The 144179-nt window shown below is 38.3% G+C and overlaps 2 protein-coding genes across 3 annotated transcripts; one reads left to right on the forward strand and one right to left on the reverse strand.

The window, feature by feature from the left end:
* The first annotated feature begins 3188 nt into the window (after positions 1-3188).
* slc16a4 (solute carrier family 16 member 4) lies at positions 3189-107433 on the forward strand. 2 transcript variants are annotated; one of them, XM_039748534.1, is made up of 10 exons: positions 3189-3257; positions 19987-20099; positions 23613-23745; positions 24587-24730; positions 25202-25363; positions 29055-29627; positions 60640-60851; positions 74159-74252; positions 82978-83115; positions 107353-107433. In XM_039748534.1, exons 2-10 carry the CDS (start codon positions 20001-20003, stop codon positions 107421-107423), a joined length of 1626 nt encoding a protein of 541 aa, XP_039604468.1. In that variant the 5' UTR covers positions 3189-3257; positions 19987-20000; the 3' UTR covers positions 107424-107433. The 2 variants fall into 2 exon arrangements, with proteins under 2 accessions (XP_039604468.1, XP_039604469.1); XM_039748535.1 differs by lacking the exon at positions 3189-3257 and adding an exon at positions 5014-5049.
* A 25335-nt stretch (positions 107434-132768) lies between these two features.
* On the reverse strand, positions 132769-139818 carry rbm15 (RNA binding motif protein 15). Its single transcript, XM_039748536.1, has one exon. The coding sequence runs from the start codon at positions 139631-139633 to the stop codon at positions 136973-136975; it is 2661 nt and encodes an 886-aa protein (XP_039604470.1). The 5' UTR covers positions 139634-139818; the 3' UTR covers positions 132769-136972.
* Positions 139819-144179: the final 4361 nt, after the last annotated feature.

A 144179-nucleotide genomic window follows, 5' to 3' on the forward strand; every position in this document is an offset into this window, starting at 1 on the left:
TCTTTATTTTTGCATATTTTGGACAATGAATTGCCTCTGACCTTTAGAGAAAATGCAATACAATGTAAAGGCAACCTGAGGGAACAACAGTATACTGTACTTTTAAATAACTTTTCATTATTTAAAGAAGAAAGATATCCAACACCCCCATCAACCATGTGAAAAAGTAATTGCCCCGTAGTTTCAATACTTGGTTGCAATATCTTTAGCAGCAATATTTGTAACTTAATGCTTCCTATACTTTAATATCATTCTTTCACATTGCTACCGTGGCATTTTCAACTTTAATTCAGACATAGGAATGCAAGCGTGAATGGCTTATTTCAGATCCTGCTATTGCATCTCTGACTTTAAGTCAGGACTTTGACTAGGCCACTCCAAATCTTCAATTTTGTTTCTTCTGAGCCAGTAGTTGGATGGGAGACCATCTAAGAAAAGCTTAGGTTACTGCTGGAAGAGATGTTGGTGAGGTCAGGGGAATGCTTACCCTGTGGTCTGAACAGTGATAGGGACACTGTGCTGTAAAAGTGGCACTGTCCTTTGAATGAGATGTAAAACCAGGGCCCTGAGTGTCTGTGGTCATAAAAGGTCCCTGGGCATCCTTCGTAAAGCGCAGGGTGTATCGCAATGTCCAGGCTAAATTGCCCAGCATGGCTTAGTCAATGTCAATGTCAACTTTATTTATATAGCACATTTAAAACAACATAGGAATGCTGTGGCCAAAGTGCTTTACAATAATAGAATTAAAGAAAAACATACAATTAATATGAATAACATAAATAGAAATAAAATAAATAAAAAATAAATAAAATAATAAATAGAAGTAATGTTACATAATCACAATGAGGAAATCATCAGTATTACTGAAGGTCACAGAATGCAAATGAATAGAAATTAATCTTTAATCTTGTTTTAAACAGTTCAATTGTAGACAACTTCTTTATGAGATGAGGTAAAGAGTTCCACAGGTGAGGAGCAGCAGCTGTAAAAGCCCTGTCCCCCTTAGTTTTACACTTGGTACGAGGGACAACAAGAGACAACTGACCAGAAGATCTAAGCATTCTGGATGGCTGGTGTAAAACACACAATTCAGATAAATAGGGAGGAGCAAGCCCATGTAAAGATTTTAAAACTAGCAACAAGATTTTAAAATCAATTCGAAAACTGACAGGCAGCCAGTGTAAGGAAGCTAATATTGGAGAAACAGAATCATACTTTCTTGCCCCAAGCAGAAAGAGAGCGGCAGCATTCTGGACCAACTATAACCTGCGTATCAGGAATTTGCTAATCCCAGAATACAGCGAGTTACAGTAATCAAGGCGAGAGAAGATAAAAGCATGAGTAGCTTTCTCAAGATCCCTAGAAGATAAAAAAGGCTTGATCTTACCTAATAGATGAAGCTGGAAAAAGCAACTCTTGACTACAGAATGAACTTGTTTCTCAAAAGAGAGGTTACTGTCAAAGATAACACCAAGATTGCGGACTTGAGGTTTACAAAAGACAGAGAAAGAGCTGAGAAGTCCAAGACCAATTTGGGCTTTAGCTGGTGGACCACTATAAGCACCTCTGTTTTATTTTGATTCAGATCAAGAAAATTATTAGCTATCCAGAATTCAAATCCAGAATTGTTCAGAAAGACAGTTGTGCAGTTGATTTATTGCAGAGTTGCAGACGGGAATATAAACCTGTGTATCATCAGCATAGCAGTGAAAAAATTTTTTACTTTCCTACAAATAGCTCCAATAGGGTGAAGGTATATAGAGAATAAGATAGGACCCAAAATGGATCCCTGAGGAACACCACATTTAAGAGCAGCAGTAGATGAAAAGGAGGAACGTAAAGTCACTGAAAAGTGTCTACCAGTTAGATATGACCTGAACCAGTTAAGAGCAGCCCCTTTAAGCCCAACAAGATGTTCAAGCCGCAACAGCAATATCCCGAGGTCAATAGTCATTCTGGCCCCCTAACCATTCCCTGCCTCTAATTGGCTACTATCTCTCACCACTTTGCCACCTAACAGCTAATGTGTGTTGAGTGTACTGGTGTAAAAATAGCTGCTGCCGCCTTATCCAGATGGATGTTTCATATTAGTGGTGGTTGAAGTGCTTTGAGTAGTGAGAAAAGTGCTATATCAATGTAAAGAATTATTATTATTATTCAGTTGTAGACATGCTTTTGTGTCTTGAGTCATTACCCTGCTACGTAACCCATGTATGCTATAGTTTCAGGTCGTCGATAGATGACTGGACATTTCCTCTTAAGTATATTTTGATATTATTCACTAGTTCCTTTAATTATGGCAGGTCATCCGATCTTTGAGGCAGTAAAGCATTGTGACACACCATCACACTACCACCCCTTTATTATTGTAGGGGTGATGCTCTTACTGTCAAACACTTTAATAGCTTTAAGCCAGATAGAGTGGGACATGTGTCATCTAAAGAGTTCTATTTTTGACTTGTTGATCCATAGAGAATTATCTCAATAGACATGGGGGCCATCAAGGTGTTTCTTTGTAACAGAATAACAGAATTTTTCACCTTGCCACTCTACCATGAATGCTCAGCTAAGGCTAGAGGTGCCTGTTGTTCTTTGGATGTTCTTCTGGGATCCTCTTTGACTTCTCAAATGATATTCATTTTTTATTTTATGTTGATAGAAGTATTTTCATAGCCATATTAAAATGTTTGCCTATATATATAGTGCATAGTTAAAGGGAGGTTCTATTAAAACCCCACAAGCTAAACTATAAATGGAACATTCTAATTATTTCTTGTCTTTCTGACTACAGATTAGTTCAGTCAATGATCTGCCTTGCAGTTGGTAAGGAATGGAGGGCAAACAGTTTCAAACCATACTGAATGTATTTAAGCTACTAGGCATGCTGAATATACTGACATACTAAAGTGAAGCCTATGTAAGTTTTTCATAGAAAAGTAACTACTTTTAAGTATAGAAAATAACTGAAGTTTAACAAGAGAAAGCAAAGATTGTAATGAAACAGAGAAGAAACAATTTTGTGCCTATTTTGCCATTTACTTTGTGTAATAACTTTTTATTTATGTGACTTGTTCCTTTTTGAAATTTTCACTAAACCTGTTTAAAATACATTTTTTTGAACTGAAAGATTTCATTTGTTACAGGTTTGGCTTATTGTGGATCCTACCTTGCCAATGCAGTAGCTGCTCGACTCTGGGATGCAGCTACAGACTCATTGCTGTGCCCATGGGGTAATTTTGGTAGGCCGGCATTTGCTGGTAAGATTCACCACAGTTTCAAATGCTCCATAGTAGCTCTTATTGTTGTGTTGATTAGTCCCACAGCCCCAAGAAATGGCTTTGCAACTGTTTCTTGATCTGGAGTTGTCTTTGACCAAGGCATAGTGTTCTTCTAGAAACATTGTGGAGACCCCTTACTCTCAAGGAAATGGTTTATATATAGTGAGATTTAGATTTAAAAGGGCTGTCTACAATCAGGTATGGCTTTGTTAGGTCAACTTTGACTAGCTGTTTGGGTGAGTAACTCATAAAACGAAAACCAAGTGTTATTATTAATAATGCTGCACATCCTTTCCCTAGCAAACTATCATTAAGTACTTTCATTCAACAAATTATTCAATAGAACTGTGTCAAGAAATACTACTGGTCTCGTCCGATGCGAGAGATGGACGTCTGAAGTGGAGCTCCGCTAGCAGTGGTGCTATTTTTCATATTATTTGCTTATTATTCTGAGATATCCTGTATTTATTCAACCCGAGAGGGACCGCTACAGTATATGTAAACACATATAAACATGGCCAACAAGAAGGGGGTTCGAAAGAATCGAAGACTAAAGCTACATCCAAGCTGCGATCAGCAAGCCCTAGTTCGAGATACGGCCTCTCAGAGACAGACCTGGATCAGATGGGCGAAAGTACAGACTCCTCGGGACCACGGTCCGCTACATCGTCGCCTGCTGAGAGCGAAAAGGGGCGAAGGTGCGATCGTGAGTGCAGATGTGGATAGCTCGCCGATTGGAGAGGATTACCTGAAACTGGAAAAGGCCGGGAGGTCCGCGGCTTCAGTTACGCAATCACGCGGGACTGGAGCAGCGGGGACACCGGCTTCAGCAGAGTCTGCTGCTTCATCTACGGTACAAGAAGGCACATTTGAGCTATCTGAACTGAAAGTGTTGCTCGCTGACCTCAGGCAAGATATAAAGAAAAGCGAGAAGGCTAATGAGAAAGCAACGGCAAAGGCACATGAGAGACTGAAACAGGAGATGAAACAGGCCAATGAATGTCTGCGACAGGAAATCCAACAGGCAAATGAAAGGCTTCGTCAAGAGGTACAGCTGAACTTCGACAGGTGCTGGGTAAAATTGAAGAGCGCATTGAGAAAAACTCGGCTAAACTGAGCACGCTTGCTGATCGATTGGAGCATCTTAGTGAGACATTCACGAATCGGATCGAAATAGCCGAACATCTAGCTGCCAGTGCCGAGGAAAGAGCAGTAAATGTCAGTTCGGAATGTAAAAAACTCGGAGAAAAACTTGGAGACAGACTGGCTGCTTTAGAAGATGGGAATAGAAGGTATAATGTCAGAATTGAAGGCTTGCGGAGAATCGAGAAAGTTTAAACCCGGTGAAATTCGCAACTGAACTTTTTTCTAAAATAATCGGGGGCGACTTTAAAGCAGAATCTGAGATAGCAGCGGCTTACGCGTCACGGATCAAACACCGTCAGACCCGACCAAGATCTTTTATAGTTCGTTTTGAGCGATTATCATTTAAGTTAGAGGTGATGGAACTCCTCAGGAAAAAAAAGGAAGATATTATATATGAAGATTGCCACATTCGCGTCTTCCCTGACTTCTCTCCAGCAACAGCTATCAAACGCGCCGCCTTCTATAATATTAAACAGCGGCTACGGCAAGCCAATGTCAAATACGGCCTCCTGTATCCGGCAAAACTGAAAGTGGAATGGCAGGGTCATTTCTATGTTTTCGCTAGCAAGGAGGAGGCAGAAAATGAGTTAAGAAAGCTGATCCGGGACTATTCTGATACATAATTGTGAGTCATGGCGGTAAATGATAAAGCTAGGATTAATAATCTACTGTCTGATCTATTTGTTTTTAAAATACGGGTTTTTTATCAGCATATATTCTCATATTCTTATATTATTATTACTTACTTATTACTTATCATTACTTAGTATTACTAGGGCGCTAAATGTTTATGTTTTATTGTGCTTAATTACGTTTTCCTCCTCTTTTTTCTTTTTTCTTTTCTAATTATTTCATGTGTACCCTAAATGAGACTGTTCAATATCATACCCTTGGTTTGCTGTTATTGCTATTACTGCATTAAGACTTGTTATGCTTGTTTTGGACACATCTTTAACACCATCACCTGGGTTTATTATCTGGGGATATCATCTTAATGCACTAAAATTGATGAAGATTATATGTATGTATGTATGTATGTATATATATATATATATATATATGTATATATGTATATGTATATATATATATATATATATATATATATATATGTATATATATATGTATATATATTAAGTGCAAAATTCTTTTTTTTTTTTTTCTTTTCCTCTTTTAAAGACTATATTGGTAACAGATATCTCTATCTTTTAACCTTAAAGCGCCACTGCATGGGGGCTTGATGTGCTTTGGGCGTGCTCTGTCTCTGGGTATGTCAGAGGACTGGGACTGCATGAAGTGGGTTTTAGCCTCACCTGGGGAGGCAAAAGGGAGGGTGGGGGTTAAGGGGAAGAGAAGAGAGCAGGCTTGATCTATATCTAATCTATCATCTCAATCTTTATAATTATAACTATCAGCGTAATAATAAGCTGCATGGCAACAACTCTTGGGGGAATAGGAAATTAAGACCTAAACTATTTCACTTCCAGTTAAGACTATAATATGACACCAAAAACTCAGAATCAGTGTCTCCATGATGGGACAGTTAACCGTAAGCTGGAATGTTAAAGGCCTGAATCACGAATTAAAGAGAAAGAAAGTACTTTCTCACCTAACAGGTCTAAATGCTAAAATAGTATTTTTACAGGAAACCCACTTACTAAGTAAGGATCAGTTCCGGCTGCAAAAGACTGGACTGGCCAAATGTTCCATTCTAGTTTTACAAAGAAAACTAGAGGGGTGGGAATTCTCATACATAGAACAGTACCATTTGTAGCATCAGATGTAGTATTGGATCCTGAAGGGAGATATGTGATGGTCATGGGAGACTTATCTAACTGTAAAATGATTTTGATAAATGTTTATGCACCTAATGTTGATGATAAGGAATTTATACAAAATTTATTTGCATCCATTCCCAATCTGAACACTCATAAACTTATAATGGCTGGGGACTTTAATTGTGTTCTAAATCCACTTTTAGATAAGACTTCCTCCACAGGGGAGCGGCAACTAACACCGCAAAGATAATTACAAAGTTTATAACTGATCACAACTTATCAGATCCCTGGAGGTTTTAAACCCAAATTCAAGAACATATTCTTTCTACTCACCAGTACATCATTGCTACTCAAGGATTGATTACTTCTTTATAGATAATAACTTCTTGCCTAAGATTAAATCTTGTAAATACGATGCTATTGTTATTTCAGACCATGCTCCGATGATCTTGGAGCTGAAATTACTAAGCCCCATACACTCACCCGCAGATGGCGTCTCAATCCGCTTCTATTAGCTGGCGAGAATTGTACTGAATTTATATCCAAACAAATTGAATTCTTTCTAGAGACAAATACATCCCCTGAGATCTCTGCAGGAATACTCTGGGAAACTCTTAAGGCCTTCTTAAGAGGACAGATTATCTCATATCTTTCCCACAGAAATAAATCCGAGCGAAGAAAGTAGCAGAGATAAAAGCGAAATTACTAAAATAGATGAAGAACATGCCAGACTACCAAGCGAGACTCTACATAAGAGGAGGCAGGCTCTACATTCAGAATTAAACCTCTTGACAACTAAAGAAACCGAACAACTAATTTACAAATCCAGACATCATTATTATGAACATGGAGAAAGCTAATAAGCTTTTAGCGCAACAAATTCACAAGCAAGAATGCATAGCGCAATCTCGGTAATTACTAACACGAATGGAGATAAAATCATCGAACACAAAAATATAATGTACACTTTTAGAGACTACTATAAATCCCTATATACTACTGAGTTTAAAGAAGACAATATACAATCTAATGCATTTCTGGATAAATTACAGATACCACAAATTGGCGCTATTAGTGTGGAGGAGCTCGATAAACCTCTGTCATTATCAGAATTACTGGATGCTATAAAGTCACTCCAAGGTGGAAAAGCAGCAGGCCCTGATGGCTACCCTGCAGAGTTTTACAAGAAATTCTCCGCTCAGCTAGCTCCCTCCTATTAGCAACATTTACAGAAGCCAGAGATAACCAATCTCTTCCACAAACCTTTAGCCAAGCACTAATCACTGTCTTTCCAAAACAAAATAAGGACTTATTACAATGTGCATCATACAGACCAATTTCACTTCTGAATAACGACGTTAAAATACTCTCTAAAATCATAGCTAGAAGGATGGAGAAAGTGCTCCCCTCAGTAATATCACAAGACCAAACTGGATTTATTAGGGGCCGACACTTATCTTCAAATCTTGACGCCTGTTTAATGTAATATACTCACCAACTAAATCAAACACCCCAGAAATATTATTATCATTGGATGCAGAAAAAGCATTCGACATGATTGAATGGAAATACCTTTTTACTATTTTGGAGAAGTTTGGGTTTGGCCCGAACATTTGTGCATGGATTAAATTACTGTATACTAACCCAGAAGCTTCAGTTTGCATCAATAACATTTGCTCAGACTACTTTAAACTAGAGCGTGGCACAAGACAAGGATGCCCTTTGTCACCACTGCTGTTTGCAATTGCCATTGAACCACTGGCAATACATTGTCGAAATACTGATCAGATAAAGGGGATTAGCAGAGAAGGACTGGAACAGAAAATCTCATTATATGCAGATGACATGGTACTGTATATATCGGACCCAGAAAATTCTGTGCCTGCAGTCTTAGCAGCACTCACAGAATTTCAAAAGCTCTCTGGTCTCAGAATTAATCTGAATAAAAGTGTACTCTTTCCGGTGAATTCGCAAGCATATAATATTAGATTAGACACCCTTCCTTTTATCATTGCAGAACAGTTTAAATACCTCGGGGTAAACATCACAAGTAAACATAAAGCTCTTTATCAACAAAATTTAGTCGTCTGTATGGAAAAAATTAAACAAGACTTGCATAGATGGTCAACCCTTCATCTCACACTAGCTGGAAGAATTAACACTGTTAAGATGAATATTCTTCCTAAGCTCCTTTTTTTATTTCAAAACATACCAATATACATTAATAAATCGTTCTTTAAGCAATTAGATTCAACAATAACCTCATTTATTTGGAATTCTAAACATCCACGCATCAAAAGAGCGACCCTACAAAGACAAAAGGCAGAAGCGGCATGGCTCTACCTAACTTCCAGTTTTATTACTGGGGCAAATATACAGTCGATAAGAACCTAGACACAAATAGAAGAACATACACAGGCATGGACCGCAATAGAAGTAAAATCCTGCAGTACTTCTTTGTATTCCTTGCTTTGTGCTCCAATAAACACACGTTATCGGCAATACACTAATAACCCAATTGTGCTCCACTCACTTAGAATCTGGAACCAATGTAGAAAGCATTTTAAGGCGGAGAAGCTTCTTTCTGTGGCACCTGCAAAAGAACCACCTCTTTCAACCCTCACAAACATATGCAGTTTTAATATCTGGAAAAATTTGGAATTAACTTGCTTAGAGATCTTTATATAGACAACGTCTTTGCATCCTATGAACAATTACATTCCAAATTTAACATTCCAGCTACAAATTTCTTTCACTATCTTCAAATCAGGAACTTTGTTAAACAGAACCTTCCAGATTTTCCTCATCTTGCACCCTCATCCACGCTGGAAAAATTATTGCTCAATTTCAAGGAGTTAGACTCCATCTCTACAATATATAAAATCCTTTTACAATCCCTTCCTTTCAAAGATCCAAGAGGACACTGGGAAAATGACCTCTCAATTAATATATCAGAAAAGGAGTGGAAAGTAGCAATGCAGAGAATTCACTCAAGCTCCATATGCAAAGCATACAATTATACAACTCAAAATTATATATCGAGCACATCTGTCTCGACTAAAACTCTCCAAAATGTTTCCAGGGCATGATCCAACCTGCGAACGTTGCAACCAAGCCCCAGCCTCACTAGGTCACATGTTCTGGGCCTGCTCCAAATTAACATTATTCTGGACAAAAATTTTTAATTACCTCTCAGACAGTCTTGGACTCACAATCCCTCCTAACCCATTAACAGCTGTGTTTGGGGTTCTTCCAGAGGGTCTTAAAGTGGAGAAAGACAAACAAATTGTGATTGCATTCACTACACTGTTGTACGCAGACTTATTCTGATAAACTGGAAGAACCCAAACTCTCCTCTTTTAAGTCAGTGGGAAACTGATGTGTTATATTATTTAAAATTGGAAAAAATCAAATACTCAGTTAGAGGATCTGTGCAGACTTTTTTCAAAACATGGCAGGATCTAATCAGTAATATTTTGAAATGATTTCATAAAGCACAGAGAATTTGTTGATTTAGGTATTTTTAAAAGCCTTAAATTTTACACCGTTTGGCTTGCTCTCTCTCTCAAGGGTGGGGATCGATCTGTTCTTAGCATAATTCTTTTTTTTTTGTAAAACTTGATTGCTATGTATTGATTGTAATAAAATTAATAAATAAATAAATAAAAAAAAAAAAAAAAGAAATACTACTGGGGCACATTTAGATGAATGGCAAAACAACTTTAGAAGGCCTCTTTGTGACTGTAACTGCTCTTTTTTCATCTTTGGCCAAGTTGTAATTATTGTGTGCATCTGAGAGTTATTTGTTATATTTTGTTTTTGAGCTTCTGTAAAAAACTCTATGCCCCAATGAGACAAATAAAGTGCCATCTATCAATATTAGGTAATAATCTGAAATGGAATAATAGGTTTACTGTAGTTCCCTTTATCTAATATTATATTTTGTCTAAAGATCTGAAGGCTTTTATTTTGACAAGTATACAGGAGTACAAGATATAAGGAAGCGGGCAAAAACTTTTTCACAACATTGTAGCTTTGAGTAGATCTTTATGAAAACCTGTTTAATTTTCATTGAAATGCAAATGTCCTCCAGATATAAAAATTTTATGCTCATATCAAGTCAGTAAATGCTTTGGAGAGGTATAATACGATATAAAGCTGTATTTTCTTTTCAGTTCAGACACTTGCTCATTATCACACTCTGACCTACAATACCATAGTTTATTTAGAGTACATTACTTTAACCAACAGGCCAACATGAATGTGAGGAGTTCAAGCAATAATATATCAAGTAAAAAAGTAGCACACTTGAAAAGAGGATTCAAGATATACGGCAATTCTTGTTCAATAAAATCTCAACTCTCTTAAAGTGTGTAAAACCTCCATATCCTGCAATTCTTACTTTCATCCAGTTGCCAGCTGGTTTCCCTAGAAGACAACAAAATTTTTGCCACCAATGCATGCACATTTCCTACATTTTTTTTCAATTGAATCTTTATCTGAATTAATTGGTCGTTGAACTTGTGGATCAAGGCAGTCCTTCCACTTCTTAGAAACCCAAAAAACTTTAAGGTTTTATTCTTGAAATACAGAGAAATCTTGTAATCGCTACTTGCTTAGAGCCTTCCTTTTTGTGTCAATTAATGCCAATCAAGTGATTTCTTTTAAGAAATTAATTGTTTCAGCAGCATGGTCCCAGATGTTGACCTCATTCTAGCTGCCTGAAGAAGAAGGATTTACACAAAAGGACTGGCAAATGAAACAGTCCAGGAATTTATTTACTCTCCACTAGCTTCAGAGCAGACAGCTTTGAAGATTTTATTTTTCTCTCGCAGTCTTTTTTCCGAGCCATGAGTTAAAAACAAAGCCTTCAACACTGATGAGCTGCAGACAGCAAACTTCATCAAACAGAGGGGATAGAACTGAGAGCTAGCAGAGAACAAGGGGTCTCATGGGTTATTCCAACAAAGCGCTAGGTTACCAGTACTGAAAGAGGCTTTGTTTTATTTCATTTTTTTATGAGAGGAAATTCAATTATATTTTAGCTTCAAATTATCTGTGGTCATCTTTTACAATTAAGGAAACTAATTTTATCTAGTGCTTTAATAAAAGACTTTTTCTATAATTACAAAAGATAAATAGATTTTTATAGTAAATATTTTTAAACAGAATTTAGGTAAAAGTGTACACTATTATATGGTTTGTGTGCTAGTAATGGATTTAAACAAAATCTTGCAGCCACTGCAGCCCTTAAGGCCTGAGCCTGATGACCCTTGGTGTAGAAGAGAAGGTTCTCAACCTTTTGCCTTGACAAACAGTCTCCAGGAATCAAAATGTCCTAAAGAACTACCATTTTTTTGAGTTTTAAATAGTCAACTACTGAACTCTTATTAAGTAAAATTAAAGGTCATATTTCTTTAACCACACAAGAATATTGCATTTGGTTATTTTAACAATGCATTATGGGTTGTTTTTGAGACTGTGTGTTTTTAATTTTTTTCTTATCTACAAGTGATGTTTATTTATAAATTATTTTTAATGTATGAACAATCATGTGGTATGAAATAAAAATTACAAAGCCTTAAAATTTCTCATTTTTAGTTTACAAAAATACAAGGGCCAGTCAACCTAAAGTTAGAAAACTGGATTTATTAGAAAATGGAAAAAACTAACAGAACTGATAATGTCATTTCTCAATGTACTTGTGCCACCTGCCTAGATTCCAGCAGAATGAAAAGTTTTGTCTTGTCTTCACAACTAGTTGTACACCACTTTCTTCATGCCGTCATCTGTCTTGAATCAACGACCACTCAAGATGTTTTTTAGAGGTCCAAAAAGGTGGAAATCACACAGTGCCAAATCTAATGAATAAGGACGATGTGGCAATACCTCAAACTTCAGTTTCTCCAAAGAAGCCTTGGTGTTCTTAGCAGTGTGTGTATTGTCTTGCAGCAAAAGGACTCCTTGAGACAGCAGTCCCCACTGCTTTGATCGAATAGCAGGCTTCACACTGGTCTCCAGCAAGTCACAGTAACCTGCACTAGTGACTGCAGTACCCCTCGGCATGTAGTGCTCGACAATAACTCGGGTGCACGAGTGGTTGTGAGGACAAGACAAAACTTTTTATTCTGCTGGAATTCAGGCATTTCGAGGCAGGTGGCGCAAGTGCATTAAGACGGGTAGAGGGTACATTGAAAAATTACATTGTCAGTCCATTAAATTTTCTAATAAATCCCGTTTTCTAACTTTAGATTGACTCCTCCTTGTATATAGTTCAGAGCTTGAATTTCATGTGTGGCAGCAGGAGGATTCCCCCTCAGAGTAACAACAAATAAGTAACGTTTTATTGGCTTTGGGGGATTTCAGTGTGGGGTTTATAAAGAATTATATAATTGTGGACTACCTGATGTATGTTATTATGTGCACATACTGAATGTACTCACTTGTATGATTCTTCTTCTTCTTTCGGCTGCTCCTGTTATTCCTGTCCATTAACTAAAAAATAAACACTGCTTAAAAACACTACTAAAATGTAAACATTTTTAGCTCATTATCCCATGAATTAGAAATTATCAGAATAATTCAGAATATTTTAATTTGCACAAGCTGTTTAAAGCTACTTTTATTAAAAAGACACTTGTCAAATCAGGTTAGTCAGAAAATTCTTGTCAGGTTTATTTGCTGTTGTGAGACTGCTGTTGTGAGATTGCATCAGTGTATAGAGGACACATGAGCTGGTTATTAACATGTACTGATGAGTAATATCAAATTTACAAGCCAAATTAATTCACATTTTTTAAATGTCACATACCTGATAATTATATTTTCCAAATCTTCCTCTCTTTTTTAGATTTGGCCCAACGTTTTGAAAGTCTTCTTTTTTGAAATCAGACTTATTGATTTAAGATTATTATTTCAGAATTTCCACCTTTTATGTTATTTTCAAGTTACCTCACATAAGCGATCTGAATGATATTACTTATGCACTTGTATGATGTGATGGATGACACACACATGAGCGAGCATCCTGGCCAGGATGGAGCATGGTTCCAAAAGTGTATGCCACCACAAGTATTATGGCAAGGATGCCAATGCCAGAGTTGGTACACTGGTATCCCGGCTGGGTTGGACCCCTGAGATAATACCCAGCCGGGATGACAACATAAGGAAAGACAGGGAGAGAAAACCCAGCAGGATAATGGGCTACCCTGACACAATGGAGGACAACTCCCTGGGGTAATGTTACCTCTGCGGATATCCACAAGACACTCTGGATATTGTAGTCCACTAGAACAGCCTTCTCGGGGCTGCCAAGGGAGCTACAGGCTTTCTTCATCCCTGCTTTGTGAGACCTCTGTGTGACCCAGAAGTGCTTCCATCAGGCTATGCCCTAGCACCGGAAGTACTCCTGGGTCCTAGATAAAAGACGCCGCTCAACCTCATCCAAGCGAGACAAAATCAGGTAGACAAAGCATGCCAGGTAAGTGGAGGAGGAAGAGAGAAGAATTGAGATAGTGTGTACAGATGGTATTTATCGCACTTCTGGAGCCTTGGTGGAAGGTATCGGTGATAATAAAATAGCTTTATTTTAATGGGACTTGTTCCTGTAAGGTTGTGTCTGGAGTTGGGCGATCTCTGGCACCCTCTACTGTCCTCAATGACTATAGAATTCGTCACTCAGTTGGACTGACTGTAACCACAGAAACTAGTTGCGAATAGTATCCGTTACCATTCAAAAAATAAACATTACTTTGGTCTCTAAAAGCCAAATTAACAATACAAATTTAGGTGTTTTCTGATTTTTCTTCAGTAAGTGACTATACTGTTTCAGTATCCTTGTTAATCAAGCATCTCTGAGATGATGCATTTCCATTAACACACTGAATTCCATATAATTAAAGAGATTTGCCCTGTGTTACAAAAACATTAAGGAATGTTTGGTCAATGTGTAAATTTTGAAACACTAACTGAATACGTTTTATTTTGGAATGATGTGCAGTGGGAAGTGCATGAGGCTGGTGCTCCATCGAAGGTTTAATTTTTGTCTTTTTTCAGTGCAGCCAGTAAATGTACCGACTCTCAGCAACACTGAACTTGATGCAGAAGTCAGAAAATTAATGAATGGACAGACAACTGCAGCCATGTTCATAACACATAAAAAATAAATGTGAAGCTTCCTTTATTTTATTGCGGTTGTGTATTGTACTTTATTAGAACATGAATAACTTAATCACTCGCTCATCTCACTCAACAGACAGTTGATTGGTGCGAACATCGCACTCCCAAAGCCTTTTTATTTATAATACTATAGGGTCTTAAAAGAGGTACGCTGTTTTGCCTTTAAAGCATAGCATTGTTCTTCAGCTTTATTAAATGAAAGCAAGTGGGATTTATATATTTATGTATTATATATTTATACATTTATACAATCCCACAGTGAAATTCAAACCATCAAAGATTTTCTTGAGGTGTAACTGTTCATGTTCTGTTCCACAGTCTCTCTCTAAGCCTTTACTCACACTTTTGCTGTTTGTGGCTTTTTTGTGAGGTTACTTGTGTACTACCCAAATATTTCTCACGTACCTCCAGTGGTACATATACCACATGTGCAGAAAGACTGGTCTAGAACAAACAGAGAATTTAACACAGGTCATCCTGTAAGCATACCTGGTATCAAAGCACACAGTGTAAAATGTGGATGAGTGCATCATGTAGTCTCATGCAGCATTATGTAGACACTCAGTTGAGTTTTCAGCTAATCACAGCTTAACAATAAGTCAGCTCAGATGAACAAAGTGTTGACTTGGGCAAACTTCAAAGACCCCAGCTGGTAGTGATGTGAATATTTTAGCGAAACAGCTAGCAAAGTTGCAAAACCTGAAATAGGTTAATTATGCTCAATCCTTATGAGTTAATGCTGAAATGAAAAACAAAAAAGTATTATTTTTAGTTGTTTTTACTGCAGAAATGTTTTATATATTTTATGAACAACTTGAGGTCTAGTGATGTGCTGACTCTATTAACTGTTACAATTTCATGTCTAACTAGCACCAAAAATCATTAATACTCCTAAGAAAGACCCGAGGCCTAAGAGGAAACAAATCACAAATAGGGAGAGGAGAACTGTAAAACCCCTGGCCCCAAAATGTACAATGATTTATTTATTTAAATTAAAGGTTTCCAAAATGTAAAAAAATATATGAAAAATAAACCAAAGCAATACAAAAGAACTCCAACCCAAAGACTGAAATCTAATTCATCTTCCATAAAAACTAATTAGGGCAAAATTAAAACAAACCCACAGAAAATCCTTAATACAAAACCAAAGTCAATACAAACCAAGAAGTACAGAATAACACAAAAGTCACAAACCTGATGATTGGTCCTGCAAGTAGCTAATGCCACAGCCTCCTACCTTGGGCCTGCTATGCCTTTAAATAGAACATCCAGTAGTAGTCCCATTAGCTGATCCCCTGTAATGAAGTAGAGGCTCTGCCCTGCTGGGCTCAACATAAGGGAGAAGTACAAAAATAAAGAATGTTAACAACAAGAAAATAAAATTACAAAACGATACACAAAAGCTAGAAAAACGCAATGAAATTACATATTGTAAGCATAGGAAGTGAAGTGGTTTTTGTGTGAACATTTGACAAGCTTAGCCCAGCAGAAACAAAGGAAAAGATGGTGCAGTAACACTTTACTTTAGGTACTGCAAATCTGTATCTATTACTCATTTAATCTCTTGGTCTTCCTCACACTTAAAAAGCTTTAGTTGATAAGGTATTCATCTCTGTGGAGTGTGGCATATTGACATGATAGTAAAATTACAGGTCTTATAATAAATATGACACATATGGAGAAATCTATCTCAGTTAAACCACATTGGACCACTCCAAAGTGAAGTTTTCTTAGTAGGTCACATTGTAGATAGGAATAAACACTTTACAGATGCTTTGTAAGTGTTATGGAGATGCAAAAAATAGTTTTTTTAATGTCTTGTTCTGTAAGATTAAATGAGTAATAGCTGCATTTTTGAAGTACCTAAACTAAAGTGTTAGCCGATGGTACAAAGCCTGCAATGGTCATGGCTACCAAACTTTCCTTGATGTCTTAAGCTGACAAATGAATCTGAACAGCTGAAGTTGGAGAATCTGGTAACAGAAAGAACAACATCCTTCTATGATGTCCTTATGGAAAACAGCAAAGAAAGGTCTCAGTTGTTTCCCACGAAATGTCCAGAACAGTGGACAGATGTTCCACTTTTCAATGCATTTTGTGAACTGTCGTCATGTGAATGACACAGCTGAAAGAGTAATACATCTCTTCACAAAGTACAATGGCATACTGACAAAGGAAGAAGAACAGAAACATTTATTTCTTTGACTGTTTTGCAAACCATTACAAGAATTTTCCGGCTTCATCAAAGATAGTACTAATTTTATAGGCCTACAGGTATGGAACAATTATCTGCTGTTTATTTCAGATGACATAAAACTGCCAAATGGAGTGACCTCTAAATGCTGTTTATTTTCAATACAATTTTGTGTTTGTTATAAATATCTCTCTATTATAAAAAAATCTTGGGGAGGGAGACGAGACATGATCTTCTCGAAAGACAATCTGAAGTCCCACGAGAGACACTTAAACTTGCTGCCAGCTCTTAAAACAACAACAAGTGACAAGCAGCTCGCCAGCAGTAAAAGCCAGCAGATGATCCGACTGCTTCTCCTTGCGTGCGTTGAGCCACCCTAACCACCCCCACAACGCGACTGCCAGAGACACGAAGTGGCAAAAAGACAGCAGCTGTACAGACTTTGAAATTATCGGGCAGCGCGAAAGCAGAACAGGCAGCTCTGCAGCAGATGATCCAACTGCTTCTCCTTAGCGTACGTTCAGGCACCCACACCCCCCTTCACAACGCGAGCAGCTTTATACGTCCTGCGAGAAAGAGATTTAACCACGCCCGGGGCCAGAAATGAAGGACTAGTATTGTTTTAACAACATCACGCGAGATAAGGCAGTGAGACATCACTTAAAACAAGTTCACGGACATCTTACCTAGCAGATGTTGGATTGCTTTTGGCAGACATGCTTCATGTGCTCCCAGCTCTTAAAACAACAACAAGCGACAAGCAAAACACGCAGCTCACCAGCAGATGATCTAACCGCTTCTCCTTAGCGTGTATTCAGGCACCCACACCCCCCTTCACAACGCGAGCAGCTTTATACGTCCTGCGAGAAACAGATTTAACCACGCCCGGGGCCAGAAATGAAGGACTAGTATTGTTTTAACAACATCACGCGAGATAAGGCAGTGAGACATCACTTAAAACAAGTTCACGGTCATCTTACCCAGCAGATGTTGGATTGCTTTTGGCAGACATGCTTCATGTGCTCCCAGCTCTTAAAACAACAACAAGCGACAAGCAAAACACGCAGTTCACCAGCAGATGATCTGACCGCTTCTCCTTAGCGTGCGTTCAGCCATCCTATATTCACAACCCAATCGGCAGAGACACGAAGTGGCAAAAGGACAGCTGCTGTACAGGCTTTGAAATGATCGGGCAGCAAGACAAGCAGAATACGCAGCTCACCAGCATCAGGAAGACAGCAGATGATCCAAAGGCATCTCCTTAGCGTGTGTTTAGCCAAAGACCCCCCCAACCCCACCCCTTCACAGCGTGAGCAGCGTTATACGTCCTGCGAGAAAGAGATGTTACCACACCAGGGGCCGGAAATAAAGGACAAGTACTGTTTTTACAAAAGTTTTAAAGTTAAAGTTAAAATAATGCATATGTAACAATTCCTATGAAAATAATCTCTTTAAATTGTATATCCGATAAACCAAAACGGGGGTGGGCGAGCAAAGCGAGCAGGGGGCGGAGCCCCCTAGTGATACCAAAAATAAATGTGATAAATAATGAAACTAACTTTGTGGAAAACTTAAATCTATTTTTGTTTTTGAACCACAACCATAGTCCCAATATATGTTTAAGAGTATGCAAACAGCCCCAAATATTAATTTACCTTCACACTTTTTCTGCTTTAACACACCTTCTCTATGTCTGTTAGTGGTCATACACTGACTTGTGGTTCTATTTTGTACTGACTGTATCTTGTTCACAAGTGTACAGGTCATTGCAATTGAGACTCTGTGAGTTTGGTGTGGGTATGCATACTGCCGATATGAAGTAGCACAAAACAATATTCATGTCTTGGTGGCCTTTTTTAAGGTGCTGCACAGCACATTTAAACTGCCGCTCAGCTTTTATCATGCTGCTTACTCCCATTCCTGCACAACAGTTTGGAATTGTCAAGCAACTCAGGGGAAGCTTGTGTACTGTAGTGGGATTAAAGAAACTGATTTTAAAAGGAAGGTACCAGCTCATCTATTATTAATGTTCACTCCTCAGTAAAAAAAAAATTATGGGGAAACATTGGCTGTTTGTACGAATGACCTCAACTCAGTCATCCATAAATCAGAACATGGCTATATTTCCTGTCTGGAATAATTTGAAGAATAAGTTTTGTATTTTTCAAGTTAAAGTTATTTTTTCACAAATATTTATACATTAATTTACCATTGGCGTTTATGTTCTTAAGTAAAGCATTTTAAATAAATTTACCAAATACAGTTTCTGTTCTTGTGTTTTAAAATGAGGTCTATGGTGTAGTAATTCTAATGTAAAACTGAAGCCCCAGAACTTACTAAATACATCCAACTTTGGTAATGTTCTCAGTTTCAGAAAACGTATTTTCCATTTTTCTGAGATATGTTTATGAGTGCAAAAGGAAACTGAAAATAATACATTTTACCACAGATTCTTGACACTTTTTTTCTGATGTACAGCTACATTTCTGTTCAAACAACTGTCATGGGTATTTGATGCAAATAAGGAAGAAAAGCAGATGGAAATCATGCATGTGTCTAAAACTGTCTATTGTGAAATCACCTTTCTAAAGGTCATGCAAAAAGACAACTAACCCTTGGGAACTAATAAAGTATATTAAAATAAAAAAATACTAAAATGATGTAAGCAATGCATATTTGGATATGAAAATAATATGAAAAATCAAGTATTTACAGTTTTTCATCAATTCCCTTATGCTGCAAGAAGTTATGGCTTGGAGCACTTAGATTAGTTGTGTACACCTCAATTGAAGACCTTCAGAAAGATGATGTATGATTTTGCAGGTCTCACTTTTTTATAGACGACTAGATGTATCCCAAGAGGTAAAGAAAAAGTGTTTCTGATCACCTATTTTTCAAGCCTAATTCAGTTCGACATGAGTCACTTGAGGGAGAAACAGCATATTAATACAGATGTATAATAATATTAATTACTAGAAAATGGAATATTGAAAAGATATGTAGCTCTTGAGTTGGGTGGATTGGTAGCACAGTCAGTAGCACTACTGTTTCTTGGATCTAGCATCCTGGGCTTGAATCTCATTCCTGATCAATTGTCTGTGTCAAGCTTGCACATTCTCCCTTAGCACAGAATTTTCTCTGACATGCCCAAAGACAAACAGGTTAGCTGATTCCAAATTAGTGCAAATGGCAGTGTGGATAAGTGTGTGTGCAAGAAGGTAACAGATACTTGCTTAAAGGGGGAATTGTGAAGGGAAAACCATATTTATCTTGGAGTCTGATTAACTCTTAAATACACAAAAGTTTGATCAGTACTTACACAATGTCAGTGTAGATCAGGAGTAAATAGATTGGACAGACCTTGAGTCTCAGGATGTGTCCTTCATTGACCAACATTAATCTATTCTCTTAACAGTGCAAGTGAGCAAGATGAATCCAGTCAAGGAGAGGCCTTCAAAGATAGTGCGTCATTATGATGCTGTTCCAGACGGAGGATGGGGTTGGATGGTGGTGATAAATTGCTTTTTGGTAAGAGAATGAACTTTTCCAACATTTCATGCTTGTATTTTGTACATCCTTTTTTTTTAATTTTTCAATATTTCATTAAAATAAGTAAACACAGAAGTAAACACAACATATTTCAAATTATTTGTTTATTTTCTATTTGAAGCATCATAATTTAGATATTTTCAAAAGCATATATTGTGATTGGTGTTATAGTCGGCTGTGGGGCTAAAGGCAGGAAAGGCTGTCAAGGGTATGGATGTAGCCCAGCAAAGTCCTCTGAAAGCAGCTTTCACTGTCATAGGCAACATATGTCATCATGTCATTGCAGAATTAAGGACACGGTCCAACGGCAGTATACCCTAAAGTGCTACTTCCAGGGTGCGGTACCTTCCTTATTGGAATAGTGATGCTTTGGAGAGTTGGGTAAAAACTAAGAGGCCTCCAGGCAACAAACAGCAACCTGACAGTGTTGCTCCTGAAAATAGCAAGATAGCCATAGATCTGCATCTGAGACATGGTCCTATTAAGAAAACCAAAGGCTTAGGGGTACAAGAACAACAAAGTCCATTAGATGGTAGATAAGATATTACTCCTGTTACAAAAGTAGTGTTGGGTATGATTCCAAAGTTCACGAAGGGAGTTTGATGGAAGTGACTTGGGATGGGGTTTAAAGTTCCTTCAAAGTCATAGTCTTATTGAACTTCGGCAATGGCTCTACAAGCAAGAGGAAGTAGAATAGGCCAACTTTCTCCAACAATACAAAGACATTCATGTAAAATTAAATAATGCTTGTATGCCTGAGTGTGTGTGTGTGAGTGTCCCTTCTAGTGGACTGGCCTAATGTTCTTCCAAGGATATTGAAAAACTTGCATGTCACAAGGGCTAGTTTTAAAAAAGACCAGAAACTGAAACTAAACCAATAATGGGGATTGAAACCAGAAGACAAAGAAGACTAAAATCAATAAGGACTCTAACCTTGAAATTTTGGATAATCTACCCAAAAAGTAAATAACAAATTCATGCGAGGTTTTTGATTTGTATCCACAAACTTCAAGAAATATAAACATGCAGAAACAACTTAAAATTTGTTAAAACTAGTGATGTTAAATGTCACAACTGCTAACAAGTGCAAACCTAATGACAGATGAAGTACTGTATTCTAACAAATATTGGTGCCCAATATGGTGACACTGTAGTACAGTATATATAGAAGAAGGAAAATGTTGTCTGGGGGCATCTCTTCTATGTAATACTGTCTCATCTTGCATTGTTGGGATTGCCCCGATAAGTATAACTGATGTGCTGTGTCAAGTGTAGAAGTAACAGTTAGATGTGACAGTATGGGTTTGTGAGTTGAACTAAAACAGTATACTGTAATATATGTGTTAGCATTATACGAGTTATGTTTGAAACAGACTGTTGCATACTGTTGCTTAGTTACTTTTCCTTACAACAACAACATTTTTCATACAAAAAATAGCTCAAAAGTGCTTTACATAATGAAGAATAGAAAAATAAAAGACACAGTAAGAAAATAAAATAAGTCAACATTAATTAACATAGAATAAGAGTAAGATCCGATGGCTAGGGAGGACAGAAAAAAAACTCCAGACGGCTGGAGAAAAAAATAAAATCTGCAGGGATTCCAGACCATGAGACCGCCCAGTCCCCTACCTCACATAAATGAAACAGTTACATACCTTTTTGTTTACTCTTTCATCTACTTGGCCTTGATACACGACAGACACAATAGAATAAAAAATATTATGATTAAATAAAACTAGATAAGTCCTCAAATGGAACATGAGCACAAAATTAAACTGAAACTAGAAACTGCATGATCCATTACATTAGAAATAAAGTACAAAGTCTTAAATAACAAAAAAAAATGTATTAAGCCCATAAATAAGTAACAAAGTTACAGAGAATCAAAACACATTTGGTCCGAAAATTATTTATGCCTTACGCCTGATTCTGTGAGTTCTCATATTGTGCAATTTACAAAATGAATGAGTGATTGAATGAAAGAAATTGATTTTTTTGCAGGTATACTAGTTAGCATAAGAAGCATGCTGATAGAATGTGTAGTACTGCTGCTTTACAGCTCCAGCCATGTCTCAGCCTGTTCACTGAATCTGTACATTTTCTCTGTTTTCTTAATTGTAAGCATTGTATGATTTTGAGCAATACAAAAATGAATTGCATTGTATAAGAAATTAAAAAGACACTAATCTCATATTTTATAGCCATGTGCACAACTGATGATCTTATTAACGCAGTTTACATCATAACTAAGACAAAGCAAATTACATTACTTGCAGTGAAGATAACATAATTATGCAATCTGCAGTTTTATGCTTAAGTGGGTTTATAGTGGCTAATATGTTTTTTTCATGTAGCTGGTAATATTATTAATGAAAGTTTTAAGCTACATCTATAAAACTCTAAAATTATATATTCACCTCTTCATTTCTATTAATGGTTGAGTTGTGCCCAAACATATTCAGATTAAAATGTCACTAATTCACTAACTGCATTATGTTCAAATACTGTAAATTTCTACACCCATCCACCTATTCTAACTGACATACCTGGTTTAGGATTGTGTGAGCAGGGCACATCCTGGCTGGACTATGTTGGGCCAATTTAGAGTTCGCCAAGCAATCTAACCACCACATAATTGTTTTAAAGTTATATAGTTTCATTATTTTGTATAGTGCCTTTCATTGCAAACAGAAAATATGGTTATCAATAGTAGAATTTTTAATAATAAAGAACTTCAAAAAATAATTTCAAAAAACCTTAAGTAGAAAATCCATAATTAAAAAAAAAGAAAATATTATTATTATTATATATATCTCCTAAATCTGCTTCTCCAGAGCAGGGTCACGGGGAAGCTTGAGCGTACCCATAAAATAAAAATAGTAAATAAAATATATAATATTACTATATTATTATAAAATATAAGCACTTAATTCCTTCAAAGTGTGACTAATTTACATAAAACTAAGCCAAAGAAAACATGCAATCATCCATCCATTTCCCAACCCGCTGAATCCAAACACTGGGTCATGGGGGTCTGCTGGAGCCAATCCCAGCCAACACAGGGCACAAGGCAGGAACCAATCCCAGGCAGGGTGCCAACCTTCCGCAGGACACACACAAACACACCCACACACCAAGCACACACTAGGGCCAATTTAGAATCGCCAATCCACTTAACCTGCATGTTTTTGGACTGTGGGAGGAAACCGGAGCGCCTTGAGGAAACCCACACAGACACGGGGAGAACATGCAAACTCCACGCAGGGAGGATCCAGGAAGTGAACCTAACTGCGAGGCACTGCGCCACCATGCCACCCTTACATGCAATCATCACCAACAAAAGATTAAATCATTTTAATGCCTCTAAAATGAATGCTTGAGAGAATGAAAATTAGTGTGTGCCAGTGATATCTTTTTAGACTTGGTATTAAATATTTTAAGTCATTTTGATAACATCATGACACATAAAGGTATGTTTCTTTGTTGCAGGTTAATGTCCTGGTGATGGGAACTCTGAAGTCATTTGGTATTTTTTTTGTCGGATTTCAAGAAGCCTTTGGTGGCTCAGCGGAACAGATCAGCTGGATTGGTTCTATAATGTCAAGTTTGCGGCTGGCAGCTGGTTAGTCCAATCCAAGATATATACTGTATATTTTTTTTGAAATGCATGGTCTGTGAGAAAAAAATCTTTCTGCTAAAATATACAGTACCTCTCATATTAAGTCTCTCAGAGTTGTCAGCAGGGAGCTGCATCCATAGCAGTTCAGGACAAAATAGAGTAATGTTTCAGTCCCTAGGTTTTAGCTTTAGATTCTTGGGTTCAAGGTCCTTGGCTTATGTTCCACTCTTGTCCAAATCCTGTGTTTATAGGGTTGACTTTCAAACCTTAGGTATCAGTTTAATGGCTTGAACTCCAATGTTTGACCTACTGGGCTTGGGTTCCTGAGTTCTAGGGCTTGTTGTGCAAGCTTACTTGACCTCTGAGACTTGTATTGCTAGGTTTAAGCTTCAGATTTTGTTACCCAAGACTTGAGCTTCATGGCTCAGGTTTCTGGGTCCACGTCCGTAGGTTTACATTCTTGCACCCCAGAGTTTGAGATCCTATGCTAGAGCTTCAAGGTCCATGTTACTAGGTTGAAGCTTCACCTTGTGAGCTCCATGGATTAAGATTCTGTGTTTGAGATCTTGAGGCCACGGCTTCAGTTGTTGGGTTCAAGGACTTGAGATCCTAGGCTTTAGCTTCATGGTGAAAAAGGGCATTTGTGCTGCTTTCCTAAATGACAAAATATCTTCCTTATAATGTAAAAAAGTTCAAATGTGCTTGATTAAACCATAACTAATTTTCAAAGATGGTTAATAGTATGACCAGGTCTATTAAATCATCTGTTTTGACATCTTGTTTTAATGTATGGCTTAGGGGTTCTTTCATATCCTTAGCCTGTTGATGTCTCCTGCCTCCACAGGACCACTTGCATCAGTGACTTGTGGGAAGCTAGGGGAAAGGTGGGCCTCCATACTAGGTTCCATTTTGGTCAGCATCGGCTTCTTTACCAGTATCATGGCCACCAGCATTGTTTTCCTGTACATAAGTATGGGAGCCATAGTTGGTAAGTATTTGGAAAATGCTTGGTTAGTGACCTATATGTCTATCAATTAAACCTGACTTTATGTACTGCCCTATATAGTGTCCTTCGGTGTGTACAGTACAAAATATCTTAAAAATTATTTTGCTTTTTGACAGCATGTGACAGCACACTGCAACTACTTTGTTTTATTTTATATTGGGTCTTTAGTACTGCATGTAACCTTCTTACACTCTACAAATGACAGAAGAAAAGTTTTGATAAAACAAACAACTCAACATAGCTCATCAACTTCTATTCATAACATTTTCCAAAGTAAAGTAAAAAAGTGAAAAGCATATGACTTTAAGATACTATGTTCAGCTGCACTACTTTGTAATTGTCTTCTCTATAAAAGCACTTACTTTCTTTATTTTTCCCTCTGTGTGGACATTGTCCTCTTGGACATGAGAGAAGCTCAACATTCAAGAGATTATCTTTGCTTTTTATTACCAGGTATTGGCTTTGCTTTGATGTATCAAAGCGCCTCAGTCATGGTTGCCCGATACTTTAAGAAGCGACTGGCCACAGCCTACTCCATTGGTCGCTCTGGCATGGGTCTGACCTTTATCCTGGCTCCTTTCACCCAACTCCTCCTGCAATATTATGGTTTGCAAGGTACACACACTGTGAAGTATTAAGTGTTTTAATCTCCTTTACATTCTGAAAATTGGTGGGGAATTAGGGTGAGTGGGTCAGTCAGTATGCTTATTTCTCTTTTTTTTTCAACAGAGCACACTATAATGCATGCAAGCAAAGGGGACTAGGGTGGGCAGGTAGATATTGATGGGCTCTCTTTTTAATTCTTTTGTTTGTTTTGCAGTGTTTCCCCAATATTTTGTGTTTATTTGTTCTTTCTTTCTTCTATGTGGAAATAGAGTCAGGATCTATCTTTTGTCTTAGAACTCAGTTTTGATTAAAACATTTCTACATTACAACTTCGTTCTTTATGTTCATTATTTTCCTTTTTTTCTAAATTGTATTATTAAATTTTTCCTTCTCTCCTTTCTTTAGCTCTTTGTTAACCTGATAATTATCCAGTCATTTTTTAACCTCCCTAGCGTCAGACACGAGCATCACTCGGAATGTGAAAACAGTGCTAAAAGAGTTAGTCCCAAGTATCAATCACTCAGGCAACAGTATAAACATGTCTCACGTTAGCGTTAGACCTAAGGGTTGCTTGGGCTGTAAAAGTGCTAAGAGCCTTAGTCTCAAGCATTACTTTGGCAACAGTGTAGACACATCTTCGTAATAACATAATGGCATCTGGTAAGAAACATCTTTCAGCAGCTCAATTGTTGCACACTCTTGACAGTGATACAAGCAGTGATGCTGAGGGGCCTCTCATCAGCAGTGATGACAAAGTGAATCTGTCTTTAGGATGTGAAATTGAAACGGACAGTAAACTGAAAGTGATTCTTATGTGTCTGTAAGTGATGCTCGCATTTGGGTTACTGTTGATCCTGCTTCAAATAAACCAGAACCACCACGTTTTGATTTTGTGGGGCAGTCGGGAATAAAACTGAATGTTGACAGCCATGAGCCACTTACTTACCTGGAGCTGTTTCTTGATGACGTGATCGAAAGAACTGTTGTTGAGTCAAACCACTATGCTGAACAGTGTCAGGCAAACGACCATACACCAAAGCAGTTTTACCATTCAAACATCATCTTTATTATTATCACTAGCCCAACTACATTGCGCGTGTTAAAGTTGTGTGTGAAGGGCTCCCTGTTTAAACGCAGCTGCCAGTCGAGAACTGAGCCCTTCATCACACAGCATTATGATTTTTTATAAGGGAAACAAAATTACAAAAGAAAACCCTTGGATATTGATTCGATAGGAACGGCTACTCGGAATCACTGTCCGAATCGTAATTATGTGGTGGTGTAGGAGCATTTCTGCTTCTGTCCGTTCACAGTCCGTCTCGTTTTCACGACGCTGTCGTTTCCTCTCACGATTTCTTCTCAACATTTCTCCAATCTTGCAGGTTGTTTTGTGGCAATCCAAAGAGTAAGGCAATATACACGGAGCAATGGTTATAAAAGGGGGACACATAGGTATCCAGGCTCTTTAAAGCATAAATAGGGATCACTTCACTGACATGTGAGCAAGCCACGGTACAACTGTGAGACGCGCAGCACTCGCCGGCTACAACGTAACAATAATAAATTCTGGAACGTGCTGTTACGTTGTGATTCATTTTACCCACTGTCTTTCTTTCATTCATATGTTACGTAGGCACGTACCTTTTATCTTCGGCACTCTCATTCTCTAACCAGGCCTCAGGAGCTAACCAGCGTAACACTGTCCACCACCCCTTTCGTTATTCTGGCACATTGTTGACATCCGTGAGTAACAACAACGTACTAAACTGGAAGGTGGTCTATACATGCGTGGAATTCGCGGACAAAGAAAGATCAAGATCTAAATGAAGATTATATATAAAGAAAAGATTAGTTAATTTAAAGCACAACAATTTGTTTAGTTTGAATGTCTGTGTTTTGAGGTGTGACTGGAGTACTACAGTCTTCAGTAGTATACAGTAATCCCTCGCTATATCGCGCTTCGACTTTCGCGGCTTCACTCTATCGCGGATTTTAAATGTAAGCACATCTAAATATATATCACGGATTTTTAAGCTGGTTAGCGCTTTCTATGGACAATGGGTCTTTTAATTTAGGTTACATGCTTCCTCAGTTTGATTGCCCAGTTGATTTCATACAAGGGATGCTATTGGCGGATGGCTTAGAAGCTACCCAATCAGAGCATGTATTACATATTAACTAAAACTCCTCAATGCTATAAGATATGCTTCCCGCGTGGCGCTTGTTTTGTTTGCTTCTCTCTGTCTCTCTCACTCTCTCTGGCTGACGGAGGGGGTGTGAGCAGAGGGGGCTGTTTACACAGTGGCTGTTTGCCTAGAAGATAGGACGCTCCTCTACAAAATGCCGCTTTATCACGGTGCTTCTGTATACTTAAAAGCACGTATTGATTTTTTGATTGTTTGCTTTTCTTAGCGAGCTCTCTCTGACATTATCTGCTCTTCACGGTGCTCCTTTGAAGATAAAATATGTTTGCATTATTTTAATTGTGAGAAAGAACTGCCATCTCTGTCTTGTAATGAAGCACAGTTTAAACGTTTGACTAAAGGGTGTTATTTCATGTCTAGAGGGCTCTAATAATGTTAACAGTGTGGGAGAGTTTATAAGGGCTTAAAATATATAAAAATAACCATACAAACATATGGTTTCTACTTCGCGGATTTTCACCTATCGCGGGGGGGTCTGGAACGCAACCCCCGCGATCGAGGAGGGATTACTGTATTTAGAAGGTCGTAAACAGGTTTTCTATGCTCTAACTGCGAAAATATTCGATTTATAAATAAAGAATCCTACTTCGCGGAAATTCATTTATCGCGGCAGAGTCTGGAATGGATTAACCGCGATAAACGAGGGTTGACTGTAAGCCTGGAGGAGATTCTTAATGCAATGCCTATATTTTAGCTGTCTCTCTACTGCCATCTAGTGGTTCTTCTTCTAATTCATTCGCGGACAAACAAAGATCAAGATCCAAATGAGGATTATATATAGAGATTATCATTCATTTAATATTATTATTATTATTATTATACATCATTACTATTATTGGTATCATTGTTTTACACTTCTGACTTTGAACTTTTAGTGTGTTGCTTGTTTTATAGTAGAAAGATGAGATTTAATAAAAATATAAATTTTCAAGCCAAAAAATATGACGCTTTTTACATTTTTTTTTGAGGAAAAATGTAACAGTAAGGATGTTAATATATTAATTCATTAAATAAATACTTACTAATTAGTGGCTTTGTAAGGTTTTGGACTTTGCAATAGCACAAATTAACAACTATCAAATGGTTGAGGATTTTATAGATTTAAAAGAAAATAAAATTATATTTACATTTGAACCAAAATGTTAAAAGGGAGAGTTCTGTAACTAGATGCAGATAAGCCTAACACAATAACTAAAAAAGCTCATCAGATAAGTGAGTGTCTTGTAAAGACAAATAAAACAATTCAGCAGCAAAGGAGCAATCTGGAGAGCAAACATGAATATTACAAATGGCAAAGGGTAGTTTATATTGAGAAAAAAGGAGAAAAATAAAATGGGAGAAAGAGGAACAAACAAATAATTTCAGTAATTTAAGATATGAATTAGGGGATTAGGGGACATTAGAAATAGCTAGGCTTAAAACCAAGGTAGATTGTTATATTACAGTAAGTGTTCATTGGAACACAGCTTGTTAATGCTCATCTTTCTGTGTGCCAGGTGCTTTACTGATTTTTGGAGGACTCATGCTGAACTTGGTGCCCACAGGAATGCTGTTACATCCCATATATATTAAACAAGAGGACTTTCACACAGAACCAAATGCAGTTGCCACAGAGCAGGTGAACTTTAACAACTGCTTGGATCAAAACACAAAGACAAACAGTGTGCCAGCCAGTAACATCTTCATTCCTTGTGGTAACATTCCCAGGACAGAGATGCTTCATATACAGGGAGGCAGTAGTCCCTCAGCTTTTTCAAAGACTTGGACAAAAGGCATCAATGAGCAGGGAAAAAATGATAGGAAAAAACTACACTTGAACAAGCAAGGAGATGCTTCCAAGGAACCGCAGAGCTTTCTGAGCTCTAATGAGGAAAAGCCAGTTTCTAGTGCCACCTCAAAGAAGAAAATCCTTGACCTGACGCTTCTCAAGAACCCCTTTTTCTGCATTTTCACCTGGTCAGTGGTCTTTAGCCAGCTTGCTTACTTCATCCCTTATTTTCATCTATCAGCCAGAGCAAGAACACTTGGGATTGACCCTATGGATGCCTCCTTTATTATCTCAGTAGCTGGTAAGTAATGTTTCTCTCAGTTATTCCATGTAGACCTCACAGTAGTTTGTAGTTCTGAATTTGGTTTGTATCTTGACTCTTGCCTAACAACCAATGTTTGTATTTAAATTACATTAATTTGTTTGCTAAAATCACTAAATTCTAGTTGGATGATACAGAAGGAATAGTAACAAAGAAACTATTCAAGATTTCATCCAAGATGGGGGCACAGCTGCAAATCTTGGCAGATATACACCAAATCATCAAAGTAATTACTTACTTGATTTTTTGCCCCCATTTTGATATTTTACATTTACTAGCTTTCCCAGTTGAAAGTGTGAATAGGAAAATGCCACACTATAAACTCAAACTGAAATAAATTTATAATATATGGAAATTTCTTTACACAAATTGCTCTAGAGTGGAGACATATTAGGGCATATTTTAAATTATACTCTTTAACCAGCTCAAGATTATTTGATTCTAATTTGAGGGATACGAGAATGTACTCATGAAATTTGTATCTGCAGAGGAGATCAGATTTCTTCATCGCAAAACACACACATGCCTCAAAACAAGCAAAGACAAAACACAACACTTGAATACTGAAGCACTTAGCTTGACTGTTAATACTGATTGAACTTTTTAAAACATTAAGCTATCGATGCACAGAAAAAAGCACATCCTCAGGCCAATAGTCTCTGGTACAATAGAAACAGGGGGAAGTGCCTTGAGTGTGTCTGATGTTTTGGCCATCTGTATCCAAGTAGTTTGGTTCAAACAAAATGTCCAAAGGATGGATGCCTCAGTTAAATCCAACATGGCAACTTTTAGATGTTAGGTGTTACAACCATTGTGACGGACAGATTATGAATGACCAAGCGCTGGTGGCTGCTATGACTTTCTTGTAGCATGGAGGCCAGAACTGCATATAATGTAAGCATAATGTCCCTCGATTTATATTCAACAATTTTTATAATATAACCTAACATTTCATTTGTCTTTTAAATAGCTTCTACTCATTGCTTAAATTATGAAAATGACATGTCACCATAAACTCCCAAATCCCTTTCACCAGTTGCTTCTTTTAGGACTGCCATCTCCCATCTTGTATTTATAATTGACTTTCTTGTATAGCACTTTTTACATTTCTACATTAAACTGCATTTTCTAAACGTTCACCCAGCTCTGAAGCTTGTCCAAGTTTTTTGGAATAGTTTTTACTGCCTCCTCAGTGTTTTTAATTCCTTCAATATTAGTACCATCTGTGAATTACTCAAGTTTACTAACTATACTGGAACATATGTCACTAATATAAGTCAGAAAAAGTAGCGGACCTAGGACAGACCCCTGAGGGACTCTACTGATGACCACACTCCATGTGGAAGATTCACCTCTTATCTATACTCTTTGTCTCCTGTTGGTTAACCACCCTGAGATCCTGTTGTGTAGGTTACCTCTGATGCCTGAAGCTTCTAGTTTTAGAATTTTTAGAATTAATCTTCAGTGTCGACTATATCTAAGGCTTTTTTTCAAATCTGGTTACATTATGTTGTATGCTTTGCTTTTTATCAACTGTTGCAGCTGCCTATTCAAAAAATAATCTATAAGTTTGGTTTGGCAAGATCTTCCTCTCATATATCCATGTTGGCTGTTATTCATTTTTTATTTATTTTTATTAATTTATTTTTATGTATTTCTTATTATAGTTTGCATAATTTTACATAGTACCAAAGTAAGACTTATTGCGCTGTAATTACCATTACCTATTTAGTACCCCTTCTTTGAGACTGCAGTCACATTTGCAACTTTCCATTCCTCAGCTACTTTTCTTTCACAAGTGAGTGCAGAAATATGCTTAATACTATTGCATGATAAAACTGATAAAATCTTGTCAGGTCTGGAGGCTTCATTAGTCTTGAACGTATGAGGACTTCAATTGTATCTGACTCTTCTATTTTAAAATTTATTAATTCTTGAGGTTGTTTTTACTTCTGCATTGGACATTGCTTTTGTTTCTCCTTTTACAAACAGTTCGGTGAAATATTTCATTCAGTTCATTTGTTATTTCCTTCTCTTTTTCATTGAGTTCTCCTTTTGTGTCCCTGGGGTTTCTTAAATTATCTTATTGTTTTTTTTTTATCGGTGTAGCACTCAAAAAATTGATTGCTCTTTTATTTTTCACTACCAGTTTTTTTCAGTTTCTTGCTAGTTTTTTGGGACAGGGTCAAAGGAGCAGGTTATAATTTCATGTTTGACTGGCATCCTGTCCAGGAATTGTTACTGCTTTGTGTCCCACATTTGCAGGGATAAGCTTAAGGCTTCCTTGTGACCGTGACATTCCCTGGATAAGTGGGTTAAAAAGATGGATAGATGGGTGGATATCTTGTTCTGTTTTCAAGCTAAAAATAATTAGGGCAATGTATTCAAGGACAGTGTTGATTTTACACAGTGATTATTTATTTTGTTAGAGGATTTTGTATCAGGAATCTTACATTATAAATTTTGTTAGTGAAGAAGTTCATAAAACTTTTACTACAAATGTACAGAAGAAGAATAATAAGAATTTTGCATGGCAAATCAGAATTGCCATTTACCAAATTTTGGACCTGGTCTAATCAGTATACAAATATTATTTATGCTGTCATCTGAAATAGCAGACACAGTGGGGCAGAAAATTTAAACTTTTCATGTGCACACTCTATGCACAATCTTTGGAAGACCTGTAGTTTTGTTGCTCTCCATCTATGCTCAAATTTCCAGCATTCAAATTTAACAGCTCTCATTAAATCATGGTCAGCTTCTATGTGATCTAATCACTTATTTTGAGGGGGGTTACTATATCGAAAGCCTTTTTTGGAGAGCCATTATAGTTATGTGTTGGCTGATGATTAAGTATGACTTTCCTACAATATAGACAGTGTTTGTAGAGTCACAATCTAGATGTCACACTGTTGTTGTTTTAATCTGTGTCTGTACTGGTAAGAAAGGGCAAGAACAAATCCAGTATAATTAAGTAAGGATCAGAGGCAACTTTATTTAGTAGTTTAATTCTTACATTTTAAGTCTTAACTACCTAAGTAATGATTAGATCCAATGTATGATTATGATAATGAGTTGGGCCTTTAGCAATCTGCCAAACTCTACTGGGTTTAGCGAGTGTGTAAAATATTTGTTAATGGTGTCAGTTTTTCCATATATATGTGAATATTAAAATCAACCACTAACACTACATGATCAAAATGTATAGCTAGTTCAGATAATAAGCTGCCAACTTCAGTTATGCACAATGAATATAGCCTAGGTGGTATGCAATTTAGCACTACAGTTATTATAGCCTCTTTCCTATATCTAATATAAGCATCTGAAAGGATGTAAATTCATTTACATTTTTAGAAGCATTATGTCATTCATCACACAGACTTACTCCAAGGCCAATTCTTCAACCAGTATTGCTTGATTTAAGAAAATATTTAAACCCATTCAGTGTTCTTGCCAATATGCCTGAAATGAATTGAGCGTGGTTCAGAAAGGAGTCAAAGATTAGATTTCATACTTAATATAATGTTTTTCACCAATGCAAATTTATTTCCAAGTGAGTGAATATGTAGCAAACAGCATTTTAAACTATAAATATGTTTTATATTAAATTATCTTTGCACTTTTGATGGAATATCTTTTTTTTAATTCTGCTCTCTGTTTTTCAGTTATCAATTTATTTATATTTTGCTACATGATTCAATAGCTACAGCATAGGAGATACAAAAGAATAACATATGAGATTAAAGATAGTCTATGATTTTTGGATCACAAGGACTTGGCCAAGATGGTGTTCTGAACATTCAGGCAAGTAATTTCTCTGCCAACTTGTGGTTAAAAAACAAGATCCCTGCCATTTAGGAAAACGACCATCTCTCCTGATTTGAAGACCTTCTTTAATACCTGAACTTGCTGCAAAATGGTATCATTAAAATGTGCACATGTAGCAATAAGGGTTGACATTTCATTGTCTGCCAGGATATCCACTTTAGCCTCAATATTGGAAAGCTTGAATGACATTTTCCTAAAATGTAGGGTTTTCACAACTAGGACTAGGACCATGGTACCTCACACAACTGTATTTGACTTGTCCATCACACACCTACCTGCACAATTACACTTTACACTTCTATTCTGTTTTTATACTTTATGCTGCCTCTGTTACTTATTATCTATCTGCTACTTATTATTTATGTTTACCTTTATACGTTGGTTTTGTCATTTGGTGTGGACAGCAAAGAAAGAATTTCATTGTACAGGGAAACATGTTTCCTTACTGTGCACATGACAATAAACTTTGAACTTGAACTTCTTCAGAGTCAGCCTCAACAGATGCTGACTTCTAAGTATCATTTCTGCATCCAAATTAGTGATCAGGGTGCTGAAGGGCTAAATTTTGACATTGACATTGAATCTCATCTTACTGTTGCCCATTTGCTCTGTGGCTGAACTGATGTTACTTAAATTAGCCATGCACTAAATCTTTAGCCCATGTTCTTGTTTTAAAACATGTCTCTAAATGGTTGCATTAGAAAGACATTTTGTCTCTCCCCTCATATAAGGTTTAATATTCCAATGAAAATGCTTGCTAAATCAAGGTGTAAATTATTCAACTATAGTAAAACAATTGCATACATCTGCATAACCATTCAAAGCATACATCATTCTAATTATATCAAATTATACTTGCTGCACATTTCAGATGGATAATTTGAAGTAAAAGTGGAAGCTTGATATGATACATGTCCCCACCTTTTTTGCTGTAACACTCCAAGGTGATGTCAAAATCTATACCAAAATCAACTAAGGTTGGTTGAAAACTCAGCTAGAGTCCATCAATAGAAAGTTGAAATAATAGACATAGATTCATAAGAAATACTGCTCTTAACATAACGTATTACATTTGAGACAAAATGCCATTTTTACTAGTCCAGTTTTCTTTAGACAAATAAAATTAAGATCAATATGTACTAGAATGATAGATAGGGAAGAATATGGATGGAAAAGAAAGGAACAGGGAAAGGAAGGATCAGCTCAGTATCTGTAGTATACCACATCTGTGAAACATGGTGGATGCAGTGTTATGTCATGGGCATGCATGACAGCCATTGGTAGTCAGCCACTGGTGTTTATTGATGGTATGACTACTGACAAAAGTTGCAGGATGAATTCTGAAGTGTTGTAGAACTAACTATACTTTCTGCTAAGATTCACACAAATGCTGCAAAACTAATAGGATGATGCCTCACAGTACAGATGGACAATGAGTGAAAACATACTGTGACAGCAAACCAAGTGCTTTTCAAGGCAAGAAGTGGAATATTTTTCCATGACCAAGTCAATCAACTGACCTCGATCCAACTGAACATGTGTTTCCCTTGCTGAAGACAAAACTAAAGGCAGAAAGTCCAACAAACAAGCAGCACCTGCAAGACTGCTGCAGTAAAGTCATGGCAAAGTATTTGTTGGGTGGATGCCCAGCACTTGGAGAAGGCCATGGGTTCCAGACTTTAGACAGTCATTGACTGCAAGTGATTTCCAACCAATTGTTGAAAATGATGATTATGTTCATGATTATGTTAGTTTGTCCAAATACTTTTGAGCCCCTGAAAATGGGTGGACCATGGATAAAAATGTCTACCTTTTCTAAATGGCTCATACAATGTTTTTATTAAACATCTTAAATTAAAAATGCAAGTCTACACTTCAATCACATCTTGATTGATTCAATGCAAATACACTGTGGCACAGAGCCAAAAATTATGAAAACTGTATTACTATCCAAATACTTATATATACCTAATTGTATAAACATTGTACTATATGCTTACCCTGCAAGACTGCTTTGGATAAAGACATCAGTGAAATACGAGGTGTGGCAGAAAAGTAATGAGACCGATTTTTTTTTTACCAAAGTTTTTATTTTTTTCAAACATCAATGTTATCCCCTTCAAAGTAGTTCCCTTGGGCAGCTACACACCGATGGAGACGTTGTTCCCACTGTTGGTAGCAGCGCTGGAAGTCTTCAACCGGTATGGTCTTCAGCATGTCCGTTACACTCTTTTGGATGTTTTCTAAAGTCCCAAAATGACGTCCTTTGAGGACATTTTTCAGTTTAGGAAAAAGGAAAAAGTCACACGGACTGAGGTCAGGTGAATAAGGGGGCTGGGGAACCACAGGAATGCGTTTTGAGGTCAAAAATTCTGTTATGGAGAGGGCAGTTTTTCTGCACCATTTTGGCACAGACCTTTCGCATGTGCAAATGTTCAGTCAAAATTTGATGTTTTGTTCACTCAACATTCTTATTGTTAAACGACGGTCTGATCTCACACGTTCGATGTTTTCATTGGTTTTCAAAGTTGAAGTCCTCCCTGAACGGTGTTCATCTTCAACGTGTTTTCTGCCTTCCAAAAATGATTTGTGCCAACGAAAAACTTGAGCTCGGGATAAAGAATGTTCCCCATAGGCCTGTTTTAACTTTTCAAACGTCACACTTGCCGTTTAATGGCACAACGTTGCTCCAAATTCCGCTGTTCCATTTTGCGTGACGCACAACCAAAAACACAACTTCGCTAATAGCAGTCACAAAAATCACGTAGTTAACGAAAGGAGTTGAAACTCGCACTGAGCTATGGGAGGGTACTGATACACGTGCTCTATCAAGGACAACAGCGCAGCGTTGCCAGATTGCTTGCAGTGTTGCCAGTCTCATTACTTTTCTGCCACACCTCGTAGTTAAATATAACAATAATATAATTCATAAGTTAGTTTGTTAGGACTACAAATCAGATTTTAAGACAATATGGCTAAAGATTCTCTGATGTAATTTACTTCAACTATGCACTGAATTTAAAGACTGTTGGAAGCTAAACATATTTCATCACACACATAGCACAATGTCGGCTATGAAGCACAGTGGTAAAAACATCAAACCTTTTAAATGGCTTTCGGCAGCAGGGACTAGGTGCTTTTCAGAAATGAAAGAGAGTGCTAGGGGAATTAAGACTGGAATATGCAAATTGTGAAAAGTGAACCCATTATTTTATAACACTGACTACTGTTCAACATAATGATATAAATAAAGACTAACATCTATAATGTCCTTCCACCTGTCAAAAACTGGACTCCCCCATGTCCCCCATTCAGCATAACTAAAGGTTTAGTAAATCCGCAAAAATGAATGAATATTAAACTGAAATATTCACAGATTACTCCATTTGTAAGATCGTTGCCAGATAGTTTTATAATGTATTGGGAATGGGTTTGAAGCAAATACTACAAATTATTTTTTGTTTCAAACCCTCTGTCCTCCATGTCTTAGCATCAAGACAGTATGTGTGAAACCCAGTCTTCAACTGGATTTGAATAGGGACTGATGATCTGGTCAGGGGCTCAAGGCTAGGCTTCGATGATGAGATTGTGGCAATATTTTTGCCCATTTTGCCTGGTTTGTTAGGGTGCATGCTTATACTTGCTATGTTTCCCTCCTCAGGGCTTTGATCTTACTGCTTCTTTCGCAATATGTTCTCGTTTACATACAAAAGCGGGCAGCAGGCAGTAAGAGAACCCCGACTCAGTCGGAGCGTTTCATTTTGCACACCCGGCGTTATTTGGTGAAGGAATGACACTCTCGCATGTGGCTGTTGCTAGGCAGCTGATCGCTATATTCATGGCAGAACCCGTTTCACAGTAAAGTGAGCACGGGGCGGGGAGTAATCCGCAACTGCGAGTGGAACAGCATTTAATCATGCGAAACCTTCCAAATTTTTTTAAAGAAACGGGGCAACCCTAAGGCACACAACATCCAAACAAACGCACACACGCGTAAGACTTTACAAGGCAAAAAACATTAACGTGTGTACATAGATGTAAAAAGTATTCCACGTATCTACGTATACACGCAGCCGCACTCTCTATACTTTCCCGCTCTCTAGTGTTGCAATTCGATGCGCACTCGCAGTCGAAAATAGGAGTTATTCAATAAAGTAAAACACAGTATGTTCTTACTCTGCTCGATCGGTTATTACGGTTTCTGCTATCTGTGAATACAATAGGGTTAGAGATTCTGTTCAGGTAGTTGAGAGCGGAACTCTATCAATCATTTCGATTCGCGTGATCGATTAACACACCCACTGCACTTTTCCAGTCCTCTGCGCGCGCATAGATAGAAGGTTCATTTATTCTCGGACTGGACAACGGCCGACACATGCGCACATCCGGGTACTCGAATACGGTTGCAGTTGTAACCTGTACAAATTTTGACGTCCACGTGTTTTCACCGCCGTATGTGAACAATTTATAACATTCTTTAGAACTTTTTATTCATATCAGAGCTAATAAACCAATATCGCTTTTGACCCAGCATAAAGCACAAGGCAGGGGTTAACGTGTATAATGCTAAAACAAAGGTAAGAGACTGCAACTGGTGTGGATGCTTGTTTCTGTCATTTTCATTATACAGTAGACACATTTTAAAGACACGTCGAAGGTTGTTTTTCTTCGGTGTAGTACATGTGCTACTCAGTTTCGCGCAAACAAAAACAAATCCCAAAATATAAAGCTTTTACTTAAACAACGGCGCGCACGGCAGTGCCTCGAGTAACTATTTACATGACTACACAAGCGGTGACCGCTTCGTCACCACGATGTCGCTGAGGCGCTCACAGGTGACCGTGGTCTCCACGTACTGAGTGGGAAACAACTGTACGGAGAAAACTAACGACTGGTTTCAATAACCCACAAAAATCAAAAACACAAAGCCAGGTTCCTGTTACTGCAGTAAAAGCTGCGCAACATTTTCCAATCAAGTAAAATGTATAACGCATTTTCTTAATGGCAACTGATGCGCAGGGTCCCTAACCATTAATAATAAAAATATTGTTCGGTTTTTCACGTTCATATTAAGAACCATAACATACTCGCAATGTAATGGTGAGAGAAAACAGAGCTCCCTGTGGTTAAGTCTACAAGAACTGAAGACGCCCGTCCAGAATGTAGGAATCTTAACGGTAAAAATAATAAATATTTAAGCATTCTAAATATTATGAACCTAAGCCCAAATATGCAAATAATATAACGAAAATATTTTCGTCCAAAGTATAGCTGAGTATGAATATCATGAATATCGCTCATCAAAGTATTGGTACATTAGGGACTAGAATTTTTACAGCTGCACTTGGGGCTGTTGTTTTCTTTGTACTTGTGATAGTAGCAGTGTGACTTTTAAAACAGTTTAAAATTGTTTGGAGTTTTGGACTTTTCATTCGCCCAAGTGTGAATGTGTGCGTTCACCCTGAGATAGGCTGGCTGTCAGTCAGTACTGAGATTAATCCTGCCTTGTGCCGTATACTTGCTGGAATAGGCCCCAGTTCCCTGCAATCCTGCTTTTAAACCGGATTAAACAGGTTTAGACGATGGTATGGTATTGTACTTTTACTGTTCTTCACTCTGTGTAACCAGTTTTGCCAGGAACTTTCATTATTAGTGAGCAGTTGCCTTGCATTCCTCATATTTGACATACTATAGATGTGTGCTATAGAAATAAATGCTTCTATTAAGCACAGCCAATGCTGGGAGAATTTATTCAGTTTGAGGTCTGAAAACTATTTCTTGCACGTTCAGCATGTTAAATGCAATGAAGAGGCCAAATCATGCGGCCTTTATTGTGGTAGGTATGACTTTTCAGCTCTTGTCAGTTTCAATTTGCTTCCAGCTAGACTTCAGAATTCCTAGAAACAAATATAAGAAACCTACAGGAGGAGCTCAGTTAGCAGTTACTTCCAATTAACAAGCCTTCCCCAAAGATTAAGTCTCTCTTGGCAGCTCAATGGAAAAAGAGCAAGCAGACAGCCAAACTCATGTGTAACATTTACTTTGGCAGATTTAATTAAGCCAGAGGGGAACAAAGCATCCCTCTGATACGTCAAGTAAATAGTCAAACTGTTGTGGTGGGGGTTGGGGCTTAGCATGGGAATATAAGTGCCAGGGATCTGGGGAATTTGAGTGGGCTGGCAGATGCAAGCCTTCGAAATATCAAGTGTCAATAGGGAAACTTGCATCGGGCAAAGAATTCCAAATAACTGCAAAGTCACACACAACCGCTGTCAATTTTCTATCATATATTATATGATTGTGACAATGTGTAATATCAATGTACAAATTAATTTCACATGCTTACACAAATAAATATTTTCATCTATTCGATTTTTAAAACCAGTTTTTTAAATTACAGGGTAGCAAGAAGCCAAGGCTTACTCTGGCAGCATCAACTGGCCATTCTAGAGTCAAAAGATAACCAGCATTCTAGTATTTGGAAACCAAAGGATCTGTAATAAGTCCACATGCATACAGGGAGAATATGCAAACACTCCACAAACCATGGCCATAGTTTATACAGATTTTCTTTCTATGGAGTGCTTCTATGGAAGGAGTGCTAACTACTGTGTTCTCCCATGCCTGTCATGTAGATTTTCAGTCAATTTTTATTTAATATAGCACTTTTTCTGGTGTTTCTCATAACAATGCATGCATGGATTCAATGCAAAAAGTATAGGTATGTACAAAGACAAATACACCCACACTTCTAATATACAAATACCTTATACACTTATAGTTTTACACACATTAAAACACATCTCCAGACATGTATGTTTGTATTTACATCCATTTTATGTATGTTCATAGTCCAAACAAATCAGGGTTGAGGGGGAGTCTTTCCCTGTAGCATCAGACACAAGGCAAGAAGCAATGATGACAGGATTTCAGTTTATTGCATGACATTGCATGATACATTCATGAACATACTGGTGAGGCGTTACATCCAGTTTTTGCATGGTGTAGGTGCATATACATAAAACATAATGTGTTTGCCAACATTAAAAGTCAATTTGAGCCACTGTCCTTTTCTCCTAACATAATCGGTGTAATTTACTGCACACATTGCAGTAAGGGCACCTAGCAATAATTAAGCTGCTGAGCAGTGACATTTATTTAAAGTTATTTGTGATGCCAGGATAAGGTTGACAAACATTATGGCTCGGTGCTCCGGGTCAAACCGTGACTCATTTATTTTTAGGCAAATTAACTTAGGCAGATGTGATGGTAGTATGGTGGGTGGCTTATTGGTAAGGTAACTGGCTGAGCCCTCAGTTTTTCATATGGCATGTGCTATTCATTGTAACTTTAGTCTTGTTATTACATGTGTCAGGTAATAGCGGCTACCTGTTCAGACACTGGCACCTTATGCCATTCTCTGACCTCTTGAGACTGCAAACGAGAGACACTCTAATGATTTACATGATCTTGTGCTCTCACTTTTGGAGTGCAGCCAGATATTCTTGAATGCAGGTAGCAATTTTTTAGTGAATCAGGTGGGAGGTTGCTGTATGAGCCAATGAAGTTCAGCATCGTTGTTGTTGCATATGTACAGGGTTGATTAGTCTGCTCCATATATAGTTGTTTCCAGGTGGCATTTAAGGCACATTCAACTATATACACATTGCTGATTGTGATTTATAAAGTATACATTTCTTAGAAATGTGCATTTACCAGTTTTTATAAATTTTATTTGTTAATACATATTTCCTGTTTTTAATGTAGTGTGCATATTTTCACACTTGAGTTTTGTAGGTTTTCAAAGTTTCAAAGTTTTCTAAATGAGTCCCAAAGTGAAGCTGGGATGTAAACCTGACAACATTTAAACAAAATGCCTATATACAGTACAAACAGTACACTTCTTCTTTTTCTTTCGGCTGCTCCTGTAAGGGGTTGCCACAATGGATCATCTTCTTTCATATCTTTCTATCCTCTGCATCTTGTTCTGTTATACCCATCACCTGCATGTCCTCTCTCACCACATCCATATACCTTTGCTTAGGCCTTTCTCTTTTCCTCTTCCTTGGCAGCTCTATCCTTAGCATCCTTCTCCCAATATACCTAGCATCTCTCCTCTGCACATGCTCAAACCAATGCAATCTCACCTCTCTAACTTTGTCTCCCAACCGTCCAACCAGAGCTGACCCTCTAATGTACTCATTTCTAATCCTATCCATCCTTGTCACACCCAATGCAAATCTTAGCACCTTTAACTCTGCCACCTCCAGCTCTGTCTCCTGCTTTTTGGTCAGTGCCACCATCTCCAAAACTTATAACATAGCAGGTCTCACTACCGTCGTGTAGACCTTCCCTTTCACTCTTCCTGATACTCGTCTGTCACAAATTACTCCTGACACTCTTCTCCACCCATTGCACCCTGCCTGCACTCTCTTTTTCACCTCTCTTCCACAATCCCCATTACTCTGTACTGTTGATCCCAAGTATTTCAACTCATCCACCTTCACCAACTCTACTCCCTGCATCCTCACCATTCCACTGAACTCCCTTTCATTTACACACATGTATTCTGTCTTGTTCCTACTGACCTTCATTCCTCTCCTCTCTAGAGCATATCTCCACGCCTCCAGGGTCTCCTCAACCTGCTCTCTACTATTGCTACAGATCACAATGTCATCAGCAAACATCATAGTCCGCGGGGACTCCTGTCAAATCTCGACCGTCAACCTGTCCATCACCATTGCAAATAAGGGCTCTGAGCCGATTCCTGATGTAATCCCACCTCCAAGTTGAATGCATCCTTCACTCCTACCTCAGACCAAACCACGGTCACACTTCCCTCGTACATATCCTGTACAACTCTTACGTACTTCTCTGCCACTCCCGACTTCCTCATACAATACCATAGGTCCTCTCGAGGCACCCTGTCATATGTTTTCTCCAGGTCCACAAAGACACAATGTGACTCCTTCTGGCCTTCTCTAAACTTCTCCATCAACATCCTCAGAGCAAACATTGCATCTGTGGTGTTCTTTCTTGGCATGAAACCATACTGCTGCTGCTCACTAATCATTACCTCACTTCTTAACCTAGCTTCCACTACTCTTTACCATAACTTCATTCTGTGGCTCATCAATTTTATTCCCCTATAGTTACTGCAGTCCTGCACATCCCCCTTATTCTTAAATATTGGCACCAGTACACTTTTTCTCCACTCCACAGGCATCCTCTCACTTTCCAAGATTCCGTAAAACATTCTGGTTAAAAACTCCACTGTCATTGCTCCTACACACCTCCATGCTTCCATAGGTATGTCATCTGGACCAACGGCCTTTCCATTTTTCATCCTCTTCATAGCTGTTTTTACTTCCTCCTTGCTAATCCGTTGCACTTCCTGATTCACTATCTCCACATCATCCAACCTCTTCTCTCTCTCATTCTCTTCATTCATCAGCCTCTCAAAGTACTCTTTCAATCTGCTCAACATACTCTCCACACTTTTGAGTGTGTTTCCATCTTTATCCTTTATCACCTTAACCTGCTGCACATCTTTCTCAGCTTGGTCCCTCTGTCTTGCCAATCAGTACAGGTCCTTTTCTCCTTCCTTAGTGTCCAGCCTGTCATACAACTCATCATACGCCTTTTTTTATTATTAATTTTATTACAATCCATACAAAGCAATCAAGTTTTTACAAAAAGAAAAATTGAGTTAAGAACAGATCGATCCCCACCCCTGAGAGAGAGAGCAAGCCAAACGGCATTAAATTAAAGGCTTGTAAACATACCTAAATTAATAAATTCTCTGTGCTTTATGAACTTATTTTAAAATATTACTGATTAGATCCTGCCATGTTTTGAAAAAAGTCTCTACGGATCCTCTGAGTATTTGATTTTTTCCAATTTCAAATAATATAACACATTGGTTTCCCACTGACTTAAAAGAGGAGAGTTTGGATTCTTCCAGTTTATCAGAATAAGTCTGCGTGCCAAAAGTGTAGTGAATGCAATCACAATTTGTTTGTCTTTCTCCAATTTAAACCCTCTGGAAGAACCCCAAACACAGCTGTTAATGGGTTAGGAGGGATTGTGAGTCCAAGGCTGTCTGAAAGGTAATTAAAATTTTTGTCCAGAATAATGTTAATTTGGTGCAGGCCCAGAACATGTGACCTAGTGAGGCTGGGACTTGGCTGCAACGTTCGCAGGTTGGATCATGTCCTGGAAACACTTTGGAGAGTTTTAGTCGAGACAGATGTGCTTGATATATAATTTTAAGTTGTATAATTGTATGCTTTGCATATGGAGCTCGAGTGAATTCTCTGCATTGCTACTTTCCACTCCTTTTCTGATATATTAATTGAGAGATCTTTTTCCCAGTGTCCTCTTGGATCTTTGAAAGGGAGGGATTGTAAAATGATTTTATATATTGTAGAGATGGAGTCTAAGTCCTTGAGATTGAGCAATATTTTTTCCAGCATGGATGAGGGTGCAAGATGAGGAAAATCTGGAAGGTTCTGTTTAACAAAGTTCTTGATTTGAAGATAGTGAAAGAAATGTGTAGCTGGAATGTTAAATTTGGAATGTAATTGTTCATAGGATGCAAAGACATTGTCTATATAAAGATCTCTAAGCAAGTTAATTCCAAATTTTTTCCAGATATTAAAAACTGCATATGTTTGTGAAGGTTGAAAGAGGTGGTTCTCTTGCAGAGGTGCCACAAATAGAAGCTTCTCCGTCTTAAAATGCTTTCTACATTGGTTCCATATTATAAGTGAGTGGAGCACAATTGGGTTATTAGTGTATTGCCTATAGCGTGTGTTTATTGGAGCATAGAGCAAGGAATACAAAGAAGTGCTGCAGGATTTTACTTCTATTGCGGTCCATGTCTGTGTATGTTCTTCTATTTGTGTCCAGGTTCTTATCGCCTGTATATTTGCTGCCCAGTAATAAAACTGGAAGTTAGGTAGAGCCATGCCACCTTCTGCCTTTTGTCTTTGTAGGGTTGCTCTTTTGATGCGTGGATGTTTTGAATTCCAAATAAATGAGGTTATTGTTGAATCTAATTGCCTAAAGAATGATTTATTAATGTATATTGGGATGTTTTGAAATAAAAAAAGGAGCTTAGGAAGAATATTCATCTTAACAGTGTTAATTCTTCCAGCTAGTGTGAGATGAAGGGTTGACCATCTATGCAAGTCTTGTTTAATTTTTTCCATGCAGACGGCGAAATTTTGCTGACATAAAGCTTTATGTTTACTTGTGATGTTTACCCTAGGTATTTAAACTGTTCTGCAATGATAAAAGGTAGGGTATCTAATCTAATATTATATGCTTGAGAATTCACTGGAAAAGTACACTTTTATTCAGATTAATTCTGAGACCAGAGATCTTTTGAAATTCTGTGAGTGCTGCTAAGACTGCAGGCACAGAATTTTCTGGGTCCGAAATATAGGGTACCATATCATCTGCATATAATGAGATTTTCTGTTCCAGTCCTTCTCTGCTAATCCCCTTTATCGGATCAGTATTTCGACAATGTATTACCAGTGGTTCAATGGCAATCACAAACAGCAGCGTGACAAGGGGCATCCTTGTCTAGTGCCACGTTCTAGTTTAAAGTAGTCTGAGCAAATGTTGTTGATGCAAACTGAAGCTTCTGGGTTAGTATACAGTAATTTAATCCATGCACAAATGTTCGGGCCAAACCCAAACTTCTTCAATGTAGTAAAAAGGTATTTCCATTCAATCATGTCGAATGCTTTTTCTGCATCCAATGATAATAATATTTCTGGGGTGTTTGATTTAGTTGGTGAGTATTGTGAACAATAGGGGGCACTCTGGCTCCCTTGAACCCCTGTCCACGACTCCAGACACCAGGTAAAAGTCCAAATGTTGACTTTATTTTTCTCCCACAGTGCACAAAGCACACTCTTCTCCACAATACTCATATAATTACAATAATAACAAATAACCAATCCTCCACTCCCAGACACGTTGCCACCCTTCCACCCAGCTCAGCTCGTTGTCTGGGAGTTCCCATAGTCCTTTTATACTCCTGACCCGGAAGTGTTTCTGCCCAATAGTCCACAAGTCCTTATTCCTTCCGGGTCAGGGTAAATAGTCCCTTTCTTCAACCTGGAAGTCCGTCGCTCTTCCTGTGACGAACCTCCGGGTCACAGGGCACGAAGAAGCCCTCGGTCCTCCCTGCAGCTCCCTCCTGTGGCCCCCACGGCATCCAGCAGGGCTTTGCATAAAAACTCCAATGTCCATGATGCCCTGCTGGTCTTCTGGGGACCTCCACGCTGCAAGGAGGGCTCCACCTGGCGGCTTGGGGGTATTGGCCGGGATAAATGGCCGGCTATCCATCACAGTATTCCCCCCCCCCAGCGACGAATTATTATTCGGAGCGGCCTGCCCCGAGAGGGAAGTCTTCCTCCAAGAGGACGTCCTGGTTGAGCCTTGATTAAAACGAACATCTTGGTCCCTGGAGAACCTAGGGGGAATATTATTCCAAATTGACATCTTGTCCCCCTCTCTTCAAGGACAGTTCCGCCAAATATGGCCCAACCTTCGGCACCCGTAACACTGCCTCTGTCCTCCTGGTATTCTTTCTACGGGACTGAAAACAATAAGGAAATGTTAGGTCCGCCCCTTTTGCTGGGAGAGAAACCCCTGCCGCCTCTACCGGTGCTTTTTCTCTTTCTGCTTCTTTTCCTTTCTTGTCAGGAGACCCCCATTTTATTATCGGGATCTCCTGCTTAACCTGGGGCTTCTCTACAGTCCGAGTCTCTCTATTAAGTAAAGAGAGACCCTTTACTGTTTGCACCCCTTTACTTTTACAAATTACCGGCGGCGGCGTCTTCAGGGCTGCCTCGCCCCGGGAGTCAGCACTGTCTAGCTGCCCCGGATCGATTAGCCCTTCCGCCGACCACTCGGTTAATGTACCGACCTCTCTTGTAGGGTACGTGTATTGGCACCCGCTATTTATTAAACGCGGGCCCGGATCACACCGCGTCCCTCTATTATGTACGATACGGGTCTCGCTTACCTGTATCGCCGCATCATTCATTACGGGAGGCTCCCCACCAAATCGCCGCACGTAGGCCCTCACCTTCTCCAACGGCTCTCTGGCTGCCGCTCCCAAATCCCCGACGATCTTTTCAATGGTCGTCAGGACCTGTAAGACACTCGCTACGGGCTCGATTAGTTTTTCGAGCTCCCGCAAGTTTATACAATTATTCATTTCGAACCGCAGAACACTCACTTCCTTGTTCGGGTTACCTGCCGACCGGGAGCCAATGAGCACGCCTGCTTCAGGCACGTGCTCTGACGGATCTCGCGGAGGCTTCTGGGACTTGGAGTTCTCAGAGGGTCGAGTTGCCTTCTTCGGCGAACTGCGGTCTGTCTTTAATATTTTTTCGACATCCCGATCAGCTACTTCCCGACCCTCCTTACCTTCTTGTGGGTTGAGTGATGCCTCGCTCGCCTCCCCCTTCCCCTTTGGAAAGACCAAGTCCGTTCCTTCGGGCTCGAAGGTGCAAACAGCAGGACGCAGAGCTCCTTCTTCCCAGAATGCACCGGGTTTGCTACCGTGTCCCTCGTCGGCTGCCATCATGCGGAAGTCGATTTCTAGGCGCTCTGGCTTCGACAGGAGAAGGCCGTCGTCTTCGGGGCAGTCTCCTTTTCCTTTTCCCCTCGGAGCCTCCAGGTGGTCATCTCCAAGGTACATGCACGGGACAAGGTGAGAAACAATAAAAGGATTTTAATGTCGCTCCCGCACGCATACCTTAGAGGGATCGTTGCTTCCTGGAGGTTTCTCCGACTTGTAAGGCCTCTCCTTAACTCCTCCCGAAGGCCGCCATTGCACCTACGGCACTCCGCTGGCGTTGTCGCTTTGCTTGCCCTTCTTCTTTCCCATTTTGGACTCGTTTTTTCCGGGATTTGGCGATGCTGTGGTGATTCCTGATTCCGTAGTCTTCTCGGGGTTCAAGTTATCCACAGAAATATTTTATTCAGGTCCTCTGCAAACGACGCTAGAGTATCCTGCCGACTACGCCACTGTGAACGATAGGGGGCACTCTCGCTCCCTTGAACCCCTGTCCACGACTCCAGACACCAGGTAAAAGTCCAAATGTTGACTTTATTTTTCTCCCACAGTGCACAAAGCACACTCTTCTCCACAATACTTATATAATTACAATAATAACAAATAACCAATCCTCCACTCCCAGACACGTTGCCACCCTTCCACCCAGCTCAGCTCGTTGTCTGGGAGTTCCCATAGTCCTTTTATACTCCTGACCCGGAAGTGTTTCTGCCCAATAGTCCACAAGTCCTTATTCCTTCCGGGTCAGGGTAAATAGTCCCTTTCTTCAACCCGGAAGTCCGTCGCTCTTCCTGTGACAAACCTACGGGTCACAGGGCACGAAGAAGCCCTCGGTCCTCCCTGCAGCTCCCTCCTGTGGCCCCCACGGCATCCAGCAGGGCTTTGCATAAAAACTCCAATGTCCATGATGCCCTGCTGGTCTTCTGGGGACCTCCACGCTGCAAGGAGGGCTCCACCTGGCGGCTTGGGGGTATTGGCCGGGATAAATGGCCGGCCATCCATCACAGTATATTACATTAAACAGGTGTCGAAGATTTGAAGATAAGTGTCGGCCCCTAATAAATCCAGTTTGGTCTTTCTCCATCCTTGTGGCTATGATTTTAGAGAGTATTTTAACGTCGTTATTCAGAAGTGAAATTGGTCTGTATGATGCACATTGTAATAAGTCCTTATTTTGTTTTGGAAAGACAGTGATTAGTGCTTGGCGAAAGGTTTGTGGAAGAAATTGGTTATCTCTGGCTTCTGTAAATGTTGCTTATAGGAGGGGAGCTAGCTGAGCGGAGAATTTCTTGTAAAATTCTGCAGGGTAGCCATCAGGGCCTGCTGCTCACATGCCTTGGAGTGACTTTATAGCATCTAGTAATTCTGATAACGCCAGAGGTTTATTAAGTTCCTCCACACTAAAAGCGTCTATTTGTGGTACCTGTAATGTATCCAGAAATGCATTAGATTGTGTATTGTCTTCTTTAACTCTTTTAGGGCTAATTTTTTTTTTTTTTCTTATCTCCCAGGGCTGAATATTTTTCCAAAAACTGACATTTTTTAAAAAAGAACACAAAGCAATTGTGTAACATATCAAATCAACAAAAAATATTTACTTTTGACAAATGTTACTGTCTTGCATGCACTGTCTTTGCAGCAGCACGCACCTATCACCATGCTACATAACCTGTCCAAAGCCACCAGGGGACAAAGCACGTTTGGACCAATGCTCCCTGAAGTTATATCACCAGTTCTGTCCCATCTCTATTTGTAATACCACAGCACGCTTCATCTCGTCTTTTGTTGTGGGTTTACACTTTGAAAAATGAGAATGCGATGCAAACGCAGCCCGCGATTCAAAAAATTTCTCTGCCTACCTGTTTATCTCGTTTGACGGTAGCTGAAGAGCAACATCAGGAGAGAGCAGCCTGAAGTACAGCAGCGGGTGATCTGTCGTGTCCAACAGCAAGCCATGCCGTCTTGTGAAGTCCAGCAGCCAGATCGGCTCTCAATGGATCAATGTCTGTGTATTTATCCCACGCAAACCTTGCCGTAGATGCATCGGCTGCGCGAAGGCGCTCAACTGGCAGCAGATCCGCTGGCGCGGCATCGGCTGGTGTTTGATCAGCTGATGCCGGCTTCTTACTCTCTTGCTCGATCTCCTGATCACCGTCAATAAAATCTGATTCTGAAAAATCAGAATCCGACTCCGCGATAATGCGCAAAACATTGTCTGCGAGTGTTTTCTTTTCTGCACTCACTTCGCTTCCTTGTCACATGTCGATGCCATCTTGCCATTGTTTACATTTCGCAACTCACGCACACGCTAGGATTAGTTGCCGAATCAACGAGTCTAGCATTCCTCCAAGCACAGAGGGAATGCCTGTGACGCGACAGTGAGATTTGTCGCCATTAACAGCTGATTATCGCCCTCTATCCCTGGATGTCGACTTTAGTCGACATTCGCCCTCAACCCCTCCTGTCGACAAAAGTCGACATCCGCCCTAAAAGAGTTAAACTCAGTAGTATACAGGGATTTATAGTAGTCTCTGAAAGTGTGCATTCTATTTTTGTGTTCGACGATTTTATCTCCATTCGTGTTAGCGATTACCGAGATTGCGTTGCGCACTTCTTGCTTGTGAATTTGTCGAGCTAAAAGCTGTGGAGCCGACCCGGACACAGACAGGCGGACATGTTGTTTTCAAACCACCACACTTTTATTTTACAAATATTTACAATAATACGGTCACTCAGACCCAGTTCAAAGTGCACAAACCCCAATACAGTCCTGGCCACTCAATGCCTTTCTTCGGGCCGCCTCCACTCTCCTCTCTGCCTTGTCCTTCTTCCACCCGACTCTAGCCCTGAATGAATGAAGACGGCCCCTTTTATCCAGTTCCCGGATGAGCCCCAGGTGTTCCTGGCATTCCTCCCTTGGCCACGCCCAGCGTGGAAGTGCCAGCTGTCCTCCCGCAGCTGTCCGGTGCCGTCCTAAATCTTCCCCAGCACTTCCTGGTGTGGCGGAAGTGCTGGGGTAACAGGTCCCAAGGCATTGGGGCCTCCTGGCGGTGACCACGGGCCCCTACAGGGTGGAGCTTCCATGCCCTGTACCCGTGGCCCACAGAGCAACCAGGAAGGCGGCCCCCACGTGATCCAGGGTGGGCTTTGACCCTCTTCCGTTCCCTCACGGCGTCCTGGCCGGGTCGTTGCCCCTGGCATCCCTGAAAAAGCTTATTAGCTTTCTCTCCATGTTCATAGTAATGATGTCTGGATTTGTAAATTAGTTGTTCAGTTTCTTTAGTTGTCAAGAGGTTTAATTCTGAATGTAGAGCCTGCCTCCTCCTATGTAGAGTCTCGCTTGGTAGTCTGGCATGTTCTTCATCTATTTTAGTAATTTCGCTTTTTATCTCTGCTACTTTCTTGGCTTCGGATTTATTTCTGTGGGAAAGATATGAGATAATCTGACCTCTTAAGAAGGCCTTAAGAGTTTCCCAGAGTATTCCTGCAGAGATCTCGGGGGATGTATTTGTCTCTAGAAAGAATTTGATTTGTTTGGATATAAATTCCGTACAATTCTCGTCAGCTAATAGAAGCGGGTTGAGGTGCCTTCTGCGGGGTGAGTGTATGGGGCTTAGTAATTTTAGCTCCAAGATCATAGGTGCATGGTCAGAAATAACAATAGCATCGTATTTGCAAGATTTAATCTTAGGCAAGAAGTTATTGTCTATAAAGAAGTAATCAATCCTTGAGTAGCAATGATGTACTGGTGAGTAGAAAGAATATGTTCTTGAATTTGGGTTTAAAAACCTCCAGGGTCTGATAAGTTGTGATCAGTTATAAACTTTGTAATTATCTTTGCGGTGTTAGATGCTTCCCCTGTGGAGGAAGTCCTATCTAAAAGTGGATTTAGAACACAATTAAAGTCCCCAGCCATTATAACTTTATGAGTGTTCAGATTGGGAATGGATGCAAATAAATTTTGTATAAATTCCTTATCATCAACATTAGGTGCATAAACATTTATCAAAATCATTTTACAGTTAGATAAGTCTCCCATGACCATTACATATCTCCCTTCAGGATCCAATACTACATCTGATGCTACAAATGGTACTGTTCTATGTATGAGAATTCCCACACCTCTAGTTTTCTTTGTAAAACTAGAATGGAACATTTGGCCAGTCCAGTCTTTTGCAGCCGGAACTGATCCTTGCTTAGTAAGTGGGTTTCCTGTAAAAATACTATTTTAGCATTTAGACCTGTTAGGTGAGAGTACTTTCTTTCTCTTTAATTCGTGATTCAGGCCTTTAACATTCCAGCTTACGAAGTTAACTGTCCCATCATGGAGACACTGATTCTGAGTTTTTGATGTCATTTTATAGTCTTAACTGGAAGTGAGACAGCTTCGGTCTTAATTTCCTATTTCCCTTAGAGTTGTTGCCATACAGCTTATTATTACATTGGTAGTTATAATTATAAAGATTGAGAGGATAGATTAGGTATAGATCAAGCCTGCTCTCTTTCTCTCCCCCCTTAACCCCCACCCTCCCTTTTTGCCTCCCCAAGTGAGGCTAAAACCCACTTCACACAGTCCCAGTCCTCTGACATACCCAGAGACAGAGCACGTCCAAAGCAAAACAAGCCCCAATGCAGCGGCGCTTTAGGGTTAAAAGATAGAGATATCTGTTACCAATATAGTCTTTAAAAAAAAAAAGAGTTTTGCACTTAAAATATATATATAGTCTTCAGCAATTTTAGTGCATTAAGATGATACACCCAGATAATAAACCCGGGGATGGTGTTAAAATGTGTCCAGAATAAGCATAACAAGTCTTAATGCAGTAATAGTAATAGCAATAACAATAAACCAAGGGTATGATATTGAACAGTCTCGTTTAGGGTAAGATGAAATAATTAGAAAAAAAAAGAGAAAAAGAATAATTAAGCACAATAAAACATAAACAGATAGCCCTAGTAATACTAAGTAATAATGAGAATATATGAGAATATATGCTGATAAAAACCCGTATTTTAAAATGAATAGATCAGACAGTAGATTATTAATCCTTGCTTTATCATTAACCGCCATGACTCACTATTATGTATCAGAATAGTCCCGGGATCAGCTTTCTTAATTCCTTTTCTGCTTCTTCCTTGCTAGCGAAGACATAGAATTGACCCTGCCATTCCACTTTCAGTTTTGCCGGATACAGAGGCTGTATTTGATGCTGGCTTGCCGTAACGCTGTTTAATGTTGTAGAAGGCTGCGTTTAGTAGCTGTTGCTGGAGAGAAGTCAGGGAAGATACGAATGTGGTTATTTTCATATATAATATCTTCCTTGTTTCTGAGGAGTGCCATCACCTCTAGCTTAAATGATAATCGTTCAAAACGAACTATAAAAGATCTTGGTCGGGTCTAACGGTGTTTGATCTGCATACGTGTAAGCGCTGCTATCTCAGATTCTGCTTTAAAGTCGTCCCCGATTATTTTAGAAAAAAGTTCAGCTGCGAATTTCACAGGGTTTGAACTTTCTCAATTCTCAGGCAGACCTTCAATTCTGACATTATACCTTCTACTCTCATCTTCCAAAGCAGCCAGTCTGTCTCGTTTTTCTCGAGTTTTTGCATTTGGAGCTGACATTTACTGCTTTTTCCTCGGCACTGGCAGCTAAATTTTCGCCATTTCAATCCGATTCGTGAATGTCTCCTTGAGATCCTCCAATTGATCAGTAAGCGTGCTCAGTTTAACCGAGTTTTCCTGAATGCGCTCTTCAATTTTACCCAGCACCTGTCGAAGCTCAAGTTGCACCTCTTGACGCAGCCTTTCATTTGCCTGTTGGAATTCCTGTCGCAGCCATTCATTTGCCTGTTTCAACTCCTGTCTCACCTCCTGTCTCATTTTTTCGCTTGCCTTTGCCCTTGCTTTCTCATTAGCCTTCTCGCTTTTCTTTATATCTTGCATGAGCTCAGCGAGCATCACCTCCAGTTTAGACATTTCAATTGTGCTTTCTTGTACCGTAGATGAAGCAGCAGACTCTGCTGTAACCGGTGCCCCCGCTGCTCCCGGCTTGCGTAATTGTCTAATTGAAGCCGCGGACTTCAAGGCCCTTTCCAGTTTCAGGTGATCTTCTCCGATCGGCGAGCTATCCAGATCTATACTCACGATCGCACCTTCGCTCCCCTTTTCGCTCTCAGCCGGCGACGATGTAGCGGGCCGTGGTCCCTAAGAGTCTGTACTTTCGCCCATCTGATCCTGGTCTGTTTTTGAAAGGCCGTATCTTGAACTAGGGCTTGCTGATCTTAGCTTGGGTGTAGCTTTAGTTTTCAATTCTTTCAGACCCCCCTTCTTGTTGGCCATGTTTATTTGTGCTTACATATACTGTAGCAGTCCCTCTCGGGTTGAATAAATACAGGATATCTCAGGATAATAAGCAAATAATATGAAAAATAACACCGCTGCTAGCGGAGCTCCACTTCAGATGTCCATCTCTCGCATCGGATGCCTTTTCTTTAGCCTTCGCCACCTCTCTCTTCACCTTGCTCCTTACTCTTGTCTACTTTCTGCATCTCTCTGACTATCCCACTTCTTCTTTGCCATCCTCTTCCTCTCTATACTCTCCTGTATTTCCTCATTCCACCACCAGGTTTCCTTTTCCTCTTTCCAGATGTCACGCCAAGCACCCTTCTTGCTGTCACCCTTACTATATCTGCTGTAGTTTCCCAGCTGTCTGGTAACTATTCACTGCCACCCAGTCCCTGTCTCACCTCCTCCCTAAACTCAACCTTGCAGTCTTCCTTTTTCAACTTCCACCATTTGATCCTTGGCTCTGCCCTCACTCTCTTCCTCTTCTTGATCTTCAATGCCATCCTACATACTATCCTGTGCTGCTTAACTACACTTTCCCCTGTGCAGTCTTCAAGCTCCTTCAGATCAACTCTTCTGCATTGGATGTAATCTACCTGTGTGCATCTTCCTCCATTCTTGTACGTAACCCTATGTTCCTCCCTCTTCTTAAAATACATATTCACCACAGCCATGTCGATCCTTCTGGCAAAATCCACTATCCTCTGACCTTCTTCATTCCTCTCCTTGACACCATACCTGCCCATCACCTGCTCATCTTCACTATTCCCTTCACCAACATGCCCATTGAAATCCGCTCTAATCACCACTTTCTGTCCCTTGGGTACACTGTTCATCATTTCACCCAACTCACTCCAAAAATCTTCTTTCTCACCCATTGCACACCCAACTTGTGGTGCATATGCACTAACAACATTCATCATCACACGTCCAATTTCTAGCTTTATAATCATTACACTGCCTGACACTCTTTTCACCTCCAAAACACTCTTGACATACTGTTCCTTCAGAATAACTCCTACCCCATTTCTCCTCCCATCCACACCATGATGGAACAATTTCAATCCACCTCCACATACAGTACACAATGGTGGTAAAAAATATTCAACCCACTTATATTGTTTTGCATTTTATTTTTTTTCTGCTTTATTTAACTGTAATTACTGTTGTTGTTGCTGGATTATTATATATGTGATTTTTGTTGTTGTTGGATTGTTGAAATAATTTCGCAAGTAATTCAAATCCAAAAAGGGCTGTGTATCCATATATTTCCTGAATCTAATTCTGCAAAAATTAATAAAAATTAGTTCATCAGTTAGATGTGACCTAATAAGCAAACCTAGATACCAGCAGTGTTCCTGATTTCAAACTATTTACACTGCAGGATGTCTGTAAATTGGTCAACTCATGATGGCCAGTGCTCAAGGATGTTTTGAGTGTAGTCATCACTGCCAAAAAGGCGTGACATTGCAGAAAATACATAGCAGTTGGGCTGTATTGGCAGGCTTTTTGTTTTGTTATTATTATTATTATTATTATTTTGCATTTCACATTTCTCCAAAGAAATCAAATTTGTGTCAAATGAGTGATAACATATGTTATCTTTGAGTAACAATATGTACCAATGTAATGAGGAGAAGCTATTTATTTGAGCCATCAGCTACCCAAGTAGTTTACATTGACAGCACAATTGTAATTTTACTATGCAATTCCATAAAGTATAATATTTAGATTTTATTTAGACCCTTGATCTAAACTGACTAGCCTAATATAATCATAAAAGTTCAATGAAAGCAGAGTATAATTAGCTCTAAACATTTGCCCATGATTCCTGTTTACTGTAGCCTGGTTAATTTCAAAGAAGTCAATATAACCATCCAGTCAATGCCTGGTATCAGTTTTTCCAATAAAAGCCTGACTGTGGAGAATTCTTAATAATAAATAATAATTCTTTGCATTTATATAGCGCTTTTCTCACTACTCAAAGCGCTCAGCAATTGCAGGTTAAGGGCCTTGCTCAAGGGCCCAACAGAGCAGAGTCCCTATTGGCATATTCGAACCGGCAACCTTTCGATTGCCAGCGCAGATCCCTAGCATGCCAGAATTGAATTTGAAGAGTACAATGATCAAGTTGTTGATGGTGATGAACAACATGGCATAATATTTGTAGACTTAAACACAATTTCTATATATATAATTCACTAAGGCAAGACACCCATGGAAAGCGGCGTGGATTCACTAAGCCGGTGACAAGTAAGACACCTATGGCGCACGCAGGAAGGAGCCACGCCCACCAACTCCAAGACCATTGGATACAACGACAACACGCAGAGCCACGCCCACCAACTCGGACGTGACGACACAGAAAAAATGACGTCATTTATATTCGTCTGTCGTAGAGGCCACATGCACTTCCAAGCCACGTTGACTGTTCATAGAGGCATGTTTCTCACGGAGGTGAATCGCCATATGTAGTGTGTAAAACGGTTTGTGAGGGGTATCCCATGGGATCCTTAAAACAATCTATTACAACTGAGGTTAAAACACAATGAAGTAAGCAGTCTTTAAAAACCGAGTTTTCGGTTACGATGCACGACTGCATGCACCATAGCAAACTGTTTTACACGCTACATACAGCAATTCACGTCCGCGACAAACATGCGTCTTCTTAGATGCTCCAGCATGAACACGGAAAGTCTACGTGAGACACAGATGCATCTGGACTGTGCAAAGACAACAACGAGTCAAGTGACGAGTTGAAGGTGGGCACATGAGTGATGGTGGTCTGCCAGTTTTCAGTCATGGACGATTGTGTGTTGGTTCATTCCGTGCATTGTAACAATGTTGCTTTTCTTGCTGATTTATTACATTACCGATTTTTCAAATGTTAATTTTCTCGCTGTGCTTAAAAATCATTAAAAAACCAGCCTGATTATGCGGCGTATGGTACTAGTTTAGTTTATTTTAAGCCCATTTGAGATATCCTTATACTTTGAATTAACTCAGCCTTTAGCAATGCATACAAAGTATAGAGCTACAGTCCTGTAGGCAGCAGCCATTTGGGTATTATTATTATTATTCTTATTGTTGCTGTTTCTGGATTATTATATATGTTGTAACCTATAATTCTTTGCCCTCTTCGTATTCAATTTCGTATTAGACAGTTTATTGTAGGAGGTATGGTGGTGCAGTGTTAGCACTGCTGCCTCAAAGTAAGGAGACCAGTGTTGGCATCCAGGGCCCTAAACTGAACAGAGTTTCTATGTTCTCCCTGTCAACTTCCTCCAATTACCCAAAGGCATGCAGGTTAGGTGAACTGGCCCTAATGTTTGTTTCGTGTATGTGTTCACCCTGTGTTCGCCTTGCATCCTATGCTAGTTGGGATAAACTCTAGCCTCCACCAAGATTCTGGTCTGAATTAAGTATGTTAGAATAAGACATGATATTTTATTGTTTTTAATGTCTATTTCGTGTGTTTTATTGTTTTAAAGCTAATCTTTTTCATTGGTGTACATTTTTTCCAAAATTAATATTATATATTGATTTTTTTGTACAAATTCTGTGCAACAGTATGCATTGTATGTGAATTAAATCTATTATCACATGCTTAATAAGGATGTATGGGGGTTTGGGTAAATGGGCAGCAAAAATATAACTTGCATCAGGTGGCAGCTGTGCTGTCAGAAATACTGTTATATGCTAGACTTCATCAAACTATGCTCTCCCTAGCGTTTCAGATGCTCTCTTACCATTATGGTCCAGAGTCTTGTATGTGTGGTGGCCTCTCTGTTTAGAGCCCTTCTACCTTGGCTACTCTAGTTCTGATTTTGCTTTATGTAATAATAATAATCATTTAATAATGGTGTTCCTAAAGTCAGTGCAGTTCAACCTCGTTGCTATGTGAAGCTATCTATTTTCTGAACACAGTTTCCACTACAGGATTATTAGAGGAATTCACTTTACAGTTTTCTCTCAATTAAAATAAAATTGGAGAGTAAAATTAAATACATTTCCAGATCATATATACCAGTCAGAACAAATTATATGGTTACAACAATCGTTCCTAAACATAGGCCTGTGGACCCAATGAGGCCACAGGGTTTTATTCCACCAAACCTTATTATGCAAGGTGTTAATTCCCAGTTTCTATCTTTTGAAGTCAAAGGATTAGGATACAATAAAGGGATCAAACTGCACCAAAGTAAAGACACATTAATAGGAAAACCACAAAATAAAAAGAACTATTGCAAGCTATATGACAATATAAATATTTCTACATTACTTATAAATGTAAAATCACACAGATCTGTTTTTCTGAATGCAGAACAAGAGAAGGAAAATCAGTAAGTTAAATGAGATCAGTCAGAGGTAAATTGACTCACTGGTTGTGAAACTGGTTAGAGCTAAACCTGAAGCCACATGGGGTCCCAAGAATGCAGTTTGAGAAGCACTGAATTAAAGTATAACAGGGATACCTAGTGCAAAATGACTGGCAGTTTTGATGTATACAGATAGCAAGACAATCTGGATACATTAAGTATTCCTAACATATTCAACTGGGGATAAAACCTATTTTGAGCCCATTGATCTGGGCTTTGATGCTGTAGTGCAGAGGTGGGCAAAGTCATTCCTGGAGGGCCGCAGTGGCTGCAGGTTTTTGTTCCAGCCCAGTTGCTTAATAAGAAGCATTCATTGATCAAGTAACTCTTCTTCTTCATTGTAGTAGTCTCGCTCATTAGGAGTTTGAACCCGTATTGCTTATTTTAGTCTTAAACAGCTGTTCTCTTGGTTTTTAATGGATTTTTACTTGCAATAAGATTCAAATGACAAAAGAAAGCAGCATTTCTTCATTTTGCTTGTTTCCATTTACACCTGTGTACTGTTTGGTGGGAGGAAAGTGAAGAGAAAAAAGTGAAAGACTGAGTATTACTCATACATTTTAGACTTCATATAATTTTGATGATATCATTAGAAAGTAAATAAAATCTAGGATATTAGAATGGCCTGATACGGCAGATTTAAAGCACTAACAAGCCATGAAATTGAATTATTGACGAGGATTGTTTTCTAATTAAGCAACTGGGTTGGAGCAAAAACCTGTAGCCACTGTGGCCCTGCAGGACTGACTTTGCCCACCCCTGCTATTGCCATCTGCCAAACTGTAAAGGTGAGATCAATTTCAGTCCAGGGTGTTTGGAATCCTTTAACAAATCACAGGCTTAAAGGCAGCAGCTTGAGAGGTCAAATCCTCAACTAATGGAAAGTCACAGTCCATCAGATACTGCAATTTTTTTGAGGAAGATCTCAGAAACCTTCCGCCTTACCATATTCAAATGTAGATGGTATCAGTTAGGACAATTTCAGTAGTATACAGTAGTAATTAAAGTTCAAAAGTGTCAGCTTACTATTGCCTCTGGAAATGAAGTAGCTCTTGAGCATGAATGAGTATGAATACTGCATTTTGCATCCAACTCAGATAACATGGGAGTGTGAAACCCAAGGATCAGAATTTTTTGACAGCATTGTTCCATCAATGCTAATCAAGACGTGTTTGTCCTGAAGTCCACAATGAACGCTTTTGTCTTGATGACTTTCAGAGGCAAATTGTTGTCACTTTGTCCTATCTATCAAACTTCATCAATGTTGTTGATCAGCCACAATCAGAATGCTGTCATTATCAAACCTGATTATATGGCTGGTAATGTCTTACATTTGCAGAATCACAACACTATAGTTGAATTTTATTCAATTAGTTTGGATTACCTAAGTCTTTCTGGTTTTCTGTTACCCATTGCTAGACTTTATAAATATGATGTACCCATAAAAGTAGGTGCCTGTGGGTGGTAGTCGGGCTATGTCCCAAGGGTTTGTTCAATGATGGCATTGTTGTCTTTTTCTTAAATATAGACGCATAACATATGGTCAGGCAGTAGTTAAAACACTGCTCAAAAGCCACAGTGGTGTGACATACCTTTATTTACAGATGATGTATGTTAACATTCTTAAAATTCCTTTGTATATCATGTTCGTAGAGTGCTCAGTTTGCTGGAAAGCACACAACTGAGACCTTAGTTAACTTATTAACTATGTGCACCTCAGGCCTAGCAGGTGACATATGTGTTCTCTTGCAGTTCTATTTATAATAAAAAAATGAACTTTGGCCCAGTTCACATGAGACCAGATTAACTGAGGAGGGTGCAACCTAAAACATACTTTTCCAAGGATATGTACAGTTGTGCTTGAAAGTTTGTGAACCCTTTCGAATTTTCTGTATTTCTGCATAAATATGACCTAAAACATCATCAGATTTTCACTCAAGTCCTAAAAGTAGATAAAGAGAAACCAGTTAAACAAATGAGACAAAAATATTATACTTGGTCATTTATTTATTGAGGAAAATGATCGAATATTACATATTTGTGAGTGGCAAAAGTATGTGAACCTTTGCTTTCAGTATCTGGTGTGACGATGAATTTTTAGGTCATATTTATGCAGAAATATAGAAAAGTCTAAAGGATTCATAAACTTTCAAGCACAACTGTAGGTCAGACATAACACATGAGCCTTAGGAGGAGATCGGTCCTCAGATAGACACCTGCCAAATTTAAGGAACAAGGTACACTGTTACCTTTTACAGTACAACCACATATTCTTGTTGTCTTATTTGTCATGCACTCTGTGCGCAACCTCATTGTTGAATATGCCTTATAAAATAAATGTTGCACTGTTGGTCCAGGAGTAGCGGGTAGTGTTGTCTCACAGCTCCACAGCCTGGGGGATTGAAACTGGGAACAGACAATGCATATGTGGAATTTACATGTTCTTCCCATTTCTGCATAGGTTTTCCTCCCACATCCCAAAGGCATGCATGTTAGGTATATTGCAGTCTTAAACTCACTTGGTATTGGTGTGTATGTGAATATGTTCCAGTTGCCTCTTACATTGTATCCAGTAGGAAGACGCTCTCTGGAGCCGTAAATTGTATGACTGGCATAACAGTCTTTGGTGTAGTCACTGTCTATGGCCTGTGTTATAATTTTACAAAGACTGGAGTGCATTTGTTTCATTTCTGCTTTGCATTTCTACTGTACCAAATAGTTTTTTCCCCCAAACTCTACCCCCAACATTCTAGCTTTTTCTTCTGAGTTAAGTATGATGTTCTCTGTGTCTCACTCCAGGTCACATACCATCTTCAGCATTCTGTTTCTTTGCAGGTATTACGGAAACGCTGTCTCAGCTGGTGTCAGGATGGATTACAGACAAGAACTTATTACATAAGTACCATTGTCATAAGGCCTACTTGATTCTGTGTGGAATTGTCAACCTGCTAGCCCCTCTGGCTACCACATACAGTCAGATCATAGTCTATGCTGTCATATATGCAATCTTTTGTGGTGGCTACATGGCTCTACTGCTTCCTGTTCAGGTAAGACTGCTTTTCAGTCCTCTTGAAAATTTGCACATAGTTGTAAACACAATGTACATGTAATAATGTATAGCTGTTTGTGACCTCTACAATAGCAGGTGAGACAGAGAGTCTATTAAGCTTCCAAGAAGCAGCATTCATGTATTCTCATCTTTATATTCAACTCCCAAATTCTACTGGAAAATAACATCAGTTCATTTGAAGGCTTTATTTTGCTTAGATTTGATTCAAACTTTCTGTGGGTTAATATTCTTAGTCAGTGAGCTTGATCACTATATCCACCTGCTGAAATAGTAGATTAATTCCAGCAGAGTCACCATTTAATAGACTGGCTGACCAGTTTGTCCTTAGGAACAAACAGTAGTATCTACAGTATGTGTGACTCAGAGGAGGGAAAAATCAACCACAATAGGAGTTAAAAGAAGGGAAAAGCGCACACAATGACATAAAAAGCGGGCCAGCTATGTAGGTAGGGAATAGAAGAGTGAAAAAAAAGGTGGAAACATCTCAAAACTTCAACTTAAAAATCTAAATATCAGCTTAAGAAGGAATCCTCAAGGAGAGCACATCTTCTAGCACTATGTCCACCTGTCAGATTGAATGTCTTGTTCTGATGGTCAGGTGAAAATTATTTAAATGGAAAATATTTGTAGTTGGCCCCAGTTTTGTTCAAAAAACACTAAATTACGTAAAACGTGACAGAATTAGTTTAATAAGATTATTAGTCATCAAAACAAACCCCTTCATTAAATAATGTTTATAAAATTTTTACCTAGACTTTATTGCCTCTGGTTTCACATTCAAAGGAATGGCTTTTCCAGCTGTTTCACATTCTATTTTGGACCTTTGTTGCTCAAGGTAATGACGTAAGACGTGAGAAACACACATGACAAGGTTAGTCAACCACAACACGTGAGCTTACAAACCCACGTCACTGCAGCCTTCAGATCATTCCCAGTCTGCTTGGTGGGCAGCTGTGAGGACAGCATGTGAACACGACAGCATCAGCCATGGAAATAGCTGAGAGTGGAGAATACACATTCACAGCATTCAGCCCCACACTGTTGTGCAGGCCATGGCAAAGTGTGCTTGGAACAACGGCATACTGTAGATAATTGGGTGTTATCACCAGTGCCATACATTTGAAAGTTGTCCCAGATTCTTGATTTGTATGATAATTGTCATAATGCAGTTGTTCCTAAAGTGGGGGAAAGCAGTATTTTATGTAACTGAGTGAGGGACTGTGTATATTTGTGTAGTCTACTTGTTTTCAGGTATAATATTACAGTAACAAATGTATCTAACAAAATAACATGCAGTAAAATTAGCCATTTGTGTTTGAAAATTCAGTGAAATAAAAGTGAAAGTAGACATAAAATTTTATGCTAAATTGGTAACAGTCTCAAAATATATCCAAGTACAATAATTAGGTTTTTCTATTTCTTTATTTGTACAACATAGTGTTAAATCTATATCAGACTGAGCAGTCCTGCTCTAGATTGTATGTAAAAAAAGACAAGAAATATTTAGCAAATGAAATTCAGGGAGCTAAATATTGAATAAATTTATTTCTATCTCCAACCATATTGATTTTTTTAATGGTCCTGGGGAGTGTTTTGTGACTTTAAGTAGATTAATAAATGCTGCCACAGTCTAGAATCTGACCCAATATAGAAGTGATCTTATATCACTCACTCTTGAATTGGCTGTTAGCTCCTGTAGCACCTAGACTTCTCAAGGGACATTGGCTCAGGTATCATAAACTGATGGGAACATTCTATTCCTAGAACATCTGAAATATGTCCAACTTGCCGAGCTCTGACACATGTAAGGGATTGTATGAATGGTAGTTCAGATCAAGTTAATGAACTCAAGAGTCCAACGAGACAGCATCACTATCTTCTTAGCACATCACTACCTGCCTGTTTTAACAGGGCCTTTCATTATGTTCCCTATTACAAAAAGATTTGACCATTTTGTTAATATGCAGAATTGTAGTCCCAATAGCCACATAATAAGAAATCTGTAAGTGATAATGTCTATAATGGCCCAAGCCTGTAATGAAATAAGTGGATCCAGGAAATAGATGGATGGATGGATAGATAAATAGGTATTGGGTAGCGTTGTTACTTACAGTGCATCCAGAAAGTATTCACAGCGCATCACTTTTTCCACATTTTGTTATGTTACAGCCTTATTCCAAAATGGATTAAATTCATTTATTTCCTCAGAATTCTACACACAACCCCCCATAATGACAACGTGAAAAAAGTTTACTTGAGTTTTTTGCAAATTTATTAAAATTAAAAAAACTGAGAAATCACATGTGCATAAGTATTCACAGCCTTTGCTCAATACTTTGTCGATGCACCTTTGGCAGCAATTACAGCCTCAAGTCTTTTTGAATATGATGCCACAACCTTGGCACACCTATCCTTGGCCAGTTTCGCCCATTCCTCTTTGCAGCACCTCTCAAGCTCCATCAGGTTGGATGGGAAGCTTCGGTGCACAGCCATTTTAAGATCTCTCCAGGCTGGGCCACTCAAGGAAATTCACAGAGTTGTCCTGAAGCAACTCCTATGATATCTTGGCAGTGTGCTTAGGGTCGTTGTCCTGCTGAAAGATGATGATCAGGAGAAACAGGACGCACCTGATCTCAATTTTGAGCTTCATGGCAAAGGCTGTGAATACCTATGTACATGTGCTTTCTCAATTTTTTTATTTTTAATAAATTTGCAAAAACCTCAAGTAAACTTTTTTATGTTGTCATTATGGGGTGTTGTGTGTAGAATTCTGAGGAAAAAAAATAATTTAATCCATTTTGGAATAAGGCTGTAACATAAGAAAATGTGGAAAAAGTGATGCGCTGTGAATACTTTCCGGGTGCACTGTACATCTCTTTGTTGCTTAAGTTCCAATTTGGAGTACCTTTTATGTGGAGCTGATGTTTTTACCACAACGTTCTGTCTAGGATTGATTCCTGTTGCCTCTAAGATCCTGTTAACTTTAGCTCTCTGTAATATCTCTCTGGTAAAACCAGTACAGACAATGGATGAAGGACTAAATCTCAGCAGCTGTCTGTGACGTTTCTGATGCATTACGGTATAATGCGGGATGTTTATAAATCTGTGTGTTGGGCTACTGATTTAAGTACAGTAAAAATGTTTTTCATTACAGAGGACTGAGCACGCAATGCAGAAAGCCAAAAATCCTTGCTGCTAGGCATTCACACCCTATATGTTTTATTTACATATGTCCAGTTTTTGAAAGTATGAATAAATGGTGAACAGGTAATGTGTTACATGCCATCCTTTTGTAGCCATACTGTTAGTGCTCATTTCAAATCAGAGGTTAATTCCGACACGACAGGTTACATCTGAGCAGGAGGGGCAAACCAATGTGTTTGGGAGGCACATGTGTAGGTTAGTTGAGGATAGTTTAAACTAGGGTAAAATGGGGCAGTGAGTTTAGAACAGCCAAGTTTAGAACTGTACATCAAGGAACAAAAAATAGTGTAAAAATAAAAATGCATAGTGATGTAAATTCAAACCCAACAATTAAATGGAAAAGTAAAATGAGTAACACGTTAAAAATAGCTAGCCTTAATGCTAGAAGTATTAAAAATAAAACCAGTGAGTTGCATTTGTATGTAGGGGAGCATAATTATGATATTAAAGCAATAACAAAAATCTGGATAAATAACAAAGCTGGGGATTAGTATAACATTGAGGGGATATAAACTGCTCAAAAAAATTAAAGGAACACTTTGAAAACACATCAGATCTCAATGGGAAAAAGAAATCCTCCTGGATATCTATACTGATATAGACTGGGTAATGTGTTAGGAACGAAAGGATGCCACATCGTTTGATGGAAATGAAAATGATCAACCTACAGAGTCCTGAATTCAAAGACGCCCCAAAAATCAAAGTGAAAAAATTATGTGGCAGGCTAGTCCATTTTGCCAAAATTTAATTGCAGCAACTCAAAATTGTACGCAGCACTTTGTATGGCCCCTGTGTTCTTGTATACATGCCTGACAACATCGGTGCATGCTTCTAATGAGATGACAGATGGTGTTGTGGGGGATCTCCTCCCAGATCTGGACCAGGGCATCACTGAGCTCCTGGACAGTCTGAGGTGCAACCTGGTGGCATTGGATGGACCAAAACATAATGCCCCAGAGGTGTTCTATTGGATTTAGGTCAGGAAAGTGTGGTGGCCAGTCAATGGTATCAATTCCTTCATCCTCCAGGAACTGCCTGCATACTCTCACCACATGAGGTCAGGAATTGTCGTGCACCAGGAGCCACTGTACCAGCATAGGGTCTGACAATGGGTCCAAGGATTTCATCCTGATACCTAATGGTAGCCAAGGTGCCTTTGTCAAGCCTGTAGCGGTCTGTGTGACCCTCCATGGATATGCCTCCCCAGACAATCATTAACCTCACCACCAAACTGCTCATGCTGAATGATGTTACAGGCAGCATAATGTTCTCCATGGCTTCTCCAGACCCTTTCACTTCTGTCACGTGCTCAGAGTGAACTTGCTCTCATCTGTAAAAAGCACAGGGCACCAGTGGTGCATCTGCCAATTCTGGTATTCTATGGCGAATGCCAATCGAGCTGCATGCTGCTGGGCAGTGAGCTCAGGGCCCATTAGAGGACATGGGGCCCTTGGGTCACCCTCATGAAGTCTTTCTGGTTGTTTGGTCAGAGACATTCACACCAGTGGCCTGCTGGAGGTCATTTTGTAGGGCTCTGGCAGTGCTCATCCTGTTCCTCCTTGCCCAAAGGAGCAGATACTGGTCCTGCTGATGGGATATGGACCTTCTATGGCCCTCTCCAGCTCTCCTAGAGTAACTGCTTGTCTCCTAGAATCTCCTCCATGCCCTTGAGACTGTGCAGGCAGACGCAGCAAACCTTCTGGCAATGACACGTATTGATGTGCCATCCTGGAGAAGTTGGACTACCTGTGCAACCTCTGTAGGGTCCAGGTATCGCCTCATGCTACCAGTAGTGACACTGACTGTAGCCAAATGCAAAACTAGTGAAGAAACAGTCAGAAAAGATGAGGAGGGAAAAATGTCAGTGGCCTCCACCTGTTAAACCATTCCTGTTTTGGGGGTCATCTCATTGTTGCTCCTCTAGTGCATCTGTTGTTAATTTCATTAACACCACAGCAGCTGAAACTGATTAACAACCCCCTCTGCTACTTAACTGATCAGATTAATATCCCATAAGTTTCATTGACTTTATGCTATACTCTGATTAAAAAGTGTTCCTTTAATTCTTTTGAGCAGTATATATTTTTTAGGAAGGCTAGACAGAAAAGGAGGTGGCATTGCTGAATTTAAATGCAAGTTCTCTTCATTTGGATGATGAGCCCCATCTTAGTAAGGACACATGGCTTCATCTGGAAAACATTACGGAAAGAAGCCTTATTTTAGGAGTGTGTTACAGACCACAATGCAGATAGTAATTTTGATGCACATTTTTTTTTGTAATATTAAAAAAGACATAGTCATAGGAGACTTTAGCTACCCGAACATTAACTAGGATAACCCATTAACTGGGATAACCTTGCAAATGGCAGAACACAAGAGCAGGAGATTTTAGGCGTGACTGCTTTTTAACACAGTGTGTTAAAGCACCAACATAAACCCAGCCACAGAGGATGCACAAACCAGTGTGTTTCTTCGTGCCGGTCCCAAGCCCGGATATATAGGGAGGGTTATGTCAGGAAGGGCATCCGGTGTAAAATTTTGCCAAATCAATACGTGCACAACAATGCACATTTCCATACTGGATCGGTCAAGCCCAGGATTAACAATGACCACCACCAGTACTGTTCGTCAAAAGGGTGCTGGCAGAAATTGGGGTACTGTTGGCCGAAGAAGAAGAAGAAGAGGGGGGAGACGTGTCTGGAGGAGTGGAGGAAGGTAAAGAGAGTGGAACTGAGGGTAGGAACTTTGAATGTTGGCAGTATGACTGGTAAGGGGAGAGAGTTAGCAGATATGATGGAGAGAAGGAAGGTTGATATATTGTGTGTGCAAGAGACTAAATGGAAGGGGAGTAAGGCCAGGTGGATCGGAGATGGATTCAAATTGTTCTGCAATGGTGTGGATAGGAAGAGAAATGGAGTAGGGGTTATTCTGAAGTAACAGTATGTCAAGATTGTTTTGGAGGTGAAAACAGTTTCAGACAGAGTAATGATTATGAAGCTGGAAACTGGTGTGATGATGAATGTTGTTAGTGTATATGCCCCACAAGTTACGTGTGCAATGGATGATAAAGAAGATTTTTGGAGTGAGTTGGATGAAGTGATGAACAGTGTACCCAAGGGACAGAAAGTGGTGATTGAAGCGGATTTCAATGGGCATGTTGGTGAAGGGAACAGAGGAGACAAGAAGGTGATGGGTTGGTGTGGTCTCAAGGAGAGGAATGAAGAAGGTCAAAGGATAGCTGATTTTGCCAAAAGGATGGACATGGCTGTAATGAATACGTATTTAAAGAAGAGGGAGGAACATAGTGTTAAGTACAAGAGTGGAGGAAGATGCACACAGGTAGATTACATCCTATGGAGAAGAGTAAATCTGAAGGAGATTGAAGACTGCAAAGTGGTGGTAGGGGAAAGTGTAGTTAAGCAGCATACGACATACGACGATGGCGGTCTGTAGGATGACATTGGAAATCAATAAGAGGAAGAGAGTGAGGGCAGAACCAAGGATCAAATTGTGGAAGTTGAAAAATGAAGACTGCAAGGTTGAGTTTAGGGAGAAGGTAACACAGGCACTGGGTGGAAGTAAAGAATTACCAGACAGTTGGGAAACTACAGCAGATGTAGTAAGGGTGACAACAAGAAGGGTGCTTGGCATGACATCTGGACAGAGGAAGGAGGAAAAGGAAACCTGGTGGTGGAATGGGGAAGTACAGGAGACTATGAAGAGGAATGGCAAAGAAGTGGGACAGTCAGAGAGATGCTGAAAGTAGACAAGAGTACAAGGAAGTAAGGCACAAGGTGAAGAGAGAGGTGGCGAAGGCTAAAGAAAAGGTGTATAATGAGTTGTATGAGAGGTTGGACACTAAGGAGGGAGAAAAGGACCTGTACCGATTAGCTAGACAGAGGGACCAAGCTGGGTAATCTGTGCAGCAGGTTAGGGTGATAAAGGATGAAGATGGAAACGTACTCAAAAACGAGAAGAGTGTGTTGAGCAGATGGAAAGAGTACTTTGAGAGGCTGATGAATGAAAAGAACGAGAGAGAGAAGAGGTTGCATGATGTGGAGATAGTGAATCAGAAAGTGCAACAATTAGTAAGGAGGAAGTGAGGACAGCTATGAAGAGGATGAAGAATGGAAAAGCCATTGGTCCAGATGACATACCTGTGGAAGCATGGAGGTGTTTAGGAGAGATGGCAGTGGAGTTTTTAACCAGATTGTTTAATGGAATCTTGGAAAGTGAGAGGATGCCTGAGGAGTGGAGAAAAAGTGTACTGGTGCCGATATTTAAGAATAAGGGGGGGTGTGCAGGACTGTAGTAACTACAGGGGGATAAAATTGATGAGCCACAGCATAAAGTTATGGGAAACAGTAGTGGAAGCTAGGTTAAGGAGTGAGGTGATAAATAGTGAGTAGCAGTGTGTTTTCATGCCAAGAAAGAGTGCCACAGATGCAATGTTTGCTCTGAGGGTGTTGATGGAGAAGTATAGAGAAGGCCAGAAGGAGTTACATTGCGTCTTTGTGGACCTGGAGAAAGCATATGACAGGGTGCATCAAGAGGAGTTGTGGTATTGTATGAGGAAGTCGGGAGTGGCAGAAAAGTATGTCACAGTTGTACAGAATATGTACGAGGAAAGTGTGACCGTGGTGAGGTCTGCAGTGGGAGTGACAAATGCATTCAAGGTGTAGGTGGGATTACATCAGGGATCGGCTCTGAGCCCCTTCTTATTTGCAATGGTGATGGACAGGTTGACAGACGAGATTAGACAGGAGTCCCCGTGGACTATGAAGTTTGCTGATGACATTGTGATCAGTAGCGATAGTAGGGAGCAGGTTGAGGAGACCCTGAAGAGGTAGAGATATGCTCTAGGGAGGAGAGGAATGAAGGTCAGTAGGAACAAGACAGAATACATGTGTGTAAATGAGAGGGAGGTCAGTAGAATGGTGAGGATGCAGGGAGTAGATTTGGCAAAGGTGGATAGTGGAGATTGTGGAACAGAGGTGAAAAAGAGAGTGCAGAAAGGGTGGAATGGGTGGAGAAGAGTGTCAGAAGTGATTTGTGACTGACGGATATCAGCAAGAGTGAAAAGGAGGGACTATAGGATGGTAGTGAGACCAGCTATGTTATATGGGTTGGAGACTTTGGCACTGACCAGAAAGCAGGAAACGGAGCTAGAGGTAGCAGAGTTAAAGATGCTAAGATTTTTGCATTGGGTGTGACAAGGATGGACAGGATTAGAAATTAGTTAATTAGAGGTTCAGCTCAAGTTGGACGGTTGGCAGACAAAGTCAGAGTGGCGAGATTGCGTTGGTTTGGACATGTGCAGGGGAGAGATGCTGAGTATATTGGGAGAAGGATGCTAAGGATAGATCTGCCAGGCAAGAGAAAAAGAGTAAGGCCTAAGAAAAGGTTTATGGATGTGGTGAGAGGACATGCAGGTGATGGGTGTAACAGAACAAGATACAGAAAGGTATGGAATAAGATGATCCGCTGTGGTGACCGCTAACTGGAGCAGCCGAAAGAAGAAGTTAAAGCACCAACATGTGGTGAAGACTGTCTGAACTTGGTATTTTGTAATAATCAGGATAGAATTGAGGGTGTAGAGGTGATTGAACCACTACGGTCAAGTAAGCATAATATAATACAGTTCTCAATATTTTGGAAATGTGCGGTGCAAAGAGTAAAACTTTTAAGTTTAACTTTGGTACGTCAAATTTTAACCAGATGCTGCAAAGTCTAAGGAGGATAAAATGGGATAAGCTTTTAAGTGCTGAGACAGTTGAGGAACAGTGGAACAGGTTTAGAAACATTTTACGTATAATGCAGGACAGGTGCATACCTAAATTTGGAATTAGTGGGAAATTTAAAAATACTCTGCAGTGGGTTAATAAAGTGTTGAAAAACAAGCTGTAAAGGAAAAAAAACCAGCTAAAAAAAGTTTATAAGATTAATAACCCCAATGTGTCTTGTAGGGCATATGAGAACAGCCATTAAGAAGGATATCAGAGAGGCTAAAAGGTAGTTAGAGAGGAATATAGCAGATAAAGCGAAAGATGACCCAAAGAGATTATTTCATTATTTTAGTAGTAAAAGAACAGTCATGGAGGAGGTGAAGTCAGGAATAGTAATGGGGAATTAAAAAATAAAATGAAATAGCAGATGTTCTAAACTTTCATTTTTCAGAGGTCTTCACATTTGAGGAAGTAGATGACCTCCCATCGGTAAAAGGGACTACTAAGGAGGTAGTGAGTGATTTGGAAATTGTAGAGGGAGAAGTACTGCTTAGATTAAATAAGCTGAAATCAGACAGATCACCAAGACAACATAATATTTACCCTCAAGTTCTTAAGAAGGTTAGTAACTGCATACTGTATATAAACCCTTGATGCATATTTTTACAAAGTCACTGCAAGTGGAAATTCTGAAATTCTGGAAAATTGCAAATATTATTGCGTTAAATAAAATGGGTGACTTGGGCAGATCCAAGCAACTACAGGTATTTGTCGACTTAAGACCTATGCGCCTTGCGAGCATTTGATTTATGGCTGCTACCGAGTCTCACAGGCAAATGACAGTTTTCACCACCCTAGTTCAGTATAGCGTGACTCATTCATCTCAATCTCAGTTTATTACCTACAGTAGTTTAGACTATATTCAGTTACATTTGTGTTACAATTACAGTAATAAAAGGCAACTGATGTTTACACAGAAATGAAGGTGATCAAGCTATATGAGGGATGAAAGAAAGATAATGCAATAACATATGATTTAAAGTTATCCCACTCTAACAGGTGTTCACCGCACATGCTGTACTGCTACGGTGCACTTTAGGTATGAATCCAGTTAACCTCCGAAGAATCTGCATTGTGTCTCACAATGTGCCACTTCGTGAGAACCTCTATGAAGGGATGATGAAACCACACTGAACTCCTTTATCTGTTAATGTTTATGATTAACAGGCTGAAATGTTAAAACAGAAAACATATGAGTGCTCAACCTCTGCCGGTACAACTCCTCTTCTAACAGTTAACACAATGAACATTGGGAGAGCCTCACACTGATGATGTAACATAACACAGACAGATTCGTGAAGCTGTTCAAGGTTTGGCATCCAGGAGAGCAACAGTAATAACAAAACAAAATTTAAAACATTTAAAATTACACACAAAAAAAGATCTTTTTTTTCCAATGTGCTAAGAATAATGATGAAAAGGGATATAAAACAAAAAATATGACTTAAGGGACTTGTTGTATAGTACTGTACATACGGTCAGGTTTGAATACTGGTCCGTCTCCATATCGACTTACAACCAGTCCGTTGGAACCAAACATGGTCGTAAATCAGTGACTACCTGTTTAGGCAAATCCGCTTAACGTGCATCACAGGTAAATTAATTGAAGTAATTATTAAGGATATGATTTAGGAACACATGGCAAGTACAGGAGTTTTACTGATTAGTCAACATGGGGTTCAAGAAGGTGGAAGTCATGTTTTACCAACATGCTGGAATTCTATGAGGAAGCAACCAAAGGCAATGATCAAAGTGAAGAATATGAAATTATTTTTTTTGACTTTCAGAAAGAATTTTATAAGGTACCACATGAGAATTTGGGCATCATACTAAAAAAGTGGGAGTTCAGGGTGTTTGTAGATGGATGCAAAATTGGCTCAAACACAAGAAGCAGAGGGTTGTGGTGTAAGCAGCCATATCAAAATTGGTGGATGTTAAGAGTGATGTTCCACGGGGATCAGTGCTAGGACCGCTTTTATTTTTAATATATATAAATGATTTTGATAGGAATATAAGTAACACGCTAGTTAAGCTTGCAGTTGATACCAGGCTAGGTGGATTGGCAGATAATCTTGAATCTGTTGAATTATTACAGAGGGAGTTGGATGGCTTTTTGGCAGATGAAATTTAATGTAAGCAAATGCAAAGTAATATATGTAGGAAGTAAAAATGTTAGGTTTGAATACACAGTGGGAGGTCTGAAAATTGAAAGTACACCTTATGAGAAGGATTTAGAGATTGTAGTGGACTCATCACTATCAACTGCCAGACAGTGTTCTGAAGCCATTTAAGAAGGCTAACAGAATGTTAGGTTATGTAGCACGATGTGCATAGAGTAGAAGGCTACGGAGGTTATTCTCAAGCTTTATAACGCACTGGTGAGGCTTCATATGGAGTACTGCGTACAGTTTTGGTCTCCAGGCTACAAAATGGACATAGCAGTGCTAGAAAAAGTCAAGAGAAGAACAGCTAGGCTGATTCCAGGGCTACAGGGCATGAATTATGAGGAAAGATTAAAAGAGCTGAGCCTTCTTAGTGTAAGAGGAGACATGATTGAAGTGTTTAAAATTATGAAGGGAAATAGTACAGTGGATTGAGGCTGTTATTTTAAAATGAATTCATCAAGAACACAGGGACACAGCTGGAAACTTGTTAAGGTTAAATTTCGCATAAACTTTAGGAAGGTTTTCTTTACACAGAGAACCACGGACATATAGACTAGGCTACCAAGTAGGGTGGTAGACAGTAGGACTTTAGGAACTTTCAAAACTAGACTTCAATCATGGAGAATCTATTGCATCCACTAAACAGTATCATCTCCAGACAGAGGAGCAGCTTCTGTGACAGACTGAGGAGATCGTTCTTCCCCCACACTATGTGACTCTTCAAATCCACCCGGGGTCGTAAACGTTAACATTATAAAAAGTTATTGTCTGTTATACCTGAATTTTTATCATTCTTTAATTTAATTTTGTTTTTTATCAGTATGCTGCTGCTGAAGTATGTGAATTTCCCCTGGGGATTAATAAAGTATCTATTTATCTATCTTGATGTAATTTTAGCAGAATAAATTGGACAGGCGAGCTGTGTTGGGCTGATTGCCCTGTCCTCATCTAGATTGTTCTAATTCTAATACATTGCTAATTTTTATTTAACCTAGTGATGTTCTCTCCAGTTACGAACTTTAATAATTGACACCAAGTATGGGTTTGGTCTAATAAGAAAACAAAGGTCCATCCATCCATATAATTCATTTCAGATTCAACAGGGCCTGAGGCTGTTCCAGCAGCACCAGATGCAACGCAGGAGCCAGCCTTGAATGGATCGATTAGAATGCTAAGCACAATTTATTAAGACCACTGAACATTGGAGTATTAGTGAATTAGAGCAACAGCAGAAGAATGAAAAGATTAGGTGTGGTGTAGGTGGCACAAAGTACAATCTAGGATTTGAATAACATTTGGCAGCATAATACAGCCCAATAGAACCTGATAAAAATGGAGATGTTTCTAAATGATCTGACACCATTCCAAGTTGAAGTCTGAGTATAAAGAAAAAAATAATACGATGGACAATTTATGCCTAACAAAATCTAATCATTTTCTTGGGCAAAGTGAACTAAACAGTTAAAGCTGGCCAAAGAGATAGTGTGTTTATATTAAATAGTGTAACACACCCAGCACTGCTGCAAGGTTAAAAGAAATAATAAATTCAACTTCAAACCTTTAAGGTATACATACGCAAGTTTGCTTCTGCAAACTGCTATTGTTCACCTGACACTAATTTATTCCTGATATTCAGAGTTTCCTAAAGCAGAATGGTAAACCACTACTGGAAATACTCTCTTTCTACAATAGTTGGCTAAATGTGAAGATGAAGAGAAAAAGTAGAGGAGAGAGGTAAATAAAAATATTAAAGTGGCTTGAACATTCACACCATCTTTTTGTGAAAAGAAGGCACAGCTGTTTGGGAAGGCATACAGTGGAGTGAACTATTACCAAAACAGATTATTTTTTTAATCTCACTTACTACAATTTAAATTGATCCACTTTTTTAGGTGACAGGGAAATTATCATTACCAGCTGTTTTAAAAGGATTATCATGATACGGAGAGAGATTCTCTGCTGACTGTGCCAGACATGCCTTGCACTGAATTCCTGGATACCCCAAATCAAGTCAGAGGGTTTACACTTTAGAACCAAACTGGAACAAGAAAGCAGCTCACATTAGGACCAAGCAGCTCACATTAGCGCACACGTCTTTCCATCCTAATCTGTGTTCCTTATCTTTGCAGGTAGACATGATGGGCGTGTCCAGCATCAACAGTTCTATGGGGCTGTCCATGTTCTTTGTGGGTATTGGCTGTCTCACAGGGCCACCAACTGCAGGTGAGTTGCACTGTGAAACTGCCCATCCCTTCAAAGAGAGGTTCTTGAACTTGGCATCAGCTGCTATTTATTATTGAGGGACCAATTGCTGCCTTTTTTTTTTTTTTAACTGACTCAACATGTAATGGGTTAATATCGAAATTACCCATAAATGATTTACTTTTCTTTAAAATGGCTTGTGTTTTGGTAACAAAATTGCCCCTGCAATCTTGAATTGGACTAGGTACGTTTCAGAAGCCATGCACTATAATAGATAGTCAATGAAACAAATTACACTTCATGAGGCATTCATAAGAATGTTTCTTTTTCATTTCTTCCATCATGCTTGATGGTTAGCACACATATGTGAATAGAAATCAGTAAATGGATCCTCCTCAGGACATTGGGTGGCAGTGGTTAGCGTGTGGCCTCACAACTGTAGGAGACTAGGGTCAAATCCTAATTCCATCATTGTCTGTGTGGAGTTTGCACAACTACTATGTCTGCAATTGTTTTTCTCTAGTAAATTCCATGTTTGTTTTATAGGTCATTTGAGACTCTGAATTTTCCAGTATAAGAGAGTGTGTATGTATGAGCAACTTATGCGCTGATATTAACTGGCACACCTACTAGAGATTTCCTACCTGGTGCACAGTTCTACCAGGAAACACTCTGGATACTGTCATACTAGAATAGCCTGGTTCAGAAAAAAGAAGGACAGATGTTTAGGACACATTACCACTTCTTTTAATCTTCACTTTTAAAGCCTCCACAATTATTGGCACCCCTAATAAAAGAGAAGTATAAAGGGTTTTTTTAGAAAATCACTTTTTGTGAATTCTCTTAATCTCGCACAAAAAAAAAAAATTGATAAATCCAACCTTTAGTTGGAAATAAATTTATTATGAGAAAAATAATCATCAGGATCTACTTATTTTTAATAAAATCACATGTGCCAGGCATATTGCCAGCCCTCGTAATTCTAATAAACCAAGTGTAATGGAAGCATTTTTTCTGTGTGATTTTTTTAAAGTTGTGCAGAAACTCTCAATACAAATGAATATCTGTTTCATTGTGGTATAAATATATGGTGGTACAGTGGCCAGATTCCCTTATTCATTCATCAACATGGGAAAGGTAAGAGCACACACACAATTCAAATGAGAGAAGTGTGCGCTGACCTTCATAAGTTAGGGAATGGCTATAAAAAAACAACTACTCACCTGAAAATGCCCATATCTACAGGTAGGGCAATAATTAAAAAGTTCAGATCAGCTGAATCTGTTACCAACCTGCCTGCCTGAAAGAGTATCCTAGTTGATTTTGTCTCCATGCACAGTAAGCAGGATAATAATAGAAGTAATAAAAATCCCCAAGAATCACTGTTGGAGGACTACAGAAAAAGCAGCGTATTGGGGTCATCAAGGCTCCAAAACTACTATCAGACATCAACTCCATGTCAACATATTATTTGGAAGGCATGCCAAGAAAAAGTCTTTCCTGTCATTTAACCACAAACATCAGCACCTGAAGTTTGCTAAATGCCATTGGAACTTTGATTGGAATCGTGTTCTGTTATCAGATGAAACTAAAATTGAGCTTTTTGGCAACAAACACTCAAGGTGGGCTTGGCATAAAAAGAATGATCCCCAGTGTCACACACGGTTAATGCTATGTAATGTTGTGAGGCTGTTTTTCCCCCAAAAGCCCTGGGAATCTTGTTAAGGTACATAGTATCACTGACTCCATGAAATACCAGGAGATTTTAAATTTGAATTTGACTACATCTACCAAAAAGTACAAAATGGGTCATCATTGGATCATTCAGCAGGACAATGGTCCAAAAAATATGTCCACATCGACACAAAAATGGTTAAAGGAACACCAAATCAAGCTTCTGTCACAGCTGCCTCAGTGTCCGGACCTAAATCCCACTGTAAAGTTGTTGAGTTAGCTGAAGAGGAAAAGGGTAATGGTCTCAGATTCCCTGTTCTACGTGTATTGTCTAGCCTTATAAGATGCTATAGGAGAACACTTGGTGCTGTTTTAGTAGCAAACGGAGGTCATGCAAAGTAGTAAATGCAGGAGTGACCGAAATCTTGATGAGGATTTTTTTTCCTCAGGCTCAATTTACTTCAGTTAAAGGTTGGATTTCTCTATTTTTTCAGTGTGAGATTAAGGTAATTCTCCAAAAGGCAAACGTTTTATAAGCTTTTTTTACCCATCAGGGGTGCTAAGAACTGTGGAGGGAACTATATTTATAAGAAAATTAGATCGTAACAAAGTAAATTCTTAAATGAAAAGCGGTATATAAAAACAATGAATGGAGTCCAGTGTTCTAAAAGGTATAACTGCAGATTGACCCATCCCATCTCTATACATTCTTATCCAACTGCACTCTGTGACTTTAGTTTTTTCAGAGCTCTGACAAATGACAGTAGAAAAGAGACAATTAATTAAACTTGAATTCAGATTAGCCCCAGGCTCATAAACTGGTTGGGATAACAATCTGAAGTCATCATAAGTATATATTTGAATAATACGATTTGAAAAACAAATGCATGAATGACTGAAACCTCTTTAGCTACAGAGCTACTCTGGATATACGTCTGGCATCCACTGCTTTAATGCCATCTTCCCACCCTTCCTGATTCTGAGACACCCCTTCACCTAGAACAGTGATGGCGAACCATTTAGAAACCAAGTGCCCAAACTGCAATCCAAAACCCACTTATTTATCACAAAGTGCCAACATGGCAATTTAACCTGAATACCACCTAAAACTGAACACCAGCATAACCAAGGAGCTGGTGGTGGATTTTAGGAGGCCCAGGCCCCTCATGGACCCCGTGATCATCAGAGGTGAGTGTGTGCAGAGGGTACAGACCTATAAATACCTGGGAGTGCAGCTGGATGATAAATTGGACTGAACTGCCAATACTGATGCTCTGTCTATCTACTGAGCTTTTAGTTTAGAAAAGCCACTCATACATTAACATATTTTGTCTTAAAAGAAAAACATAATAACGGAGCTTTCAATGATACAAACAACTTTTTGTTGAAAGGTAAAAGTTTGCATTCTGTACGTATGCTTTTGAACAATTAATGTGCTTTTTGCTGTTGTATGCATGCTGATAATTTGTCTAACCTTGGCTCATACTTTGTAAGCTTGAGAGCAACACATGCAGCACTCAGGTCATCTGTTAGTCTGTTTCTGGTGTCAGATTTGATTTAATTCAAAGCTGAAAACAGCTGCGCACAAGCATAAGATGTTCCAAACAAAGTAAGGAAAGCAATCCCTTCAAGTGCCTTCATTGACTTAAGATTATTTGGCAGAGAATTCCACACTTTAAGGATTTCATTTTCATAACTAACTGTGCTGTCCTTTGTCATCCCTTCGATCCTCTCAAGTGTTTCACGCAGGTCTTCCCTATTAAGCTCCGCCAACCCCCCACCCCCCGCTTCTCTTCTATATTACGGGGTCATGGATCAGGTGTGTCGATTAGCAACTCCCGGCAATAATTACAGATGCGGACGACTCCTCACCTGTGCGCTTAAGCGAGGACTGCCCGCATCACAAAGCTCCCGGAAACCGCTCCGGCCACTCTACCATAACCCCCTTTAAGCCTGGCCTTTTCAGTTTTGAGCTGTGGACCTGCTATACCACATCCCCTCCAACACCACCACGGGAATCACAAACTCAACAGGCTGCAGTCTGTGCCGCACCCTCAAGCAGCATGTGTGTCGCCCGCCTTACCCCAGACAGGAGAGGAAGGAAGCGCTCCCATTGGGCTGCTGGGCAGAGGGGCGGGTGATGTGAGAAAAGTCCTCCGGAGCGTGTGAAGAGGGGGAGCGGTGAGGGGAGCAGCCCGGCCCCGCATTCCTCTGGCTTTATAGTAACAAACTCTGTGCTCGGGCGACGGCGCGCGTGCCCACTGAGAGGGCTCTGAGTGCCCCCTTTGGTACGCGTGCCATAGGTTCGCCACCACTGACCTAGAATCTTTGAATTTTTTGTTTTTGCTCTTTTTTATTTACATGTTTTTGTCCTCTTTTTTTTTTTGACAAAAAAAATCACATTAAGTAATTCCAAGAAAAAAAGAACATGACTGGTATTTATTGAAAGATTTTGATGCACAATAGCATCTGCACTCTTCATTGATTTTGATCTTTCAAATGTATACTGAGAAATAACATACACTGCTGCTTCCATGTTATTTTCATCTGTGTGATAAATAGCAAGCAGTGTACCATCCACACAATTAAAATTAGTGGCACAGCTGCTGCCTCAAGTTTTCCTTCCAAAGATATGCATGCTGAGTTAACTGGGAAATCCAAACTGGCCCCATAAGAGTGAGGGTTGGAGTTTGAATACTCTCGTCAAGTCTGTGCAATACTGTTTTCTCACATATCGCCATTTCTACTCTTTCAAAGACAAAAGAATGTGTTTAGGTTAACCGGTGACTCTAAAGTTACCTGGAGTGAATATGACTAGAAGTATGCTGTGCGATGGACTGGTGCCCCATTTGAAGTGAATTCCTGCGTGTGCTAAATGGTGTTGGGACAGACCCTGGCTACCTAGACAAAAGCAGAAACTGGAAATATCTGGGTAGATGGAAATAAAGTAGTTGTTGATCATGTCAGGCTTTCACAGTGTTATATCCCACATTTAAATGGGAACATTATTTACATTTACCATTTAAAACAAGACAGTGATGTCCTTGTCACATATTTTAGGATTTGGGTCTCACTATGTCTATAATGCTAAATGTTTCAAATGTGAACTTTAACTGACACAACTTAAAGAGGGGCCTAAAGCACTGAAGCGGAGACCTTTGAGCCACAGTCGGTTGACAAGATCTCGCCCACAATATAGATAATTAACACGTCTGGGTGGCGTGGCAGGCAGGTGACTGCTACAAGGCCTACTCACCATCATTTCTCAGCTTGCAGAAAAAAATATGAAGGAGAAAAGAAATCTAAGGTTAATAAAAGGTTAAGCCAAGGCTAGTTGGAACAACAGTCAAGAAGTGATTTTTTTTACCTCCTTAATGTTACGTTTGCCGTAGATCTGTAACCAGTTTATTTACAAACTATAATCATTGTTTTATTTATTTATTTTTTAAGCTTCTCACTCACAGCAACGTCCTTGAAAGCATGCCGTCCTGGCTGCCGTCGAAGGCAATCTTTCAATCTGATCGCATTACATAGGCACTGACCCGAAAAAGCTCTAGTATCTAGGTCATGAAACTACTTGCCCATTTACAACAGAACCATTTCTCTTTGGTATGATGCACACATGCAGTTTAGTGAAAGCTGTCAGCCCCACCTGGTGGTGGCATACAGCATTGGGAGAAGAAAAAGATGCTCATGAATGGATCCCAAGCACTGGAAAAGGAGGATAATTATGAGTTTAGTTCAGCAGTTCCTATTATGTCCCTAAGAAGGGTTGTTTTTTTTTTCCACTCGAAAAATTCCATTTTTTTTTTCAGGATATGTGTGATACAGGGCACAAGATCATAGACTCCATCTGGAATTCATTTCAGTTCTCTCATTTTGTCATTTGAAAAGAAGCTCTCCATTTTCTTAACCTTCCTATGCCCAGCTTTAAATCTACAGACTATCCTGAAAACATGAGGGAGAAAGCAGGACCCAATTTTGGACAGCACATAACCTACAGTCAGGTCCATAAGTATTTGGACAGTGACACAAATTGCATACATTTTGGCTCAGTACGCAACCACATTGGATTTGAAACATTTGACTGAAGAGTAGAGATTCAGCTTTAATTCAAGGGGTTTAACAAAAATATTGTAGGAGCGGTTTAGAAAAAAGTCATTTTTATACATGGTCCCCCTTTTTTAGCGGTTTAAAAAGTATTTGAAAAAACTAACATAATCATAAATATGACGATCATTTTCAATATTTGGTTGAAAAATCCTTTACGGTCAGTGACTGCCTTAAGTCTTGAACCCATGACCTTCTCCAAGTGCTGGGTTTCCATCCTGGTGATGCTTTGCCATGACTTTACTGCAGCTGTCTTCAGGTGCTGCTTGTTCGTTGGACTTTCTGTCTTCAGCAAGTGAAATGCATGTGTTGCTTGATTGGCTTGGCATTTGAAGGATATTTCACTACTTTGCATTTAAAAGCACTGTCAGGTTTAGTTTTGCAAGATGTTTTCGCTCATTGTCCATCTGTACTGTGATGTGTTGTCCTATCTGTTCTTCAGCATTTGGCTGAAATCTGAGCAGATAGTAAAGCTCTGCACACTTGAGAATTCATCCTGATACTTCTGCCCACTGACATATTATCAGTAAACATCTGTGACCAACTTTCATTCACAGCCATGCATGATCATGCCATAAAAATGCCTCCACCATGTTTCATAGATAATGTGGTATTCATCTGATCATGAGCCACGTCTTCTCTTCTCCATATGGTATTCCACGGAAAATGAGCCATTTCTTCTCTTCTCTTTTTATTATTCTGGTATATATTGATCTTAGTTTCCATTGTCCAAAGAAAATCGTTCCAGAACTGGATAGGCTTTTAAAAATGTTTTCTGACAAAGTCTAATCCAGGGGTCTCCAACTCCAGTGCTGAAAGCTACTGTGGCTGCAAGTTTTCATTCTATTTTCTTAATTAGTGAACAGTTTTGCTGCTAATTAACTATTTCCCTTTATTTTAATTGACTTTTCTCGAGACTCTGACCGCTGAATTGATTCTTTTTTCCTTAAACGGCACTTAAACATAAATTTGATGTGAAGTGAGCCAAAAGATGACCAACTAACTTAGCTAACTTCACTTCATTCTGTTTCTTAGCTTGAAGCCAATTCTCGTTGCTAATTAAATCCATTATTTAATTCCATGGCACTCATTCTGCCAAGGCAGACATTTTCAAAACTGTTGATTTTCTTTTTTAAGAGCGCTGTCAAAATGTTTTGTGGACCTGAGCAGATCAACATTACTGAGGCCTTCACCTTTCTTTATTTTCAGTTATTGTGTGATGGACGCAGGTTGTTGTTTATGTGTTGGTTCATTTTGTGTCTTAATATCGTTTGGGCAGCACGGTGGCGCAGTGGTAGTACTGCTTCCTCGCAGTTAGGAGACCCGGGTTCGCTTCCCAGGTCCTCCCTGCGTGGAGTCTGCATCCAGTGTCTGCGTGGGTTTCCTCCGGGCGCTCCAGTTTCCTCCCAAAGACATGCAGGTTAGGTGGATTGGCGATTATAAATTGGCCCTAATGTGTGTTTGTGTGTGTCCTGCGGTGGGTTGGCACCCTGCCCAGGGCCCTGTGTTGGCTGGGATTGGCTCCAGCAGACCCCCGTGACCTTGTGTTTGGATTCAGCGGGATGGAAAATGGATGGATGGATATTGTTTGGTTGCTAATTAAGGAAGTCTTCTCTTGATTGTAGACTCTGGCAATGACAGGTTGACCTCCAACAGAGTGTTCTTGTTTTGTTGTGACAGGTTTCTTCTTCACCAAGGACAGAATTCTTCAATCATCCAGCACAGTCGTTTTCCATGATTGTAGCTGTCATTCCTAAACGGCTCATACAAAATTTTTGCTAAAACCTTTAAATTTAAAGCTGAAATTCTACACATCAATCGCATACTGAATTGCTTTATTTGAAATCCATTATGGTGACATGCAGAGTCAAAATTATGCAAATTGTGTCATTGCCCAAATACTTAATGGACCTGACTGTACTTGTCTTTGAGATATGGAGAGAAAACATGTAAGGACACACACAAAACAGGTAAACTGAGCTATGAATTGAAACTGGGTCCCTAGAGATGTGGGGCTGTACAGCCTAGCAATTGAGACTCCCGTTGAACATGCAAGCTTCACACAGAGTGACCAAACAGGAGTTTCAATTCACTCTTGTCAGGACTTTGGGTTAGTGGTACTACTGCAAAATTTAATTTTTTTCCTTTAAATGAGTCATCCTTTCTGTTTTAGGAAGTTATCAAATACTTTTCACAAACTGAAATGAACTTTGATGCCTGCTTTCGTCAGCAGAGTGGTATAGCCGTTAGTGCTCTTTCCTATTTCTCTATTAGGTTGGGTTCAACATACACAAGCCGCTTCAGTCGCCACATTCAAATCTCGCCTAAAAACGCACTTCTTCACATTGGCTTTTAATTCTTAACCTGTTTCATTTTCCACTTGCCTTTTGTTATTTTCTCTATTTTATTTGGTCCCCTGACCTGTTTTTAGTATCTCTGTTTTAATTCTCTCTTAATGTTTGTTTTTAATATTTTGCTTTTAGTCCTGCTTGTTGTAACTGTACAGCGCTTCGGTCAGTTGTAATGCTGTGTTTTTAAGCGCTCAACAAATAAATATGGTATAGTATGGTATGGTATACTTACTCTGTGCATTTGGCTTTTCTTTGTGCACTCTTACTGTTCACTTACAGTCCAAAAATTAGCACAATACGTTGACTGTAAACTGGCTCTGTGTGGGTGCTGGCGTGAATGTGTCATGTGATAAACGTATGCACTATCCTAGGTTTTTTTTTTTTTTTATGTCCGAGGTTGGTTTTTATTGCACCAAGTGCAGAAATGATATACTGCAAATAGGTCCTGACTTGTCATTACCCTGCTATTAGATTAAGCAAATTCATTACGTTGTTTATCTTTGTCATTTGAAGTGTTTGTAAATAAAGATTTCGTGAGACATAACTTTACAATCTTTTGCACAGCTAAATAACACAGCTGACCTTACAGCTCTGTATTTTGTCTCTTTCAGGCTGGCTTTATGACTACACCCAAACCTATGACTGCTCATTTTATCTGGCTGGCGTGTGCTTCTTGCTTTCCTCAATCTCTCTTTTCTTTGAACCGCTGGCCAGTAGGTGGAAAGCCAGAAAGAACCTGGAAACTTTAGGTGAGACAGCAGACTGTATAGCTAATGACGGTTTTATTCCTGCACAGAATTAACTGACCACAAACACAGCAATGCTGCATCTGTCTAAAAAGTGGAACCTGGACTGCTTCACTCACTTCCATCAAGCCATGGCAGCTACGGAAATGCAGATAGTGGATGTCATGGTGCAAAGAAAACAGAAATACTTATGTGGAAATAAGGACATTTTGAATGTCCTGTGTGGATTTATTGCGAATGACCCAAGTTCGTTTAAACTTACTGCAAATTCACAGGTGTTTAATTTTCACCTCAATTCAGTTTATTTTTGTATAGCACTCTTCACTGAGCACTGTAACAAGTTTACAGGTACATGTACTTACAAAGTATACAAAATACTAATTGCATAATGAATACATGTGACAAGACAAGATTTGTTTAAAAAGTTCCAAATGAGTTAACTTAAATGAAACCTAACATGACCTGTCCTTTGACGTTATCGTTGAACCGTGGCCAGTTGATGATGGAGGAGAGGAAATCAAAATCATTGTGCCTTTCTTTCCCCTAACTTTTGACAAAATCTCTGAAGACACAATGCTTGAAGGCTGATAACCGAGTGATCAGATAGCTGGTGCCAGATATCAGGGTATTTTCTTGTGACTCACTAATCTAGCATTTCATAACTTATTAAAAGCATTCAAAAACATTTTTTTAACAGTTAAGAAGACATGACTGTTTCTGTGCTATAAACTAATAAAAATGTTGGGGAAAAAAAACGTACGTTGTTAGAATGATTAGAGAAAAAAGCGGAGGCTGTTCCCAGTTTGAATCTCGACTTGGGAACACTTTGCATGGGGTTAACAAGTTTTTCCCATGTAAGTGGGCTGAATTTGCACATCCCACATTTACCCCGCAGGAGTGAGTGTAAGCATATGCGCGTCACCTGTGGTGGGATGACAACCACATCCAGTTTGCTCATGTGCCTGTTGCTGCTAGAAATCAGCTCCAAAGTCTGCTGTGAACCGGAACTGATGGAAATTATGAAAGGATCCCAAAACCATTCACATTAAGTTAGGACAGCAACTGTTATTTAATTCAAATTTATTGTTTTAACCTGGTCTGAATGTGTGCCGTGCGAAGAACTGACAAGTACGGAGTTCTGACTAGACAGTTCACCCTCAATCTACAACATTCAATTCCAAAGTAAACAAATCAAGAAGCTGAAGTGAATTAACTGGGAACAACCATAATACTTTTACCTCCAAATAATATACCAAGAGAACGGCACATCATCATTTGTCAAGTGTGTATATGGTGAATTTCTAAAGTATCAGTGCCTTACTTGGACCTCTTCACATTTAACTGTGTACTTTTTTTTTTTTTGTTTACATTGCCCTTCACAGAAGTTATAGTAAAGGTAAAACAAAAATAAGTAGACAGTACTGGATCTTGCCAAGTTGCCTAAGTATTAATCACACGGTGTAATGTTTAATACCCTGCACTGACTCAAAAGTGTAACCATGAGCTCAACTACCAGTGGTGAAATGAGCAAAGATCACAACGTGGGTCTCAACACAACATCTAAAGCTGTGTGAATGACATTTGCTGCAAAAATAATAAAACAAGCAGCAGATCTGGCAATGGGTTTGGGAAAAAATCCAAATAACCTGCTTATGTCATTTATATTAACAAATGAAGCCCACTTCCATACCTAATATTAACCCTTTGTTTTAACAGAAAGTTATTTAAGAAATAAGTGAAAACATGATGAATCTTTTATTAAAAGTGATTAATTTATTTGTTTTTAGTAAACAGAATATTTAGAGGGCCTGGAAACTGTGGGTGTTGTGAATGTGAGCACCCCTCCAGGGTTGTTTTCTGCCTTACATTCAGTGCTGCCAAGACAGACATTAACATCCTGTAATAATACAGTATCTAAGAAGTGGGTTCAGAAAATGAACGGAAAAAAATATCTGAACCATGTTACTTTCATTTTAAAAGGTTACGACTTTACATTCTTTCTTTTGCAATGTCCAGATTTCTAGTACAGTGCCATGGAAAGCCGGAGCCCATCCCAGCAACAGCTGGCAAAAAGCAGGATAAGGACAGCAGTCCGCTATACATGTGGGCTGTGGTGCAATCAAATGCAAATTACAGCTGCCATGCAATGTCTTTTAAAAGAATACAACAAATTTAATTTTAGCTGTGTACCAGGTGAGCCAAACCCAGTTTAAAGCAAATTCACAATTTACTGGGACTTTTTCTTTTCCTAAACTCTTCCCATTGTAGTAATGAGCATTACTATTTATAATATGTGATACTGACAGTAAAGGAGGGCAACTACATTTCTGAAGACTTCTTCATTTGTTTTCTTATTGTGTGTTGCTTCTGCTATAACCATTTTATTTTGTAAAATGCACTTCTTCTTGCCTTATTCACAATTCCGTTTCAAAGGCCTCTGCCTGTTATCCAAATTCAGATTTGGCAGGTCTTATAATGTTAAACTACGCTATAATTTCTTCTATACCAGCCATGCTGACACAGTTTTACCATAGTGTAATATCAACTCTGTCTGTCTATTTCTGTGTTAATTTTGTATTGTTGCTATATAAAGACTGTATAATTAAATGAAATAAAAAGGCATCCACAAATAACTAAGTCTAAACTAAACAATGAATATTAAGACTACTAATTTTAAGATAGATTTAGTAATCTTTTACTTTTTTCCCCTGTATATTTCTGCAACTCCAAGTATGATTCAAAATTTTTTTACAAAACAGTCCCAAAGCACAATAGCAGTCCTGTTGAAATAGCATCGGGGGGGAAAAAAGATGTATATATATTAAAAAAAGAAAAAAACACACACACACACACATAAGTCCCCTTTAGTTGGTGTTCTTATGCAAACAGTTGATTTCAGTAAGTGAAGTAGTAATGTCAGTCACAAAAGAAGCAATACACATATCACTAATAATATTTTTTTTATGTAAAGTATTCCTTATATTGAAAAGGGGGGACCTTTTATAAAGTATCTATCTATCTATCTTTTACTCAAGCAATGTGTACTGTGAGTGTATGCATCTATTTTCAGACTTGGTCCTTTCCTGTTCAGGGCAATGCAAAGTAAGTGTTGATCTTCATCAACAAGAAGCTTAAGTCAGAAATCAGGCCTGGATGGGACACCGGTTTATCACACACAAAATCAGGCAGTTGAGAGTTAACAACTAGACTGTTGGACTGCAACCTTTATTTGTATACAGTGGTGTGAAAAACTATTTGCCCCCTTCCTGATTTCTTATTCTTTTGCATGTTTGTCACACAAAATGTTTCTGATCATCAAACACATTTAACCATTAGTCAAATATAACACAAGTAAACACAAAATGCAGTTTTTAAATGATGCTTTTATTATTTAGGGAGAAAAAATCCAAACCTACATGGCCCTGTGTGAAAAGTAATTGCCCCTGAACCTAACAACTGGTTGGGCCACCCTTAGCAGCAATAACTGCAATCAAGCGCTTTGATAACTTGCAATGAGTCTTTTACAGCGCTCTGGAGGAATTTTGGCCCACTCATCTTTGCAGAATTGTTGTAATTCAGCTTTATTTGAGGGTTTTCTAGCATGAACCGCCTTTTTAAGGTCATGCCATAGCATTTCAATTGGATTCAGGTCAGGACTTTGACTAGGCCACTCCAAAGTCTTTCTTCAGCCATTCAGTGGATTTGCTGGTGTGTTTTGGGACATTGTCCTGTTGCAGCACCCAAGATCGCTTCAGCTTGAGTTGACGAACAGATGGCCGGACATTCTCCTTCAGGATTTTTTGGTAGACAGTAGAATTCATGGTTCCATCTATCACAGCAAGCCTTCCAGGTCCTGAAGCAGCAAAACAACCCCAGACCATCACACTACCACCACCATATTTTACTGTTGGTATGATGTTCTTTTCTGAAATGCTGTGTGCCTTTTACACCAGATGTAACGGACATTTGCCTTCCAAAAAGTTCAACTTTTGTCTCATCAGTCCACAAGGTATTTTCCCAAAAGTCTTGGCAATCATTGAGATGTTTCTTAGCAAAATTAAGACGAGCCCTAATGTTCTTTTTGCTTAACAGTGGTTTGCATCTTGGAAATCTGCCATGCAGGCCGTTTTTGCCCAGTCTCTTTCTTATGGTGGAGTCGTGAACACTGACCTTAATTGAGGCAAGTGAGGCCTGCAGTTCTTTAGACGTTGTCCTGGGGTCTTTTGTGACCTCTCGGATGAGTCGTCTCTGCGCTCTTGGGGTAATTTTGGTCGGCCGGCCACTCCTGGGAAGGTTCACCACTGTTCCATGTTTTTGCCATTTGTGGATAATGGCTCTCACTGTGGTTCGCTGGAGTCCCAAAGCTTTAGAAATGGCTTTATAACCTTTATCAGACTGATAGATCTCAATTACTTCTGTTCTCATTTGTTCCTGAATTTCTTTGGATCTTGGCATGATGTCTAGCTTTTGAGGTGCTTTTGGTCTACTTCTCTGTGTCAGGCAGCTCCTATTTAAGTGATTTCTTGATTGAAACAGGTGTGGCAGTAATCAGGCCTGGGGTGGCTACGGAAATTGAACTCAGGTGTGATACACCACAGTTAGGTGATTTTTTAACAAGGGGGCAATTACTTTTTCACACAGGGCCATGTAGGTTTGGATTTTTTCTCCCTAAATAATAAAACCATCATTTAAAACTGCATTTTGTGTTTACTTGTGTTATATTTGACTAATGGTTAAATGTGTTTGATGATCAGAAACATTTTGTGTGACAAACATGCAAAAGAATAAGAAATCAGGAAGGGGGCAAATAGTTTTTCACACCACTGTATGTTGAACAGAAACACTGGGAAATATGGTGAGAAACTGCAAAGCCTACACAGAAACAATGATGTTCACAAACCTTGGTGGACAGTGGCTCATAAGGGGAGAAGGGCCGCTTTATGGAACAGAATCTGTTACATTTTAATTTTGGACACAAAGTAGAGTTCACGGCACCAGTAGTAGTGCTTCTCTTTTGATGTAAGGAGACCAGGACTTGTGTGTCCTCCTTGCATGGAGTTTGCCTGTTCTTCCTACAGTTCAAAGACATGCAGGCTAAGTGGACTGGCAACGCCAGGTGGACTGGATCTAGTGTGTGTGTTGTGTGCATGCATGCAAGTGTGTTCCCCTGCGATGGACTGGCACCCTGTTTAGGGGATTGTTTCTGCCTTACGCCCTATGCAGGCTGGGAAATGCTCCAACTGCCTGTGACTTTGTATGCTTAGAAAATGGTATGGTATGGTTCAAATACATCAAACCTGTTCTGAAGTCTACAAGTCTCTTCATAAACTGCAGTCTGTGACTCTTACAATGAGATTTTCATTTGGTTTAACTGGCTACCAAGTCTTGTTTTTTTTTTTTCCTTTCCAGAGGGAGAATTCAGCAACGTTTAGGACCCATTTTTGTACTCTGGTGGAATTGCGATTTCCACCATAAAATAGCATTACCCCAACAAGGCCAATTAAAGAAATGTGCGGTGTAACACGAACAAACACATCTCATTAGTCATTTTGCCCAGGTTCCTCTCAACTGACAGGCAGATGCTTTTTGTATTTACTAGCTCCTGGAGAGACCATACATAACAAGTAAAAGTAGCATTAACTAAATCATGAGGACTGAACAAAGTGCCTCTGTTTGACAGTCTCACAAGAACTTGATTACATTTTAAATAAGCATGGTACATAACTGTGGTCTTTTGTAGCACGCTATTGATTTAAAAATGTATAAAAGTTTACCTTTCGATCACAAAGATTTGTTAGATTCTCCAACTTCATTACCTTGGGTACACCTTTGGGAAACCTGCACCTGTCAGACACCTGAAGTTTACTTTTCTAAATATGTACTGACCACAAGTGTAAGACAATACTTGTAAATAATTCTACTGAAATGTATGTTGAGTTGACAGGCAGAAACTGCTGCGCTACATTGTCCATCCATTATCCAACCCACTAAATCCTAACTACAGGGTCACGGGGGTCTGCTGGAGCCAAGTCCAGCCAACACAGGGCGCAAGGCAGGAAACAAAACCCCAGGCAGGGCACGCATGTGCGCGCGCACACACACACAAGGGACAATTTAGAATCGCCAATGAACCTAACCGGCAAGTCTTTGGACTGTGGAAGGAAACCCACGCAGACAAGGGGAGAACAAGCAAACTCCATGCAGGGAGGACCCGGGAAGCGAACCCGGGTCTCCTAATTGCGAGGCAGCACTACATTGTACATCTCTAATACTTTTTAGAAGTGGGAGCAACTGATAACCATAATAAACTAGTGTCATAGTAAAGTGAATGTGTGGCTTGTGAAAAGACATTACAGCTACAATCGACATCATGACAAGGACTCAAAAAAATATAAACTAATAATTAACATATACTACTATATACTACTCTTTTTTTCCATATAGCAAAGTAAAATGCAGCCCACCTAGCTTTAACAAGACACATTACTTACTGCTGCTTTTTCTCAGTTTCTTAAAATGAAAATACATTTGTGCCCAGAAGAAAAGGGCAGTTGGACAGATAATGAAAAAAGAAAGGTTCTAGAGCCTCTGCAGCCACTCCTTTGTTCATGTCCAAGCACTGAAGAAACTCTTAACTTGAAAGTAAACCTTTAGTCCTAGCACTGTGGCACAATCGTGCAATCAACTAATGATGTGCTATCCAGTTTTAAAAGGAGAATCTTGCAAGTGTACACTATTACCGTTAAACATTTTCTTTACTAGTGACATTAAGGTTTGTTTATACCAATTACACAAGACTATTTCATTGTACAATTCTGGGGCAGCCTCACAGCTCTGGAGTCCTGGGTTTAAATGGTGGTTTCTCATTGTCGTCATTGATTTTTCACACTCCAACTATGTGCCTGTGGATCTTCTCTGGGGACTTCAGTTTGCCTCCATAAATAAAACACATGTGGGTTACACTAATTGGCACCAAAATTGACCTGGTGTTGGTATGACCTGTGATGGATTATCACCACTTACAGAGCTGGTCCTCTAACACTGTATTGGCAAGTGAATAAATGATGTCATTTAAATAACTACGTGTAATTAGCCATCTTACTTGGTAAAGCGAGGGTTAAGAAGAGAGCTATGATAACAGCTTATTTTTAACTTACTGCTAAAGCACACTTCTTCTAAAATGTATATAATTTAAAAGCTAATTGGTATTAAACCTTTAATAAAACATTCTGAAACCCCCTTAATCGATTTCAAGGTCAAGGGAATCCAAGCCGGAAGCACTGGCTTAAAGGCAGAAACCTTTTCATTGTACAAGAGCAGATAATGTGCATATTGGATGGTGGGAATTCATTCATTCATCCATCTATTTTTTCCCAAACTTGAACCTTCCTCATAAGGGCAATGGAGGGAGAGGGAGAGAGAGTTGACAGGATGCCAGTCCATCACAGCTCCCACTTACACACATAACCAATTCCAATATGGCAATTAACCTATCATGGATATGACTGGTGTTGTATCAGAAACCCAGCATTACTACAGGATAATCTAATCCCCTAGGAACAGGGGTACTCAGTCACAGTCCTGGATGTCCGCAGTAGCTGCAGTTTTTTTGCTTTAACCAATTTCTTAACTGGAACCAATTTATCCACCTTAATAAAAGGAAAGGTCTCCGTGTATCTTGTGTTCTTCCAGTTGCTATGTCTGTCATTTCAACAATTAGAACAATTAGAACAATCTAGACGAGAACAGGCCATTCAGCCCAACAAAGCTCGCCAGTCCTATCCACTTGCTTCCTCCAAGAAAACATCAAGTCGAGTTTTGAAAGTCCCTAACGCCTTACTGTCTACCACACTACTTGGTAACTTATTCCAAGTGTCTATCGCTCTTTGTGTAAAGAAAAACTTCCTAATGTTTGTGCGAAATTTACCCTTAACAAGTTTCCAACTGTGTCCCCGTGTTCTTGATGAGCTCATTTTAAAATACAAGTCTCGATCCACTGTACTAATTCCCTTCATAATTTTAAACACTTCAATCATGTCACCTCTTAATCTTCTTTTGCTTAAACTGTAAAGGCTCAGCTCTTTAATCTTTCCTCATAATTCAACCCCTGTAGACCTGGAATCAGCCTAGTCGCTCTTCTCTGACCTTTTCTAGTGCTGCTATGTCCTTTTGTAGCCTGGAGACCAAAACTGCACACAGTACTCAAGATGAGGCCTCACCAGTGCATTATAAAGGTTGAGCATAACCTCCTTGGACTTGTACTCCACAGATCGTGCTATATAACCTAACATTCTGTTAGCCTTCTTAATGGCTTCTGAACACTGTTTGAAGTTGATAGCTTGGAGTCCACTATGACTCCTAAATCCTTCTCATAAGGTGTACTCTCGATTTTTCGACCGCCCATTGTGTATTCAAACCTAATATTTTTACTTCCTATGTGTAATACTTTACATTTACTGACATTAAATTTCATCTGCCACAAATCTGCCCAAGCCTGTATGCTATCCAAGTCCTTCTGTAATGATATAACGGATTCCAAATTATCTGCTAATCCACCTATCTTGGTATCATCTGCAAACTTAACCAGCTTGTTACTTATATTCCTATCTAAATCATTTATATATATTAAAAATAGCAGCGCCCTAGCACTGACCCCTGTGGAACACCACTCTTAACATCGCCAGTTCTGATGAGGTTCCTCGCACCATCACCCTCTGCTTCCTGTGTCTGAGCCAATTCTGCACCCATCTAAAAACATCACCCTGAATTCCCACTTCTTTTAACTTGATGCCCAACCTCTCATGTGGCACCTTATCAAATGCTTTCTGAAAGTCCAGATAAATAATATCATAAGCTCCACTTTGATCGTATCCTTTGTTGCCTCCTCATAGAATTCCAACATGTTAGTAAAACACGACCTCCCCTTCTGAACCCATGCTGACTGTTCAGAATAACTCCTGTCCTTGTCATGTGTTGCTCAATCTTATCCTTAATAATTCCTTCCATTAATTTTCCTGTGATGCTTGTTGCTTACTGGCCTATAGTTGCTTGGATCTGCCCTGTCACCCTTTTTATATAATGGGATGATATTTGCCATTTTCCAGTCCTTTGGAATCTCTCCAGTGCACAGTGACTTCCTAAAAATATGTGTCAAGGGTTTATATATGTACTCACTAGCCTCCTTAAGAACACGAGGATAAATATTATCTGGGCCTGGTGATTTGTTTGATTTCATCTTATTTAATCTGAGCAGCACTTCTCCCTCTACAATTTCCAAATCCCTCAGTACCTCCTTAGTAGTTGTGTTTACCTCTGGCAGGTTATCCACTTGCTCACTTGTAAACACCTCAGAAAAATGTAAGTTTAGGGCATCTGCTATTTCATTGTCTGTATCTTTTAATTCCCTTTACTATTCCTGATGAACTTGACCTCCTCCTTAACTGTTCTTTTACTACTAAAATACTGAAAGAATCTCTTGGGGTCTTCTTTCCTTATCTGCTATATTCCTCTCCAACTGTCTTTTAGCCTCTCTGATATCCTTCTTAATGGTTGCCCTCATGTTCTCATACGCTACGGTTCTCTTTGCAGTCATTAGTCTTATATGCCTTATACAGCAGTTTTTTCCTTTGCAACTTCTTTTTTAAATCTTTATTAATCCATCGTGGAGATTTTTTTAGTTTCCTATTACTTCCAAATTTAGGTATGTATCTGTCCTGCATTACATGTAAAACATTTTAAACCTGTTCCACTGCTCCTCGACTGTCTCCACATTTAAAAGCTTATCCCAGTCTATCCTACTTAGACTTTGTCGCATCTGCTCAAAATTAGCCCTACTAAAGTTCAACTTAACAATTATAGTCTTTGCATCTGTACTCTTACAAAATACTGAGAATTGTATTACATTATGGTCACTTGACCCTAGTGGTTCAATCACCTCTACACCCTCAATTCTATCCTGATTATTACAGAATACTAAATCCAGATAGGCTTCACCCCTTGTTGGTGCTTTAACATGCTGTGTTAAAAAACAGTCGCCGATTACTTCTAAAAACTCCTGCTCTTGTGCTCCTCCATCTGTAAGGTTATCCCAGTTAATATTTGGATAATTAAAGTCCCCCATGACTATAATATCCCCTGTAAACTTGCCTTTTGATATTACTAAAAGATGTGTGTTGAAATTACTGTCTGAATTGGGTGGTCTATAACACACTCCTAAAATGAGACCTTTTCCCTAATATTTTCCAGGCGAAGCCACATGTCCTCACTAAGATGGGGCTCATCATCCAACTGAAGATGACTTACATTTAATTCCTGTTTGGCATAAACAGCAACCCCACCTCCTTTTCTGTTCTGTCTATCCTTCCTAAAAAATGTGTATCCCTCTATGTTACACTCATCCCCATCTTTGTTATTTAGCCAGGTTTCCGTTATTGCTATAATATCATAATTGTGCTCTGCTACATACAACTCCAACTCACTTACCTTATTTTTGATACTTCTAGCATTAAGGCAAGCTATTTTTAATGTGTTAATCCTTCTATCTTTACGTGTTTGCTTAAAATTTACATTACTATGCATTTTTATTTCTACACCATTGTTTGTTCTTCCATGTATAGATCTAAATCTGGCCTGTCCTAAACTCCCTGCCCCCATTCCCTAGTTTAAACAATCCTCGACTAGCCTACACATACGCCTCCCCAATACATTGGTGCCCCTCCGGTTCAGATGTAACCCGTCACGCGGAACAGGTCCAATCTGTTCCAAAAGGAGTCCCAATGCCCCATAAACCTATACCCTTCTACCCTGCACCAAGATTTGAGCCACGCGTTAAGCCTTCTAATCTCCTCAATCTTACCTGGACTGGGCGTGGCACAGGCAGAACTTCGGAGAAGACTACCTTGTCAGTTCTGCTCCTCAGCTTGGTACCTAACTCTTTGAATTTGGATCGCAGAACTGACAGACTACCCTTATGTATGTCATTTGTTCCAACGTGGACAATGACAACTGGATCCACCCGCTCTGGCCAAGAGCCTATCCACCCTTCCAGGAGGTCTCCCACCTGTGCTCCCGGAAGGCAACACACCGTACGAGACTCTCTCTCTGGAGCACACCTGCGCTTCAATCCCCCTAATGATTGAGTCCCCAACTATCACTACCTCTCTCTTTTTGGGAACTGGTTTTGAGGTGGCCCGTTGGGGCTCCTCAACCCTGCCTACCACCTCAGAATTATCAGAGTCACCGTCCAGCTCCGCCAGGACATGATAACGGTTAGACACTTCTAATTCTGGGGTTGATGCCCCGGACAGTGTGCACCCTTTACCTTACGCCTTGCGACCGTGACCCACCTATTCCTACCTGTCTGGTCTGGAATCTCCTCCCCGCCACCTTAGGGGTGCACACTATCTCTAAAGGACACCTGGGCCAAGTCCGCCAATTCTCTATTACAACGCAGGTCAGCCAACTCCTCCTCCAGTTCAGCGACCCTGAGCTCGAGGTGCTGGATCAGCTGGCATCTCTTGCAGATGTAGCCCTCATAGACAACTGGCTCTTCCAAACCATCATCTAAAAAGTCCAACATCCAACAGGACTTGCATTGCACTGGCCTCATTATTAAAATTTGATTTGGGATTACTAAGCTGCCTTAACTATATATTTTTTTTTCTTAAAATTAAATTTCTTCTTCTTTCAGCTGCTCCTTAACTTAAATGGTAACACTAAGATCTGCTACAGATATTTTACACCTTTTCCCCCTTAAGCTCCTGTACTGTTCTCCCTCTCAGCTGCCTGCCTTTCTATGAGGTTAACTTTACTTTTCTCTGTCTCTTCTAGCTTTGCGCTCTTCTTACTTATAAGCTCTTCACTCGCACTGTTTGTATTCCCCCGTATTAATGAACCAATACACTGTCGCCCACTTAACTGTTCTGCCTCTGGACGCTAAGGACTGTTTAATCTAAAATAAACAAATAAATAAAACTTTACTACCTTATTTGCTCCTACTGCTCCTTGTGCCTGACGGTGTCTTAACGCAGGCCGCTTACCTGCGCACTACTGAGTTTCCACCTTTTACTGCTTTGAAGTCAGCCGCGGCCTTTTTTTCTTTTCCTTTAAACTAAGGAATCGCTGTTACGACGACGCGGTTATTTATTTACAAATGCCGATATCAGTTACTGCTGCTTTCTACCCTGCCGCCTCGATGCTAATTCAAATACAGATAACAAGAAAAAGAACAAGTACAAATAACTTTTCCAAGCGCACTTCCAAACACCCAGCTACTTTTGCTCTTGTGCGGGCGAAAAAAAACCCTTCTAAAGGGAAAAAAGCTTTAAAAATTCCCACACGGTTCCTTAGAGGCAACCAAAACCCAAGTTTTAAGAGCAAAATGTATTTTTTAATGTAAATCTCACACCACAGAACAAACCAACACTCTCAACAGACTCTAGCGTTTGCAAAGCACACGCCAGCACAAAGCACACGCGTGACTCTCAGCTCTGAGCACCCTCCTCTCCAGTAGTGACACTGACTGTAGCCAAATGTGACAGTCATGAGTGTGTGTAATACTGAGATCAGATGGTATATCACAAACAATAAAAGTGCTTTTACAAATCCCATACCAAATGGCATATAACAGAGACAAGTGCATTGCATCTGTCATTCCAACAGATGAAAAACATTTATAGTGATAGACTATATTACTACAAATGATGGTGATGCGCCATCTGTTGGAATATACAACTGCAATGTATTTCATTAATATATGCAGTACATAACACATTCCAACAGAGGGTGCACTGTAAACATTAACATTGAGGTCTACATTATTACTTAGATTTCAACCCATTTCTGACAGGAAGCACAGCTAGTTTACTAATTAAGCAATATTTTGGGCTTAGTTATAGTTAAGAAGTCTTAATTACCTATTTCAGTTTTAAACAGACACATTTACGTTCTAATTATGGCTTGTTTCTTAAACAGTAATGAGGCACAAATGATAAGGAAACCACCAGCTCTACAGCTAATGTATTTTCTTTTAAACCAGCAACATGAAGTATCTGTGTTAATAAAATGTTTTGAAATGAATGACAGAGAAGGGAAGGACCACAAAACATACATATAAAGTTCTCAGAAAACAAATACGCTAATTTTTGTCTTATTAGAATGAAAGTACCAACAAGCTATACAATTGAATATTAAGTTGTATTATCTGTTAAGCCTGGCTTGTAATTAAAAAAAACTGACTGGAACAAGAACCTGCAGCCACTGTGCACCTCCAAGCCTGTAACGGAGTATCCCTGTCCTAGGAGAACATGTCAGTTCTACTGGGACAACAAATGGGTGCAGCATGCAGGCTTCTGTATCAGTAAGGTAACTTCACTGACTACTACGGAACAATGCCACCCCAGAGTTAATTTACTATGCTGGAAATTAAAGATAAACAGTATAAACATTGAATGGCAGCACACATTTTTGGTTACCAAAAGAAGTTTTATTGAAATGTTCATACAAAATGTTACAACAAAAACACTTTTAAATAATGCCTGTCCATTAAAATGTTCTATACATAAAGGCACTCAGAGTGTATAAAATAAACCTGAGCATTAAAAATAGTCAAGTGAAAAGTTAAAACAATTAACATAAGGTAAAACAATGTTCACCTATATGAGAAGTATTTAAATTAAACAATTACTGCTTGAACTGAACGGCTACATTTAAGCCAGTAATTGGCTGCTACTCACTCTTTTGCTCCTCATCCACGAGTCGTCCGTTACATTCAGACAGCTATCCCATTAACAGATAAGCATCTGGAAAAGTAAAATAAATAAATTTGTAAATAAATTAATACACACACACACAATACATATTAATATTAATTAATCTTACAAAATTACTGTCAAGAGTCTGACCTGAAAATGAAAATCTGAATATTTTGCAGATTAGCAGTAACATGTCATCACTTTTCCTTTATAGACAGGGGAGTAAAAGGTACATCCCAACAGACTGAAAGCCCTTGATGCACATGTACTTGAAATGGAAACACATGACAGGCCTTAGAACATTAACTACTCATCTTTTTCAGAAGGCCGATTACTAGGATAGGGTCCTAATCACATTTTATTCCAGAGTGCAGAAGCAATGCTTCATTCTGCATTAAAATATGCAGACCTTTGGCTATATTTTGTTCAGGAGATTCTCATCTCTCTCTATCCATGCAGTGCTGTTGCTCGGCAGCTGTTGTGCTGCCTTATGTTTTTATTGTGGTTTACATATGGCAACCAAGTAATCACCAGAGGCAGCCATCACAAGAATGCTGTAATAATCTCATTCATCAGCACAAAGACCTTTCTGCTTCTAAGAGGAGTGGCTGCAATGCAGCCTGCTGCAGGAACACCAACAAGCGTTTGTACGAAACAGTGGCATTCATGCTGCCAGGCTGTAGCAAATCACAGAAGGCAAGGTACCTCAGATTAGGCTGGTGTGGGCTCCTTCATCCCCTACAGTTTTACAATCCTGCATGAAAACATAAGTTTCGATCCTTAAGATTTTACTAATTGCAGATAAGTAGACTCGGGTGCAAAGAACTGAAGGCTACAAGGTACAGAAGCTCACAGAGCCAAATTGCTGGTAACAGAAGAAAAGGCCGGGATATAGCAGGTGTAAGTCCAGAAGTAATAAATCAAAAACTAGCTGGTCAACAGTACCAAATATGTGAAAAGTGACCTATGTGAAGATTTCCACGAAGTGAAAGTTTTATAAGTTAAACAAACTGTCATTAATACTTCAAAAGTCAGAGGTTAAAATGCTCGAGGACATGATCTGAATGATACTATTGAAGATGATGAAAACCAACACGGCTTCCTTCTAGCCTGTTTCTTCTCCATGGGTCCCCAAATCCCCCCAAACAAATAATTGAATTCTCTGTAATGTGTCACTCCTCCATTTTAAAAGGATCGTCCGGCTCATTATTAATCCATCACCTTGCACATTTATGCTCTCTGAAGACACCTTAACAGCATTTTCCTACAAAAAAAAAAAAGAAGAAAATCTCCAGAGTAATGGGTCAGAGCTGTGGGACAAAATGAAATAAGCATTAATAACCATGTTAAAAATTCAACTTTGCACACCTACAATTCTTAAAATTAATTACCTAACAGGTAAAACGGTAAGAAAAATATAAATTGACTTACAATAAAAAAAAAACAGCCTTTCCGACATAACCGAGTGTATCCCATGAAATACGTAAAACGCTACATAATTACATTTTCCATCAAGTTACATATTTTATGGCAAACTATGTTCTGTTGAATTCAATTTATTTTTCAATAGTGCTTTTCTCAACAAATTTTTAAAACTAAATACAAGATTGAACTTTTGGTACGCAATGTACTACCCTAAATGCCTGACTGTGTGTTGAGCCAATTACTTTTATTTTGTAACATATGAAGGGATTAATTAAAATACCTTTTGGTAAAGTTTTTTGCTTTAACAATAACATATTGACTATACATAATTTTAAATTTCCATTTGTTAAAGACAAATATGCACTGTGCTTTTTCAGAAAGGGAGACAAGGTATACATTGTCCATCTCACTTATCACGGGACTTTAGAGTGACGGTGTGTTTCAGGCAGATCAGCACAAGCAAGTAAGGATTTCTTTGTATTCTGCACATGTGACAATAAGGACCCTATAACCCATACTCTGGGTTGTGATGCTGTGGCCCAGCATTCAGGTTTTCTGCCTCATTGGCCTAGAAGGCTGGATTTAGGTTGCATCCTTTCTCTGCCTATGTGATTCTTGTGCACTCTCCACATTTCTTCATGGGTTTATCTTTGAATACTATCAAACAAGCACAATGCCGGATGAAGCACGTTTAGTAAAATGGGAAATGAAGATGTAAATTGGTGTTACTGCTTGTGAGGTTAGAAATGCAGCAAGATCAAACAGGATGGAAAAAATAATGGGATTAACTTACAATCACCATGGATGGCACTGAGGAAGAAGAACAATTACATCTCTCTGAGGCTGCAGACATAACGGATGCACCACCCAAAAACACATTCAAGTTCCAAGTTCAATGATCCAATAGCTCTATGATCATCATATCTATGTTTTAAATGATACATTTTAGGTTTTAATCCGATATTAGGTGCCTTTGCACCTAACCATGTTACTAGTAGGTGACATATCATTGTTATCTTTTTGAATTAAGAAGTGCTTATAAATTTTCTTTTTGCAGATTTCTTCTAATAAAGTAGCCAGCAGTATTTATAATGTTATTGTGCACTTAAGAAGAAAAGCAGTTAAACACTCAGGTTAATAAATTAAGCAAGAAGCTCCTGCCTTGAAAAATATGTATATATTCTTTTTTAAACTTTGTAATCAGATCACTTCACTCACTTCTTCCACATCAAGGCAGGTTAGCCATAAATCATATATATATATATATACTCTGCAATAAAAAGTTTCTCAGCACAACTATTTATAATATGTAGATCCTGCATACTTAGCAACACTAACTGCTATACCCTCCTGATTCACAGGTCGAGGATTACAGAATTTTTGACCCCCAACCACCCCACCCCAAGTAACATGGAGTCACCTGAACGCTGGTGCATGAAGGTTCTTGAAAACACATTCACAACTCCCAGCAAACAGACAGAAGTTCAATTCCTAAACAAACAGGCGCACGCGAAAAACATCAACCGCTACTAGCACACCTCATAATTGAGTTAAATTATTTCTACACTGTTGACAGCCCTGTACTCATTTTAACTTGATAGTTTGAAATTCACAGCTTGAAAAAAAAAGGCAATGACTAAAATGGAGAGGGAGACTTACAAAAAAACAAACCTGTTTCACTATATTGTCTGTGTTTGTTGAGTTGTTGTAGCTCTCCTGCATGTTAAAAAATGGCCCAGATAATAATCGTACCTCACATCATGGTGCAAGGTGACCGCGAGTGGATATTAAAACAGTGGCATTAAGCTGATTGTCGGTTATCAATGAGTGTTAACAGGAAGTGCTGCTCAAGGTGAGCTTTGTCAGTTTTGAAGACATACTGGAATAACAGCATAAAACTATCCGATGCCAGCATCACAAACAGGTCAGCTCCCAACAGAAACGGAGCTTAAGAGTGCATATGCAAAGGAGAGGCAAAATCAGCTAATGATTTAAGGATAAAGTGCAACTGGACTACACTATACAATGAAGTCAGCCACTAGGTTAAATATTCTGGAAAATAGTATCCTGCATTATATGGATGTCACAACTATTAGAAGGATAAATGTCCGTACATGAATGACTACACTGGTAAAAAAAAAAAAAATAAAAATAAAATATGTAACTCAAGTCAGAAAAATCCAATAGTGGGCCTAAGTTCAGATTTGAAACACAACATGCAACATCAACAAAATGAATGAAATAACCACTTCAAACATTTATATGACCAAATTACTAGAACATTACCAATTAAAGTATAGGGGTTCAATAAAAGGTGGAAGCAGACGTTATGGGAAACTACAGTGGAAGATGAAGATCAAGGCTATGATAAAAGCAGGCCACTTCTGCCCTTTAACCAGAGAACTGGCAAGAACTTAGACTGAATTTTCTTTTTGAACACCATTACTGATGGCGTCAGTAACAGAAGTACAACTGGGTTATCATTATTTCAATAGAAAAAAAATACTCTAATGACAGTCATATTTCTTATTGCTCAAGGTAAAAATAAAACAAAAACAAATGTAGACTGCACTTTAATGCTGATTTTACGTAAAGAAACGCTAGCAGTAAGCTGGTAATTAAATGTTGGAATCGTTCAGTTGACACACATTCGTTCCACTACCAACGCGGATGGTAAAAATATCAGTAATCCCATTTTCACAACACAATATCAAATGTAAACATCTAAACATAGAGATGCTCCATAACAAATAACGTGTTAATTTACTATAGTAAAGCTTTGAGAAAGCTTCTTTATTTGAAGTAGTACCTAAAACCTGAATGAAGTACAAAGATAAAACCAATTTACATTTTTCAACAGATTTATACGGAAAAATATCAAAAGGTCACAGAGACCTAAAACAACAAAATTGCAGGCAACTCTTAAACAGCCATGTCATTTGTTGCACAAAAAGCAATTTATGCCCATTACCTAAACACCTATCTGATTTACTGATCATACTAAAGTTTTATCTTTAAGAATTACCAAGTATGTCAGGTGGCAGATTAAAAGCTAAAACTTTAAGTAGCATTACTGAGCAACTTGGAATGAAGAACATTTAACCCTCTGACAAGGTCTTTTAAAACCTGTCATGTGACTTTAAAGGAATACACCACCAAAAAATATATATATTGTTTAATATGTTTATTACCCTTTGTACTTTGTAGTGGTGGTCAAGAAAAAAACTAATCTCATATTTTCATGCAGAATGGACAGAAAATTTATGATAAAATAGAAGCTAATAATGACTAATGCTGTACAAAAGCAAACAATACAAAAAACGTCCATGAAAAAATTGTTTTAAACATCTCATGTTACTTGTGTGTCATGATCCACATATGCAAGTTATCCAGTCGTATGTTCAGAACATGCAAAATGCATACTTAATTGGTGTAAGTCTGTTAAATACATACAGTGGTACCTTGAGATACGAGTGCCCCAACGTACAAGTTTTTTGAGATACGAGCCGTCACTAGGTCGATTTTTTGCCTCGAGTTACGAGCCATCAAAGAGCTTGTCGCTGCACATTCTGAGGAACTGACGACAGAGGAGTTGACGGAACCACAGACGCGGCAACATACCGAGGTTCTGCAGGAGATTGGTATCGCGGAAGGTTATCTCTTAAAGTGAGATAAAGGAAGTGTTTGCAATGTGGGAAAAAGTTTCGAAAAGAAACACTCTAAAAAAGTTACTACTGGTCGTGCAGCGGCGCTATTTAATGACACTTGCCTAACACTTGACTGTTGAAAAGAAACACCCTGAAAAAGTTACAATTGATCGTGCAGCGGCGCTATTTAAAGACAATTGCCTAACTCACTATTTAGAAACATTCTAAAGGGGAGAACTAAACAAAGCTCCTTGGATAGGTTTCTATTGAAATACCTTGAGAATGAAAGTGACAAAAGCATGGCAAAAAAGAAAAAAACTGGTGAAGAAGAAAATTAAGTTAAGCAAAAGTGAAGTAAAAGAAAAAAACATTACAAATCCGCTAATCGGCTTCGCCAACATGTTTATTTCTTTAGATTCTCTTTTATGTATTAGGTTTTATTTTGTTTGTATACAATATTTCTTCATTATAAATAAATGTTTTCAACATAAGAAAAATAGCAACAAAGTAACAAAAAAAGTAACAAAAAATCGGGGTGGTTTTTTAGGGGCTGGTATGAATTAATCTAATTTCAATTAATTTCAATGGGAAAACTGATTTAGAGATACAAGCATTTTGACTTACAAGCTCGGTCACGGAACGAATTAAAATCGTATCGCAAGGTATCATTGTACTTCAGCAATTCTCAACACATATCAAACAGGAAACCTAAAGCTTTATGGGAGTGACTTTCTGAACTGAATGAAGGCCTCTTAATGAAACAATCAATCTTCAATTCAAAAAGTCTTTCCCATGTGGATTGAATTCCAGCTTATGATATGAGCAGAGAATGCTGGGAACATATATTTAATAATTTTTTGGGAACATATATTTAATAATATTTTAGCAAAAAAAAAGTGTGTATTTAGCACATTTTGAGCATACAGCTAGATAACTCACATATAATTTATGTGACACGAGTAACATGAGATATTTTTCTTGTTGTACAACATTAGTCATTGCTGGCTTCTATTATATCAAAAATGTTTTTTTTCTCCCCATTCTGCATGAAAACATGAGAATACACTTTTTCAATTCCATCAGTACAAACCACAAGGGATAAGTTTATATATATATATATATATATATATATATATATATATATATATGTGTGTATGTATATATGTATATATATATACAGTGGTGTGAAAAACTATTTGCCCCCTTCCTGATTTCTTATTCTTTTGCATGTTTGTCACACAAAATGTTTCTGATCATCAAACACATTTAACCATTAGTCAAATATAACACAAGTAAACACAAAATGCAGTTTTTAAATGATGGTTTTATTATTTAGGGAGAAAAAATCCAAACCTACATGGCCCTGTGTGAAAAAGTAATTGCCCCTTGTTAAAAATAACCTAACTGTGGTGTATCACACCTGAGTTCAATTTCCGTAGCCACCCCCAGGCCTGATTACTGCCACACCTGTTTCAATCAAGAAATCACTTAAATAGGAGCTGCCTGACACAGAGAAGTAGACCAAAAGCACCTCAAAAGCTAGACATCATGCCAAGATCCAAAGAAATTCAGGAACAAATGAGAACAGAAGTAATTGAGATCTATCAGTCTGGTAAAGGTTATAAAGCCATTTCTAAAGCTTTGGGACTCCAGCGAACCACAGTGAGAGCCATTATCCACAAATGGCAAAAACAAGGAACAGTGGCGAACCTTCCCAGGAGTGGCCGGCCGACCAAAATTACCCCAAGAGCGCAGAGACGACTCATCCGAGAGGTCACAAAAGACCCCAAGACAATTTCTAAAGAACTGCAGGCCTCACTAGCCTCAATTAAGGTCAGTGTTAACGACTCCACCATAAGAAAGAGACTGGGCAAAAACGGCCTACATGGCAGATTTCCAAGACGCAAAACCACTGTTAAGCAAAAGAACATTAGGGCTCGTCTCAATTTTGCTAAGGAACATCTCAATGATTGCCAAGACTTTTGGGAAAATACCTTGTGGACTGATGAGACAAAAGTTGAACTTTTTGGAAGGCAAATGTCCCGTTACATCTGGCGTAAAAGGAACACAGCATTTCAGAAAAAGAACATCATACCAACAGTAAAATATGGTGGTGGTAGTGTGATGGTCTGGGGTTGTTTTGCTGCTTCAGGACCAGGAAGGCTTGCTGTTATAGATGGAACCATGAATTCTACTGTCTACCAAAAAATCCCGAAGGAGAATGTCCGGCCATCTGTTCGTCAACTCAAGCTGAAGCGATCTTGGTGCTGCAACAGGACAATGACCCAAAACACACCAGCAAATCCACCTCTGAATGGCTGAAGAAAAACAAAATGAAGACTTTGGAGTGGCCTAGTCAAAGTCCTGACCTGAATCTAATTGAGATGCTATGGCATGACCTTAAAAAGGCGGTTCATGCTAGAAAACCCTCAAATGAAGCTGAATTACAACAATTCTGCCAAGATGAGTGGGCCAAAATTCCTCCAGAGCACTGTAAAGACTCATTGCAAGTTATCGCAAACGCTTGATTGCAGTTATTGCTGCTAAGGGTGGCCCAACCAGTTATTAGGTTCAGGGGGTAATTACTTTTCACACAGCCATGTAGGTTTGGATTTTTTTCTCCTAAATAATAAAACCATCATTTAAAAACTGCATTTTGTGTTTACTTGTGTTATATTTGACTAACGGTTAAATGTGTTTGATGATCAGAAACATTTTGTGTGACAAACATGCAAAAGAATAAGAAATCAGGAAGGGGGCAAATAGTTTTTCACACCACTGTATATATATGTATATATATATATATATATATATATATATGTATATATATGTGTGTGTGTGTGTGTGTGTGTGTGTGTGTATGTATGTATGTATGTATGTATGTATGTATGTATGTATGTATGTATATATATAGGTGTTGTATTCCTTTAAATGCACTAGAAAAAAACATCAATACAGTACAATTCTCCACAGAATGCATGTCAGTGAAATTTCAATTTCATAAATGTCAAAATGTTTTCCTTACTTCCTAAGTCTAGAATATCTTTTTCTAGTAATCCACTATCAAAGTGACAGGAGGTTGGACAAAGTAGAATCCTTACCTAACCGTCTTTAAGAATTTGATTTACAAACAGCAATTCAGTCACAGGAATAAGTACACTGTGAGTACAAAGAATTTCAAATGGATGTTGGCATTGCATTAATATCTAGCAGGAACAGAGCTTGGATTTATATTAAAAATAAATAAATAAATAAAAGCATTACATGGTAAACTTTAAAAGATTACAATAATTCAGACAAAAAACCAATGTGGTACAGAGGAATGTAGCATGACCTAAAACAGTGAACGAGAGATGTACAACCATATACCAGTCATATAAATCAATTTTAAATAAGTGCTTGCATAAGCTTATCTTAAAATCAAATCGTCCATCTATCCATTTTCAAAATGAACTATGCTACTCGGGGTCAAAGGAAGCAGAAATGTATCCAAGAAATTTAAGGTACAGAGCAGAAGCCAACCTTTTGACAGGGTGGTAGCCCATTACATGGGTAAATTCAAGCATAAAGGGTCACTTTAAACACCTTGATTTAGTGCAACATGCAAATCTGAAGAAGTGCACCCAGAATAAAATCTATGGAGGCATAAGAACGATGTGAAAATTTCAAATACAATGTCACTATGAACAGTAGGTATATAAACCCACTGCCTTTAAGCTGTGAGGTCAAAGTGCTGTATGTTAAACCTAAAATAAATAAATAAAAGGTTTGGATTAGAATCTGAAATCCTAATTTGGGGCCTTCCTAAGAATGTAATGATTTTGTTCATGAGACATAAGTACATAATAAACAAGAATAGTTGTGCAAAAATTTGCAATATTAAAATGTGTGCTTCATTTTAAATGTTAAAAGTCTAAACGTTTTTGATTGTAACAAGAAATGTTATTTTTCACCTTGTGATAGAGGTTCATAGAGGAAAATAATAAACACCTTACTGTACTTCAAACAGTACAAAAACACAGTTCTCTCCTATCCTACTAATCTGGAGGATTAATGTAAATCAAACATAATTTGTTCCTCATATATAAGCAATTCTTGGTGAGGTGTGTCCTCCTTTCCAATTGACATTTTGCCACAAAACAATAAACGTTGGGGGAAGGAAGCACCTCCATCTTTTATAGCACATTAATAGCCTAGCAACATGTGAAAAACATGCAAAAATAATGTGTATATTCAGTTGAAACACTATTCTACCATCAACACGTTATGGCAAAGGAGGTGGCACACAAATTTTCTCATGGAGACTACTAAGAGAACTCTTTTCAAAAGGCACAATACACCCACCTATTTTTGCATTTTTAGACTGCGTTCAGCTGACACTTTAACCCATTCCTACTGCATTTTACTTTTAATAACAGGTGACATGAATAGGATCACAGCCAACAAGATGGCTATGTACAGAGGAGACTGTATTCTTTCTTTCTTTTTTTTTTTAAATTGGACATAACTTATTTTAGCTAGAAGACAAGGGACACTAGCTATATTAATACTTGAACTGAAATGGGGTAGTGCAAATTAGCTAGATACACCTTTTCCTTTGAATGTGCATTACATCATCACTATGGCTATCTGACAATCATTTAGTATAATTCTAACCCAAAGATTTAACCGATTAAGCTTCTTGCCTAAAATATTTAATTCCAAAAATGGGAATACTTCTAACATAGATTTTTGTGGTTTGTGCAACTTCTTGAGTAGATGGGTTGTCTGGAAATAGTATAGCTGCAGAAAATAATGAAACAGAGAAAAAATATACAGTATATTTAAAAACAAAACCAGTTAAGTAAAGGTCAATGCTTCCTGCTCATACTGTTATAAAGTGAATTTAAATTAAAAAAATGAAGAAAAAAAAATGGGGGCACAGCACAAACAGAATGAGGGATGGCAGAAAAAGGCAGCACTTTTGGTCTTGTGTTCTAATCTCACTCCTGGTTATCGTCTGTGTGGAGTTGGCACATTCTACCCAAATTAATTAATCAGACTAGAGAATGATATTTTGAAAGTTAAGATATAAAAGAATGTAGAATTACATTGTACTTGAACAACTAAATGAATGACTGTCATCTATAGAAGGATTTTTTTTTTGGAGGTTTGGTTATATAGTACCTGACAACTTAGGCAACCAGCGCTAAGCAATAACTGGCACACTTTTGAGTTTGACAAAAATGACTGTATATGTTAATTTTACTTATCTTTGTATTTTAGATTAACAACTAATACACACTTTCATTTAGCTTACTAGCTATTGGTAATTCTCATATGTACTGTAACTGAAGATAATAGAAATAAATGTTGAAAATGCAGCAGTGCGACAGATATATATTTTTTTTTAAGTATTAATTTTTTTCTCATTTAAGGGCACCTTATCCATTTTTACTTCAAACTGAGGATCCTGGAAAGCCACATGGCAGCAGTGAAGAAACAATAGAAAAAAATAATTCCTGGGCCAAAGTACCAGTTCATCTGCAACTAGGTATCTTTTAATTCAAAACTTACAAACTGTTCTTTCTGCTACCAAATCTACAAGAATACTACCCTTTAATTAAAATTAAAAAAAAAACAGATGTTTATCTAGTGCAGATATGAGTTTGTGTGTTACTTGTTTCCACTAACAGTATATACACATACACACACACACATTAAAGAAGCCGACTTTTAATGTACATTGCTTCTTTTATTACAAAATACTAATACAGAAGAAAAATGTGTTTTTTCCTTGTACTAGATGCAGCTGTGTCCCGTTTATCATATTATCTTGCCAGTTTCAAACAATGTTAAGGAAACAGGCTATTTTAGGAACCTGCTGGGTTTTTTGAACAACTAATGTCTATTTCTGAGCCAGCTTTCCTCATTTGTGGATCACAAAATGCTGTAACCTATTTCAACATCATTAGGTGCCAAGACAGGAATGAACGCCAAATGGTGACACCAGTCCATTCCTGGGCACCGCTATACAAACTCTAACCATCTTGCATCAATTTAAGTCAAAACGTAATTTAAAACAAACATTTCTGGGACACAGGAGGAAGCCGCAATAACAAAACAAAATCCACATGGACATGAGAAAACATGCAAACTCCACAAAAGAGTGAACATATTAAGAAATGTACCTTTGTCAATGAACAACAGGGCAGTGTGCTATATGCCACAACAACTGACTACACTTTAACAACTGACACAATCCTGTCTAATGATGGAGTCTGTCCTGAGTTGTGTTTTTTTTTTTAACATTCAAAGCCCCCACACACACACAAACACACTGCTTCATCAAGGTTTAAAAAATAAAACAAAACTCACTTTAATTAATAAGATATATAACCACAATGAAAGCAAATATAAACTCCCCTGTTTAGATCTTTTCAAATAAAATTATAGATGCTTAAGAGTTCAGAAAACCTGGGACTTAACATAGTTATGGAATAGCTTCTGTGTAAGGTTGATTTAAATTAAAAAAAAAAAAAGTATAATTTTACCATTGATAATCTATAGGGTGGTCCAGATCTAATTATGCAATTTTCATTATGCTATAACTGAAGTTTAATACATAGAAAATCACCCAAAAAATTCCAGACCATCGAGAAGTGTGCAAACTGACGACATGAAGAATCATATTTGCACCGAACTGGAACCGTCCCCACATAAATCAAAGTCATCCAGACGTTCTGGATCTGCATAATTAGATCTGGACCACCCTGTATTTGATTTTATGATGAAAACTAAATTGCTTCTACCAGTTTTGGTTTTGTCTATAATAGCTTAGAACTCAAAACTGGCACAGTACAAATATGCCCTGCAGTGGGCAGGCACCCTGGTTCCCGTCATGTGCAGAATAAGCACTTGCTCTACATAATCCTTGAACCATTCGATGTTCAGATGAGAAAACAGAAGTCATAAAGAATTAAACGCTGAACATCAAAACCATTCATTCACTACAACAAAGCATCCATGATAACTGCGGTCTTCCTTTCATTGTTTTGAATCAAGAATAACAGAAAAACATTATTCTATTGTAACACCACTACAAGGGAATTTACAAATACAGAACTACCTTTATTTTTTTCCTGCAGATTTTATTATTTTCTTAGGAAATTAAAAATTAAATGGTAGATCCATATTTTAAGGTTCAGCATTTTATCCACCAGACACACTGCATAGTACTGTACATTTTAATATTTTCTTGTTGAATCTATATTAAATGACAATTTGCAGAAAAGAAGACTGGTTATTCCATCTTCATTTTTGTTTATTTTATAGCACAGACTACATAGATACATGGCTACAACTTATTTTCTGTGCTGCAAACCTTGATCGTCTTTTAGCCAATTACTTCGTGAGCTATATTTGATGAGCAGGTCATAATTCTACATGCACGAAAATAGTTTTCCTAAAGGTTATCCACGTTCAATTCCAGCCTTTAGATAGCATTATTACTTTCAGAAGGTATAGATACTAAATTTCCAGGACGATGACATGAAACAACAAAGCTCCAATTACAATTCTAAAGAATAAAACACCAAAAAACAAGTCTAACTAGAGATATTAAAGTTTATCCTTAGAAAGTCATGTCTAAAAATCAGAGCCAGAGTCCTTAGGCTGAAAGAGATCTAAGCATTGTTCATGGCTTTATTACAAAGTCAAACAGCATGAAACTTTGTTGTGAATTGCTAGAGACCAGCCCTGGGTTTTACACATAGCACAATTACATCTGAACTTCTTTATGTACAATTTTCTAATTGGCGTGAACATCTGAATACATGACATTAGACCTCTTTTCTGCACGATGGCTTACATATAATATGTCCTCCTCTGCCTTTCTAAATTCTTAACACACTTAGTGAACTACTTAAAGAGAAAGTCTTTATTATGGGATTTGCAGGAATGTAAACCAGAAATCTCATGAATCCCTTGGAAATAATACAGGTTAGTCTTGCTCAGAGTCAATTTATTTTAAAATAATTAACTAAAAAATGTGATCATATAAGAAAATGCAGAGGAGACCCTGGTCTCGTATGTATTTCAAGTTAATTTCTGGTGACCCCATCACCCTTGCAGTTTTGTTTTATCCAGTTTCATAATGAGAGGCATTTTAACTCTACTTGATCCTATAGTTTAATTGTCCTAATTGTAAATGCAGAAAAACAGTAATAGTGTGATATTTTTAGTGGTGTGTTATTAGAAAATTATAAATATTTGGATTTTTATTATAGCTTAAAATGTGTAACTGACTTTCTTTGTTTTCCTATTACTTCACCTTTTTATAAGGACTTCGTTCACTTAATTATATACTAATAATGACAATTAAAGACATGCTGAGTAGGCACCATGGTGAACAAAACTGAACACTACAAGGGCGTTCATCAGCACCACACTAATAAGCATGTTCATAAGCAAACAACAGATAAGTAACCAGAACATCTAGAAAAGTAGAATGAAAATCATAATGCCACCTAGCTTTAAAAGACACATTACTTACTTGCTTTTTCTCAGCTAAAATGAAAATACATTTGTGCCAGAAGAAAAGGGGTTGGACAGATAATGAAAAAAGAAAGGTTTCTGGAGCCCTGCAGCCACCTCTTGTTCTGTCCAAGCACTGAAGAAACTCTTAATTTGAAAGTAAACCTTAGTCCAGATTGTATAAACGCAATCAACTATGATGTGTATCCATTTTAAAAGGAGAATTTTGTAGTAACTATTAAATTAAACATTTTCTTTTACTAGTGACATTATGGTTGTTTTACCAAACACAAGACTATTTCATTGTACAATTCTGGGCCCTACAGCCTGGAGTCCTGGGTTTAAATGGTGGTTTCTCATTGTCGCATTGATTTTCACACCCAACTATGTGCCTGTGGATCTTCTCTGGGGCCCAGTTTGCCTCATAAATAAACAATGTGGGTTCACCAATAAGCCCCCCAAAATTTGGGACCTGGTGTTGTATGACCTGTGATGGATTATCACCACTTCAGAGCTGGTCCTTCTAACACTGTATTCAAGGAATAAAGATGTCATTTAAATAACTATGTAATTAGCCATCTTATTGGTAAATGGGTTAAGAAGATTTCGGATAACAGCTTATTTTAACTTATGCTAAAGCACACTTTCTAAAATGTATATAATTTAAAGTAATTGGTTTTAAAACCCTTTTAATAAAACATTCTGAAACCCCTTAATCACAATAAAGGGGAAATCCAAGCCGGAAGCATCTTAAAGGCAGAAACCTTTTCATTGTACAAGAGAAATAAGTGTATATTGGATGGTGGAATTCATCATTCATCCACATTTTTCCCAAACTTGAACCTTCCTATAAGGGCAAGGGAGGGAGAGGGAAGAGAGTTGACGGATGCCAGTCCATACAGCTCCCACTTTAACAATAACCAATTCCAACATGGAATTTAAACCCCATCATGGATAAGACTGGGTTGTATCAGAAACCCAATTACTACGGGGATAATCTAATCCCTAGGAACAGGGGTACCAGTAAAGTCCGGGATGTCCAGGGGGCGTTTTGTTTTAACCAATTTCTAACTGGAACCAATTTATCCACTTAATAAAAGGAAAGGTCTCCGTAGAAAATTTGTTCTTCCCATTTGCTATTTTCTGTCATTTAAAAAATTAGAAAAATTAGAACACCCAAAAGAACAGCAATTCAGCCCAACAAAAGCTCACCATTCCATTCACTTGCTTCCTAAAAAAACATCAAGTCGAAGTTTTAAGTCCCTAACGCCTTACTGTCTACCAACCACTGGTACTATTCCAAGTGTCTATCGCTTTGTAAAAAAAAACTTCCTAATGTTGGAAATTTACCTAACAAGTTTCAACTGTGTCCCCTGTTTTGAGACTCATTTTAAAATACAAGTCTCATCCACGTACTAATTCCTCATAATTTTAAACACTTCAATCATGTCACCTCTTAATCTTCTTTGCTTAAACTGTAAAGGCCCAGCTCTTTAATCTTTCCTATAATTCAACCCTGTAGACCTGAATCAGCCTAGCCTTCTTGACCTTTCTAGTGGCTATCCTTTTGTAGCCTGAGACCAAAACTGCACACAGTACCAAGATGAGGCCTCACCAGTGCTTTGGGTTGTTGAGATAACCTCCTTGACTTGTACCACAGATCGTATATATAACCTAAATTCTGTTGGGCTTCTTAATGGTTTGAACACGTTTGAGTTGATAGCTTGAGTCCACTATGACTCTAAACCCTTTCCCTTAAAGGTGTACCTCAAATTACCCTTGTGTATTAAACCATATTTTACTCCTGGTAAACTTTACATTTACTGACATTAAATTTCATCTGCTACAAATCTTGCCAAGCCTGTATGCTATCCAAGTCCTTCTGTAATGATATAACGGATTCCAAATTATCTGCTAATCCACCTATCTTGGTATCATCTGCAAACTTAACAGTTGTTACTTATATTCCTATCAAAAATCATTTATATATACATTTTAATTTTGGACACAAAGTAGAGTTCACGGCACCAGTAGTAGTGCTTCTCTTTTGATGTAAGGAGACCAGGACTTGTGTGTCCTCCTTGCATGGAGTTTGCCTGTTCTTCCTACAGTTCAAAGACATGCAGGCTAAGTGGACTGGCAACGCCAGGTGGACTGGATCTAGTGTGTGTGTTGTGTGCATGCATGCAAGTGTGTTCCCCCGATGGACTGGCACCCTGTTTAGGGGATTGTTTCTGCCTTACGCCCTATGCAGGCTGGGAAATGCTCCAACTGCCTGTGACTTTGTATGCTTAGAAAATGGTATGGTATGGTTCAAATACATCAAACCTGTTCTGAAGTCTACAAGTCTCTTCATAAACTGCAGTCTGTGACTCTTACAATGAGATTTTCATTTGGTTTAACTGGCTACCAAGTCTTGTTTTTTTTTTTTCCTTTCCAGAGGGAGAATTCAGCAACGTTTAGGACCCATTTTTGTACTCTGGTGGAATTGCGATTTCCACCATAAAATAGCATTACCCCAACAAGGCCAATTAAAGAAATGTGCGGTGTAACACGAACAAACACATCTCATTAGTCATTTTGCCCAGGTTCCTCTCAACTGACAGGCAGATGCTTTTTGTATTTACTAGCTCCTGGAGAGACCATACATAACAAGTAAAAGTAGCATTAACTAAATCATGAGGACTGAACAAAGTGCCTCTGTTTGACAGTCTCACAAGAACTTGATTACATTTTAAATAAGCATGGTACATAACTGTGGTCTTTTGTAGCACGCTATTGATTTAAAAATGTATAAAAGTTTACCTTTCGATCACAAAGATTTGTTAGATTCTCCAACTTCATTACCTTGGGTACACCTTTGGGAAACCTGCACCTGTCAGACACCTGAAGTTTACTTTTCTAAATATGTACTGACCACAAGTGTAAGACAATACTTGTAAATAATTCTACTGAAATGTATGTTGAGTTGACAGGCAGAAACTGCTGCTACATTGTCCATCCATTATCCAACCCACTAAATCCTAACTACAGGGTCACGGGGTCTGCTGGAGCCAAGTCCAGCCAACACAGGCAAGGCAGGAAACAAAACCCCAGGCAGGACACGCATGCTGTACACACACACAAGGGACAATTTAGAATCGCCAATGAACCTAACCGGCAAGTCTTTGGACTGTGGAAGGAAACCCACGAGACAAGGGGAGAACAAGCAAACTCCATGCAGGAGGACCGGGAAGAACCCGGGTCTCCTAATTGCGAGGCAGCACTACATTGTACATCTCTAATACTTTTTAGAAGTGGGAGCAACTGATAACCATAATAAACTAGTGTCATAGTAAAGTGAATGTGTGGCTTGTGAAAAGACATTACAGCTACAATCGACATCATGACAAGGACTCAAAAAAATATAAACTAATAATTAACATATACTACTATATACTACTCTTTTTTTCCATATAGCAAAGTAAAATGCAGCCCACCTAGCTTTAACAAGACACATTACTTACTGCTGCTTTTTCTCAGTTTCTTAAAATGAAAATACATTTGTGCCCAGAAGAAAAGGGCAGTTGGACAGATAATGAAAAAAGAAAGGTTCTAGAGCCTCTGCAGCCACTCCTTTGTTCATGTCCAAGCACTGAAGAAACTCTTAACTTGAAAGTAAACCTTTAGTCCTAGCACTGTGGCACAATCGTGCAATCAACTAATGATGTGCTATCCAGTTTTAAAAGGAGAATCTTGCAAGTGTACACTATTACCGTTAAACATTTTCTTTACTAGTGACATTAAGGTTTGTTTATACCAATTACACAAGACTATTTCATTGTACAATTCTGGGGCAGCCTCACAGCTCTGGAGTCCTGGGTTTAAATGGTGGTTTCTCATTGTCGTCATTGATTTTTCACACTCCAACTATGTGCCTGTGGATCTTCTCTGGGGACTTCAGTTTGCCTCCATAAATAAAACACATGTGGGTTACACTAATTGGCACCAAAATTGACCTGGTGTTGGTATGACCTGTGATGGATTATCACCACTTACAGAGCTGGTCCTCTAACACTGTATTGGCAAGTGAATAAATGATGTCATTTAAATAACTACGTGTAATTAGCCATCTTACTTGGTAAAGCGAGGGTTAAGAAGAGAGCTATGATAACAGCTTATTTTTAACTTACTGCTAAAGCACACTTCTTCTAAAATGTATATAATTTAAAAGCTAATTGGTATTAAACCTTTAATAAAACATTCTGAAACCCCCTTAATCGATTTCAAGGTCAAGGGAATCCAAGCCGGAAGCACTGGCTTAAAGGCAGAAACCTTTTCATTGTACAAGAGCAGATAATGTGCATATTGGATGGTGGGAATTCATTCATTCATCCATCTATTTTTTCCCAAACTTGAACCTTCCTCATAAGGGCAATGGAGGGAGAGGGAGAGAGAGTTGACAGGATGCCAGTCCATCACAGCTCCCACTTACACACATAACCAATTCCAATATGGCAATTAACCTATCATGGATATGACTGGTGTTGTATCAGAAACCCAGCATTACTACAGGATAATCTAATCCCCTAGGAACAGGGGTACTCAGTCACAGTCCTGGATGTCCGCAGTAGCTGCAGTTTTTTTGCTTTAACCAATTTCTTAACTGGAACCAATTTATCCACCTTAATAAAAGGAAAGGTCTCCGTGTATCTTGTGTTCTTCCAGTTGCTATGTCTGTCATTTCAACAGATGGTATATCACAAACAATAAAAGTGCTTTTACAAATCCCATACCAAATGGCATATAACAGAGACAAGTGCATTGCATCTGTCATTCCAACAGATGAAAAACATTTATAGTGATAGACTATATTACTACAAATGATGGTGATGCGCCATCTGTTGGAATATACAACTGCAATGTATTTCATTAATATATGCAGTACATAACACATTCCAACAGAGGGTGCACTGTAAACATTAACATTGAGGTCTACATTATTACTTAGATTTCAACCCATTTCTGACAGGAAGCACAGCTAGTTTACTAATTAAGCAATATTTTGGGCTTAGTTATAGTTAAGAAGTCTTAATTGCCTATTTCAGTTTTAAACAGACACATTTACGTTCTAATTATGGCTTGTTTCTTAAACAGTAATGAGGCACAAATGATAAGGAAACCACCAGCTCTACAGCTAATGTATTTTCTTTTAAACCAGCAACATGAAGTATCTGTGTTAATAAAATGTTTTGAAATGAATGACAGAGAAGGGAAGGACCACAAAACATACATATAAAGTTCTCAGAAAACAAATACGCAATTTTTGTCTTATTAGAATGAAAGTACCAACAAGCTATACAATTGAATATTAAGTTGTATTATCTGTTAAGCCTGGCTTGTAATTAAAAAAAACTGACTGGAACAAGAACCTGCAGCCACTGTGCACCTCCAAGCCTGTAACGGAGTATCCCTGTCCTAGGAGAACATGTCAGTTCTACTGGGACAACAAATGGGTGCAGCATGCAGGCTTCTGTATCAGTAAGGTAACTTCACTGACTACTACGGAACAATGCCACCCCAGAGTTAATTTACTATGCTGGAAATTAAAGATAAACAGTATAAACATTGAATGGCAGCACACATTTTTGGTTACCAAAAGAAGTTTTATTGAAATGTTCATACAAAAATGTTACAACAAAAAACACTTTTAAATAATGCCTGTCCATTAAAATGTTCTATACATAAAGGCACTCAGAGTGTATAAAATAAACCTGAGCATTAAAAATAGTCAAGTGAAAAGTTAAAACAATTAACATAAGGTAAAACAATGTTCACCTATATGAGAAGTATTTAAATTAAACAATTACTGCTTGAACTGAACGGCTACATTTAAGCCAGTAATTGGCTGCTACTCACTCTTTTGCTCCTCATCCACGAGTCGTCCGTTACATTCAGACAGCTATCCCATTAACAGATAAGCATCTGGAAAAGTAAAATAAATAAATTTGTAAATAAATTAATACACACACACACAATACATATTAATATTAATTAATCTTACAAAATTACTGTCAAGAGTCTGACCTGAAAATGAAAATCTGAATATTTTGCAGATTAGCAGTAACATGTCATCACTTTTCCTTTATAGACAGGGGAGTAAAAGGTACATCCCAACAGACTGAAAGCCCTTGATGCACATGTACTTGAAATGGAAACACATGACAGGCCTTAGAACATTAACTACTCATCTTTTTCAGAAGGCCGATTACTAGGATAGGGTCCTAATCACATTTTATTCCAGAGTGCAGAAGCAATGCTTCATTCTGCATTAAAATATGCAGACCTTTGGCTATATTTTGTTCAGGAGATTCTCATCTCTCTCTATCCATGCAGTGCTGTTGCTCGGCAGCTGTTGTGCTGCCTTATGTTTTTATTGTGGTTTACATATGGCAACCAAGTAATCACCAGAGGCAGCCATCACAAGAATGCTGTAATAATCTCATTCATCAGCACAAAGACCTTTCTGCTTCTAAGAGGAGTGGCTGCAATGCAGCCTGCTGCAGGAACACCAACAAGCGTTTGTACGAAACAGTGGCATTCATGCTGCCAGGCTGTAGCAAATCACAGAAGGCAAGGTACCTCAGATTAGGCTGGTGTGGGCTCCTTCATCCCCTACAGTTTTACAATCCTGCATGAAAACATAAGTTTCGATCCTTAAGATTTTACTAATTGCAGATAAGTAGACTCGGGTGCAAAGAACTGAAGGCTACAAGGTACAGAAGCTCACAGAGCCAAATTGCTGGTAACAGAAGAAAAGGCCGGGATATAGCAGGTGTAAGTCCAGAAGTAATAAATCAAAAACTAGCTGGTCAACAGTACCAAATATGTGAAAAGTGACCTATGTGAAGATTTCCACGAAGTGAAAGTTTTATAAGTTAAACAAACTGTCATTAATACTTCAAAAGTCAGAGGTTAAAATGCTCGAGGACATGATCTGAATGATACTATTGAAGATGATGAAAACCAACACGCTTCCTTCTAGCCTGTTTCTTCTCCATGGGTCCCCAAATCCCCAAACAAATAATTGAATTCTCTGTAATGTGTCACTCCTCCATTTTAAAAGGATCGTCCGCTCATTATTAATCCATCACCTTGCACATTTATGCTCTCTGAAGACACCTTAACAGCATTTTCCTACAAAAAAAGAAGAAAATCTCCAGAGTAATGGGTCAGAGCTGTGGGACAAAATGAAATAAGCATTAATAACCATGTTAAAAATTCAACTTTGCACACCTACAATTCTTAAAATTAATTACCTAACAGGTAAAACGGTAAGAAAAATATAAATTGACTTACAATAAAAAAAAAACAGCCTTTCCGACATAACCGAGTGTATCCCATGAAATACGTAAAACGCTACATAATTACATTTTCCATCAAGTTACATATTTTATGGCAAACTATGTTCTGTTGAATTCAATTTATTTTTCAATAGTGCTTTTCTCAACAAATTTTTAAAACTAAATACAAGATTGAACTTTTGGTACGCAATGTACTACCCTAAATGCCTGACTGTGTGTTGAGCCAATTACTTTTATTTTGTAACATATGAAGGGATTAATTAAAATACCTTTTGGTAAAGTTTTTTGCTTTAACAATAACATATTGACTATACATAATTTTAAATTTCCATTTGTTAAAGACAAATATGCACTGTGCTTTTTCAGAAAGGGAGACAAGGTATACATTGTCCATCTCACTTATCACGGGACTTTAGAGTGACGGTGTGTTTCAGGCAGATCAGCACAAGCAAGTAAGGATTTCTTTGTATTCTGCACATGTGACAATAAGGACCCTATAACCCATACTCTGGGTTGTGATGCTGTGGCCCAGCATTCAGGTTTTCTGCCTCATTGGCCTAGAAGGCTGGATTTAGGTTGCATCCTTTCTCTGCCTATGTGATTCTTGTGCACTCTCCACATTTCTTCATGGGTTTATCTTTGAATACTATCAAACAAGCACAATGCCGGATGAAGCACGTTTAGTAAAATGGGAAATGAAGATGTAAATTGGTGTTGCTGCTTGTGAGGTTAGAAATGCAGCAAGATCAAACAGGATGGAAAAAATAATGGGATTAACTTACAATCACCATGGATGGCACTGAGGAAGAAGAACAATTACATCTCTCTGAGGCTGCAGACATAACGGATGCACCACCCAAAAACACATTCAAGTTCCAAGTTCAATGATCCAATAGCTCTATGATCATCATATCTATGTTTTAAATGATACATTTTAGGTTTTAATCCGATATTAGGTGCCTTTGCACCTAACCATGTTACTAGTAGGTGACATATCATTGTTATCTTTTTGAATTAAGAAGTGCTTATAAATTTTCTTTTTGCAGATTTCTTCTAATAAAGTAGCCAGCAGTATTTATAATGTTATTGTGCACTTAAGAAGAAAAGCAGTTAAACACTCAGGTTAATAAATTAAGCAAGAAGCTCCTGCCTTGAAAAATATGTATATATTCTTTTTTAAACTTTGTAATCAGATCACTTCACTCACTTCTTCCACATCAAGGCAGGTTAGCCATAAATCATATATATATATATATACTCTGCAATAAAAAGTTTCTCAGCACAACTATTTATAATATGTAGATCCTGCATACTTAGCAACACTAACTGCTATACCCTCCTGATTCACAGGTCGAGGATTACAGAATTTTTGACCCCCAACCACCCCACCCCAAGTAACATGGAGTCACCTGAACGCTGGTGCATGAAGGTTCTTGAAAACACATTCACAACTCCCAGCAAACAGACAGAAGTTCAATTCCTAAACAAACAGGCGCGAAAAACATCAACCGCTACTAGCACACCTCATAATTGAGTTAAATTATTTCTACACTGTTGACAGCCCTGTACTCATTTTAACTTGATAGTTTGAAATTCACAGCTTGAAAAAAAAAGGCAATGACTAAAATGGAGAGGGAGACTTACAAAAAAACAAACCTGTTTCACTATATTGTCTGTGTTTGTTGAGTTGTTGTAGCTCTCCTGCATGTTAAAAAATGGCCCAGATAATAATCGTACCTCACATCATGGTGCAAGGTGACCGCGAGTGGATATTAAAACAGTGGCATTAAGCTGATTGTCGGTTATCAATGAGTGTTAACAGGAAGTGCTGCTCAAGGTGAGCTTTGTCAGTTTTGAAGACATACTGGAATAACAGCATAAAAAAAAAAACTATCCGATGCCAGCATCACAAACAGGTCAGCTCCCAACAGAAACGGAGCTTAAGAGTGCATATGCAAAGGAGAGGCAAAATCAGCTAATGATTTAAGGATAAAGTGCAACTGGACTACACTATACAATGAAGTCAGCCACTAGGTTAAATATTCTGGAAAATAGTATCCTGCATTATATGGATGTCACAACTATTAGAAGGATAAATGTCCGTACATGAATGACTACACTGGTAAAAAAAAAAAAATAAAAATAAAATATGTAACTCAAGTCAGAAAAATCCAATAGTGGGCCTAAGTTCAGATTTGAAACACAACATGCAACATCAACAAAATGAATGAAATAACCACTTCAAACATTTATATGACCAAATTACTAGAACATTACCAATTAAAGTATAGGGGTTCAATAAAAGGTGGAAGCAGACGTTATGGGAAACTACAGTGGAAGATGAAGATCAAGGCTATGATAAAAGCAGGCCACTTCTGCCCTTTAACCAGAGAACTGGCAAGAACTTAGACTGAATTTTCTTTTTGAACACCATTACTGATGGGCGTCAGGAACAGAAGTACAACTGGGTTATCATTATTTCAATAGAAAAAAAATACTCTAATGACAGTCATATTTCTTATTGCTCAAGGTAAAAATAAAACAAAAACAAATGTAGACTGCACTTTAATGCTGATTTTACGTAAAGAAACGCTAGCAGTAAGCTGGTAATTAAATGTTGGAATCGTTCAGTTGACACACATTCGTTCCACTACCAACGCGGATGGTAAAAATATCAGTAATCCCATTTTCACAACACAATATCAAATGTAAACATCTAAACATAGAGATGCTCCATAACAAATAACGTGTTAATTTACTATAGTAAAGCTTTGAGAAAGCTTCTTTATTTGAAGTAGTACCTAAAACCTGAATGAAGTACAAAGATAAAACCAATTTACATTTTTCAACAGATTTATACGGAAAAATATCAAAAGGTCACAGAGACCTAAAACAACAAAATTGCAGGCAACTCTTAAACAGCCATGTCATTTGTTGCACAAAAAGCAATTTATGCCCATTACCTAAACACCTATCTGATTTACTGATCATACTAAAGTTTTATCTTTAAGAATTACCAAGTATGTCAGGTGGCAGATTAAAAGCTAAAACTTTAAGTAGCATTACTGAGCAACTTGGAATGAAGAACATTTAACCCCTCTGACAAGGTCTTTTAAAAACCTGTCATGTGACTTTAAAGGAATACACCACCAAAAAATATATATATTGTTTAATATGTTTATTACCCTTTGTACTTTGTAGTGGTGGTCAAGAAAAAAACTAATCTCATATTTTCATGCAGAATGGACAGAAAATTTATGATAAAATAGAAGCTAATAATGACTAATGCTGTACAAAAGCAAACAATACAAAAAACGTCCATGAAAAAATTGTTTTAAACATCTCATGTTACTTGTGTGTCATGATCCACATATGCAAGTTATCCAGTCGTATGTTCAGAACATGCAAAATGCATACTTAATTGGTGTAAGTCTGTTAAATACATACAGTGGTACCTTGAGATACGAGTGCCCCAACGTACAAGTTTTTTGAGATACGAGCCGTCACTAGGTCGATTTTTTGCCTCGAGTTACGAGCCATCAAAGAGCTTGTCGCTGCACATTCTGAGGAACTGACGACAGAGGAGTTGACGGAACCACAGACGCGGCAACATACCGAGGTTCTGCAGGAGATTGGTATCGCGGAAGGTTATCTCTTAAAGTGAGATAAAGGAAGTGTTTGCAATGTGGGAAAAAGTTTCGAAAAAGAAACACTCTAAAAAAGTTACTACTGGTCGTGCAGCGGCGCTATTTAATGACACTTGCCTAACACTTGACTGTTGAAAAGAAACACCCTGAAAAAGTTACAATTGATCGTGCAGCGGCGCTATTTAAAGACAATTGCCTAACTCACTATTTAGAAACATTCTAAAGGGGAGAACTAAACAAAGCTCCTTGGATAGGTTTCTATTGAAATACCTTGAGAATGAAAGTGACAAAAGCATGGCAAAAAAGAAAAAAACTGGTGAAGAAGAAAATTAAGTTAAGCAAAAGTGAAGTAAAAGAAAAAAACATTACAAATCCGCTAATCGGCTTCGCCAACATGTTTATTTCTTTAGATTCTCTTTTATGTATTAGGTTTTATTTTGTTTGTATACAATATTTCTTCATTATAAATAAATGTTTTCAACATAAGAAAAATAGCAACAAAGTAACAAAAAAAGTAACAAAAAATCGGGGTGGTTTTTTAGGGGCTGGTATGAATTAATCTAATTTCAATTAATTTCAATGGGGAAAACTGATTTAGAGATACAAGCATTTTGACTTACAAGCTCGGTCACGGAACGAATTAAAATCGTATCGCAAGGTATCATTGTACTTCAGCAATTCTCAACACATATCAAACAGGAAACCTAAAGCTTTATGGGAGTGACTTTCTGAACTGAATGAAGGCCTCTTAATGAAACAATCAATCTTCAATTCAAAAAGTCTTTCCCATGTGGATTGAATTCCAGCTTATGATATGAGCAGAGAATGCTGGGAACATATATTTAATAATTTTTTGGGAACATATATTTAATAATATTTTAGCAAAAAAAAAAAAGTGTGTATTTAGCACATTTTGAGCATACAGCTAGATAACTCACATATAATTTATGTGACACGAGTAACATGAGATATTTTTCTTGTTGTACAACATTAGTCATTGCTGGCTTCTATTATATCAAAAATGTTTTTTCTCCCCATTCTGCATGAAAACATGAGAATACACTTTTTCAATTCCATCAGTACAAACCACAAGGGATAAGTTATATATATATATATATATATATATATATATATATATATGTGTGTATGTATATATGTATATATATATACAGTGGTGTGAAAAACTATTTGCCCCCTTCCTGATTTCTTATTCTTTTGCATGTTTGTCACACAAAATGTTTCTGATCATCAAACACATTTAACCATTAGTCAAATATAACACAAGTAAACACAAAATGCAGTTTTTAAATGATGGTTTTATTATTTAGGGAGAAAAAATCCAAACCTACATGGCCCTGTGTGAAAAAGTAATTGCCCCTTGTTAAAAATAACCTAACTGTGGTGTATCACACCTGAGTTCAATTTCCGTAGCCACCCCAGGCCTGATTACTGCCACACCTGTTTCAATCAAGAAATCACTTAAATAGGAGCTGCCTGACACAGAGAAGTAGACCAAAAGCACCTCAAAAGCTAGACATCATGCCAAGATCCAAAGAAATTCAGGAACAAATGAGAACAGAAGTAATTGAGATCTATCAGTCTGGTAAAGGTTATAAAGCCATTTCTAAAGCTTTGGGACTCCAGCGAACCACAGTGAGAGCCATTATCCACAAATGGCAAAAACAAGGAACAGTGGCGAACCTTCCCAGGAGTGGCCGGCCGACCAAAATTACCCCAAGAGCGCAGAGACGACTCATCCGAGAGGTCACAAAAGACCCCAAGACAATTTCTAAAGAACTGCAGGCCTCACTAGCCTCAATTAAGGTCAGTGTTAACGACTCCACCATAAGAAAGAGACTGGGCAAAAACGGCCTACATGGCAGATTTCCAAGACGCAAACCACTGTTAAGCAAAAAGAACATTAGGGCTCGTCTCAATTTTGCTAAGGAACATCTCAATGATTGCCAAGACTTTTGGGAAAATACCTTGTGGACTGATGAGACAAAAGTTGAACTTTTTGGAAGGCAAATGTCCCGTTACATCTGGCGTAAAAGGAACACAGCATTTCAGAAAAAGAACATCATACCAACAGTAAAATATGGTGGTGGTAGTGTGATGGTCTGGGGTTGTTTTGCTGCTTCAGGACCAGGAAGGCTTGCTGTTATAGATGGAACCATGAATTCTACTGTCTACCAAAAAATCCCGAAGGAGAATGTCCGGCCATCTGTTCGTCAACTCAAGCTGAAGCGATCTTGGGGCTGCAACAGGACAATGACCCAAAACACACCAGCAAATCCACCTCTGAATGGCTGAAGAAAAACAAAATGAAGACTTTGGAGTGGCCTAGTCAAAGTCCTGACCTGAATCTAATTGAGATGCTATGGCATGACCTTAAAAAGGCGGTTCATGCTAGAAAACCCTCAAATGAAGCTGAATTACAACAATTCTGCCAAGATGAGTGGGCCAAAATTCCTCCAGAGCACTGTAAAAACTCATTGCAAGTTATCGCAAACGCTTGATTGCAGTTATTGCTGCTAAGGGTGGCCCAACCAGTTATTAGGTTCAGGGGGTAATTACTTTTCACACAGCCATGTAGGTTTGGATTTTTTTCTCCTAAATAATAAAACCATCATTTAAAAACTGCATTTTGTGTTTACTTGTGTTATATTTGACTAACGGTTAAATGTGTTTGATGATCAGAAACATTTTGTGTGACAAACATGCAAAAGAATAAGAAATCAGGAAGGGGCAAATAGTTTTCACACCACTGTATATATATGTATATATATATATATATATATATATATATATATAATATGTGTGTGTGTGTGTGTGTGTGTGTGTGTGTGTGTGTTGTATGTATGTATGTATGTATGTATGTATGTATATATATAGGTGTTGTATTCCTTTAAATGCACTAGAAAAAAACATCAATACAGTACAATTCTCCACAGAATGCATGTCAGTGAAATTTCAATTTCATAAATGTCAAAATGTTTTCCTTACTTCCTAAGTCTAGAATATCTTTTTCTAGTAATCCACTATCAAAGTGACAGGAGGTTGGACAAAGTAGAATCCTTACCTAACCGTCTTTAAGAATTTGATTTACAAACAGCAATTCAGTCACAGGAATAAGTACACTGTGAGTACAAAGAATTTCAAATGGATGTTGGCATTGCATTAATATCTAGCAGGAACAGAGCTTGGATTTATATTAAAAATAAATAAATAAATAAAAGCATTACATGGTAAACTTTAAAAGATTACAATAATTCAGACAAAAAACCAATGTGGTACAGAGGAATGTAGCATGACCTAAAACAGTGAACGAGAGATGTACAACCATATACCAGTCATATAAATCAATTTTTAAATAAGTGCTTCGTACAAGCTTATCTTAAAATCAAATCGTCCATCTATCCATTTTCAAAATGAACTATGCTACTCGGGGTCAAAGGAAGCAGAAATGTATCCAAGAAATTTAAGGTACAGAGCAGAAGCCAACCTTTTGACAGGGTGGTAGCCCATTACATGGGTAAATTCAAGCATAAAGGGTCACTTTAAACACCTTGATTTAGTGCAACATGCAAATCTGAAGAAGTGCACCCAGAATAAAATCTATGGAGGCATAAGAACGATGTGAAAATTTCAAATACAATGTCACTATGAACAGTAGGTATATAAACCCACTGCCTTTAAGCTGTGAGGTCAAAGTGCTGTATGTTAAACCTAAAATAAATAAATAAAAGGTTTGGATTAGAATCTGAAATCCTAATTTGGGGCCTTCCTAAGAATGTAATGATTTTGTTCATGAGACATAAGTACATAATAAACAAGAATAGTTGTGCAAAAATTTGCAATATTAAAATGTGTGCTTCATTTTAAATGTTAAAAGTCTAAACGTTTTTGATTGTAACAAGAAATGTTATTTTTCACCTTGTGATAGAGGTTCATAGAGGAAAATAATAAACACCTTACTGTACTTCAAACAGTACAAAAACACAGTTCTCTCCTATCCTACTAATCTGGAGGATTAATGTAAATCAAACATAATTTGTTCCTCATATATAAGCAATTCTTGGTGAGGTGTGTCCTCCTTTCCAATTGACATTTTGCCACAAAACAATAAACGTTGGGGGAAGGAAGCACCTCCATCTTTTATAGCACATTAATAGCCTAGCAACATGTGAAAAACATGCAAAAATAATGTGTATATTCAGTTGAAACACTATTCTACCATCAACACGTTATGGCAAAGGAGGTGGCACACAAATTTTCTCATGGAGACTACTAAGAGAACTCTTTTCAAAAGGCACAATACACCCACCTATTTTTGCATTTTTAGACTGCGTTCAGCTGACACTTTAACCCATTCCTACTGCATTTTACTTTTAATAACAGGTGACATGAATAGGATCACAGCCAACAAGATGGCTATGTACAGAGGAGACTGTATTCTTTCTTTCTTTTTTTTTTTTAAATTGGACATAACTTATTTTAGCTAGAAGACAAGGGACACTAGCTATATTAATACTTGAACTGAAATGGGGTAGTGCAAATTAGCTAGATACACCTTTTCCTTTGAATGTGCATTACATCATCACTATGGCTATCTGACAATCATTTAGTATAATTCTAACCCAAAGATTTAACCGATTAAGCTTCTTGCCTAAAATATTTAATTCCAAAAATGGGAATACTTCTAACATAGATTTTTGTGGTTTGTGCAACTTCTTGAGTAGATGGGTTGTCTGGAAATAGTATAGCTGCAGAAAATAATGAAACAGAGAAAAAAATATACAGTATATTTAAAAACAAAAACCAGTTAAGTAAAGGTCAATGCTTCCTGCTCATACTGTTATAAAGTGAATTTAAATTAAAAAAATGAAGAAAAAAAAATGGGGGCACAGCACAAACAGAATGAGGGATGGCAGAAAAAGGCAGCACTTTTGGTCTTGTGTTCTAATCTCACTCCTGGTTATCGTCTGTGTGGAGTTGGCACATTCTACCCAAATTAATTAATCAGACTAGAGAATGATATTTTGAAAGTTAAGATATAAAAGAATGTAGAATTACATTGTACTTGAACAACTAAATGAATGACTGTCATCTATAGAAGGATTTTTTTTTTGGAGGTTTGGTTATATAGTACCTGACAACTTAGGCAACCAGCGCTAAGCAATAACTGGCACACTTTTGAGTTTGACAAAAATGACTGTATATGTTAATTTTACTTATCTTTGTATTTTAGATTAACAACTAATACACACTTTCATTTAGCTTACTAGCTATTGGTAATTCTCATATGTACTGTAACTGAAGATAATAGAAATAAATGTTGAAAATGCAGCAGTGCGACAGATATATATTTTTTTTTAAGTATTAATTTTTTTCTCATTTAAGGGCACCTTATCCATTTTTACTTCAAACTGAGGATCCTGGAAAGCCACATGGCAGCAGTGAAGAAACAATAGAAAAAAATAATTCCTGGGCCAAAGTACCAGTTCATCTGCAACTAGGTATCTTTTAATTCAAAACTTACAAACTGTTCTTTCTGCTACCAAATCTACAAGAATACTACCCTTTAATTAAAATTAAAAAAAAAACAGATGTTTATCTAGTGCAGATATGAGTTTGTGTGTTACTTGTTTCCACTAACAGTATATACACATACACACACACACATTAAAGAAGCCGACTTTTAATGTACATTGCTTCTTTTATTACAAAATACTAATACAGAAGAAAAATGTGTTTTTTCCTTGTACTAGATGCAGCTGTGTCCCGTTTATCATATTATCTTGCCAGTTTCAAACAATGTTAAGGAAACAGGCTATTTTAGGAACCTGCTGGGTTTTTTGAACAACTAATGTCTATTTCTGAGCCAGCTTTCCTCATTTGTGGATCACAAAATGCTGTAACCTATTTCAACATCATTAGGTGCCAAGACAGGAATGAACGCCAAATGGTGACACCAGTCCATTCCTGGGCACCGTTATACAAACTCTAACCATCTTGCATCAATTTAAGTCAAAACGTAATTTAAAACAAACATTTCTGGGACACAGGAGGAAGCCGCAATAACAAAACAAAATCCACATGGACATGAGAAAACATGCAAACTCCACAAAAGAGTGAACATATTAAGAAATGTACCTTTGTCAATGAACAACAGGGCAGTGTGCTATATGCCACAACAACTGACTACACTTTAACAACTGACACAATCCTGTCTAATGATGGAGTCTGTCCTTGAGTTGTGTTTTTTTTTTTAACATTCAAAGCCCCCACACACACACAAACACACTGCTTCATCAAGGTTTAAAAAAAATAAAACAAAACTCACTTTAATTAATAAGATATATAACCACAATGAAAGCAAATATAAACTCCCCTGTTTAGATCTTTTCAAATAAAATTATAGATGCTTAAGAGTTCAGAAAACCTGGGACTTAACATAGTTATGGAATAGCTTCTGTGTAAGGTTGATTTAAATTAAAAAAAAAAAAAAAAAGTATAATTTTACCATTGATAATCTATAGGGTGGTCCAGATCTAATTATGCAATTTTCATTATGCTATAACTGAAGTTTAATACATAGAAAATCACCCAAAAAATTCCAGACCATCGAGAAGTGTGCAAACTGACGACATGAAGAATCATATTTGCACCGAACTGGAACCGTCCCCACATAAATCAAAGTCATCCAGACGTTCTGGATCTGCATAATTAGATCTGGACCACCCTGTATTTGATTTTATGATGAAAACTAAATTGCTTCTACCAGTTTTGGTTTTGTCTATAATAGCTTAGAACTCAAAACTGGCACAGTACAAATATGCCCTGCAGTGGGCAGGCACCCTGGTTCCCGTCATGTGCAGAATAAGCACTTGCTCTACATAATCCTTGAACCATTCGATGTTCAGATGAGAAAACAGAAGTCATAAAGAATTAAACGCTGAACATCAAAACCATTCATTCACTACAACAAAGCATCCATGATAACTGCGGTCTTCCTTTCATTGTTTTGAATCAAGAATAACAGAAAAACATTATTCTATTGTAACACCACTACAAGGGAATTTACAAATACAGAACTACCTTTATTTTTTTCCTGCAGATTTTATTATTTTCTTAGGAAATTAAAAATTAAATGGTAGATCCATATTTTAAGGTTCAGCATTTTATCCACCAGACACACTGCATAGTACTGTACATTTTAATATTTTCTTGTTGAATCTATATTAAATGACAATTTGCAGAAAAGAAGACTGGTTATTCCATCTTCATTTTTTTGTTTATTTTATAGCACAGACTACATAGATACATGGCTACAACTTATTTTCTGTGCTGCAAACCTTGATGCGTCTTTTAGCCAATTACTTCGTGAGCTATATTTGATGAGCAGGTCATAATTCTACATGCACGAAAATAGTTTTCCCTAAAGGTTATCCACGTTCAATTCCAGCCTTTAGATAGCATTATTACTTTCAGAAGGTATAGATACTAAATTTCCAGGACGATGACATGAAACAACAAAGCTCCAATTACAATTCTAAAGAATAAAACACCAAAAAACAAGTCTAACTAGAGATATTAAAGTTTATCCTTAGAAAGTCATGTCTAAAAATCAGAGCCAGAGTCCTTAGGCTGAAAGAGATCTAAGCATTGTTCATGGCTTTATTACAAAGTCAAACAGCATGAAACTTTGTTGTGAATTGCTAGAGACCAGCCCTGGGTTTTACACATAGCACAATTACATCTGAACTTCTTTATGTACAATTTTCTAATTGGCGTGAACATCTGAATACATGACATTAGACCTCTTTTCTGCACGATGGCTTACATATAATATGTCCTCCTCTGCCTTTCTAAATTCTTAACACACTTAGTGAACTACTTAAAGAGAAAGTCTTTTATTATGGGATTTGCAGGAATGTAAACCAGAAATCTCATGAATCCCTTGGAAATAATACAGGTTAGTCTTGCTCAGAGTCAATTTATTTTAAAATAATTAACTAAAAAATGTGATCATATAAGAAAATGCAGAGGAGACCCTGGTCTCGTATGTATTTCAAGTTAATTTCTGGTGACCCCATCACCCTTGCAGTTTTGTTTTATCCAGTTTCATAATGCGAGGCATTTTAACTCTACTTGATCCTATAGTTTAATTGTCCTAATTGTAAATGCAGAAAAACAGTAATAGTGTGATATTTTTAGTGGTGTGTTATTAGAAAATTATAAATATTTGGATTTTTATTATAGCTTAAAATGTGTAACTGACTTTCTTTGTTTTCCTATTACTTCACCTTTTTATAAGGACTTCGTTCACTTAATTATATACTAATAATGACAATTAAAGACATGCTGAGTAGGCACCATGGTGAACAAAACTGAACACTACAAGGGCGTTCATCAGCACCACACTAATAAGCATGTTCATAAGCAAACAACAGATAAGTAACCAGAACATCTAGAAAAGTAGAATGAAAATCATAATGGTGATGAAAATCTGCAACCCAAAATAAATAGATAAGACATATAAATAAAAATAAAATTACCCTTGTTTATATTCATACACCTGACACATTCCAATTAAAATCTCAGGAAAATCCACTTTTGTAAGTTCTTCATGGATACCAATATAGGAAACTGGGAAACAGCAGCAATGGCGTTTTAATTATGATACAGGTCTAATTAAAAGACTTGCTTTGTTAGGATAAAAACCTGCTAAAAGGTATGGTGGCTGCAAGTTTTTATTATTACCTGTTATTCTACTTAAGTTTGAATTTAAAAATCATACATTTCTAAACAAACAAAAACAATAATTAGTGCATTTATTACCAAAAAAACATATTTCATATTTGTTTTAGTTAGAAATGAGCAAGGCTGCCACTTCTCATTTTTGCTACCCTGCTTCTTTTACTGAAGTAGTGTTCAGTTTCATTGGCTACAAAATATTGACAACATTGGCAAAATTTGTAATATATATGAGTGTAACCAATCAGAGTTACTTTCACTGGTATCTCACATCTTCTTTGAATATCTAACTGAACAATATAAACTTCACTAATTAACAGATATTTGGGATGGCATTACAAAAACAAAAGTCCCTGAGAATCTAAAGATACTTTTTGTCTGCAACAAGTCTGCTTCAATTTCCACAAATTACTTTAATTTTTTCTTCTCAAATTAGCTGAGCATTCAAATATATCCACACAACTGAACCTTTCACAAAGCACTTAACTGACATATGTCATTCAAATCTTCATCATTTAATTCTTCATTAACTAACTGAATCCTACATTCTGTAAAAACAAGTGATCAAATTGTTTGCATTTTAGTATAATTTAGAACTCAAATTGAACAGCAGATAAACTCCATCACTACTGCTTGTGGTTTCACCAAATTAAAGTGGGCATATTTTCCAAGAATTCCTTGTAAATTGATACAGAAACTGTCACCTGATAAAAGGTGTTTATGCGACAAAATAGGATTTTTCTTCATTTTTTCTCTGCAATATTAATTCACCAGAAAGGCATTTTCTTGAAGAGAAAAGCAAGGTTTACAGGGCCTGCTCCATCAATCAATGAGCAATGAACATTTAGTTTTATAGTAAATATAAAAATTTAAAAAAAAAAGCATTTTAGGCCATTACAAAAAAAATAAATAAAAAAAAAAACAATACAACTCTACTCAGTAATCACAACCATTATTAATACTGTATTATTTTTCCTTACAGTTATGACCCAAAATATGAAAAGAAACATTCAACAAAATGTGTGCACTATTCCCTTTTCTTCTTAAATTATCTTACCTTCTAAGCAAGAGAAAAAAAATGTAGCACCTCTCCAGTTGGTAGTAAATATTACCTGTCAGAAATTAAAACTGTCATATCCTCTTTACACATTATGCATCTTCCTTCCAATATAAATATGAAACAGGTGAAGGAAGGAAAAACAGCAATCTTCAGCTGCTCAACTGTTAATTCATCCCATCTCTGCAGCACAAACCCAAAGTGTTTCCAGCTTGTTCAAAAGCCCAACCACTCTGTGAACTTTGTATTTTGGGTTTCATTGCTTTGAAGCCAAAATATTTTTGGGCAGTGGGGGTGGTGATGGGGGCAGGATATCCTCTTGACTTATGTTTCAGATGCTGAAAACAAGCAATCATCATTGGACTTCATGGCCTCCTGAGTTTTACTCTATAAAAATTATACTAAATCAAAGCAAAATATAGAACCTTACTTAAAAATGAGATGGTATTATGAAATCACTTAAAATGTACCTTCTGTTTGAAAAGGGAAGTAAAAAAATATATATAAAAAATACAAACAAAAAAATAGCCAAGTGCATGCATTCTCCATAATTGAAAACAGGATGCAAAGGGATCAAAAAACTGCTGAAAAGGAAGACTGCCTCTCTCTCTTTAGAGATGAATATTTTTTAACATATTCTGAATGTAATCATTTTTCAGCACCTTCTGAAGAGAAATTCCATCAATAAAAGGCTGAAATCCTATCCTGCAAGACAGGAAATCCTCTTCTGTGGAAATTTTTTTTTTAATTCATAAAACTGTATCATTCAATTAATTGTTCCTTACAAATGGAAGCCAGAAGCAATGAGAAAGAAGCAGATACATGACCTCCTCGTGAAAAAGACAAAATTAAAAAAAATAAAAAATAAAAAAGTGGTTGCCCTCAAGGCTTTATTCTCACAGGTGGCTTTGCTTTCAGTGCCATACACAGAATGGCATTACAACCTGCAAGACTTTGTCTTGTTTTTTCTTTAAACAAAATAATGACTGAATAAACAAACAAGGTCATAAAAGGACCATATCTTGTGCTGGCAAATCAATATGGATCATGGCTCTTCAAATATGTGGACAGCACCAGCAGGTTATTCTTGATGATAAAAAATAAATTAAATTAAAAGTAACAACAACAAAAAAAGAACACAAATTCCTTATGAAGTTTCTCAGCGTCTTGCACAGTAATTAAAACAGAACATTTCCACCTATAGAAGTGCAGTGGACGTAAGAATTGGCGACTTCCCTGAAGTGGAATAGGGATTGGTAGAAACAGTAAAATAAAAACAAACTGCACCTCTTCACATAGTTGCAGCATAACACAGGGCACCAACATCTCAAAGATGATCTCTGCCTTTATCTCAACTCTTTCTCCCCCTCTCTCTTATTCTTTCTTTTCATGAAGTGTGCAAGGTTTTTTTCTTCTAAGTGGGTTCTTTTTTGTGTGTGTGCGCATCAACGATCCCTTCAGCAACCAAACAAAATCGGCAAGGTCTTCAACTCACTTCCAGGCAGAAACAGATTCTCTTTTTCCTCAAAAGAAACACAATTTATTGAGACTGAAACAAAATCAATTTAGGTGCTTGTGCACAGGCTTTTTTTCTTGTAAGTGTTAAACAGCTATTTTCTCAGCTGTCTGTGAGACGTGGGGGCGGTTTCCTGAATCAAGCTCTCTTTTTTTCCCCCAGAAATCAGGAGTACAAAGCATAAATCAAAAGATGTCAAATTTTCCATTTAAAACATGTGGACTGGCATGACAATAGCAGTTACACAACCTTTAAAGTTGTCATTTCAATGAAAATGCACCAATACTAAACAAAATGCTTTCCAAATTTTATCCAACTCCGCCTCAAAACGGCACACATGTATGCACTTTTCTTTTTCTTAACTTGAAACAAATGTTGCAAAATGTCCAACGGATGATGCTGCTTTTCTTCCAAAGTCCTCTGTGTAACTTGCTTGAAGCTGAAGAATGCATTACACGAACACAAAAAATGTTTTTTTTTTTCTTTGTACAATTTTTTTGTTTACATTACAGTTAGTTCTGAAAAAGGCATAGAGACAAAAATAAGTGACTGCAGTTTAGCAATAAAGCATATAAAAAGTCTAATGCTTTGGCACCAACAACACACATTTCTACGACCTGCAACAATACAGAAATATGTTTAAAAACCCATGTTTCTTGTATCTCTGAAACTATAAGCTTACTGTATCAGTTAACATGTTATATGAATTAAGTAAAAATATTGGCCATTTTTCAATATCTTTAAAATATCCTTAAATTTTACATTACCCAACTTACACATTTTGACTTATGGTTTATGCCGTAAGATATAACATTCCTAACTGTAGAATGCTTCACATTAGCTAGAAAACCAGGTTAAAGCTTTATTTCTATAAATGATGTTACAGTAAAGCATACAGAAATATATAAATTTTAAATTTAGAGCTTTGTTGTTTCAATTAGCCAAAGGAAACATTTTAAAGGTTCCATAAAATTATCAATAATGGCATTTTTATTCAATCTAAGAACTAGAAGAAATAAAACTTAAGGCTTATCTACCTGTAACCATTCAAATAGTAACAGCAGTGCCTTAAGTTAAAATTATTACTGAACTTTCAATGTACAGAACAGTGCTCAGAGAGTCAAAATATTCCTAATTTTACTTTTACATTATGCTATCCAGCCCAACCTTTATCTGTATTTCTGTTGTACAGTACATTACCATGCACTATAAAAAGGGTCCATACATTTTCAGTTAAGTAAAATGTACTTGCTGTACTTGCTAAACATACTTACTGCTTTTACATAACAAATATTAGCACAATTTTGTATTTTGCACTCAATGTTGCACAACTCAACTGCAATAGCCTTAAGAACAAAAACAGTTCCTAAAGAGTGGCTTATAAATTAAGTGTATTTTAGTAACAAACCTAGATTTTAAATGAAAAGAGGCTGTAATTTGAATTTTAAATAAAACATAAAGCCTATCTATATTAAATTCAACTATGTTTCTGAATTTCACTTGGAATAGGGTCCTAATGCAGATGACATACATGAAAGATTAGTAAAGAAAAAAATCCACATTTTCTGGTGATTTACAAATACATGAAAATGTAACACATATAGCACAATTAGGCAAGTCCCTAGACCTACAATGTACCGAGTGCAAGTCACAGTCCCCTCATTAACCCTATCCTCTGCAAAAACTAGAGTGACAAAAGCTGTATGGAGCAGACAAAAAAAAAATACTTTGCCTTTTTTGGAAACTTGCATTTAGATGTTCCATTACTATTTATATTGCATTTAAAACTAATTTAAATCAACTGTAAAATGGAAAATGTGTGAAAAGGTTAATAAAAATGGGGAAAGGCAAAGAATACAAAAGGCTGCCACTCATCAAATTCTTCCAAAAGAAAATGTTTGTGTTAGTCATATTCTTTAGGCTTTATCATTCTCTACAGCATGTGGAACAATAACTATCTGTATCATGCAGCAACAACCATGTTTTTTTCTGCATGTACCATCCCCAAGAAAACTGAAAGAAATTTGTTTCTGTAAAGCATACAGTGATCATAAAAGCAAGAATTACTCTTACTGAGCATATTAAAAAGGCTGCAGGGAACATTTTTTTTCTTCACTTTCACAATTTGATATGCATCTTTTGCTCTTGTAAAATACCAGATTTACTGACTTATGAGTTGTTTTTTCTTTTCGTCTTACTGTAATGCATATTAAATGGTAAAATACAGACTAATATATCAAATTAAATAAAGGATGCAATTCTGTTACTTTAATCAAAACATAACATTCTTTCTTCAAAAACCAGTATGCCCTCAAAACACAAAAGCATTTGATTTATGAATCTACACAGTAGTGTATTGTTGGTGCCTAGCAAACATTTAATGAGAGAACTATACAGGCTGTCAGTATTCACAGTATTAAATGAAAGGCTACTGAGGTCAATTCCACTCACTATGAGGCAGTGGTGTAAATGTGCTCTCTGGCAGTATGTTGTGCATAAAACCTCAAGGTGCTGCAAATAAAATATAGAGGATTACCAATTTTAACAAAAATGACAAACTGCAGCAAATACTAAAAATATCAAAAATTACATTTACTTAATATTCAGAAGGAGACTCTTGCACATTGACCAAGCCTGCCTGATAGTACTGAAAATAAACTCAGCAAGAAAAGAAAGGTTGAGGATGAAATATTAAAAATTATAATAATAAAACTCAAATAGGTCTTAGCAGGACCCACAGCTTTGTTACCCAATGTCAAAATATGACAAAAAACACTAAGACAAAGCCAATATTTAAGATTAAATATTCTGTATGAAAGCAGACTAACAGCCATGTATATTTTCTCATTTTTCTGCCAAAGAAAAATATTCACCTTTTTATGGGAAACAAAGAGTGTCCTACATATGTACTATACCCAGTTCTCTGAATCCTACTCTGCCTAGATAGCTGGACATATTTTTGTCCTAATTACATAAACTTCATGTTTTCCACATTTGCTATAATATTCCTTATGTGTCCTATAGAATGCATTTAAATAGAAATAGGTCAAGGTTGCTTGTTTAGTGAAGTATCGGGACTCAAGAATAATGCAATCAATTATAAAACATTCAGTCTTGCAGTTTTTCTAAACTTTTTAAATGGAACACTGTCACTGATGAATACCTTAAAGGGCATTATGGGATACTGAATATATGAGTGTGTTAAACTGAGGTATTTCCTTTTAAACATATTCAGCCAGAATTATTTAGTTTTTGTCATAATATACATCTTCCTCTAAAGAATGTTTCACAGTACTTCAGGGCTTGTCATATCTTTTTAGGTTAAAAAAAAAAAGTCTATGCGTTACTTATCTCCAAGATGGACTTAATTGTTTTTAGTCAAGTCTGACCATTTCTGAATTCCTTAAACTGCAAATTAATTTCCACTTGTAAACAAAAGGTTTTTAGGATCACCGCAGCTCTTGTAATGCTAACCCTAAACCAGCTTGGAATACTACAGCAGGAGTAAGCCAGAAAGCAGCATACAGTCTATACAGAAAATGGACAAGACAGCATTTATAAATTGCAGAAGGCCATTCATTATACAAAGATCAAGGCATTTAAAAGCTCTTTTTAAATTTGGAGCAACCAAACATCCCGGCAGTTCAACTGGGAAAGTTCAACTGTAAACTGGATAAACAACACCCAATTACAGTGTCAAATAGCAAATGCATTATCAAACTGTTAACTTCTAACTGAAAAGTAGAAGAAAATGTCACTCCACATTTTATGGATGCCTACTCTTTTCCTTAATATTTTACTATTCAACAAAATAACTGGCCTATCTGCAATGGAGTGCAAATTAAAAACACATAAGCAATTCTCAGACTGTATTACTTTCCATTGGCTTATTTCAACTGCTCAGCTATCGCCATCTGCAAAGAACGCATTTCCTAGCAAACGGCATGATGCCAAAACAAAAACAAAAAATAAATGTAAAGAACTGAAAAAATACTTTGACTTTGGAAACATTGTGACTATTGGACTAGTATTTAAATGTGTAATTTTTCACCTAAACTGATGATTTGCTTTTCAGCAAAATGTAGAAAGAGATGAAAGCCCAGAAGATACATACTGCCATATCCCATAATGCAAGAAAAGGTGCATGCAGTGTTGCCGTTACACACAATTATAAACAACTTTTCCCCCCTCCCTTCCTCTTTAGGATGCTCCACGCACTATTATCATGACCAAGTAGTCCTCTTCAGTTTTCGTGAGAGCTTTGGCAGAGGAATCCAAGAACTGCTGAGAGAAATCACAAGGAGGGAAAGCATGGAGAACTCCAGCGTTGTCCTTGTCTTTGCTGCCACCAATCGGCAGGCTGATAACACCTGCTGCCTGCTTTTGCTTTAGATATGACACCAGGTTCCTGAGTGGCCTCTGAGTGGATGCTGCCTGATCCGAAACAGACGAACTCCCTTCTGATTTTCCAGGAACTGCAAGGAGGACACAGTAGCCAGTGGGTCCAGCCACTTTGATGCGTCGGTTCACCTCATCAAGCTTGGGCTGGTCTAGGCGTAGACGCTGAGTGATTTTAAGCTGGGCAACCTTGCCTCCAGCGGAGCTGTCAACAAGAAGACTCGTAGCGACATTCAGGTCTCCTTCCAAAAGATGCATGTTTGACGGAAAGTTGCTATTTTTTAACAGTAGCATTCCCTGCCAGGCCAGACAAAGTTTCTGGTTGCTGTCTGGTTTCTGCTGTGCAGCAGGTTTTGAAGAACTGGCCTCAAATTTCTCTTCTTTTTTAGCCGGACTCTTAGAAGTATCACTGAATTTGCGTTTGCGTTCCCGCTCACTAGTGCCCCCTGTGTTAGTCTCAGTCAGGTTGGCATTTTTTAACCGGTCACCTGCCCTCTTCTCACTCTGGCTCCTCTCAGCACTGGCATGTCTATCACGAGCTGGGGAGGTTCTCTCACTACGCAGGGGACGCTCAGAGTCGCTGTAACGACCCCCATCCCTGCTACTGCTTCCGCCTGGACTTCGCTCAAGTGATGGACAATGCCGTCGCCTTTCAGGGGAACGATCCAGGTGTCGGCTCTCTTCCAACAATCTGCGTTTTCGGGTTTGGTCACGGTTTTGTAGTTCTCTTTCTCGCTCCAATGACCAGCTTTCTCTTGGCCTGCGTTCTCGGTCAAGATGATCAAGTTGTTCATAACCTGCTCTCACTCTGTCCCTAGCTGAGGGGGCTACCCAATCAGCAGCTGGATACAGTTCTCGTTCTCTGAAGTGCAGCGCAGGAGGAGTTCTTTCCCTGCCCCGCAGAGGTTCTTGAGCAACACGGTGCACAAAGCTTTCTGCTACTACATCATAGTGGGGCAGAGGCAAAGGCTGCAAGTACTGCTGCTGGTATCTATGTTCTGTGTCAGCAAAATCCACTCGTAATCTGCGGTCTGGGCCCCCAAGTGGGAAACCCCTCATGTGAGTGCAGGCAGCCTGAGCAGCATCCAGACTTTCATATTGAATGTATGCCCAAGAGTCACCTTTTCTGTAGTCAATAGTCCGAATGGTGCCAAAGCGATCAAACTCTCTTGCAAGTGCTGCCAAGGGAACCCAAGGTCCTAATCCCCCTACCCACAGGCGTGTGGTGGGTGTGGCCTTTCCATAGCCAATCTTAATAATGTTTCTGCACAAAACTTTGCCAGACATGGCTAGCTTGGCCCGGTGGGCCATGTCCAAATTTTCATACTTGAGAAAGCCATAGGTGCTAGTTTGCCCCCTGATGGGTCGCTTAATGTCTGGTCGCTTAATGTCTATTTCAGTAATCACACCAAACCTGTCAAAAGCTCTTCGGATGTCGGACTCAGTGATGGTGATGTCCAAGTTGCCCAAAAATAACGTCCTGTTTGCTCTTTGGTCGTCTTCGGGGGAAATGATTTCCTCTTCACGCAAAGCTGCTCTTTCCGCTAGACTGTATGGCGGACGTGCCCGGGCCTCATAAAATGCATATTCCCTTTCTCTGTCCAAATCTCGAGGCAACGGGGGTGGCGGCGGTGGCGGGAGACGCCCAAGTGCGAGTTGCTGCAATCTGTAATCTCTGTACCCCAAAGCTGTAGGAGACAAGGGCCGCTGGACGTGGGGGTGCCTGGCATGCGCCGACACTGCCGCATAGCTGTCTTTATCGATGGGCGAGCGGCTCCGCCTGCGATTAAGATACACGGCCTCGATCTTAAGCGGCCGATCATAAAGCACGAGCCGGCCACGGGCGTGCTTAGCAGCGCGTGCATCTTCGGGCCGCCTGAAGTTCACAAACGCCACTCTCTCGTCACTTATGCGACTGATTTTTACACTCACGTCGCCAAATTTCTTGAATTCGTGAAACAATCCGTCCTCGATCTCTTCGTCGCTGAGTTGGGAGCCCAATTCGCTTATTTTTAGTGTTTTGTACTCACTCTCGGTGCTGGAGAGGGGCGGCGGAGGAGGCCGCTGCTGCTGTGGAGGATCCCCAGCGCGTGAGTTGCTGCGGGTGGCCGAAGTCTCTGCATTCAGGCTATTCAGATGGTTCTTACTGCTCCCCGAGCTTGCAGCCGTAGCGCTGGTGTAACTGTGGTTGGTGCTACTCGCCCTGCTGGAGGAGTGCACGTCGAAGTCGCGGCTTTCCGTACGCTTTTCGCTCAGAAGACTACGTCTGCTGGAGCTGCTTTCACTTTTTCCGGAGCTGTTGCCGTTGTTGCTACTGCTGCTGGCTCCACCGCTGCCACCGCCAGAGGTGGAAAGGGCTCCTATTTTCTTGTTGTTCGGATGGCTTCCTCCTCTGTCTCGGATATCTTCCAAGGCCCTGGAGCGTTTTTTCACCGGCGATCGTTCTTTGCCTTTCATTTTCATTAATTATATACTTTTTGCGTAACTAACTATACCGCGTCACAAAATCCAGTGTCGCTGAAACTTTTATCTGACTATCTATCAAGTTGTTACGTAAAAAATAATAAACATCAAATGTATATTCACCTCGCTGTCACTCGAGCACCGAAAAGGCAATCGCCATTTTCAAACAACAAATACAATTACCCGCCCCCTTCGTTTCTTACTGGTCACAGGGAAAACAGAGGAACTGTTTCATAGGCGGTTCAATATTGTCAATCACTTTCACGCTTGGTAGAGAAGACAAAACGTAACTGAGCGCCATTACGGCTCTATTTAGGAGTCGGCATTCACCGGGAGAGGTTTACATTGAGCCAGAATGGCTACAGTATTCTATCTTGTTCGATGTATAATGTGGCAAATCAGTGTTAAACGTTAGTTGCGACTCGCGGCACCGATTACGGACTCGTATTGCTCAATTAAAATATCAGAACGCAGTCAATTTAATACGACGGCATTTTTGCCTAATCAGATATAAAAAAAAAAACCTGAATGCAAATTAAACTGGTGCAATATATCACTGGAAGGGAGAGAAAACGGGTATTAACAGCATTACAAAGTGTTAAGCAAAATTAAACTAAAAAGTCATCACACTTACTTACGAATGCCTTAAAATCGCTTCAGTTTTTTAAACTGGCGCTCTAAACCAGAAAAATCCTCATTTTATGCACGTTTTGGTCTATATTTTGTGCATGAAATTACACCCTCTGTGATGAGTAATCTAATGTAGGCGTCTTCGGCAAAAATTATCAGAAGGACTTGAAATTGTGCATGCTACATCAACCGACCCCAGGGGTTACTCCATAATGTAATGCGAGGGATCATAGTTCCTCCTTTTCGCAAAACTATGTAAAATAGGAATTGGTAAAATTGGCATGTGAATTGTCGATTTATGATATTTTTAGTTTGCTGATCTCGAATTAGACAAAATTTTTGATTCTTTACTGGTGGTCTTAGCCTCCAAACAAATTTCAAGCATAACCATATGGGATATGTTTTTCGACTGTTTCAAGTTAAGTGATTACGATAATCACGATTAAAATTGTTTTTTTGTTTGATTGTTTACTAGGAATCTATGGACCGTTATCAGAGGGTGAAAAATGATACATTTCTATTACAATTGAGAATATTTAGATATTAAGCATTTAAATCGAAGCACACATTTTAATATTTCAAGTATTTGATGTAATTCTTCCTCTTTTTTATGTGCTTCTACATCATGAAGTAAACATTTATGCGGTTTATGTAACAAGCAGTTGCATTTTTTTTATGAACACCCTGAATTAGGATGGCGTAAATGCTGATTTAGACTTTTTTATTTACATAAAAATCTAATTAGAATGGTTCCTTCATTTTACGTTTAAGTAAAAAAATGTAAAATAATTAAAATTTAATAAATTCACACAATGTTCTCATGTATACAATATTGTTCTAAATCAAGTTAACATTAAATGATTTAGTCAATCTAATGTTTCGAGGTATATTCATTGACTTACATATAACTTCTAGTTTTTGTCGTTTTTTATAACTTTTGATCCAAAACACTTTTCTGCTATGTTCCTATGCATCATACAGCAGAAGTCTGCTATTATACTGGCATCCTACAGTCCCCGTTACCTACTTTTCATGTCCTTGATATCTTGCTGGAGTCTTTCACCTTGCTCTTCACTCTCTGCTTCAGGATTTTCAGGAAAAAATTCCAAATGCAAATCTAAGAAGTGACCTTTGAGACTCAAAGTCTGTTGAAACTCAATTTCTTAAACTTAACTAACAATTTTGTTTTCAGAATTTCTTTATAATTTGGATCTTTATTGCTACTACAAATCTTGTTCATTGCACCATCAAATTCAGAATCAGAAATCAGTTTTCAAATACCAGGTCTGGCAAAAATTGAGGTCAACTTAAACACATTTATTACCTTTGTCAAAAGGAATTTAAAATATGTGAGGAAACAAAAGTGCCCATTGAAAATCTATGCAGGGGACATGAAAACTACATAATGAATATCTGATGTTTTTCGTAACTTTATTTTAAATATCTAACCTGGAATGTAAATAATTTTTCCTCTGTCTGTATAAATGTAATCAATCATCCATTTTCCTGACCTTCCTCTCTAGTACAGTACTGAGCATAAGGGGGTCCTAAGCTATTTTAGGGTAAACTCACATATCCACGCTCCTCAGTTAACATGTACATATTTTAGTTAAAAATTATCACTATTTACTATATGTATCTGTTTCAGTATGTTTATTCCTATATATATATATATATATATATATATATATATATATATATATATATATATATATATATAGCAAATACCAAGCAGGCTAAGTACTGCATTAAAATTTTTATTAAGAAGAAAATTAAACCTTTTTAAACTGAAGGAAAATATGCCAATAATTATTTGTTAAGGATCTCTTTGTATACCATGTTGTCAGTTCGCCCTCCGTTGTAATATGACCAAGCTGTGTGCTGAGCTTACTCTTGAGCATGTAACTTACAGTTGGCCACGTGAACAGTAATCTTGTCTCAAATCTCACAGCTTGGATTGCTGTTGTCATAATCGGTTTGAGTCTCATGGTTTGTTTCAATTACGACAGTATTTGCAGGATTTGTTGTGTTGAAGTGACATTTGGCATCTGTCAAGCGTTGTAGGCATACAACCGGTTTCATCGATAAAATCACATCCAGCTTTTGAGAGTTTAAACATTCATAAACATCAAAGTGTCCACTACTGAAATCGTCACCTGTGAATCTAAGATGTTTAAGAGGCAATGGCGGTTGTCGAAAGGTGTAAAATATTTGGCCATTTCGGTACACTTGAAAGCGACAACTGAACAATTCAGCGGCAGCCATCAACTCACATGCAGAACCATAGGTGAAGGGCTTAAGCATTTCACTCTTCTAGTGTTCCTGTGAAGCATAATTATCTCCTGTACCGTCATCAGTCCACACCTTGAACCTGTCCCAGTCATTCAATACATAAGACAGAATGTTCCTCCGGATATCAAGAGTGAGCCTGATATGGTCGTGCAATATGTAACAAAGAGAATGGAAAAGGTAGGTGGTATCTCCGGGCATGGAAACCACTCAGTAAGTGACAGTTGTTTGATTGATAGTGATCATCTCGATAGACATGGTAATGGGGGTTGGAATGATAAAGAAATGGGTACCTGAGCAATGTAAAGTAAGTGTAAAATACCTATACAATAACTATAATTGTAATAAACAAACAATAAAACAGCGGAGAAGCCGTGGATTAAACAAAAAGGCTGTAGTTATCAGTAGGGAGACGTGAATCCCGTGGCAAAGTAAGGAAGGGAATGTAAAGACCGGAGCGATGGACGGCCTTATATAGGCAGGCAGCCAACATCGTGGGAGGCGTTGGGATGGGGGACCCAACGCCACCTCACATGTTGACCGAGGTGCAGGCTATGGACGTATATATGTACGTAAGTAGGATTCAGTTAGCGTTGGGAAACCCGTGTACCAAATTTCTTGAAGATGGGCCCATAAGTAACAAAGACTGTTGAAAAGTTAAATATGGCGGCTGACAGTGGCATCATACCACCGAAATAAGTACGTACATTGGTTTCAGTTAGTGCAGGGAAGCCGCCTACCAAATTTTGAGACAATGGGGCCATAAATAAGAAAGTTCAACATGGCGGACGTTGTTGACCATTATGACCATTACGCGTAGAATTTCGAAATGAAACCTGCTTAATTTTTGTAAGTAAGCTGTAAGGAATGAGCCTGCCAAATTTCAGCCTTCTACCTATACGGGAAGTTGGAGAATTAGTGATGTTGGAAAGTTCAATATGGCGGCTGACAGTGGCGTCATACCACCGAAATAAGTATGTACATTGGTTTCAGTTAGCTCAGGGAAGCCACCTACCAAATTTCGTGAAGATGGGGCCGTAAATAAGAAAGTTCAATATGGCGGATGTTGTTGACCGTTATGACCGTTACGCGTAGAATTTCGAAATGAAACCTGCTTAATTGTTGTAAGTAAGCTGTAAGGAATGAGCCTGCCAAATTTCAGCCTTCTACCTACACGGGAAGTTGGAGAATTAGTGACGTTGGAAAGTTCAATATGGCGGCCGACAGTGGTGTCATACCAACGAAATAAGTATGGACATCAGTTTCCGTTAAAAGTTCAATATGGCGGCCGAAAGTGGCATCATACCACCGAAATAAGTACCAAATTTCAGCCTTCTACCTACACGGGAAGTTGGAGAATTAGTGACGTTGGAAAGTTCAATATGGCGGCTGACAGTGGCATCATACCACCGAAATAAGTATGTACATTGGTTTCGGTTAGCGCAAGGAAGCTGACTGCCAAATTTCGTGAAGATGGGGCCATGAATAAGAAAGTTCAACATGGCAGACGTTGTTGACCGTTATGACCGTTACGCGTAGAATTTCGAAATGAAACCTGCTTAACTTTTGTAAGTAAGCTGTAAGGAATGGGTCTGCCAAATTTCAGCCTTCTACCTACACAGGAAGT

Source organism: Polypterus senegalus, chromosome 3, assembly GCF_016835505.1.
Source record: "Polypterus senegalus isolate Bchr_013 chromosome 3, ASM1683550v1, whole genome shotgun sequence".
NCBI classification, from domain to species: Eukaryota; Metazoa; Chordata; class Cladistia; order Polypteriformes; family Polypteridae; genus Polypterus; species Polypterus senegalus.

What these genes read in the sequence shown, in the direction of transcription:
- rbm15 (XM_039748536.1), bottom strand. Translation starts at nt 139,633, where the DNA reads ATGAAAATGAAAGGCAAAGAACGATCGCCGGTGAAAAAACGCTCCAGG.
- slc16a4 (XM_039748534.1), top strand. Translation starts at nt 20,001, where the DNA reads ATGAATCCAGTCAAGGAGAGGCCTTCAAAGATAGTGCGTCATTATGAT. An exon ending in TGGTGATAAATTGCTTTTTG is followed by an intron (nt 20,100 to 23,612) that starts GTAAGAGAATGA and finishes TCTTTGTTGCAG; the next exon opens with GTTAATGTCCTGGTGATGGG. An exon ending in CTTTATTATCTCAGTAGCTG is followed by an intron (nt 29,628 to 60,639) that starts GTAAGTAATGTT and finishes GTTTCTTTGCAG; the next exon opens with GTATTACGGAAACGCTGTCT.